Source organism: Homarus americanus, unplaced genomic scaffold, assembly GCF_018991925.1.
Source record: "Homarus americanus isolate GMGI-L3 unplaced genomic scaffold, GMGI_Hamer_2.0 scaffold60615, whole genome shotgun sequence".
Taxonomy (NCBI): domain Eukaryota; kingdom Metazoa; phylum Arthropoda; class Malacostraca; order Decapoda; family Nephropidae; genus Homarus; species Homarus americanus.
The window spans coordinates 809,143-953,321 of NW_024740045.1; the positions used below are offsets into that span (position 1 = coordinate 809,143).

Below are 144,179 nucleotides of genomic sequence, written 5' to 3' on the forward strand. Positions count from 1 at the left end.
CGGTGGTTTAAGATGTTACTTTCCTGGGTTACGTATTGTCTTTTTTGTTTTTTTAAGTATCATATAATTTCTACAACCTTTTTTTATTATGGCAATGTAACACAATCATAACACAACGCTACTCCCACATAATTTATTCCAAGTACTTTTCTGTTGCTATGGATATTTTGATTATAAATTTCCAAAGACACTTCAGTTCGTTTGATTCCTCCATTAAGCAATTGTGTAATGAGTGAATTTACATGATATCCTCACCACTGTTTTGTATTTTTCATGAATAAGTTTGGGTGAAGGAACGCAGACTGCCGTTTCTCTTGTCAGGCAGTCGGTGGTTGTCAGGTTTAATCCCATAAAATAATGATAATATTATCTAATTTTCCTCAACCTGCTGAGCCTTGTTGAGGTAATTTTCTAATTAAGTTTGGAATTATAAAAAACATAAATTTCTCGTGGTAGGATGCAGTGTTCATTAACCTATGTGCTTTCTCTACCACTTTGTTCAGCAGCCAGGTGACATATTTTCTCACTCCCAAAATCTCTTTAAGGTCACTAGGACAGCATACTGACACACTGTGTAATTAGTGTTTATATTTACTAAGAGGGAACGAGTTATCTTGCTCTTTAATCAAGGTTGTCCATTCTTTACCTCAAGTTGAATAGTTGCCATTGAATGTGAATTACTGTATAATATTTCTCAGGTATTCAGTAAACATGAGACGCGAGGAAAAATATGTTACCTCAGTTTTAATTATTATGCTTGGTAATCATACTCAGGATAACTTATTAAAATCATTGAGGAATTCATTATTTTGAATTTATTAAGACAATTTTTCCTTGTCAAAATATAAGCTACAATCACGTTATACCCTTTTTTATTTACTCCTGTACGAGGGTTTAACAGTCCTAAACTAGACACTAAAACTCTAGCTATGAATAGAAAGAAATAGTTCGTAGTTTCGTTTCAGCAAGGAGTTCGAAGCCTTAGTTGTGTAAAGAGCATTTTGTTCCTGAGTTTGTTTGATAATTATGTATAGTGTCTTGAGTAGTGTGTGTCCTTTAACTGTGAGATATTCCTGAGGTGTTGGAAATTGGTTGGTGAATTTTTTATTTATTTGCATTGACGATCATACGATATTTATGCTATTAAAATGGGGAAAATGGGGCCGAGATCTCTTAGCATACACACACATAAATACACAAACACACACATACACACACACACATACACACACATATACACATAAACACACATACACCTCCCTCCCCCCCCCACACAAATTACATTGTATCGGAAAACTGTGTCAGTAGAATGATGACGTTGTACAGGTAACACATTGCCCCTTCTCTCTTGGTTGATGACGACCATTAATCATTGTTAGTTTTTTACTCACACAAGTAACTATTTTTAACGCAGAATCTGTTTAGGTTTTTGCCTCGAGTTTAATATTGTACCTTCGTGTAAATGGGACAATATTTACAGGACAGTGTTTACGGGTTTCGATCGAGGTGTAAATGACCAACAGGTAATGTACGAGTTTCAGTGAGAATATGTTGGTAATTTCTTCTTTCCTCCCCAAGACGTTAGTAATTAGATGTGTGTGTGTGTGTGTGTGTGTGTGTGTGTGTGTGTGTCGCGCGGGAGTGTTTTGCTGTCAAGTTACAGGACGGAGGAACATTAATGACGTTCAACATTCATCATCCACATTGACTCATATTGATTAACATTTAAGCGGTGAAATTAACACATCCATCCACTTACAGCACTTGTTTATACCTCGTGAAAATATTTATAATCTATGCATTATTGGTCGTTGTTGACTTACAAATCTTTTTTATTCACATTTACATTTCCCTTATTTTACAATGATCTGACTTTATAAGGAAATGAGTAAATATTACCAGGATATATTTCTTTTCTTTTTTTATATATGTTTTCTTTCTTGGTATGTTTTTTCATGTTTTTTTTGTTACACAGCGAATATATTTCCTCTGGCCTCTTGTCTTGTGAGGTTAAATCGGACGACAAAGATTATGCTTCCAAAAAATAGCTCTTTCTCCTATTGTGTGGAAATAATGTCAATTTTTGCTCTAAGGAATCATGGCGTTTGCTGCTACAAGTCATATAAGAAAGTCTATTGAAAGTTGTTCTCTATATGCTGAAGGAGTTTAGCCACATAACTTATTCCAGAGAAAAATAATAACAACTCCTCGTGGCTGGGTGTGACATAACCCTCTGGCTCATATCCTTTAAGCTAAATGTAACTTTATACATTATTTTCACAAAACTGTATGAGGCGCCTCTTTGTTTACATGTAGGAATGGAGTAGAATAGCGAGTGTCTGGAGGCATATAATAACCTTGTCACCAGTCACCTCACTCTATTTCTTCTATCTTATCCTCAAAAACTCCTGATAGTGAATTATTAAAACCTTTCTCAGAGCATTGGATGAATAGTCACTCCAGCTTTGGTATGTTGTGCAGAGACGGATGGTTCTATCGACTGTGTATACTGTACATTAGCGGTGAAATATTCTCGAGGTATTAATCTTCATCTGTGTTTATTTATTTACAGGGTGTTCCATTTACGGTTTGTGTCGAGTAAATTTATCCTTGATCTTGTTCATAATTTACACTGACTTTGTTTTTTTGTTTGGTTTTGATTTTGTTTTTGTTATTATTGGTTGAAATTTACCTTCTGTCGGGGTATTTAAGAGGATAGTTACGTATATCAAGAGTTAATGTTGAAGCTATAATCATCTTATGAATTTATTGTACATTAAAAGCTTCTCTATGGTTACCGTCATACACACACACACACACACACACACACACACACACACACACACACACACACACACACCACACAAATATTTTATCGAAGTTTGAAATTAAACATAAAATGAAGGTAGGCTGTAAACTTTAAAACTATCTAATGCAATTTGTTTTAATATGTTTGTCTGATAGCAACTTCTCCAAACTTACTTTCTTTGATCGTTCATGTGTAAAAAAAAATGGTTAAAGGTTACACAATCATTCCTCACGCAGTATTGTACAAACACTTACACAAGAGCTATCAGACAGTAATTGCTGCATATAACATACCAACTATATGCCGAGTTATTGTTTCATTCTATCGAGACAACAAAATATTCACGACTCGGTAAGAAGCTTTATCGTGTCTGGGAAGAAAGCAGCGGCAGTCTCACGGGAAAATGACAATGTTATCAATGTGTGGTTCTTGATCAATATACCTGTGTTTGTTTATCTTCCAAGGTGTTCGCTCTCTGTTTTTTCTCACACATTCATTATACCTTTGTAAGAATTTATTTTATATTATTAACGTATGTATCTCAAACACAGCGTTGCGTCTTATACCGTTGATGTTTATGCAGTAACGCTCAAGAATGATTACTCATGGCTGCGTCTTGTGAGGGACTGTGGAATTTTTTCATGATATGTAATAGTGATTAGGATTTATGGTAAAATCTCAAAATTTGTTTCAGAATCTTATCCATCCATATGGTCTGTTTTTTTTTATATTCTTTTGATTTTAATGGACATAGATTACGTACATTTTATATATAAACTCTTGCGTGTCTGATAAATGCAGGAAAATATTCACAACCTATTCAGTACCTAAATAAAAACCCTCTAAAATATATCACATATCATTATATACATAAGTGTCGTGGCTTTTAACTCTATGACAAGCTACACGGTCGTATGGCAATTTGTCGTTGTGTTGTTTGATCATTAGTCTTTTGATTACTCAATTAAATAAAAATATAAAAATCATAGAGCCGCATTGGTGGCTTCTGATGGGATAGTCAATCAAATGAAAAAAAAATTGTGTTTGGTGGACAATAGGGAATAAACACCACTACGATGTTTTCCTGTTATATTCAGATTATCAACATTACGATACAACGTTTGGTCTTGTTAAAGGAATTGATCAACAGTGGTATGTGAAGATGGTCAACTAGATCTCATGAAAATTAAAAAGTAAATAAAAATAAATAAATACCATCTGACTTTAGAAAATAAATAAGGAATGTACAGTTCCCTTCACTAGTGCGTTTACAGGGGCTCGTCAGGTTTTGTGCAGTGTTGTAACCCTGTGTTTGTTTACATTCGACTGAAGGAAACTCGCAATAGTAAACATACTATAGAATCAAATTGAAACAATATTAAAACAAATATATCAAAGATAATGATTTGTGGAATGTATATTCGAGCGCCTGTAAACTCACAAGTGAAGGGGACTGTACATAAATGTTATATGTTCACAAATATGTTAATGTACATATACACACAAGCTCAGTCATATACTCCCTAATTAGCATCACCAAAATACCACCACACGTCGACACATATTAATAGAAATACCTTATGTCATGTGACTCAAAAGGAAAAAATCTTCAAATGAAATCCCAATAATAAATTTGCAAATTAATAAATTTTTTGAGCTTACTAAATTAACATACAAATTGATTTCAAGTTGTGGTTTTTTTTATCTGTTACTATTAATTAGGTAAATACTATTAATAATCTAAATACCATTGAGTTAAATACTAATAATGAGCAAATTATAATTGAGCTAAATATTATTAATGAGGTAATGGAGAGGAGAAAATTAAATGAAAAAGTTATATACTTATACTGTAGCTATAATGTCAGTTTCTTATGACTATACTGACTCTACTGACTCGAGGTTGTTTGTCACGAAAAGACTCTTCCTATTTCCAAGTCTTCGATCCATGTCTTTAAGAAAACATGTTGACCCGAGAGTTCGGGCGTTAATTTAGTGTGTGTGTGTGTGTGTCGAGCAATTGGCTCTCACATCATTATCCCGGGAGAGTAAAGTGTTTACCACGACCACCAAGGTTGAATAAATAGTATTTATAAACCTTTTATGAGATATTGGAAGGAGGTGGGAGCGCCACTTTTATGTGTGTTCGTTGAGCGTCACAAGAAAGTCCAATTTGACCAGATCGTTCACTCAGCCTTTTCCCTTGTGTTTTATCTTTGTTTTATGAAGTTTTGTGCTGGACAAGTGGGAGCCAGGACCCCCGGCAAGACCATAAACCCATCTTGTTTACTTAGGAGAGTCGTGTAGAACAGTGCTTGCCAGTGTGACGCCCCGCTCTACTGTTTGTCTTAGGTGTATGTGACCACTAGAGGCACCGCTGTCACTCTTCATTTGTGTTAGGTCGTTCTCCTCCAGCTAACAAACATCACATGAACTATTACTGTATATGACACATTCTCTTCTCTCCTCCATTGTCATGACGATATGGAGAAGGAACAAGTGTTCTGTTACAGAGTTATGAGGATGTTATCATGGTGGCTCATCGTGGTGGTGTTATGGTGGCTTATGGTATTGTTGTCATAAGATGGATCATGGTAGTGTTATCATAGCAAGGGTCATGGTAGTGTTATCATAGCAAGGGTCATATTGAGTATTATCATAGCAAAGAGATCGTGGTAGTGTTATCATAGCAAAAGGGGTCATGGTGGTGTTATCTGTAAAGGGTCATGAGGCCAGTGTTATCATAGCAAGGGTCATGAGCCCAGTGTTATCATAGCAAGGATCATGGTAGTGTTATCATAGCAAGGATCATGGTAGTGTTATCATAGCAAGGGTCATGGAAGTGTTATCATAGCAAGGGTCATGGTAGTGTTATCATAGCAAGGGTCATGGTAGTGTTATCATAGCAAGGATCATGGTAGTGTTATCATAGCAAGGGTCATGGTAGTGTTATCATAGCAAGGGTCATGGAAGTGTTATCATAGCAAGGATCATGGTAGTGTTATCATAGCAAGGGTCATGGTAGTGTTATCATAGCAAGGGTCATGGTAGTGTTATCATAGCAAGGGTCATGGTAGTGTTATCATAGGATTGATTATGGTAGAGAATAACGAATGAGGTAAATTAATTAACGAAGGATCACGAACGACACTGCAGACATAAATCAGAAGAATTATTAAGGATATCACAAACACAACACTACCCGCGAACCGTTAACATGGTAAGGCAAATATCGAGCTTTATGATCCTGTAAAATAATGTAGTCACCCCTGAAGACTGTCTCATATACTTGTTTTCTTTCATCCCCTATAAACTCTTTGTGTTATTATTGTACAAACCGTAACCATGACAATACTTAGTTAGACCAGACCAGACCAGACCAGACCAGACCAGACCAGACCAGAAGAAGACCAGACCAGACCAGACCAGACCAGACCAGACCAATAATAATACCTCGTTCTGCACTATCCAGGAAAGTAATATAAAGACAAACATGAATAACATCAAAGAAAACTGAGGAAGGTAATACGCTTAACATAACAAACATAAAAGAAAAAAATTGATGAATGACAGACAAACAAGAGATATATGAACCACGTTGGTATTAGACAGAATAACCAGTTGAAAAAAAAAATACGAGTAAAAATAGCGTAGGTTTGGTGTCCGTCAGTGAGTGTTGTTGGTTGATGGTGATGAAGAATGGTGGTGACGAGGGGTGAGGGAGAGGGAGGGAGAGTGTGAGAGGTGAGTTGGGTGTGACATTGGACTCGTTGGATTTCTGTATATATTCTACTCCCTCAGATGTCAGGATAGGGAGAGAATAACGGTATCCCACTCATCCAATATCACCATGATACATACACACACACACACACACACATACCTAGTTGGTAGAGGAGGAGAGGCAGATGTGTGGTGGTAGGGGAAGCCTCTCACTCTCTCTCTCTCTTACATTGATATCACAGCACACACACACACACACACACACACACACACACACACACACACACACACACACACCAGGGAGGGGAAGTGACGTGGGGGAAAGGTGCTCCTTCTCTCTCTCATCTCTGTTTCTTTCTCTCTTTCAAGCTTTCTTTCTCTCTCTTTATTTTTCTTTATTACTCTCTCTCTCTCTCTCTCTCTCTCTCTCTCTCTCTCTCTCTCTCTCTCTCTCTCTCTCTCTCTCTCTCTCTCTCTCTCTCTCTCTCTCTCTCTCTCTTCTTTTGTCTGTCAGAGGTGATAGTGGGTCAAGGAAAGGTGTCACTATGTCAGCGGCGGTGTCAGCATGGTCAAGGGAGAGACACCTCGCCCTTTACCATACATCAGTGAAGCTGGTAGTCACCCAACCAATTAACGATGACACTAACGACCCCCTCTCAACCACAATTACGATTTCGCTACAATATTTTTTTCTGGTATGGGAAAGCGACCCTTGAGGAGGAGGACAGAGAGGCGAGTATTGTAGGTGGTGGGAGTGTGGTGGAGAGTGGCGCAGGGTACGGAAGATTGAGCCTTGTGTCTTGAGGTATTATGGGAGAGTGTTGTGTGCTGTGATCTTGATACATGGGAGGCGAGTCTTATACGTCCTTGTGTGTGTGTGTGTATATGTGTGTGTGTGTGTGTGTGTGTGTTTGTGTGTGGCTTCCTGTTGCCTCTGTCTGTCTGTCCGGTCTGTCGGTCTGTCTGTCTGTCTGTCTGTCTGTCTGTCTGTCTGTCTGTCTGTCTGTCCATCCACAAAAGTAGTTGCAAATGTTTACTACATAGAATAATTTTCCTTATAAAGAAGTAGAACTATCAAGGTGTCTTATATGTCCCTTATGTTGGCTATATAATAGAATGAGTTGCTACGTATATATTAACGTCATTGGACTAAAACATTCTACTCAATATGGATTATTTCCGTATCAATTTGTTCTTCATCACCAAACTCACACAACACCAATTAATATATATAGGCGGTGTTGATCTTCGTAACATTCAATCATATCCTGTACATCAAAGCTTTACCCTTCAGAACATCACTACACAACATCTACTGTACTCCATTGGTATTGCATAGGAACAATCTTTAGCAGGTACCATTTGATGTCCTTCAACTCGAGCGCTGTATGTTGTGACGTTCCCTCATATTCAGTCGTATTATCAATCATCATCACCATCATTATCATCACTACCACCTCTACAACCACCACCATCACTAACACCACCGCCGCTAACATTACTACTACCACCATTACCACCACCACCACTATCACCACCACCACAACCACCACCACCATCACCACCACCATCACACCACTAACACCACCATCACTTAATATTTTACGACGGAAATGGATATAGTTATTTTTTTAAATCTCCTCGAATAGGCTTCTTAAAAATTGTGTTTCCTTTTCACATTCGTTTATAAAAGACGCATGTTGACCCTCGTATGGAATCCTGGTTAGGTTAGGTTAGGTTAGGTTAGGTTAGATTTACACTGAGCTTCTGTGTACAGTATCTCTCTTCAATAAATATTATTGTAAAGCCTCGTGCCCTATTAGTGGTTCAACTTTCACGTCTAGTCTTCTGTCATCCATCATCCATCATCCATCATCCATCATCCATCTGTCTCTTTATCACCATTCAGCTCTTGTTATTTTAATGGTCAAAGCTCTATTGAAATTTAAACCACCATCCTTCGTCATCACACTGTTGAATCACCTCTCGTCCAAGCCTCATTCCTCTCAGTCGGTAGTTCGTGAATTTCTTAGAGTGTGTCGTAATCATTCACACATCTTCCTCTCTATATAAAACCCACAATAATTATCTAAATGCAGGTTATATAAACACTTAATATCCTTAGATTAAAACAGAGAGAGAGAGAGAGAGAGAGAGAGAGAGAGAGTTACACCCATTACTTGCGACAGGATTTTCACTACAGTTTCTTATAATGGAGACGAGTAGCCATAGTCACATAGCTGGAGCGACAGATGGTTTTTAACACAATGACAGTGAGCGTCCATATCTCTCCAGCACCACGCTCCTCTCCAGCACCACGCTCCTCTCCAGCACCAGACTCCTCCCTAGCACCACGCTCCTCTCCAGCACCACGCTCCTCTCCAGCACCACACTCCTCCCTAGCACCACGCTCCTCTCCAGCACCACGCTCCTCTCCCAGCACCACGCTCCACACCACCACGCTCCCCACAGCACCACGCTCCTCTCCAGCACCACGCTCCTCTCCAGCACCAGACTCCTCCCTAGCACCACGCTCCTCTCCAGCACCACGCTCCTCTCCAGCACCACACTCCTCCCTAGCACCACGCTCCTCTCCAGCACCACGCGCCTCTCCAGCACCACGCTCCTCTCCAGCACCACGCTCCCCCACACCACCACGCTCCCCCACAGCAACACGCTCCTCCACAGCACCACGCTCCCCCACAGCACACACGGAGGAGTAAGAAAGACCAATCAAACAAGAATATTGTCATCACTTAACAATAGCAGACATCGGGGTAGGTGTGAGGTGACACGATAGCCAATCCCACGTTGGTGTAAACTCGACGCTACACGACACAACCAACATGAACCATTTGTGAATATTCTCATTATTACTTCACACTACCCACACAAGTGCTTCCCTCATTGATGGTCTGTCTGTCTGTCTGTCTGTCTGTCTGTCTGTCTATGGCTCAGTATCCGTGTGTGAGGAAGCTGTATCATTTCAACATATTTTTATCCACTTTTCTGTGTACAGGTGATTTATTAGTTTACCTGTCGTACATTGATAAATTAATCTATGTTTCTAGAGCTGTGTGCTAAGGGTGGAGTGGAATTTTTGTTTTATTATAGATAAATTATTACACCCAAATGTAGAAAGTGACAGGTGACAGATATTCTCTCTCTCTCTCTCTCTCTCTCTCTCTCTCTCTTAGCATATTCACTTCATCGTCTCCTCCATGTTGAAGTCATATCCTTTTCCGTGCCTGTGTTGTTACTCATCAGGAGAGAGGATTATATTTTTCAATAAATTCCATGGTGCTGATTCTACCCCCACAATGGAACGAGTCTTGTCTGTGTTGTGCCGTACTCTTGCTAGGTACGTCTGGTGTGGTGCTGTATTTTTGCTAGGTACTGCTTGTGTGGTGCCATACTTCTGCTAGGTACGTCTGGTGTGGTGTCATACTTCTGCTAGGTACGGCTTTTGTGGTGCCATATTTCTGCTAGGTACAGTTGGTGCGGTGCCAATGTGTAGCCTCATGTAGCAGTAATCCCGCAGGACATTGTCACCATTGATCGCCTAGCTCTCACCCGCTCTCCCTAGTCTTTCAGTTTTACACTCTCTCTCTCTCTCTCGCACTCTCACATTCAACATCCTGGTGCAAGAAGCTCATGCATTTTCATACGCCTCTCACCCATCATGCTATCACGTTCTCACACTCGCCCTGTATAAACTATCGCAATTTCAAACTTTCTCAATCGTAAATATTTTCTGTCTCGTTGTCTAGGTCGTTTGGGTCATATAATTCCACATACTTTCCCGGTAAAATTACCTCTTCTGAAACATTCACTCCAAAGTATTTTAATCTCTCATGAAATTTTAATACTTCCTCATACTTTCTCTACAAACTTTCATCCCCACAAACACTCGAAACTACCGCAATCTTACGCGGTCTTCCAATAGAAGCTTTCACAGTCACCCACCCACCCACACACACACACACTTACCTGGCAGGTGGTCTCCCAAATTGGCTCAATACCACACACACACACACACACACACATTCCCTCGCTCTCATTTCGCGCTCTCACAGTCTTTTAACTCTCTCTCTCTCTCTCTCTCTCAGTTTTCTTTCAATCTCTTACTTCTTCCTCCTCGCATAGTTGTATCTGGCAAGAAAATCAGTAGAATATATGGACAGAACACATTACCAAACTTACTGTACAGAGCAGAAATACAGAGCCTTACAACACTGAGAACAGCTGATCCAGCACAACCGTGAGGATTGTTGATCAGCACAGTGAAGACAACTGATCAACACAACCATTGAGGGTTGTTGATCAGCAGCCTGATGAGGACAACTGATCAATACAGCCATTGAGTTGTTGATCCCAGCACAGTGGTTTCAGCTGATCAATACAACCATTGAGGATTGTTGATCAGCACAGAGTAGGGACAATGATCAACAGCCATTGAGGGTTGTTGATCAGCACAGTGGTTTCAGCTGATCAATACAACCATTGAGGATTGTTGATCAGCACACTGAGGACAGCTGATCAACACAACCATTGAGGATTGTTGATCAGCACAGTGAGGACAGTTGATCAATACAACCATTGAGGATTGTTGATTAGCACAGTGAGGACAGCTGATCAACGCACATACCTCATGGTCAGTCAGTAGGTCAGGATTGCCACACAGTAAGGCTGAGGAAGAGGATATATTTTCAGCAGTAACTAAAACAAAACTATTTTAGAGGTTTTCTGTCTGTCCAACAATATTACATTACCTTCAACTGTTGCATGTAAAACAAACTGCTTCAACAAAATCCCATGCTTCAAGTTGATCCTTGTATGTTTTCACTAGTTTTCGAGGCGAGCATGCTGACCATTACACACACACACAAACACACACGCACGCACACGCACTCACGCACGCATGCACTCACATCAAAGACATGGCTTTCATTCCCCAGAAGGTAATTTGACCCTGGGACCGTATCACCCAACTGAACAAGAGGAGGGCGGGTACTAAAAATCTCTGGTCATTGATTACGCTGACGACGAACACCGAACCTTGGGACACACCGCGACACAATCTTCCCAAGTGAAATGGAAAAAAACCACAAAAAAATAGAGACATTATTTAGTGATATACAACAGTGTGTGTGAATAAAAAACATGATGTGTGTATTTTTCTTTCACTGACAATGAAATGAGAACGAGTACAGAGGAAAGTGTTGGGTTTCTTTGTTTACAGGACGGGATATCAACATTCCTGAAGTTTGAAGTGTCTCTCAGAGGACAGCAAGAATCGGGGTGAAAATACACAAAAGTCGAGAGGTGTTCTCTTTTCAACTCCAACTCTGAGACTTTCAAGGGAAGTTGCAACTGACATCAGCCACACACACACACATACATATACATGCACGCACACACACACACACACACACACACACACACACACACACACACACACACACACACACTCCCACACACACACACTCATAAATATGTTCGTGGGTGGCCGGCACTAGGGCCACCTAGGCGTGAATTTCTTTAAGGTGTAGAAGCTGTCGTCAACACAACAACAACCACATCCTGAGTTAGCGAGTTGTGATCCAGAATCAAGGAATAGTCCAAGACCGGACAACTCGCCAACTGCAATGGCTAACCCAATTACTGCTAGACAAAGGCATATGGCGTAAAGAAACTCGTCCATAATTTCACCTTGCCCGGGGATCGAACCCAGGTCCACTAACTTGCGAGTGAGGAAGATAAACCAGTCCAGCAGTCAGATTTACGGTTCAAATACCATATAACTTCACAATGGGAAAAAGTGCAGTATATTTCTTTGTAATGTAGAAAGCAAAGAAACTAACAAACAAAAAGACTATCTAATTGACAATAGTTGACTGTGACGATTATTAAAGTCATTGACAAACAACGACATAACACTGGGATATATAATTTATTTTAGTGTGGTACGGGACAGAGCAGATGGGGAGGTGGTGGGGTACGTTCAGTGCAAAGTTGGAGGTGTGTTTATTGAGTGCATTGGTGTGTGTGTGTGTGTGTTTATTGCGTACATTGGTGTGTGTGTGTGTGTGTGTGTGTGTGTGTGTGTGTGTGTGTGTGTGTGTGTGTGTGTGTGTGTGTGTGTGTGTGTGTGTGTGTGTGTGTGTGTGTGTGTGTGTGTGTACCCGTTTCTGTGCATAAATAGTCCCATAATAATTACAATTTAAAAAATATTTACTGGACATATTAGTATCACATCACAAGCATTTCAACAATGTACAATACAGTTAACACATAAAACAGATAATTAATTAAACAGAGTAAAGTGTGAATTAACAAAACGATTATTACGCTAAATATCTCAAAGCAATTTCGTTTTAATGTTGCAATAATTGAACGAGGAAAAATCAAGAGACATCAAGTGTATATAGATCAATAAAATTTCACGATTATCTCCCGATTATGATTATACAAGATTATACATAATTATAGGACAAGTGTATCAATTAAAATGCGTTTTAATGTAAGTTAAAAGTGAAAATATTATCCTCATAAACGACTGACTCAATATAGAGCTCAGCATTTCCTCATCTTTCCATTTAACTTCGACTATACACTTTTCTTCCTGGTCTAAATACTATTACGACATCGATAACAAAATGTGTAACAAGATGGTGTGCTAGTCTCAGTGATACCAACAGAGAATAATGGGATTGTGTGCTAGTCTCAGTGATACCAACAGAGAATAATGGGATGGTGTGCTAGTCTCAGTGATACCAACAGAGAATAATGGGATTGTGTGCTAGTCTCAGTGATACCAACAGAGAATAATGGGATGGTGTGCTAGTCTCAGTGATACCAACAGAGAATAATGGGATGGTGTGCTAGTCTCAGTGATACCAACAGAGAATAATGGGATGGTGTGCTAGTCTCAGTGATACCAACAGAGAATAATGGGATTGTGTGCTAGTCTCAGTGATACCAACAGAGAATAATGGGATGGTGTGCTAGTCTCAGTGATACCAACAGAGAATAATGGGATGGTGTGCTAGTCTCAGTGATACCAACAGAGAATAATGGGATGGTGTGCTAGTCTCAGTGATACCAACAGAGAATAATGGGATGGTTTTTACTGATATAATACTTGGAGATATATTTATTGTCTCTATAATCGACAAATTACGAATGGAAAGATAATATATAAAGTTTTCGACAATTACGTTATTGTAGTTATTTATCTTATTACTCTCTTTATCCCTCTTATCACCCCTCACTCTCTCTATCTGTCACCCCTCACTCTTTCTCCCTCACTCTTTTTCACCCCTTGCTCTTTCTCCCTCACTCTCTCACTCTCTCCTGGCTCGTCTGTCTAATGTTATGTCGTTTACAATTTGAACTTCGAGGGACTTAGAATAAACTCCCCCAGCCGCTGCCAAATGTCTCTTGAGGGTTAAACCAGACAGAGCCGTAGATAGAGAACTAGACTGTGGCGTTCGGAAGCGAGACATGGGAAACGGGGAGGCTGGTTTATCTAAGGAACTGTTCTGGCTGGCATTAGGGAAGCTATAATGTTCTTAGTATTATTTCCTGATATAATTATTGCTTATGGGCAGATGTTGTTTTCCACGTTACTTGGTCTTCATAACTTAGACTCTATTTACCGCCTTAATTGTGTTTACATTCAGTAGTTCTTTTGTTATTAAAGTCTTCATCGTAATTATTGTTGGAATCTCGTCTCTCACTTATGACAATGTGTGACAGATTTAGTGAATGGTCGTCAAGGGGTGGAACACTCACTAAGCCTGCAGGTAACTATGTGTCTTGGAAGTAGAATTGGTTGTTTGTCTGTATGTTTCTCCATCTATTCCTTTACATAGATTTACAGGTTGAAATATCTTATACTTTTTCATAATCTATTCCATTTGTATACAACTCACATCCTATATATATTGTAAAGTTTGTAAACAATCAAATATAAAATAAAAAACTTTCAAGATCATTGATTCTCTGTCTTCCTTTGGTGTATAACCTTGACACTTTATAACGTTTGACTTAAAAGCAAAATATTGACTAAAAAATAAATGTCCCCTGATGTGGCTTGGATATAAACATTTTCCTAAGGACGACGAAAAGTTTATGAAAATCCCTCCAATTAAGTCACTGACAAGCAGGTGCTATTCGGTGTCATCAAACTGGTTGGTCTTTGACATGGAAATCACGTTCCCGAAAATTCTTATTTGGTGAATAACAAGAGCATTCAAAAATTGGTTATTGGCTATTCATTAAAGCTCCAGTTGGGAGGAAGAAAAATATCCCTCGCACTTGAAAAACATTATCAATTATGTCAGAAGAGGCTGACTAAACTCCTTTGACTGAAATTTCGTCTTATATGTCTTGGTAATTCTGTTTTGAATTTAGTCCGGAAATCTGTTTTTATTCCTTGGCACTGATATAAATTGATGTTTTAAACAGTATCCACTTCTTCCTGTGTCTTCTTTTTTCTTCTTTCCTTCGTCTTCATCCCACTTCTATTTTTCTTCCTACATCTACACACTTTTTTATTTAAACAGTTGATTACATTGGGATCACTGACAAGGTTCTGGCATAATCACGTGGTAACTGGTTTAAAGGACAATTTTATTAAAAACTATCCTATCTGAAAAACTTCCCTAGGATTATTACAATAAATTATCATACAGTACAGAGTTAAGGACATTAGATATTAATTAAATCCATCAACAATATAATAATATAGAACCTATCACAGGCAAGTCTACGGACTTGGAGCACCCACATTCAACCACAACAATGTTGATAATATTAAAAAAAGAGAGAGAAAAATACACAGTAATACACCTTACTAATACCCCTCTTCTTTGCCCTCTTCTCCTCCTCTTTCTCTTCCTACTCCTCCTACTTTTCTTCCTCGTCCTCTTCTTCCTACAGCCCCCTTACTTCTCCTCCCTTCCTTTCACCCCTCCCCTCTCCTTCCTCCCTCTATCTTCTCATCCTTACCTCCCTCTCTCCCCTCTCCTCTCCTCCTCCCTCCCTCTCCCCCCTGCCCACACTTCATAACCCTCTACTATCGCCTCCTGTAACTATTGTCCTTACAAGGTGAAGATTTTTCCACCCCAAAACTTTTTCTTATAATATTTTCCACCCGAGATGACTTGTCATCTTTATACCATGTTGTTCTCCTCTCTCTCCCTCTCTCCCCTCCCACTCTCCTCCCTCCCATCTCCCCCTCCCCCTCCCACTCCCTCCTCCCTCCCCCCTCCTCCCCTCTCTCTCCCTCCTCTCCCATTTTCCTCCACCTCTTCTTGAACCCTATGAGGAGTGGGGAGGAAGGTAATGGGATATTGTCTCTAGGGGAAGGGAGAGAAGAGAAGAGGAAGGTGAGACGAGAGAGGAGTTATCTCAGGGGAGGAAGTGGATTGAAGAGGTACTCTGGGGGGCAGGATGGTAGTTCTTATGGGAGGCAGTTAGAAGTGACTGGTTTGTCTCTGGGGGTAAAGGGAGACTGAAAGGGGTTAATCTCCGGAGATATTAGGGGAGGTGAATGGGGGGAGTATTTTCTGGAGGCCGGAGAGATGAAGGGGTAAGTTCTGGGGGGACGGGGAGGTGTAAAAGGGGTAATCTCAGGGGAAAAAGCAGGGCAAGTAACAAGGGGTAGGTTCAGGGGAAGGGATATATAAAAAGGGGTAATCTCAGGGGGTAAAGCAGGGGCAGTGACAAGGGTAGGTTCAGGGCGAGTAAGGAGAGAGATAAAGGGTAATCTATGGTTGGACAGGGGGAGATGAAAGGCACAGTCTCTAGAGAACAGGGGAGGTAAAAGGGACAGAAGGGTACACTCTATGGGGTAAGGGAGGAAACGGGATATTAAAGGTATTCGGGGGGGAGGGGGAGGGCAGAAAGTGATGCACGACAGGACACGAGTGATAGCCATGAGAGGAAAATATTGAAGTGGAACCAGAAATTTATGGGATTGAGAGCAACATAAAGAACCAATGGCACTGGGTTGTTATCGAGGAGGAGGAGGAGGAGGAGGAGGAGGAGGAGAGGAGAGAGAGAGAGAGAGAGAGGAGAGAGGAGAGAGGAGAGAGGAGAGAGAGAGAGAGAGAGAGAGAGAGAGAGAGAGAGAGAGGATTAAGCTTCTAAAATGTGTGATCTTTTGATGTGATATATCGGCAGAACTCTGTACTAATATTGCTTGCGTGTGAAAACTGGATTGGATTCCGATTTGACATTGTTGCTGGTCTCAACTCATTTCGTTTGGGGTCACGTACCGTAAAAAAGAGATGGGTGGTTAATGGTTGAGTGCACATTATCGTGTTAGTGAAGTACATAAGAGTTTTAATGTACCTCTCAGTGTGGATATATATATATATAAGAGGTTATGTTTTATAGATTAATTACCAGTGTTATTTTTTTGATAAGAGGATTTAATGGGGTATAGAAATTAATCCCCTTAAATCGACGTCGAATACTACCGGAGACGAAATTGATATTGACAGTTAATGAGCCTTGTTATCTCTCTAAGTAGTTTTTGTAGATCAAAATTAAAAGATGATAGATGCAATTTTGTTTAATAATTACGCATATTTTTTCTACCTCCTCTGCGACAAATAACCATTACTTTATCTCTTTAAAGTCTTCATGATAAAAAAAAAATATCAAGACCAACTTAAGACGTTTTGAGGTTGTATCGTTCTTCCTTATGAATAACTTGGATGTCAGTTAACAGCATCAATGATTAACGTAACCATTACTAAATTCTTTATTCTGGTTACAGTCTGAAGATCGAAGCTCCAATACGAATTCTTCTCAAAGGTAGAGAACGAATTTTATTTCCTTTTTATTGTCAGATGATATGTTTAACTTTATCGTTATTTTACTCATTCATGGATTATTTTCCTTCCTTTACTCTTTATCGCTTCAGGTAATGTAAATAATAAATAGATGGCATAAATACTTATTCGGATCAATGGTACGACTCAGTGGCCAGGCCGAGAGGAGAGTAGCTCACTCGTGTAAGCAGTGGTCGTGTCTGTACTCACAAGAACGAGTTACGACTGGTGAGTGAGAGAGTTATGTCGGATAGAAATAGTTTGTATGGAAATGTTATCGTAATAGTAATGACTGGATGAAAGACTGAAACAGCACTTACTCACATGCCAGTTCATTATTATTCGGCTATTAGGAGAAATTCAGTCCTCCCAAAGACTTATTTTATTTTTAATCGGATCTAACTGCATATAATCGACGGAGATGATTTAGATTATGTTACGTCTCCTCCTTGTTCAAAGATTTATTCTAGCATAATTTAGCGATCGAGTAACACCTGAAAAGCATCCCCAGTGCACATCATCTTCCCCCACAGTGCACACTTTTTTCATCGCTCGCAGTGCACACAATTCCCCACACCTACGTCCTTCCACGCCCCGGATGTACATATAGTGTTCCTACCACCAAGTTTAAACAGAGATGAGTGTTATGGAATCATTGATTACCGTGGGCCCCGCTAACCAGGCCTCACACGGTCCCAACCTCTCCTCCGCCGTCACCTTCAACAATAGACCGTCCAAAACAAAGGCAGTCACCACCACTCTATAGCAACACCATAATGGACAAATTGGTTATAGTGAATGTGTCAGCGGCATCGACCAGTCAGACGGTATCTCTTTGTGTAAGACTATTAAAACCTAACCTCAATTAGGTCGGGTTTTGAGGGAAGGTTCAAAAGACAATCACAGTCGACTAACCTAACCTAACCTAACCTAACCTAACCTAACCTAACCAAACCATAAACAACTGAGTTAAATATACTACATAGCTTCGTCTACCTTACATTAAAAACATTATTATAGTTTTAAATACAGGTTAGGTTCAGAACACACTCTCTCATCACAAACCTTGTTACCCATCCTTTACACCTGATAATTAACCACCACATGTACAGTACGTGAACACTCCCTACACCTGTGAACACTCCCTACACCAGTGAACACTCCCTACACCTGTGAACACTCCCTACACCTGTGAACACCCCTTACACCTGTAAACACTCCCTACACCTGTGAACACTCCTTACACCTGTGAACACTCCCTACACCTGTGAACACTCCCTGCACCTGTGAACACCCCTTACACCTGTAAACACTCCCTACACCTGTGAACACTCCTTACACCTGTGAACACTCCCTACACCTGTGAACATTCCCTACACCTGTGAATACTCCCTACACCTGTGAACATTCCCTACACCTGTGAATACTCAAAATACCTACAAGTCATGTAGCTCCATTACGGGCTGGTGTATTACTCGAAGCCATTCACAAGATGATAAAGTACCACATTCATTACTCACAATGAAGGTAACGTGAAAAGGCTCTTATTTAGCTCAGTACGTTGCTTGGGCTTCCATTATGGGTCATTTCCTTTTCATTATTAGATCTATGATTAATTTTCCCGGTAAAAAGGTTGACCTGACACCAAAGTAAAGAAATGAAAAAATCGTCTTTTGTAAGTCGGCGACGTAGTTATAAATTAGTGTAAAAAAAAATCTCTTGTGTGAGGTTTTACTAGCGAGAAGATCAGATTGACAATACGTGGTTTGAGAGAGACAATCCACCTCTCTCCTTTCGTTATCGTGTAGAGTAATACAAACTATGAGCTGGAAACTAATTAAAAAACAAAACAAAAATTTTCTCTCCCTCGAAAAGTGTTGCCTTTCTCACGTCATGTCTGGAAAAAGTTGGTCTGGTAAGTCTTGCATATTTGCCTCTTCAGGAATAATATTATTGTCATGGGTATTTTGACGTTATTAATATTTTCCCCATTACATAGAGACAATAGAGCATTAATTACTGGTCTAACATATCATATGATGTTTGGTCCAGGAATCGCGTCTCTTCCATCTCTTGTTAAATATCAAAGAGAAGAATAGAAATTAAGAACACCTGGTGGGTATTGATCAGGAATCAGCAGCATTTAAGGTGAATTTAATCAGAAAGAGAAAAATGAACCAAGTCTCCTTTTGTTGGCTGGTGTTAAGCCGAGTGATTCAAGGAGGCGTTGGTATAGATGAGTGGAGTTCGAATGGTGGTGGTTTAGAGTGGTGGTTAAGTGGTGGGAGTGGTGGTGGTTGGAGGAGATGGTGGTTGGAGGAAGTGGTGTGGTAGTGGTGGTGGTTGGAAGAGTGATAGTGGTTGGAGTGTTGGGGGTGGAGTGGTGGTGGTTGGAGAAAGAGTTACTACGTCATGTATAGTTTGTATTATAGTTTATTTGATGATGGAGATAAATTGATGAAATAAATAAGACCATTTAATCACGTATTGGTTTAATCATTTATCATAAGACTCCGCGGAAGACATTGCTATTTTACTAGTAATCGATAGTTTTTTCCTATTGTATTTTATGTTTTATTATTAGACTCATTTTATAACCAAAACCAAACATAGAGAAACTTTGCGTGAGTGATCTATCGTGCCCAGGTTGTATTACAGGTGAAGTTTTTAATTGTGTTGTTATCGAATTACTTTTTGTTTGTAATTGCTGTTGACTGCAGGTGAGAATTTAATATTTTTTAAATTTTTTTTATTATGTTTTTAGCACCATTCTTTAGGATATTTTCTTCGTTGTCACTTTGTTATCGTGCCTTGTTGATGCTCTTTGGTAGTGTGTGTCCATGACTACTCCAGCAAGAAATGATGATGATGATGATGATGATGATGATGATGATGATGATGATGATGATGATGATGATGATGAGCACCCAGGGACGCCTTGGTGGAAGAACCTTGACAGATTTTTACAATACCGACCATTGAAATGTATCGTTGAACTGCATTAATTAACACCTCCACGTTACATGCTACACCTAACCTAACCTAACACAGGGTCCAGCAGTCAAGGCCAAGTGCTTGACAGACGAAAGGATCTGACGGACTACAGCCATTCAGGTTGTGGGATCCATCTCACTAAATCGTGAATCTCTTAAATTATCTCACATTCATAATCGAGTAACCTATAACTTAACCTATAGCTTAACCTATAACTTTACCTATAGCTTAACCTATGACTTAACCTATGACTCAACCTATAACTCCTGGTGGGATATACTGACATGATTTGGGACTTTGAATATATAATAGTTCTTTGATATTAACTAGAGTTTTCTTATAAATTTTATATCGAATAGTGATATATAATAGTCTACCAAGTTTAATTCCTGACATGAATATATTGTATACAAGTGCTTAATATAACCAAAAGTACCGATGATTATTTTTTTATAATAAACCGCCTTGTTAGTATGTCTGTCTGTCTGTCTGTCTGTCTGTCTGTCTTCAGTTTTCCTCGTGGTCAACCTTACCTGTCGTGTTGTCTTAGTTGACATTCTTCTTCAGGTGTTTTAAGGTGTTTCAACTAATGCTATTTTTTCCCAGGTGTCGTTCATCCAGTCTTGGTTTCTGCACTAGGTAGCAACTTTTACGAACCATGAACAATATTTTTTTTTTTCCATCTGATTTACTATTATTAGTTGTATACATTTATTACTGAAAATTTATATCGGTTTTCCAGTACTTTTTTTCCCTTTTCCCATTTGATATAATACTTTTATTGAATCTATATTATATATGGATAATATGTGTCATTAATTATAATTAGAACACAAGAATAAATAGGATAAATAAAAGATTCTCGTCTAGGTAATAATACCCTTTATTTATATCTAAAAACAACTATAACATTTGTGGTTTGTTTATCTTATTACCCCGAGGGAAAAAGGTCTCTTGATACGAGCCGTCACCCAGGGGGACACACAGAGGAAAACATGAGTGATGTACATTGAGAGGATGTGGGTCTTATAGTACAGCCCACAGCTAATATGTTGGCCAGTGTTGATATATTCTTCTGATACTATGAACACCTTTTGTGGCTCACTGTGGACATCTTCTCTAACACCATAGTGGAAAAAAAAATATGTTGACACTGTGAAAATTGTCTTTGTTGATATATTGTAAATATTTTCTCTAATGCTGTGAACACCTTTTGTGATATTTGACGTGCTGTGGATGTCTTGTTGGACACACCGTCTAAACGCATTTTTTTTTTTAGTTTTTGACACACTCCGAACACTTTCTCTGCCACTGAATACGGTTTTGACACTGTAAACGCCTTTTCCGACACTAAACACCTTCCGTAGCACAACGTAAACACCGTCTCCATATTATAATCTTACTTTCACAATTTAATATTAGTGAGAGTTCACAGATGGAATGTTAACCAATGTATTGTTAATATTTTGTATACGTGGAAACCTGAGTATTTAACACAATGGTTAATAATTTTATCTAAAGAATGTTAATATGTTCGCCAATAGTGTTAATTTTGTTCACCAACGGAAAATGAATCTGGTTACAGGTTGAATGTTATCTAGCAAACTATTGATATTTTCACTCGTAATGTTGAAGCGTTCCTTAACGTAATTTTGATAGGATCACCAACTGAACATCTATATGTTCAGTGTGCAAATGTTGTTCAGTCTATTAAAATTCAAGTGTTCGGTGTTCAAATGTGTATGATATTTTGTGTTCAATGATCAAATGTGTTTTCTTTATAAGTATTTAAGTGTTCAGTGTTCTTCAAAGTGTGTATGTTAAAGTGTCCATATGTTCTTCAGTTCACGATATGTACTGATGGAGGCATTAGTGAGCAGTCAGGTGTGTACGTATCAGGTATGACATCCCGTGGCCACTCATACATGGTTCCCATCACACATTCTTATCCTGACGGCACCACAATGATCTGGCCATACACCATATTCTGGCCATGGTGATATACCATGGCCACAGCAACATAACATGGTCATAGCAAGATACCATGGCCACGGCAATGTACCATAGCTATAGAATTGTACCGTGGCCATAACAACACACTGCACCACAGCAAGGTATCATGGCCACAGCAATACAACGACACACTGCGTGGAAATATAGTAGGGGTGACATAATACTTCATGGCCACAGGAACATATAATGTCCAATAACATGCCATGGCCACAGCAGCACATGGTATCTCAACGATATGGCCACAACAACACATGAAATCCCAGTAATATGGCCACAGGAACATATGGTGGCTCAGTAACATACCATGGCCACAACATGACACAGTATCTCAACAATATGGCCACAAAAAACATAGCGTCCCAGCAACTTGGCCACAATAACACACGGTGGCCCAGCAAAATATTAAGTGCTTTTGCATCACTTTGTCGGTTGTGTCAAAGAAGGAGGTGTTGGATAAGGCCTTGGGGCCGCGGGGAGGCAGGTGTGTGGTATACAGGTCACAAATCATGAAGGTTGACAACAGTTTGTGACGACGACACGTTGAGATATATAATGTATATATCAATGCGGAAGGAAAGACAAAGGTTTACTGCGAGACCTTCACTCACCATGTTATGTAGTGAATAAGAGATGGAGGGAGGGTGGCGCACGACCCCTCTGAGACCCCTACCAGGCGCTGCTCTACTGGTATTCAAACGGAAAAGGAAATTAAACAATTTATTTTATTAGAATAATGTAATAGTAAATCTACTTCTCTTATACCAAAGTTAAAAAGTTCAAAAGTAAACAAACACGGGCAATGATTCTTAATAAGGGAGACGACTTATGTAGTAAACACAGGTTACATCAGCGGAGTATTGTAAGACAACACCAGTAGTGACGTGCCGCCTCCCCTCTCAGTACTACACACACTCAGCAGTAACACTGTTTCTTGAAGAAGCGCAACATTGTATATACAACAGACGTTTGTCTCCACAGCTAACAATGTATTTACAAAATATTGTGGTGTCCACAGTTTCTATAAATATTTACAACGGGTTTCAATGCTCATGATTTACATATATATATATATATATATATATATATATATATATATATATATATATATATATATATATATATATATATATATATATATATATATATATATATATATAATAGGTAACAGGATCAGGGCCAGTAAGGTAGTGCAACAGGCAGCCGGATACAATGTTTACATAAATGTTTCTTGATGGTTCGTGTCTAAGAAGTTCTGAAATGTTAGGAATGTGAGGTGGTGTACATCTTCACTTCTCTACGGGGCGGTGGTGCAAAAGGTCGTTGGTCTACACGCTGGCTGGAACAAAGGCTTTTAGGTCTGCTGGTCTGTCTGGACAGTGAAGCCAGTTGGTTTGCTGGTCTGACTGGCACAGTAGGGATCGTTGGTCGGTAGCAGTTATCGTTGTGTGACTGACTCGTACGTGTTATATATCTGTTGACACTAAAGACGAATAACATTATATTATTTTTTTACAAGTTAATTACACAACAAGCTGGATACTAATTACCGGGAGCGACGTCATTAATATAGTTAGTAATAGTCAACGTGAAATAATATATTTATTTTAATCAGTATTATAGTTATGAAATATTTGTTTAAAATTAATTAAATGTCGTCGGCATTTTACGAGTTGATATTTTTTTATTTAGTCTATAAAGGTCGAGCAGTTACTGATATAAAGATAATCTCAAATGTGAAATTAATCTAATAAATAATGTATTACTGAGACGTGCCATGGCTGGGTGCCTGACACAACATACCAATACGTCAGGTTTGAGGCGTCTTGCAAGTTTTTTTTTTCTCTCTCAGCTTCGTGTACTGTTTTGAGCAACATTTATCTCTTCAATGACTGAGACAGAGAAGACGACTGCTTTGTTCCTGACAGGTGATTATCGCTAACAACCATCTCAGACAGCAGGCCATTTGTAACTCGCTGTCACCAACTAGACAGTCCAAGTGTCTTGACAACTTACTGTGCCGCTGACAGTCTAATTTCCTTGAAAGTCGTCCCAGACAGCCAGCCTTGTGGACCACACTAAACCCTCACAGCCAGATGACACTCTTCCCTAACCTCATCACCTCTCTTAGTGCTCGCTGTTGAACCATACATGATACTACAGCCTTAAGGATCATCACACTGAGGTACACATAGTTGTTATCTCAGGAAACACATCACATGGGACCCAAGTTTACGTGCTGTTCCCTTCAAGATCTTCTTATATATAAACAAGGACTGAAACTTAGAGCCAAAATTACCCAAATATGGAAAACTTGGCAATAGTTGGTGAGTGAAGCCTTAACTTAGACGATAATAGTAAAAGGAGGGAGAGGGAATGATTACCTTGATAGTAGCTGGATGCATAAGATATGATGACACAAACAAACAAACGGACAGAATAATATTCTAATATATTAAGTAGATAAATAGACAGGTGGACTAACAGACAGGTAAATGTTATATAGCGAATGAAATATTTTAGATGGACAGAAATTAACGGGTTGATAGAAAAAAATTAGGGACAGACAGGGATAAATACATCATTAAAGCAACATTGGGTGAATATAAATGGAGTAAATAAGAAATTGAGAGATAGAGAGACAGACAGAGACAGAGAGACAGAAAAAGACCTAACACAGCACAAGGTCACATTTCGTTCACCATTTTGTAATCACCATTAATTCTCAAGTCACTTCTGTATCTTCACGATCACTGAGCAGATCTGCCACTCATTTCATGGTGTGAGCTGATGGAACTACATACTTTAATATACCTCGATAACTAGAACAAACAGACTATCTCCAACTTCCCCTTGACCATATACAGTGAATTATGTTTCCACTGTAGCATTATTAGTACAGATTAAGTGTTCAAAGAAAAACAAAAATTAGTACCCATGACATATATAAGTGTAATGAGACTCCGAGTGAATGAGAGAAGTTATACACCATTATACTCGTAGGGTCATTAAGGGTGGTGGTGGTGAGTGAAGCTTTAAACCCAAGGCATCATTAGTTCCCTCACCTCACCTCCCCATTACGTGGCATCAACACTCGCCAATGATTTTTATTTTTATTTTTTTTTAGTTATCTTTCAAAATATAATAAAGATAAAGAACATAGGCATCATAAGCTTAGCAAATTGTTTAGATGCGAGTTTATTTGCATTGGATATCACACACCGACACTCACCACCAAAGTCCCCCTTATATATTTACCTTTTAAATATGATAGAAATTATTAAGCATGAGGCATAATAAATTTGGTCATTTTCCGGGAGTTTTTTTGCTGGCAATTCGTATCACTAAGAAACACTGGCCAACTTGTCCCTTGTCAACCAGCTGTGACACAATAACAAACATGACAGGGTTAATTTTGGTCATTGTCTTACGTGGTTATGCTGACAACATGTACAGGTTATCACATAGAACGAGAGGTGGCAGCTGCTGATCCTTCTAGTCACTTAATACCAGCAGACTTCTAGTGGTAGGGCGAAGAGAACTGTGCAGTATGGTGTTGTAGCGTCGTCAGGATATTGCTGTTCGCTACGGCAGGAAGAGAGGTACTCCAACAGTCAACACATTAATGGATAAGTTAACACAGTGGTCGAATAAAACAAGTATCTGATGCAGTAGTTGGCAAGGATGTATTCGACTCGGTAGCTATCGGTAATAGTGGTCGACGCACGGGTAAGAACAGGTCAAAGCTGAGGAGTAAATCAGGCGTTTCATTATTGACCTTCTGTAACCTGTAACACAAGTAGTAATATTTTTGTCTTGTTTCCTCCCTGTTACTGTAGTGGGTGTTGTCATGTAAGCTACTGATGTTATTTGATCGCTTTGTTATGCACGGCCAGTCATGTTTGGCGAGTCACTACTATTGCTTTCGACACACACACACACACACACACACACTCTAATCCACACACACTTTGGCCTCTATAAACCACTATTGTCTTTAACACTCCCACCATTGTCTGCTGCCGATTCTTCTCATACGTGGTTTATTTTCATCTTTTAAAACTCTTGGTTTGTTTAAGTAACAACCTTCACCACTGATGTAGGTACTAAATTCTTACCTTTTCTTTTGCTCTTACTGTTTGTTTTTCACTTGACTCACTCGTCGCCACAGTCGTCGTTCTTGTCACCATCACTGTCGCTGTAACTCTTCCTGTCGGTAAAGTGTTAACTGTATTGACTGTCGCTATTAACCTTGTCCACGCAGTAACTGACTCCCTCACGCCATCTACACCAGCCGAGTTCTGCCGACCACACTAGTTGACTGCCAATCAATGGACACTGAAAAACTGTTATTACGAATTCGTTTCCCAAATATTTGGTTTCCATATTTACAGTCACTAGAGTTTTCAGCTCCGTATATGTCTATATATATCTATATATATAGTAGTATTTGTACATGCAGCGAGTTTCCCGTTCTAAATATGCAGCTGTATTTACATTTAGTTTTCCGTTACGTACACATAATAATATTGACTATTTACACTGAATAATCCGTTCTGCTTCCGTGATAATTTATTTACACACGTATTATTTTTGTTTTCGTTCGGTATATGTGAAAATGTCTTAAACACTACTGTACAAACACACAGCTGCAGGTAAGAGAGATGATGTCCTCTTGGTTGCTACCAGTCCCATGTGTCTATCACGATGACGTTGGTGGGCAGGAAGTTGGAGTAACAGTTCCCACCAGCAGGAGCAGAAGCAGTAGCGGCAGCAGGTCTGGTCGCCTCCCACTCGTTCCTGACACCTGCATGGCTGCCGGAGCGTCACCTGGACATCAAATACAATTAACAATTATTTGATTGAAAGACAATTCCTGTTTTGATATTAACTACTTAGTCATAAGCTCTCTCTCTCTCTCATTTATTCAGTTATTATCTATAGGAGTCCTGTGTTACTGGTGTATTATAAGCAATAGAAACCAGTTAGTAATAAATCGAGAGAGAGAGAGAGAGAGAGAGAGAGAGAGAGAGGTGTTTGGGTCATGCAGGGGGGTGAAATCCATTACTTGGTTAAGAAACTCCGAGAGAGAGAGAGAATGAGCTTGGTGAGGTTGGTAGAGCCGTAACTCTCTAATGAATGCTTCCTGAGTGTGGAACTTGGATAATGGCTGGATTATGGAGTCATATATCTGGCTCTACTGCTCTAACTCTGCCATTATGACGCCTCTCCCACTAGTAATTGTGGCCGTAACGCCGCTAACATCACCCTAACTCACGCATAACTACCGCCAAATGGAGGAAATCTTGCTGAATGACCAACACTGATGAAACCGGAAGTAAATATCCGGTTTAAGTTCCGTCTCGGTTATGTGGTTCGGATAGAAGTGTTGTGTTGTGATATTTGATTTGTGTTCCGTAATTTTTGTTTTGTTGGGAAAAGTTGTAGATGACACATTGATGAAGGCCTTTGATACCAGGCAGTCGTAAAGATGTGCTTTTACCCTTGGGACAAAACTAATACTTTCTAAACTTTGAACAGATTACTAATAAAGTACAAAGTTTCATTAAGTTAGGTCGTGTTAGATGTATACCCTAAGTTAGGTTAGGTTAAGTAAGGTTAGGTTAGATTAAGTAAGGTTAGGGTGTTGTGGTCAGGTGAGGTTAGGTTAAGTTAGGAAGACAGCTCAGCATAGCCTCAGTCCCACGCCAAGTTTGAGGGTGCGCGCCCCCTCCTCCCCCCGTCCATCAATTACTCAGGTAGGTAGCGTGTCTCCCTGGTCACATGGTCAATATGTATATTATTAAAACATACAGTACACCACTATCACAATATACACCACTACCGCATACACTACTACCACATACGACCACATACACCACTCCCTCATACACCACTCCCACATACACCACTCCCTCATACACCACTCCCTCATACACCACTCCCTCATACACCACTCCCTCATACACCACTCCCACATACACCACCCTCATACACCACTCCCTCATACACCACTCCCTCATACACCACTTCCACACCACCCCTCATACACCACTCCCCACATACACCACTCCCCATACACCACTCCCTCATACACCACTCCCCATACACCACATACACCCTCATACACCACCCCACATACACCACCCCACACACACCACCTCATACACCACCCTCATACACCACCCTCATACACCACTCCCTCATACACCACTCCCTCATACACCACTCCCTCATACACCACTCCCTCATACACCACTACCTCATACACCACTCCCTCATATACCACTCCCTCATACACCACCACAACATACACCCTTACCACATACATCATCACAACATTCACTACCATAACATACACTACCACATACACAAATACGAAATACCATAATACTAAACTACACTAACTATACACACGATTAAAACACGTACATAACCATAACACACATGACCCAAAACACGTAAACAACACTAACATCTACCTGTACATAACACCTGTACATGATAACTCACTTTAGATGGGATGACGACAAACATCACTCACACTTGTACCATCACAGTGTGCCAACAGACAATGTGTGTCACCTGGTGTATACATGACAACACGCACATGTATCATTCAAACAGCCACAGCCAGAATAGGATTACCAGTGTGCACATGAGACCTAAACTAACCTCACCTAACCTAACCTAACCTAACCTAACCTAACCTAACCTAACCTAACCTATCATGTTTGCCACTGTCCCTCACACTATAACATATAAGCTTGTTGAATATTACACCATATTGTTCACTGTACCTCACAATACACACTACATCCTGCACTGTACACCACGTAACACTCGTCCTGCACTACAACACCTTCAAGAGACGGAGAAGCAAAGGTCAATACAGTAAACAAGACTTTGTTACGTGAATTAATATTGTAAATGCTTTCACCTCCTGGCGGTATCTTGTACGTGAAGCTCAACTAAGGTCTCAAGATTATGTATTTATCCTTTTGACTTTAGTACACACACACACACACACACATACACACACACACACACACACACATTTTGTATGATTAAATACTGGTATATAACGAAGAGTCCTGACGCGAAAATACATTGGGTTAGTGTAATGGTGACGAGAAGTGATGGTGAGGTGAAGTGATGGTGACGTGGATTAATGGTGATGTACTATGGTAATGGTGATGATGGCGTTATGTAATCCTTAATATGGTGATGGGGAATGGTGCTGGTGACATTATTGGGTGTTGGTGATAAGTGGTGTTGGCTATAGTAACGATGTGTGGTGTAAGTAATGGTGACGTGGTGTGGTACTGGTGATGACGACACGGGGTGGAGCTGGTGATAGGGACTCGGTGTGGGGAGGGTAATAGGGACACGTGGTAGGGGCTGATGGTAATAGGGACACAGGTTGGGGGCGTCAGATATTGTATGTCAGGGCTGAAAGGAGCATCACAGAAGCCAATATACTGTTATTAGTTTGAGAGACAATGGTGGTGATCGAAGATAAGGGGACACGCTGCCTTGTATGTCTCGGGATAAGGAGGGAGGGAGGGCTGTGTTCCAGGTATTGCTTCAAGCTGAGAGTGTGTTTCCCCCTGTGTGTCCAAGAGAAGAGGAATCCACAGTCTTCTTGTAACATGAGTTTATATGGTGTACTAGGCATGATATGGAGCGTGATGGAAACTAAGTAAGACATACGTAATGGAGGCTTAGACATACGTACCAGTTGAGTGACGTGATGGAAGCTAACTAAGACAGACGTACCAGTTAAGATGTAAAGCGTGGTGGAAGCTAACTAAGACAGACGTACCAGTTAAGATGTGTAGCGTGATGGAAGCTAACTAAGACATACGTACCAGTTAAGATGTGTAGCGTGATGGAAGCTAACTAAGACAGACGTACCAGTTAAGATGTAAAGCGTGGTGGAAGCTAACTAAGACAGACGTACCAGTTAAGATGTGTAGCGTGATGGAAGCTAACTAAGACATACGTACCAGTTAAGATGTGTAGCGTGATGGAAGCTAACTAAGACAGACGTACCAGTTAAGATGTAAAGCGTGGTGGAAGCTAACTAAGATATACGTACCAGTTAAGATGTAAAGCGTGGTGGAAGCTAACTAAGACATACGTACCAGCTATGATATGTAGCGTGATGGAGGCGGGCCGGGCGTTGGCAGGAAGGCAAGTGTAGTTCCCAGAGTCAGTGCGGCCCACAGCTGTCAGGGTCAAGATGCTGCCATCCCCTGTCTTTTTTACCGACACCTGTAAGACACACACACAGTCAGGTGAGAGCCTCTGATGCTGGTCTGAGGTAGCTGCTGTAGATGTGTTGCAGGTGTGAGAGTCTGTTGCAGGTGTGAGAGTCTGTTGCTGGTGTGAGTCTGTTGCTGGTGTGAGAGTCTGTTGCAGGTGTGAGAGTCTGTTGCAGGTGTGAGAGTCTGTTGCAGGTGTGAGATTCTGTTGCAGGTTTAAGGGAGTGTTGCATATCAAGACGTCTACAGGTGAGAAATTCCTGCCTTTTGTAGATGTAATCCTGTAGCTGATATAAAAAACTGTCACCCACCTATACTGGTTAGAGGATGTCCCTACCCGTCTCTCAGTCAAAGACCTTATCAGTCACCTGTAACTCAGTCAAAGACCTTATCACCTTATCAGTCATCTGTCTCTCAGTCAAAGACCTTATGAATCACCTGTCTCTCAGTCAAAGACCTTATCAGTCACCTGTATCTCAGTCAAAAACCTTATCACCTTATCAGTCACCTGTCTCTCAGTCAAAGACCTTATCAGTCACCTGTGTCTCAGTCAAAGACCTTATCAGTCACCTGTCTCTCAGTCAAAGACCTTATCAGTCACCTGTCTCTCAGTCAAAGACCTTATCAGTCACCTGTCTCTCAGTCAAAGACCTTATCAGTCACCTGTCTCTCAGTCAAAGACCTCATCAGTCATCGGTTAAAGAGTGTCACTTGCCTGTCTATTGATGTCGAAGTTGATCATGGTGCGGTTGTGGTACCAGAAGACGTAGTCAGGTGTCTGGGTGTGTTGACGGAGGCTACAGTTGAGCACCACGGCGCTTCCTTCCTGTACATGCATCTCCGGACCTCCAGCTATCTCCGCCGACGCTTCTGTGGGAGGCCAGGTGACACACACCTTATCAGAGCGTTCCTCTCTTCTCAATCCATTTTCTCATTTCTAAGACTTTACTGTTATTTCCTCCTCCTCCTCCTCCTCCTCCTCCTCCTCCTCCTCCTTCCTTCCTTCCTTCCTTCCTCTTTCTTTCTCTTTTCCTGGCGTCCCAATTAGATACTCACGTGTGATGGTCAGTGTCGAGATGAAGACCATGGGTGGATGTGTTGACAGCTGGCATACGTACTCGCCCGCGTCCCTCGCCTGGGCGTACCGCAGGTGTAGCGTCCACTCCTGTTCGGAAAAACATCATTACTCAACTGACGAGGACATTTTCCGTACGGGGAGGGATGGCGATGTAGGGGCAGGGTATCTTTGAGGTTTATTTCTTGTATAGGCAGGGATGTAGATTCAGTGGTCTACCCAAAAGTGCTAATTAAAACGCTGGGGTTCCTTGAATGACAATCGTGAGAGATCTTTATCACGTTAAGACATAAAGAGTCGCTCCCCTTGCATCTGTCATAGGCCATTATACCTCATTAGAGGAGAGGGCCACACAAAACAAGAGCCATACAAAACAGGGGCCACACATTACACTCTTAACAACAAAAAAGATTAGTCGAGGTTTCTTGCGGTCACTCCAAAGACTTCAAGACTTATGTAAGACTTAATGAGGTGGAGGAAAGAGGATAAAAGCATTAAAAAAATGAAAAAGGGAAGACCAATTTAAGATGAAAGGAAAGAGAAAGGAGCCCCAGGGTGTGTGAGAGGGATATGAGGGAGAAATAACGGTGATAAGGGCGTCGTCAGGAACCACACACACACTCCTCCTTCCCTTAGTAGGTTGATATATGAGGTATTAGCCACAATGGAATGAGAAGCAATATTCATATATACAATAGATAGTAGCCATAATATATAATAGGAAGTTATAGTTGTGATATAATAGCAACCATAATGTATATATAATAGGAGATAGAAGCCATATTATAGGAAGTAGTAGCCATATCATAAGTGGTAGTAGCCATAGTTTATAATAGGATGTAGTGTAGTAATCACAAGTACCAATCAGACATGTGGAAGGAAAACAGCATTAGAGTGAGGGTCGTGAAGGGCAGAGCGAGGGAACAGCGACCCCAGAATCTACCATGATACAAAGGAGGGGAAATGGAGCCTTGGGGACCATTTCGGGACTTTAGAGGGGAGTTGGCGGCCCCTGAGAGTGATACAGAGTAAGAGAGGGGATGGGAGAGGGGATGGGGATAAGGGAGCCGCAGGCCATCTTCGTCATACTAAAAGGGGGAAGTGAGATGCCTGAAATCACTCCAAAATACGAGGTGGTGGTGAGAGCCCCTCCAAAATATGAGAGAGGAGTTGGTAGGCCGGTGAACACTCCAAAATATGAGAGGGGAGATGATCACCTTGGGGACTAGTCAAACATAGGAGAAGATTGAAGGGGTGAGGGTGAGTGAGAGATTCACACAGGGACCACTCCAGCATGTGGGAGGTCAACTGGGGGTCAACACAGTGCTTTGAATATTTTAAAGGGAAGGTTGGGGGTTGTAAGTCAATCTCAGTATGTGAAACAGGGAGGGGGAAGCTCTAGGCAACACTACAATGTATGAGGGAGGATTAGTGGCCCTAGTGATCAATAGTTAAACAAAGGAGATGGTCCCCGATGACCACAAGCATATAACAGAGAGTTGGGGCCCTGGCGACGACTAATACAAAGGTAGAGGCCCCAAAGACCTCTAACACAGGTAAGGGATATGGTTGGGACCCTGAAGAACACTCCTACAGGTAGTAAGTGAATAGTGTATGATGTAGGGGAGGGGCGGGGGGGTGTTTCTCCGACACACCACTCCAACATATGGGACCCTGAGATTCACTGTACAATATATAAAACAGAGGGGTGGCGCTGCTGCTGGTGGTATACTGGCTATCCAATTTCCATGCGAGTGTGGGAGCGGAGCAGCGGGCGAGCTTCCCCACGGGCTGCCTAACTTATTACCTCTGGCCCTGACAAGAATCTTCCGCCAGAGGCAAGGATTTTTACCCTCCCTGCTGCTATCTCTCGATCCTAACAAGGGGCACAGGTGTTCTCCTACCTGGCAATGCACACTTATAAGCAAACTTAAAAACAGACGAGATGACAGGAATGTGTGTTGACGTTTCACACACATACACTTACGAAGGTAACTTGGAGACACAGAGGCGGGAATATCACTTTGGCACACGTCAAACTCACTCATCAACAAGTCATATGAGGCGTGAGGGTAAAAACTGTGCTGGTGACGTTTCGTGTTCACAAATTAGACCCGGCAGTTACGTAGGCCGGGATATTCCCCCCACACTCGTTTCACACACACACACTTATTAACAAGATTTACAAAGCGTGAATGCAATGTTCAGCTGGTTCTCACTTCAAGAGCTTATAAACGAGAATTAAATGGTGTGCTGGCAGTGATGTTACGTTGACGCCAGCGAGACTCACGTATGAGCAAGATTTAAAAGTCATGATGGCTGGATACATGTGATAATCGCTGCGCACACACACACACACACACACACACACACACACACACACACACACACACACACACACACACACACCCACACACACTCACCACACACACACACACACACACACACACACACACACACTCAGAACTATGACTTTATTCAGCCGTGTGATGGAGAACAGTCAAATTGATCACACTTTTATTTTTCACCAGTTTTTTTTACCGCTCGTAGATATCACTTTTTTGTGTGTTAATTTTCAGGATCCGTTTATTTGCGCTGACAAATTTTATTAGCAATAAATTCGTGTGTTAATTAGTGGTACCAGTAGCCCGGAAAAGCGGCTGGTGGTGGTGGTGGTGGTGATAATGGTGGTGGTGGTGATAATGGTAGTGGTGGTGGTGGGGGTGGTGGTGGGGATAGTAGTGGTTGTAATGGTGGTGGTGAAGATTGTAACAGTGGTGGTGGTGGTGATGATGGTAGTGGTGGTGGAGGCTGTGGTAGTGATGGAGGTTATGGTGATGGTGGTGGCAGTGGTGGTGGTAGTGATAGTGCTGGTGGTGATAGCAGTGGTGGTAGATAATTACTAGTCTAAACACAATGCATATTCAACAATACACCCCAAAAAACTTTCCTTCGTATTATAAGTCTCTGTAAATGACAAGATAATTTTCGTTCTGGAACACTGGGATGAGAATTATATCAAGCGGTTTGTTGTGTGTAAACATCAAGCTTCACTTTACATAGCTATTCGTTGTTAAGCTAAGGTCAACATTTAGTGTACCGGGTGTAAACAGTGGTGAATGACGTGTAGTATATTATACAACCTGAATAATAGTGTTAATTAATTTATACACAGGTATGTTTTCCTTCATTAGTAAATCATTAACTAATTTAATATCCACCTGAGTTAGTGATTTGATGATATACTCACCTGTTAATAAAGAGTGTTGATTAGTTCCCGCGGGCAGGTATAAGATTGAGGTATGTCTTTTACCGATAAACAGAAAAGAGAAAAAAAATGTGAGGAAGGCAGTCAGAAACACCCGGGATATCCTCCATCACCGCCTCTGTTAATTAGCCAAGTTGTGGGAGACCGAACCTCTTGTGATTGGTTTACGCTCCACGTTATGTATATGTGAACACTTGTATGTATACTGACTGCATACTGACTGTATTTATGTACGTACCTCAGAGCTGGAACCTACAGTAATATATCTAGAGTGCGTGTGGTGGGGGGGGGGGGACATATTCGACGAATTGTTTTGTCATCATGAGAGTCGACGTGTAAATAAGTGAGATATTTACGTTTATGTTGAGTGTATTGAACGTAAAAAATATATATATTTCTATTCGCTGTGTAAATAGAAAATACCCAAATATAGAGAAATATTCTAAAAATCCTGTTAGTCGACGGAGAGTTTTCATAAAGTAACAAAAACCTAACCTAACCTAACCTAACCTAACCTAACCTAACCTAACCTAACCTAGCCTAACCTAACCTAACCTAACCTAACCTAACCTAACCTAACCTAACTTAACCTAACCTAACTTAACCTAATATAAAAATTCGATGGTTTATTTCTCTCAAGAACACCTGAAGAATGGGGATGGGGTGGGGTGGGGTGGAGTGGGGTGGGGTGGGGGTTGACTGATGTGGAGTGGGGAGCAGTTCTGCGACTCGGCATTCTCCCACAAAATGTTGATTACCATCCACTCCCTCCTGGCTCAGTTTAATCCAACCTCCCCTTATATAAAATGTCCTCCCTCCATCTTGTAGGTAATTCTTAATCATTAGCCGTAGAAAAAAATGGTTAATGTTCTCGCTGTGTTTGTCTGGATAGGGTCGTAGGGGAAGGTCGTATGTTACGGTCGTTGGTCAAGGTCGTTTGGTCACGGTTATTGGTATAAGTTCATTGATCGAGGTCGTAGTTCAAAGAAATTAGTGTAGTCGTATTTAAGGTACAATGAAATCTCTATTTAACGGTGTGTATGGAAAAGAAAGTCCGTTATAACGAGGACATGTCATATATGAAACTCCATCTAACGAACTTTATAGAGATCAAAGTCCCTTATATCGAGGGTCCATTGGATATGTAACCCCCCATCTAACGGATAATATATAGATTAAAGTTCGTTATATGGAGGTTTCACTCGTAATAAAAGTCCATTTTCACTGGTGTTCATTTTTGACAGATATTTGACCTATATTTCTAGAAAAGTGGATTGATTCTCAGCTCAGAGATAATCCACCAATTATTTTTCTTTTCACGCTAACCTTTCCAGTTCGAATACATGTTTTATTCTCGTGATAAACTGACCTTTAGAGTTTCATTTTCATTTTAATCATATCATTTTTATCCTCATTGTTTTACGTTCATCATTATACATCCATCATCCACTATCCATTATCCTACATCCAATATCCATTATTCGTCACCCTCCATCCACTAGACTTCACCTAACATCCATCATACGACATCCAACATCCATATCTTCTGTCCAATATCTTCCATCCTACACCCAACATCCACCATCCTACACCAACATCCACCACCCAACATCCACCACCCAACATCCATCATCCTACACCAACATCCACCACCCAACATCCATCATCCTACACCCAACATCCACCACCCAACATCCACCACCCAACATCCATCATCTTACACCAACATCCACCACCCAACATCCACCACCCAACATCCATCATCCTACGCCCAACTAGACGTCAAATTCTTATATGAAGAGATTAAACACAGCTTATGGGAGATTCCTTGTGCTTTCTTTCTTTCTTTCTTTCTTTCTTTCTTTCTTTTCTTTCTTTTCTTTCTTTTCTTTCTTTCTTTCTTTCTTTTTTCTTTCTTTTTCTTTCTTGTCTTTCTTTCTTTCTTTCTTTCTTTCTTTCTTCTTTCTTTCTTTCTTTCTTTCTTTCTTTCTTTCTTTCTTTCTTTCTTTCTTTCTGTCTTTCTTTCTTTCTTTCTTTCTTTCTTTCTTTCTTTCTTTCTTTCTTTCTTTCTTTCTTTCTTTCTTCTTCTATTTAGTACATCAACACACTTTCCGTAGTCAAAACATCTCAGGTCGTCGTAACTAAGCTATGGAAACTGAATAGGGAATTAAATCTAATGAATTAAGTCATTTTAACGGGTAAAGTCTTAACACCACGAAAGTCTTAAGTCTTAGTCTTTATACTTGAAAAAAATATTGATTAAGGTATATTTTTATTGTTTAAAGTCTAATTTTCGTTAAAGTCTCAGTAATTAAAGTATATATTTCCCATAATCACATACTCGTATTTCCCTGGTTGAATATTCGTAAACTTTGTATCGTAACTTGAGTATAATTTTCCACACAATGAAACCCTTTGTGGATAATATAACTTTATATAAAATTTGATATTGTCCTATCCATAACACCCTTGTCTCATACATGTATCAAAAAGACAGACATACAGACGGACATACAGTACACACACACACACACACACACACACACACACACTAGAAACCTTTACAAAACAGTGAATTGAAACCACTGACCTTCAACCAAATCTCGTGGTGGTTTCAGCTTATAATCTAAATTACCAACTGTCTTGCTTGCGTTTTTTTATTAATGCTAAGTCATAATTAATGCTGGGACAAAGATGGTAAAATTAGCCTTGTTATATGTAATGACCTGGGGGAGGGGTGGGGTGGGGGTGGTGGGAGGGTGGGGTGGGGTGTGGGTGGGAGGTGGGGGTGGGGTGGGGAGGGGGGAGGAAGGAGGCATTGTAAGGCACTTATGCACTAAAGTTTATAATAAATTATTTTGTCTCATAAATCCACAGCTTACGGATAGGAGGAGAGAGAGAGAGAGAGAGAGAGAGAGAGAGAGAGAGAGAGAGAGAGAGAGAGAGAGAGAGAGAGAGAGAGAGAGAGAGAGAGAGAGAGAGAGAGAGAGGATTAGGGGTGGGGTTAGGGGAGAATGGAGGAGAAAAAGTGAGAGAGAGAAAATGAAAGCGGAAGAGTGAAGTAGGGAGGAGTGGAGAAGGAAGGATGAAGAGGAAGGGAAGGAGGAAGAGAGAGAAGAGTAAGAAAGGAAGAGTGAAAGAGGAAAAGTAAGAGAGAAAGGGAGAGTAAATGAGGGAGAAAGAGCGAGTGAGGGAATGACAGACGGAGGGAGGTAGAAGAGTGAGTGAATGAGGGAGGAAGGGACAATGAATGAGGAAAGGAGGAAAATTTAATGAGGAAGGGAGAGTGAATGAAGGAGGAGGAAAGGAGAATGAGTGAGGGAGGGAGAGAAATGTATAGTGTAACGACTAATGTTTTGAGGAGGGAAAATAAAAACCTCTGTTGACGAGTTAGCGAGTTGTGTTGTGGTACTGTTGGTAATAATTAGAGAGAGAGAGAGAGAGAGAGAGAGAGAGAGAGAGAGAGAGAGAGAAATAAACGCATTCATCAGGTATTGCTATAGAAAAATTTTTAACAACGATAATTAATTAGGAGACTAATTTAGTGTAGGTATAATATCGTCAATAATAATTAAAAAAAAACTGAAACTGAATTGCCTTAGTTACGTCAACAGACAATGAATAAATATTTTTTCCACTGGTGTATTTTCATTTTTTTTCCGTCAAACAATCGATTAGATAAGGAAGGGGTTACCTCTTACAGATACACGATAACAGTTTTTTTTCTTCTGTTTGGTGCGTCCATCTTGTGCGGTTGCTATCTACAGAGGCTGTCTTGCTGCGTCCTGGAGAGTAAGGGGGATGGGGGTAGAGGTGGATGGTGGAGGGGGAGGGTGGGTGAGTGGGTTTGGGTGAATAGGAGGATAGGTGTGGCAGATCATGAGGGATAGGTGGGGTGAGAGAGGCGGAGGAGGGACGAGAGATGGATTGTTGTGTTGTGACAGGGTGAAGGATGAGTGAATCTGTACATGGATAAAGATGGATAATATCAGGGTGAAGGATTGAGAGGAACCAGGAAGAGTTAAGACAGGGAGAATGATGGATAAACCGAAGTATAAGAAACACTGATTAAATGAACACCCAAGTAAACATAGGTAAAGAAACTCCGACTGTGGCCTTCTGGTGTCTGATCACACCTTACCACTCACCGATCCAACCCAAGGAGGCGAGTATCAAGAGCCAGGACAGCTAAGGAGAGGATAACACCGAATTTAGTTAGCCACCAGGTGTAGGAAAACCCGACATACGGACCCGCTTCAGGAGTCAGCAGAGGCAGGGTACCAGGGGACGATTAAGTGGACCCGATACTGTAATACGTTCAGGAAGAGGGGAGAGAGAAGTCTGTGATGTTGATGTCATTACGAATAGGAAGAAGAAGAAGGAAGAAGGAGGAAAAGAAGGACAAGGAAGAGGAAGAAAGATTAGAAGAAAGAAGAAGAAAGAAGGAGAAGAAGAATGCGGAAGCAGAAGAAGAGGAAGAAGAAAGGGTAAGAATGAGAAGAAGGAGGCGGAAAGAGAAGAAGAAGGAGAAGAAAGGAGAAGTAGAAGGAAGAAGAAGAAGGAGAAGAAGAGGGAGACGAAGACGAAGAAGACTGTGGCTGGAGGTAATGAATGGAGGACGGGTGGGTGTAGAGGTGTAGGGTGAAGGGTGAGGGGTGCTAGGGAGGTCTCGTAGGGTGGGGAGGTGTCAAGGAGGTCTCGTAGGGTGGGGAGGTGTCAGGGAAGAGGTAGAAGAATAGAGAGAAGGGGTAACAGGGACGGGACTTGAAGATATAACTGAAGCAGAGGCGTGTGTATGGGGGGAGGGGGGGGAGAGGTGAAGGAGTAAGAGTGGGGATAGACTATTAACATGGACGAAGCGCCTCTAACGACATAATGGCCTCGTTCACTGGGGCTCTACCAAGATTTAATTAGTCCTGATTTTTCCCGTGTAATGTGTTATGGTGTCGTTACTTCACGCGGTCGAGATTAAATGCCTACCACAACTACTTTTATGTTGGTCTTCCTCTGCACCATCCAACTATCCACCCACCCATCCAACCATCCACCCACCCAACCATCCACCTACAACATCCATTCACCCATACTCTCACCAACCATCCACACTCAACATCCATTCACCTATACTCAACCACCCACCACATACACTCGCCCACATGCTACTAACCACGACACCCACTCGTCCACTCACTCACCCATTAATTCACCCACCCATATTCACTCACTCACCCATATTCACTCACTCTGTCTATATTAACACGAAAACATAAAAGCCATCTGTCTGTCTGTCCGTCCGTCTGTCCGTCTTATGCCAGCCACAACTATTCCCAGGAAAAATTTTGGTAGCTCGTGTTAGTTCCTCCATTGTTATGAATATATATGCCTGTGTAGCAACTGTGGTAGGCTAGGTTAGGTTAGGTTTATATCAAAGGACGATAGTGAAAGATTTTTACGATCTCTATGGAAGGTGAACAATTAGCAATTACAAGTTAGTTGTATCAAAGGGTTTGGAGAGGGGGGGGGTGAAGGCTGTCTATGTTCATTTACACTAAGTTTATACATACATACAAACATACATACAGTACATACATACATACATACATACATACATACATACATACACACACACACACACACACACACACACACACACACACACGATTCCTATATAACTCTTATAATTGGATACGTGCCCAGGAGCAATAGTTGTAAGTTATTGTGAAAGTGTAAAGTGTTTATCATGAAATGGTGTGTGGCAGTGACCTCCATGTAGTGAAGATTGTAGGAGCTAATTAATTAAGTGATGGTGTTTATTTCATTATGTTTTTCTCTCTCTCTCTCTCTCTCTCTCTCTCTCTCTCTCTCTCATACACACAGGAAAACAGTTCATCAATGACAAGCAGTTCATCTTTTCACATAATCCATCGTCCATCGGGGTAGATCACCTCAATGTGGTTCATCTTGACAAATTCGTCCTGAGACTTGGCCAAAATCCTGTCGTCTCAGAGTGTGTTTTCTGTCGTCATGAAAGCCATAAGTTCCTTCACTCTCCCATTCCCTGGTTTGATTAGATTAAAGTTGAGCCTAAGTTCGGACTTTTCCTGATAGCTTTCATTACTAAATTCCTGTCCAAAGTTTGAAAGTGCCTCGCGAAATGGTGCAATGAAACTTTTGGGGAGAGTGTGTTGGTGATATGTTACTTCCTTGGCCTCGGGGTTATTATTATTTTTTTTTTCAATAGTAAATCCTTAAGTAATGTAAGGAAGGATTAAGGTCATAGGTGTTTCTTGTTTAATAACCAGGTAGCTCACAGTTAACACCAAGCAGTTCAAAGTTAACACCAGGAAGCTCACAATTAACACCAGGTAGCTCACAGTTAACTCAAGGTAGATCACAGTTAACACCAGGTAGCTCACAGTTAACTCAAGGTAGATCACAGTTAACACCAGGTAGGTCATAGGTAAGACCAGGTAGCTCACAATTAACACCAGGTAGGTCACAGGTAAGACCATGTAGCTTTCCCCCAATTGTGAATGTACTTGACTTTAGAGAAGTAATGGCTTACCTCTGCAACACTGACACCCACCTAAAACAGAGTCTATATCCCCAACTTGAGCATCGTTAAGACCCTCTAGACTTGAGTTTCGATAACGATCTAAGTTGTAATATAATCTGGCAATAATATCGACAATAAAACATTAAAAAAAATAAAATACTGCGGAGGAAATTTAATCTAATGGTATAACTTTTATGATTTCCGATTTCCAGCCGTAGAAAATTCTTTTAAGAAATATGTGAGGAGGAAGGGGAAGAAGGGAAGAGACCCCTCCCTTCCTTATACACCAGTAATGGGAAACTGACCTAAAACTAAAGCGATTTGTTGTCTGATGTCGTCCACACCAGAACTTGTAACACACCTGGGTAGGGTTCAGTCTCATTAAGGGGCCACCTGTGTCATCTTCAGCATTATAGGAACAAAGGGTAAAAAGTAAATCGTTCTCCAATCATCGTATCACTGTAAAAAATATTGTACTCCAGTCAACAATCTTAGCACTGTAAACAAAATTGTACTCCAAAAAGTATCGTACCACTGTAAAAATATCGTACTCCAAGCAGTCAACTATCGTATAACTGAGAAAGTATACATGTATTTATTCAGCTTTCCTTCTTCGTGTGAGCATCACTTGATGGCTCTCAGCGAAGTCTGCAAATCCCCATTGAGGAGTTATAACGGCGCTCGAGGCTGTGTTGGAGGAGCACCTGTGTTGAAGGAGCACCTCACGTGTGTTTGACCATTTATCTCACGGTGACACTAAACAAACAGTGTCTTGAGTTCTTTATCTTTGAAGGACATATTAAAAGGTACCGGAGTCTTGGATGGATAATAATTAGATTTATTTTATCTCCCTAAGCAAACTTTAACCATTAGAGATACAAAACTATATATGATTTTAATTTTGATGAGGTATTTACCCATAGGTTTATATATTACGTTGTGGAGATTTAGTTACCGTATTGCCGTAAAGAAATATAGTGAGATGATATGTATATAGACATAAGGGAAAGTTATCATAGATGTAAAGTAAGTCTGGTATTTAATTCTCAACTGTGGCGACCAAATTTTGGGATTTTTTTCTTTGTACCATTTTACATTTCAAGCTACTTATTTTATCAGAGAATTTCCCGCTCGTGTATCTTTTTTTTTTTTTTTTAATCTTTCGACTTTTCATCTGCGTTTGTTGAAATTTACCCTTTTTTTTTTTGCTGAAACATCGCTTGGAAAATGAATTAAACATTGAAAAAAATAAAGGCAAAAGTTAAAAGATGTGGAAATATTTGCAGCAGATGTAAGAGACACGAGGAAATGAACCTAAAGTATTAGACACGACTTAAATCACCAGAGAAAGATCGTTCTGTCTATCTCTTGTAGATTCATTGATTTCCGAGTCCGAATTTCTCAACAGTTAGATAAGATTATTTAAGAAGTTAATCAATGTGAACCAATGCTTTCCAATCAGCTGGTGTTTGTATGACTCATGTGTCGGTGTTTGGAGAGCAGCGGAGAGTGGGAGAGGGAGGTAGAGGGGATGGAGGGGGAGTGGGAGAGGGAGGTAGAGGGGATGGAAGGGGAGTGGGAGAGGGAGGTAGAGGGGATGGAGGGGGGAGTGGGAGAGGGAGGTAGAGGGGATGGAGGGGGAGTGGGAGAGGGATTGAGAGTGGAACGGTGGGCAACCCAGAGCCGGAAGACTATAGTTGACATTCATTAGTCTGATCCGCTTGAGCATCTTGACGACTTCCGCAGCTCCTGAACTCTTGTACCCGTGTTGGATCAGGGCTGAGCTCTCACCTTCCGCCTAAGGAGTCTGTTTTCGGTAGCATCCGGCTCAGAGTTCCATCGCCTCCTGACCCCCTTAATCCCCCCTTTTTACCCCCTTCCCCCTTCCCTTACTACCTCCCTCCCCCTCTCCTTCCCCCTTTCCCCTCCCCTTTTACCTCCCCTTCCCCCTTACTATCGGCTGATGTCTGAAAGTGAACGGAATGTATTGTAGCTTGTCTCAGCTTGGTATCAGTCCATTGTGCTACAGTGTTTGCGTCTTGCTGTTGCATAGTTGTTAACCTCTGTTGTTGTCATGTTGTTGATCCACCTTGTATGAGTTGTCGCTGTGTTATCAGAAGATGGATGGCCTGACTAAGCTGTTGTCACCATCACCGTCAACAAGCTTCACCATCAACACCATTACAACTCACCACCATCACACCTCACCATCAACACCATCATAACTCACCATCAACATCAACCATACAGCGTCAGGTCACGACCATCAGGAACCAGTTGACCTTAACACCACCACCATCTGGCCTCATCATCAACACCAGCTGGCCACACAAAGCCAAGGGTGACAGCCGGGCCACATTCCACCACCAAAATGCCAATAATTAGGAAGAGTTACGCTGCCACAACTCGTCACGGCCGACAGCGGTGTTCACGCGCCAAATTACCAACAGATTATGTGGGGGTTATAAGGTAGCTCCCGTGTCTATAACAGAGGCCAGTGGGTTAAACTCTTCCTTAGTATAGACGGTACTACGCCTCCTTTACTGTTGTTGATACCACGCCCCTACAGCACCACGCCTACTTTACTGTTGTTGATACCACGCCCCTACAGCACCACGCCTCCTTTACTGTTGTTGATAACAGCCCCTACAGCACCACGCCCCTACAGCACCACGCCCCTACAGCACCACGCCTCCTTACTGTTGTTGATACCACGCCCCTACAGCACCACGCCCTACAGTACCACGCCTCCTTTACTGTTGTTGATACCACGCCCTACAGCACCACGCCCTACAGTACCACGCCCTTTACTGTTGTTGATACCACGCCCCACAGCACCACGCCCCCACAGCACCACGCCTCCTTTACTGTTGTTGATACCACGCCCCTACCACGCCCCTACAGCACCACGCCCCTACAGCACCACGCCCTACAGCACCACGCCTCCTTTACTGTTGTTGATACCACGCCCCTGGCACCACGCCCCTACAGCACCACGCCCCGCACCACGCCCCCACAGTACTACGCCTCCTTTACTGTTGTTGATACCACGCCCCAGCACCACGCCCCTACAGTACCACGCCTCCTTTACTGTTGTTGATACCACGCCCCTACAGCACCACGCCCCTACAGTACCACGCCCCTCCTTTACTGTTGTTGATACCACGCCCCTACAGCACCACGCCCCTACAGTACCACGCCTCCTTTACTGTTGTAGATACCACGCCCTACAGCACCACGCCCCTACAGTACCACGCCTCCTTTACTGTTGTTGATACCACGCCCCTACAGCACCACGCCCTACAGTACCACGCCTCCTTTACTGTTGTTGATACCACGCCCTACAGCACCACGACCCTTACAGTACCACGCCTCCTTTACTGTTGTTGATACCACGCCCCACAGCACCACGCCCCTACAGTACCACGCCTCCTTTACTGTTGTAGATACCACGCCCTACAGCACCACGCCCCTACAGCACCACGCCCCTACAGTACTACGCCTCCTTTACTGTTGTTGATACCACACCCTACAGCACCACGCCCCTACAGCACCACGCCCCTACACGCCCCCTTACTGTTGTTGATACCCCCCTACAGCACCACGCCCCACGACCCACGACCCTACAGTACTACGCCTCCTTTACTGTTGTTGATACCACGCCCCTACAGCACCACGCCCCTACAGTACCACGCCTCCTTTACTGTTGTTGATACCACGCCCCTACAGCACCACGCCCCTACAGTACCACGCCTCCTTTACTGTTGTTGATACCACGCCCTACAGCACCACGCCCTACAGTACCACGCCTCCTTTACTGTTGTTGATACCCGCCCCTACAGCACCACCCTACAGCACCACGCCTCCTTTACTGTTGTTGATACCACGCCCTACAGCACCACGCCCCTACAGTACCACGCCTCCTTTACTGTTGTTGATACCACGCCCTACAGCACCACGACCCTACAGTACCACGCCTCCTTTACTGTTGTTGATACCACGCCCTACAGCACCACGCCCCTACAGCACCACGCCTCCTTTACTGTTGTTGATACCACGCCCCTACAGCACCACGCCCCTACAGTACCACGCCTCCTTTACTGTTGTTGATACCACGCCCCTACAGCACCACGCACGTACCACGCCTCCTTTACTGTTGTTGATACCACGCCCCCACAGCACCACGCCCTACAGTACCACGCCTCCTTTACTGTTGTAGATACCACGCCCCCACCACGCCCCTACAGCACCACGCCCCTACAGTACTACGCCTCCTTTACTGTTGTTGATACCACGCCCCTACAGCACCACCTACAGCACCACGCCTACAGTACCACGCCTCCTTTACTGTTGTTGATACCACGCCCCACAGCACCACAGCACCACGACCCACAGTACTACCACGCCTCCTTTACTGTTGTTGATACCACGCCCCTACAGCACCACGCCCTACAGTACCACGCCTCCTTTACTGTTGTTGATACCACGCCCCCTACAGCACCGCCCCTACAGTACCACGCCTCCTTTACTGTTGTTGATACCACGCCCCACAGCACCACGCCCTACAGTACCACGCCTCCTTTACTGTTGTTGATACCACGCCCCTACAGCACCACGACCCTACAGTACCACGCCTCCTTTACTGTTACAGCACCACGACCCTACAGTACCACGCCCTACTGTTGTTGATACCACGCCCCTACAGCACTACGCCCCTACAGCACCACGCCCCTACAGCACCACGCCTCCTTACTGTTGTTGATACCACACCTGTTGATACCACGCCTACCTCACTGTTGTTGTTACCACGCCCCTACAACACCACGCTCCCTACAGCACCACGCCTGTTGATACCACGCCTACCTCACTGTTGTTGTTACCACGCCTCTTCAATGACTTAATATACCCTATTTACTAGACCGATTAAATGTATTCAAGAGGTTACCATCACAGTCAAGGGGTTAAGAGCTCTGGTTGGGAGGCTGTCAATACTCCACAGATCAACATTTACACAGATGTTTATAATTTTTGAGGTGAGCGTTGGAACACACCACGATTTAATGAGCCACTTTTTTGCACATTGTATTTCGTGTTAGCTCACATCAGAGGTCGTTAAATATGTGCCACAACCCATTAAAAATAATGAACAGGAAACAATGTTCCTGTGTGTGTGTGTGTGTGTGTGTGTGTGTGTGTGTGTGTGTGTGTGTGTGTGTGTGTGTGTGCGTGTGCGCGTGTGTGAACCTAACCTAACCTAACCAAACCAAGCATCGTGGATGACGTTTGGTGTAATGTAAACTCTGAACTTTTTATTTTTATCACAGGTCAAAGGTCATGGTCATTGAAACTTTAGAAATCACATTTTTCAAGATAACTGTTTGTGGAACTCGTTGCATCAATCACCGTGAAGAAGAGCACATTAAAACTGTCCTTTCCATTTAGAGACACCTTGGGGCGCCACTTGAAGAAAATAGGTCAAAGGTCAAGCTCACAGTGACCCCCAAAATATACAAATAACTATTCTAGAATATGTTGTGGAGGCTCTTTGTATGACCTAACATAGTGTACTTTCACAAAAAGGTGTGCCACAAGCCCACTGGTGGTTTCCCATTACCGAGGCAATAGAGTGGCTGGGGCGAGGTGCCTTCGTGTGTGATTGCCTTGTTTGCTATGTATTGATGTGTGTCAATATTTTACTGTGAGGTAAAATATGAAAATATTTTTGTCATGCAGAAAACCTTGTCAGTATTTCACTCTGTATTGAATAGGTCAATATTTAACCATTCGGAAAGGATGGCGTTATTTAAGTATGTAGAAAAATATGATATTATTCTATTATACAATGACTTATGGCCAAATATTGTTTTGAAAGGATCGTGAATTTATTTGTCACGCGGAGAAGTATGGTAATAGTGTGGTCTATGCGTAGGAATATTGTTCAACGAGCAAGAGAGTGATAAGTAGTTGTTGACGAAGAGGTGGAGGTATTTCTTTCACTAGAGAGTAAGATGTATTGATGTGTGTGGTGTTATTAACGTAGAGTAATATGCTCTGTGGGATAAATTACAAGAACATGATCTTTACCTGACAAACAAACGCGCTTTGCCATCCTGTTGTGTGTACTATGACAGGGCAATACGTCACCAGGTGGAAGAGTAAAGCATAACGTACCGTGTTTGTTTACTACGGACAATACACTACATCACGGAGCGAAAGAGAAAGCTATCTTACCTTGTTTGTGGGGACTTCGACAACACACTACATCACTAGACAGGTCACCTCACCTCGTGTCGTGTGTAGTAAGACGAGAAAATTGTCTTTACTTTTGAGAGAACATGATTGAGGAACATATTAGAAGTGTCAAGATGTCACCGGGTGCCCCATATAGTGTGTCGACAAGAGCGTCTTACTTGATAGAAATGTTACCAGAGACACGAGCTTCCCAGCACGTCCTAGCAACCCAATGTGGACTTTAGCACGCCTCAGCACACTCCAGCACGCCTCAGCACACTCCATCACACTCCCATCACATCCCCATCACAGCCCCATCACAGCCCAGCTCCCCCAAAACGCTCCAGTACCAGCCTTCCCCATACACAAGCGCTCCAGCATGGCTACCAAGTGGCAGATGAACGTATGAAACACTTTCCATTGCTGACCAGCTCGTAATGACAACAGTGATAGCTATGAATGACGGGCAGTTGTGTGGAGCAAAATTCTGACTCTAACAGGTGGAATCAGAGTATCAGTCACACTTCAAATGCATTAAAACACATCACAAATTTCAATCGGAAACTCAAATGTGATTTAACCAGTTCCAGTGTCATCCCAGCAAAAGCTAAAACCTTCCCAACGTACCCTCGCACACCTAATACACCCTAACACACCACAACACATCCAAACACACCATAACGCACCCTAACACACCTCCAACACACCCCAACACTTCCTAACACATCCTAACACACCCCAATACACCCAAAACACTCCAACACCATCACACCACCAACACGCCAGTATAAGTTGAAATATTGCAGCCCGTATCACTAACAAGAGTACCACGCTTTATCTGTATCACCTTGTTTATTGTCATAGAGCCATACCACACCGTGCATGTATCGTCAGGGAGTATGTTGTGACAGATATGTAGACTCACGTGATTATACTATGACTGAAGACTAATATGATAATAACCACGCAACGAAGAATTCAGAATAATTAATGAAAACTGATTGATTATTTAACGAGAACTGCTATGACAGTATTTTAACAACATGAGACCAATAGCTATAATTATATTTACTCCAAGAACACAACCTAATAACAACATACCAACAACACGTCACATCATAAGAGATATATAGTCATGTTTACCCAAGAGGGATTTAATGATATAACTCACACAAACATAGATTACATAACTTATACTAACAGTGTATCAACAATAGGTCAGATTAGAGCCAGCAAACACAACAACAACAACAACAAGCATAAAGGTACACACGCTAGCTCGCCTTATTGTGTTCGTGTAATAAGCTTCGCTCCTTCAAGAAAGCTTGGCAATAAATGTGTTTTCAATCAACAATATTGCAGGTTGCTGGGGCCGGGAGTGTGGCGAGAGCAGGTTGCATTAATCTGCTTTGTTCATATTGAAGTTTCATAAGGCAGGGGTCTCCAGTGTTTGTTATAGAGCCCGGCTGTACCCAGGTAAAAAAGAAATGTTTGTTATGCATATAGTTATATACAGAGAGCAACGAACTCCGTGGATACAGGGCTCGCTTCCTGTCTTTGAGGTTAGTTAAGTAGCGCCTTGGGATTTCAGCAGCTACATTTAATTACATTTGAGGAAGAGAAGGCGTCTAGGTTCAGGACACATTGCCTTCTTGTTTACCGAAGAGATTAATCTACCTTGTGTTGTATCGGTACCGCTCCTAATATCGCCCTACACCTATTGGTACACATTGTCACATATTTCAGAGTATATAAGAGATGAGCTGAAGAACATGGCAGGAAGATAGGAAGAGGAGGGATAGAGGAAGTGGTGAAGGAAGGGGTGATGGTAAGGGGTACGAAGGAAGGGATAGTGATAGTGAATGAAGGGATTGGATGAAGGGAAGGGTAGTGGTTGATTGGAAATGATGATGGTACTGGGTGAAGGGAGAGAGTGAAGGGAGGAGTTGAAGGAAGGACTGATGATAATATTACGGGAGAGGGAGGGAGAGTGGTGAGAGAGGGAGGGAGAGTAAAGGTGATGAAGCATGAGGGTGGAGGTAGGATAAGTGGAGAGAGAGAGAGACCATTGATTATAACTGCTGGCCCGGCAAGTTATTTTCAGAATCTGAGAATTTTTAGTCTTAAATGTGGAAGTAAATGAGGTGGTGAGAATTATTACCCGGGTGGTGAGCGGTGTTTGCGTGTGTGTGTGTGTGTGTGTGTGCGTGTGTGCGTGCGTGCGTGTGCGTGCGTGTGCGTGTTCGAGATTATTGTCCCTTAGAACACCATCCCTTAACGCCATACTGCTTAATCATTAATTCCTCCTCACTATCCAACCCTCAACTCCTCACTATCCAACCCTCAACTCCTCACTATCCAACCCTCAACTCCTCACTATCCAACCCTCAACTCATCACTAGCCACTCCTCAACTCCTCACTATCAACCCTCAACTCCTCACTATAACCCTCAACTCATCACTATCCAACCCTCAACTCATCACTATCAGCCACACCTCAACTCCTCCTGTAACCCTCAACTCTACTATCAACCCTCAACATCTAGCCACTCCTCAACTCCTCACTATCCAACCCTCAACTCCTCACTATCCAACCCTCAACTCCTCACTAGCCACTCCTCAACTTCTCACTAGCCACTCCTCAACTCCTCACTATCCAACCCTCAACTCCTCACTATCCAACCCTCAACTCCTCACTAGCCACTCCTCAACTCCTCACTATCCAGCCCTCAACTCCTCACTAGCCACTCCTCAACTCCTCACTATCCAGCCTTCAACATATCCTCACGTCCCTAATACCTCACTGGCATCTCTTTAACGCCTCATTACCATCTCCCTATTACGAAGCCTTAATCCTCAAGTAGGACAAATCGCATCCTGAAAATCGATAATTGAGATCCTGAGAGGGATGCTAATTGTAACTTCCCTTGAGCATAATGAGTTAGATGGAAGACCTCGGTTTGGTTGCTGGAGATCTGATGGAAACTCAGTGAGATTCCTTAGATGAACTGAAATAAACTAAACTGAACTGAACTGAAGTGAACTGAACTCTCTTTGCAACCAAGTCTGAACCTGAACTGAACTGAACTGAACTGAACTGAACTGAACTGAACTGAACTGAACTGAACTGAACTGAACTGAACTTAACTTAACTTAACTTAACTTAACTCCCTTTATCACCAAGTCTAAACTGAACGACATTTGAGAAGTGTGATGAGACCTAAGCTAACCTAAGCTAACCCAACTTAAAACACAATTTCTTTAGCTCCTTTGTGGGCGATAACTTTTGTATTTTACTCAAACGATTTGATCCTTCCCAGGTGACTCTGATACCTGGTACCTTGTGACTACCTGGATTCATCCCCTTGAGCTAAGACTGATGTCCTCAAGTGTGCCGAGTCAATCTGTTGAGTGCGATCGCTATAAGATAATTGTGTGTGTGTGTGTGTGTGTGTGTGTGTGTGTGTGTGTGTGTGTGTGTGTGTGTGTGTGTGTTGCAAGAGGATGATAACTTATACTCAATACGGTTTATGTATGTATGTATGTATGTATGTATGTATGTATGTCTGTCTGTCTGTCTGTCTGTCTGTCTGTGATGATAAATATACGTAAATTAAAAAAAACCCACAAATGATGAGTAAAAGCCCCACCTAAAGTAGTATTATGTAACACATGAAAAACTCATTTATATAAGTCTTTAAGCTGCCATGATATAAGTCTTCAAGCTGCCCATGTCATAAGACTCTTCAGAAGTATGATAAATATACACCTTGAGTCTGACTTCTAACACCTCCATATCGTAAATCACCATAAATCACCATAAATCACCATAAATCACCACCTTAATTATGCTAGGTTCTCTCCCTTAGCCCCCTTGAGTCTTATAAATCATCAACTAGTGGGAAACAGTTAATCCCAGGAGTATGATAGCATTTTGAGGAGCATAGGAGTTTCTTAATTTAACCTAACCTAACCTGACGCGAATGAGGACAACTGTTTCTCAACCTCGATATAATACGTTTCACGTTATTTAGCCTATAGTCCGTTAGATGGAGAGGAGATTTCATATATAAAGGACTCTTGATATAACGGGACTTTTATTACAATATAGTTCGTAAGATGGAGGTTGTATATATAACGGACTCTCGATAATAACGGACTTTCATCACTATATAGTTCGTTAGATTGAGGTTTTATATCTAACAGACCTCTGATATAACGGACTTTCTTCCTCATATAGTCCCTTAAATAGAGGTTTAACTACACTGTAATTTCCTCCCTTGTAACTGGTGATCAGAGGGAGTGTAAAGAGATAGAGTCGAGTCTCGCTAGAATTTCACTGTCATTTTGGTTGTTGTCTTGGCCGTCACTGTTTAAAGAAGACAGTTAACAACCATTACTTCATAGTTTAATGGTAAGTGATTATTTTAGATGCTTACTCACAACAGCATTTAACTGGGAGAATATTCATCACACAAACCTTAGAAGACTCGTATCCCAGTACCGTGAGTAGAGCTTCCTGAGGTGATGTGGCACTTCCTCTAGTGTATACCAGCCAAGGGAGGGTCGGGGACGGATAATATTCCCACGAGTGAACGTCCGGTGTTACAGGAAGACTGGTGGCTGGGTGTACGTGTTACAGGAAGACCGGTGGCTGGGTGTACGTGTTACAGGAAGACCGGTGGCTGGGTGTACGTGTTACAGGAAGACCGGTGGCTGGGTGTACGTGTTACAGGAAGGCTGGGAGCTGGGTGTACGTGTTACAGGAAGACCGGTGGCTGGGTGTACGTGTTACAGGAAGACCGGTGGCTGGGTGTACGTGTTACAGGAAGACCGGGGGCTGGAGTGTGTGCAGTGTTACAGGAAGACCGGTGGCTGGGTGTGTACGTGTTACAGGAAGACCGGTACAGGTGTACGTGTTACCTTGGAAGACCGAGGCTGGGTGTACGTGTTACAGAGGACTGGTGGCTGGGTGTGCACGTGTTACACAGGAAGACCGGGGGCTGGGTGGCACGTGTTACAGGAAGACCGGTGGCTGGGTGTACGTGTTACAGGAAGACTGGTGGCTGGGTGTACATTACAGGAAGACCAGGGGCTGGGTGTACGTGTTACCTGCCAGGAAGACCGGGGGGCTGGGTGTACGTGTTATAGGAAGAAGACCGGTGGCTGGGTGTACGTGTTACAGGAAGACCGGTGGCTGGGTGTACGTGTTACAGAGACCGGTGGCTGGGTATACATTTTGCGTGTTACAGGAAGACCGGTGGCTGGGTGTACGTGTTACAGGAAGACCGGTGGCTGGGTGTACGTGTTACAGGAAGACCGGTGGCTGGAGTGTACACGTCTGGGGAAGACCGGGGGCTGGAGTGTACGTGTTACAGGAAGACAGGTGGCTGGGTGTACGTGTTACAGGAAGACCGGTGGCTGGGTGTACGTCTTACAGGAAGACCGGTGGCTGGGTGTACGTGTTACAGGAAGACCGGGGAGCTGGGTGTACGTGTTACAGGAAGACTGGTGGCTGGGTGTGCGTGTTACAGGAGAGACCGGGGGCTGGGTGTGCGATGTTACAGGAAGACCGGTGGCTGGGTGTACGTGTTACAGGAAGACTGGTGGCTGGGTGTACGTGTTACAGGAAGACCGGGGGCTGGGTGTACGTGTTACAGGAAGACCGGGGGCTGGGTGTGCGTGTTATAGGAAGACCGGTGGCTGGGTGTACGTGTTACAGGAAGACCGGTGGCTGGGTGTACGTGTTACAGGAAGACCGGTGGCTGGGTATACGTGTTACAGGAAGACCGGTGGCTGGAATTGTACGTGTTACAGGAAGACCGGTGGCACAGATTGTACGTGTTACAGGAAGACCGGTGGCTGGAGCTATACGTGTTACGAAGACCGGTGGCTGGGTATACGTGTTACAGGAAGACCGGTGGCTGGGTGTACGTGTTACAGAAGACCGGTGGCTGGGTGTACGTGTTACAGGAAGAAGACCGGTGGCTGGAGTATACGTGTTACAGGAAGACCGGTGGCTGGGTGGCTACGTGTTACAGGAAGACCGGTGGCTGGGTGTACGTGTTACAGGAAGACCGGTGGCTGGGTGTACGCGTTACAGGAAGACCGGTGGCTGGGTGTACGTGTTACAGGAAGACCGGTGGCTGGGTGTACGTGTTACAGGAAGACCGGTGGCTGGGTATACACGTGTTACGGAAGACCGGTGGCTGGGTGTACGTACAGGAAGACCGGTGGCTGGGTGTACGTGTTTTAGGAGAAGGGCCGGTGGCTGGGTGTACGTGTTACAGGAAGACCGGTGGCTGGGTATACGTGTTACAGGAAGACCGGGGGCTGGGTGTACGTGTTACAGGAAGGCTGGGAGCTGGGTGTGTACGTGTTGCCAGGAGAAGACTGGGGGTTGGGTGTACGTGTTACAGGAGACTGGTGGCTGGGTGTACGTGTTATAGGAAGACTGGGGGTTGGGTGTACGTGTTGGAAGACTGGTGCTGGGTATACGTGTTACAGGAAGACTGGTGGCTGGGTGTGCGTGTTACAGGAAGGCTGGGAGCTGGGTGTACGTGTTACAGGAAGACGGTGGCTGGGTATACGTGTTACAGGAAGACTGGTGGCTGGGTGTACATGTTACAGGAAGGCTGGGAGCTGGGTGTACGTGTTACAGGAAGGCTGGGAGCTGGGTGTACGTGTTACAGGAAGACTGGTGGCTGGGTGTACGTGTTACAGGAAGACAGGCTGGGTGTACGTGTTACAAGAAGAACCGGTGGCTGGGTGTACGTGTTACAGGAAGGCTGGGAGCTGGGTGTACGTGTTATAGGAAGACCGGGTGCTGGGTGTACGTGTTACAGGAAGACCGGGGCTGGGGTGTACGTGTTACAGGAAGACCGGGGGCTGGGTGTACGTGTTACAGGAAGACTGGGGGCTGGGTGTACGTGTTATAGGAAGACTGGGGGCTGGGTGTACACTGACAAGGATTGAGTAGCAGAGGCCATTATAACCAGGAGAGTACAGTGCGGAACTACAGGAAGACGGGAGCTGGGAGTAGAAGGTGTGGGAGGCGGGAGGAATATTACCATAAGATAGAGTGTGGTGTTAACGGGAGGAGGGAGCTAGGAGTATAACAACAGTGTCAGGGGGAGTAGTGCCAGAACAAGGAGTAGGAGTGGAAGGTATAGTGAAATGGCTTATACGTTTATACAAAAGGGAAAGTAGAAAGGGAGGGAAAGTAGAAAGGGAGACAAAACAGAGTGAGGGGAGCAGAAAGGGAATGAAAGCAGAAAGCGGGGGAGATATTTGGCACGTAGTTGGCGCGACTGCAGTCCAAATTCCTCGTGATTTTTATCGCTAATTGCAAACCCAAGAGTTGGAAAACGGAACCAGATTCTGAATTGGATTATTTGTGAACAGTGTATCAAGTGCGCGCGCGCGCGTGTGTGCGCGCGTGTGTGTGTGTGTGTGTGTGTGTGTGTGTGTGTGTGTGTGTGTGTGTGTGTGTGTGTGTGTGTGCGTGTGCGAGTGCGAGTGCGTCACATATAGACACACACACACACTCACTCTCGCATTATTACTATATTTTTTAACTTACGTAAAATATGCCAACCAAAACAAGTGATCGAAGTACAAGGGCTCCAGAATACTCTAATTATCTACCACTGTTGTATTATGCTCCTGACAAAGCTCTGAACCACAGAAAAATACATACGAGCTGCAACAATACAACCATTGACAATTTAATTCCCTGCTGGCAACATACAGGATTAGTCTTGTTCCTCGCAGACACCTGATCTAGCGGAGAGAACTGTATCACCGAGGATAACACATCACTTAGTAGATTTAGGAACACAAACACCGACATTTATCCACGCCACAAGCTACAGTTCTAGAGCAGCAGCCCTAGACAGCACCTGGTAGACTCAGGGCACCTGCTGGTAACAGGCATGACCCTCAGCCTAGTATAGTAATAATGGATGACAGTAATCTAGTGCTGGTTCTGAAGGTGTCGGGTCGGGCTGTGTCACACCGATGGATGACCTACTTTATCAGGACGTCGCTTAAGCGTTAATCCAAGTTGTGCTGACTCGCTGGATGGCTCCCTATTTATTGCCAAATATGTTTACAGCCTTTCTTGAGAATGTTTTCTATTTATAAGAAGAAAGTATTAGGTTTCTCTGTTCACTGCCAGAAACTTGAGCGTTTTCTATCTCCAGCAGCTAAAGCATAAACATATCTCTATTGTAAACAGTAGTTTAGCTTACTCATATCTCTACTGCTGAAAACTAAACAGTATCTTCGTTCATCTGGAAACTTTTAGTGAATATGTATGCATAATATATATATATATATATATATATATATATATATATATATATATATATATATATATATATATATATATATATATATATATATATATATATTTCATGTAAATCACAATGAAAACGTGCCTCTGAAGATGTCTTGAATAAAGACGAAAGCTAAGGTACTCCGTTGTTTCCATTTTCCCGTGTGATTTTATCAAGATATATATATATATATATATATATATATATATATATATATATATATATATATATATATATATATATATATATATATATATATAATAAATAAATAAATATTAAAGTGATAACCGTGGTAACAGTATGAGATGTTCTTATTACCACCATACTAAATGTTACATAATACTTCCTTGAGATAAATGTATCGTATATATCAGGTGCCTCAAAGAGAGCTCAGGTTCTCAACTGGCTCAGCCATGTTAATATTGTTATTATAATCCACTCTGTATCTGTATTTTTCTGGCTAAATAAACTGTTTCAATTCAATTCAATTCAATCCAGTAATGGCGGGGCACGTAGTAAAACCTATCTGTTTTACACTACGATGGAGGTCAGGTGAGGTTCGTGAGCCACCGGAGGCAGGCCAAGTCCAACTGACTTTAAACTTTGTGTGGGATAACTGATAGTGCCCTCGCTTGCCATCTGAGAGGTGTGGGTTCGAATCCTAAAGATGCAATATTGTTTGTGAAGTTTTACTCTCGTTATGGTTGGTTTCTGTGTTGTGTTATTTTATTGTATTCAAGTTATGTTGTTGCCTTTATTGAACACTGGATTGTTTTGTAGTGTATTCAATATAAGCGGTATCATTTTGTCGGATTTTTATATACAATTTTGTCTTCTTTAACACCAAGAGGTCTTATTTTTGTTGTGTCTTTTTGTCTTATGATTTTTTGTAATGATCAATGTTTCTTGTGAAGGTGCATCGAAGTCGTATCATTTGGTTTTGTTGTGTTTTGCGTTGCTTTACATTACTGTTAAGTTTGAATCTATATTATTACAAGTATTTAAGTTAAGTTGTCCAAGTTCCAGTATATTATTTAGACGTAAAGGCAAAACTATAGAGTATATGCAGGAAACACCAAGCGAGTATTTTGAAGGCTACATCATATTCCTCATGGCAACACCGAATCAATGAAATTTAGTTGCTGTAATGTATCTCTGTATCTAATTGTTGACGACTATTGTATTTTACTAACCTAGAATACATGGTTAAAGGGTGTAGTTGTTGAAGCGCTGTAATACATTAGAACACGAGAATCCGGTAACCCCATTAGCATTCGGAATCTTTTACCTAAACACATTAGTTTTCTTGAAGCGATCAGCTTAGGCTCTCCCTTTACCGCACAGGCAGAGGTTTTCTCGCAGTCTTGGAGGGAAGTTGCGGTAAGCTGACACTCGGCTCCTCCAAGACGGGTGCCAACAAAATTTTGGTACCGTTATATTTTATTTTTTTTTGTCCTCTCGCTTCTTCTCGTGTCATTGTCATCAAGTGACCAACATATAAGTTAGAATCGTTATTTTGTTGTTATTTTATGCTTCCTCACCCTTGAGATAATTCTGCTTCTTTGTGAACTTATAGAAATCACTGTGCTCTACTGAAGGCTGATAAAACCACTGTAGTGTTGCCCCTGCCAGCGTCACTACTGCCTCGGGAATAAGAGCTCGTCTGTTTACAGTGATAGCAAACAATACTCTGATCCAACTGCCTATTGGTTAATATATATAACAGTGGGATGATTTAGGAGTATGGGTTCTTTTAAGTATGGACTATTTTTATTATGGGCTGCTTTTAGTATGAGCTTACTTTACGTGCAGTCATTCCCCTGGAAAGTTTCCTGAACATTCGGTTATGCAGATTAGCGAGTACAACACAGAAGTTACTCGGAATTGTATGTGCAGAAGACAGTTGTTAGTAAAAATAAGGAAAATAGACACAGTACAGTATATAATATCTTTAGCCATCTAACACGCCAGCACATACCCTTTGTTTATAAACTGAGTAATCAGTGATCAAGTTAGACTGGTTGCCACTTCCAACTGGAGCATGTAGGGTGGCGCTAACTGGTGATGCTACTCGCTTGTAAATGGGACACGGCAACCGAATTACATTAATTTGTCCTCCTAACTAAGATAGTTCGTGGACGTATATATACACACACCCCAGCACGCTATAGAACGAGGGGGGGGGGGGGCTGCGATACAGTACACAGTCTCATAGTTGTGTTGCATCTCTCGAAGGATATATCATATATATTGAGATTCATTATAAATCAATAGCATACAGTACAGCCTGTTGATCTTTGAAACCATCTGATGACACTGTGTCGTCATTTAAATGGTGTCTGGTTCATTATTTTTTGTTCTAATTGTCCTCGTAGTTGCATCTCTTGTTAGTATGGACCTTTGTTTGTTAGTATCGGCTCTTGTTAGCATGTTCTGAGGCTGTAGCTGCTGTGAAGAACAATACTCATGGACAGACAGACACACAGACAGACAGACTTATCAAACACACTCACAAACAGACAGACTTAGCAGACACCGACAGACATACTTAGTAGGTAGAGACAAAAAAATAGACAGACAGACAGACTTAACAGATAGACAGACAGACAGACAGACTTGACAGACAGACAGACAGACAGACAGACAGACTTATCAAACACACTCACAAACAGACAGACTTAGCAGACACCGACAGACATACTTAGTAGGTAGAGACAAAAAAATAGACAGACAGACAGACTTAACAGATAGACAGACAGACAGACAGACTTGACAGACAGACAGACAGACAGACAGACAGACTTGACAGACAGACAGACAGACAGACAGACAGACTACTCGTTGTGATTCTTTCCCGGAGACGCAAATTAAAAACTTGTGTATTGATCAGGGGCGGTGGCTGGGGAAGCCTTATTAGTATCTGGATGTTGTGTTCCCTTCAAGGATTCAACCCAAATGATGTGTTAGTGAGATGCTTTCTTTATTTTGTGTTGCGTTTGTGCTGTGGTTGTGTTGTGTTTGTTTTATTTTTCCTATGTTGTTTTTTGTGTTGTGTTGTGGTTGTGTTTGTGTTATGTTTTTGTGTTGTGTTTGTTTTGAGTTTGTGTTGTGTTGTACTGTGGTGTATTGTGTTATATTGTGTTGTGGTGTTAGTGTCATGCTCAGGTGTCATGTGTCATGTGTCATATTCTTCTGCGGTGGTATGTATTGTGTCATAACATACAGCTTTGGTCGTGGGCAATATTGACCTATTTTATGTTAGACCTCTGCGGTGTTTGATTTGATGGTGTTATGGTGTGGTGTATTGTTATGGTGTGGTGTATTGTTATGGTGTGGTGTACTGTTATGGTGTGGGTATTATGGTGTGGTGTATTGTTATGGTGGTGTACTGCTATGGTGTGGGGTATTGTTTATGGTGTGGTGTATTGTTATGGTGTGGTGTACTGTTATGTGTGTGGGGTATTGTTATGGTGTGGTGTACTGTTATGGTGTGGTGTGTTGTTATGGTGTGGTGTACTGCTATGTGTGGGGGTATTGTTATGGTGTGGTGTGTTGTTATGGTGTGGTGTATTGTTATGGTGTGGTGTATTATTATGGTGTGGTGTACTGCTATGGTGTGGGTATTGTTATGGTGTGGTGAAAGTGTTATGGTGTGTGTATTGCTATGGTGTGGTGTACTGTTATGGTGTGGTGTATTGTTATGGTGTGGTGTATTGTTATGGTGTGGTGTATTGTTATGGTGTGGTGTATTGTTATGGTGTGGTGTATTGTTATGGTGTGGTGTATTGTTATGGTGTGGGGTATTGTTATGTCGTCAGACGTGTAGAGGAGCCGACAACCGCTTCAATACAGAAATAGATAAATAAAAAAAAATCCTTTGAAAAAAATAAGGTTTGTTTTGTTCTATAATATTTGATGTTATATGAATCATTGTTGTGATTAGCTGTACCCTTCTGGCGCTTAAAGACACAACCTTGAATTACAACTTATATCGAGATTTTATGAAAACTCTCAAATTAAAAATAAAAAAATCGGAAAAAATCATACGTTTCATTATGATTTTTGTCAAGGATTGATTGGAAAATTTTTGAACCGAGTGAACAAAGGTGAATACATAGTTGACCTTGAGTGTTAATGGGATACAGGATGTAATTAGCGTAATATGTATCTGGATATGTAAGGTAAAGGGAAGCAAAACTTCAGAGAGAGTTTGTATCTCACCTTATCACAAAAGACACACACACACACACACACCCACACACACACACACTGCAGAGGATGTATGTCCATTGAGTGAAAGACACGTTCCCAACCAAAGCTTTTCAAAGTTGTTTACATTAAGGGAAAGGACTCTGCACAATACTAACACGATGTCTGAAAATACATATACATAAATTTTGACTCCACTGTAGTTAGTTATTTTAGTACGAATATAAATATTAGGTGATGAACTTTACCAATATCCTACTTCGTTGAATCATGAGAGCAAAATTTGAGTAATATCCAAGTGCAAATTATTCTTTTATAGCTTAGTGTTCGCCCCTCCACGGACCAAGTTTATCATCGTTTATAAAAAGTTATATTCTACACCTGTGATACTTATATGGACCTTGTTAAAAAAAAAGTATTAAACAGTAATGCACAAGAACAAGAGGATAAATTACCACATTACCACAGCATTCAAGTTATGTATACATTTTCATTGCTTGTACTGTCGTGTTTCACTCACAATAAGATTTTGTTTTTCACACGTGTCGACAAACACTTTTATCTCCAACACACGCTATATATAAGTGTGGTGTATCATATGCTGCGTGTTCACTGTAAACCTTTGAGGACAATGGCTTAAGCTGGGATGTTAAGAGAAGTATTTATATACAGTACATACAGGATTATTGTGGTAGAGTGTGTTAGAGGGGGATTTATTTACGTTACCTATACCATCATCAAAATGAATTAATATTATGTTATATTTTTTTCTATATTTCTACCGCCATATATTTGTCTTATGATTTAGTTACATTTACTGTATATGTAATCTTTGCTTAGTGTCAGTGTGTTGCTTCGATTCTCCTGTACGTATTTCCCATAACCTTCCGATGCGTCATTCAAAGGTTGAGACCCCAAGTCGTTCCTTCTATGTACAGTCTGTATAATCTGTTACCCAAAGAGGCCAAGAGGTAACCTGTAGATTACCTGGATGTATTTCTATTGTGTTACCTGGTGTTTCATTGGTGTTAGCTATACCGTATACTATGTCAGGTAGATACAATGATAGCGGCCTTTGTAGTCTTGTATGTCATATCTGTTTATTAGAGTTTATTTTCATTCTCTACTTTGTTTTTATTATCAATTAAAATAACTTTACTATTCTATTTTATTTTGTCTTTAATACATACCAATAAATTGTAGAGTATTGTACGAATACGTGTTTCTTTGTAGTTAAATTGTTCATTTTACTATTTGGTCATCCAGAATGTGTTAGCATTGCTTTTGCCTGTTCTTATTTATATCTCTCTTCAGACGGTTACCTTGCCTCGCTTGTCAGTGTTATAATGTCTAAATTAAGCCACAGGTCATCATCATCAGTGTAGTTAGATGTATATTTAAGAACATAAACTCAGAAAATTTGTGTAATATCACGAAGTATGTTTTCAAAAGTCACCTCCTCTCTAATTTTCTGTCATCATCGCGGTGTTATTAATGGCGATGAAATCCCTATCCACGTTTTGTCAGCTAATGTTATGGTTAATGGCATTTCCAGCTAACCTAACCTAACCTAAACCTAACCTCCTAACTATATCAGGGTCTTGTCTTTTGTCATGGTGTAAATCTCAAATATTCTCACCTCTTTTGTGTTACCTCCTCCATAACTCGTCCCCTGTGTTACCTCCTCCATAACTCGTCCCCTGTGTTACCTCCTCCGTAACTCGTCCCCTGTGTTACCTCCTCCGTAACCGTCCCCTGTGTAACTCTCCCCTGTCGTCCCTGTGTTACCTCCTCCGTAATGTTACCTCCATAACTCGTCCCTGTGTTACCTCCCCATAACTCTCCCCTGTGTTACCTCCTCCTAATGTGTTACCTCCTCCATAACTCGTCCCCTGTGTTACCTCCCCCATAACTCGTCCCCTGTGTTACCTCCTCCATAACTCGTCCCCTGTGTTACCTCCTCCGTAACTTGTCCCCTGTGTTACCTCCCCCATAAATCGACTTAAAAATGTTATCTTTTAATACGTCAATTAAATCTACTTCGTTCTTGATTACCAGATAAGTTGACTCAGTTTATTATCATGATGACTTAATTCTCTCGTGATTACGGTGTTGTCAGGGTGGATAATAATACCTGTTGTTATTTCTTCATACAAAATAATGTCTCTTTTTGACTTCGTGTTGGGAAGGTTGTTTGTACACGATATAAAATGGTATATTTTTATTTTAGTTACAGACTCAACAAGCCAATTTTGTAGGTCTGGGTCATGTTTATCTAGCCTAACCTAACCTAACCATCACTACCCTACCCTACCCTACCCTACCCTACCTTACCCTACCGTAATCTAATCTAGCCTAACCTAAACTAACCTAACCTTATTGGTCACGTCAGTCATAGCTACAGTGTCAAGAGTCTCAGGGCATACACAACACTGTAAGCTCGCCATACTTCAAAACAATATCTCAGGCGTTAGTATGAAATATGTTAATTTTTTTTTAGCATAAAGTATGAGAGAGAGAGAGAGACCTATTTTATGTAGGTGTTGTCTATTTACTTTTAATTTTCGTTAGTGTTCAACTGTAGGGAGATAATCCGATCCTGCAGTAATATAGCTTAACTTGGCTCGTACAGTTGTTGTTGTTGTTGTATATGTTGTGGTTGTTGTTGTAGTGGTGGTAGTAGTTGTTGTGATTGTTGTTGTTGTTGTATATGTTGTGGTTGTTGTTGTAGTGGTGGTAGTAGTTGTTGTGATTGTTGTTGTTGTTGTGTCTCCACCATAATATCTCAGCTCAGTTACCTCCGTCAAGCTGGGAGTAAGCTGATGAAGGCTTTATTTACAGTCAGAGAAGCTAGTCATAAAGCTGTCCACTGTGTAATAATAGACATAAATAAGTGATGTTATTTAACACTGACTTGTGCAACTAGTAGAGGAGGAGGAGGAGGAGGAGGAGGAGGAGGGGGAAGGAAGGAGGAAGAAAGAAGGAGGAGGAGGAGGAAGGAGAGGGAGGAAGGAGGAGGCGGAGGAAGAGGAGGGAGGAGGAGGACGAGGAAGAGGAAAGGAGGAGGGAGGAGGAGGGAGGAGAAGGAGGAGAGGGAGAAGCGTTTCAAGGAAGGACGGAGAGGAGGAGGAGGAAGGAGGAGGAGGGAGAGGGAAGAAGGAGGAGGAGGAGGCGGAGGAGGAGGGAGGAGGAGGACGAGGAGGAAGAGGAGAGGAGGGAGGAGGAGGAGGAGGAGGGAGGAGGAGGAGGAAGAGGAGGAGGGAAGGCGGAGGGAGGAGGGAGGAAGGAGGACGAGGAAAGAGGAAAGAGGAGGAGGAGGAGGAGAGGAGGAGGAGAAGGACGAGGGAAGGACGAGGAGGAGGGAGGAGGAGGAGGAGGAGGAGGGAGGGAGGGAGGAAGGAGGAGGAAGAGGAGGAGGGAAGAGGGGAGGGAGGGAAGAAGAGGAGGAGGAGGAGGAGGAGGAGGAGGAGGACGAGGAGGCGGAGGACGAGGAGGAGGAGAGGAGGAGGAGGAGGAGGACGAGGAGGAGGAGGAGGAGGAGGAGGAGGGACGAGGAGGACGACGAGGGAGGAAAAGGAGGAGGAGGACGAGGAGGAGGAGGACGAGGAGGGAGAGGAGGAGGAGGAGCTAAAGGGTCGTGAAGCTGAATGAAGGGGAAGAGACGGCATGAAGTTAGGGAAGATTCTCGTGAAGGAACTGAAGACATGCGGGAAGATGACGTGAAGACAATATAAGGTCAAAAATATTGCTTTCTGCAGTTTCAAACACCTGAGGAAAACAACAACAAAACAACAACAAAACAACAACAACAAAATACAACAACAAAACAACAACAACAAAACAACAACAACAACAACAAAGTAGCAACAACAAAACAACAACAACAAAAAACAACAACAACAATAAAACAACAACAAAACAACAACAACAACAACAAGGACACAATTGGACGAGGGTTTTCTAAATGTTGTTTACTGTACAAACTTTAGACATAGTGAACGGTGGCAATAACCCTGCCAGCTGAAACACCCAAATTAAAACAACAACAACAACAACAACAACAACAACAACAACAACAACAATAACAAACGAGAAGTTGTTAATGTGTGTTAGTGTGGTGGAACAAATAATAAGAGTGTTATGGAGTTTAACCACTACAAGTTAGCCACACCGACTACGTATAATGTTAGTCACTGTAATTTATAACGTTAGTCACTGTAATTTATAACGTTATTCACTGTAATTTATAATGTTATTCACTGTAATTTATAATGTTAGTCACTGTAATTTATAATGTTAGTCACTGTAATTTATAATGTTAGTCACTGTAATTTATAATGTGTCACTGTAATTTATAATGTTAGTCACTGTAATTTATAGCGTTAGTCATTGTAATTTATAATGTTAGTCACTGTAAGACACTAAATCTTCTATAACATAAGTTGCTGTAAGCAGTGACAGACAGTTAATGCCAGTCAGCCGTTCAGTAGAGGCAGACAGCCACTTTATGTCAACCACATCAGTACTGACAGTCTATGTAAATCAACCACGTCAACATTAACTCCTATAGTCACTGAGTCAACCACGTCAACATTAACTCCTAAAGTCACTGAGTCAACCACGTCAACATTAACTCCTAAAATCACTGAGTCAACCACGTCAACATTAACTCCTAAAGTCACTGAGTCAACCACGTCAACATTAACTCCTAAAGTCACTGAGTCAACCACGTCAACATTAACTCCTAAAGTCACTGAGTCAACCACGTCAACATTAACTCCTATAGTCACTGAGTCAACCACGTCAACATTAACTCCTAAAGTCACTGAGTCAACCACGTCAACATTAACTCCTAAAGTCACTGAGTCAACCACGTCAACATTAACTCCTAAAGTCACTGAGTCAACCACGTCAACATTAACTCCTAAAGTCACTGAGTCAACCACGTCAACATTAACTCCTAAAGTCACTGAATCAACCACGTCAAGTCACCATAAGTAGGTAAACATAAATTAACAAAAACAGTTCACGTTGTTAATTTAATATCTAAGCACTGGAGGTGAAGCTTAATGATGTATAATATTTACACGCTGGCAAGGTCAACACTTACTCCTTGCTGTTATATAAATATTAATCGCTCTTACCTAATATCATTCACTGTGAACTTGAATCGTGGTTGTATACATATACCTTGGTGAGTTCATCTAATCTAACCTAACCTAACCTTACCTAACCTAATCTAACCTAACCTAACCTTACCTAACCTAATCTAACCTAACCTAACCTAACCTAACCTAACCTAACCTAATCTAACCTAACCTAACCTAACCTAACCTTGGCAAGTTCATATCCCATAAAAAAAAATTCATCTGATGTCACGTTAGATTTTCTTTAATTTTTTTGGTAAGTCAGATCATCACATTTACACTGTACTTGTCAGACCATCACATTTACACTGTACTTGTCAGACCATCACATTTACACTGTACTTGTCAGATCATCACATTTACACTGTACTTGTCAGATCATCACATTTACATTGTACTTGTCAGACCATCACATTTACACTGTACTTGTCAGATCATCACATTTACACTGTACTTGTCAGACCATCACATTTACACTGTACTTGTCAGATCATCACATTTACACTGTACTTGTCAGATCATCACATTTACACACAAGTAGTCAGTTCCCATCCTGTTATTGAGTCACGCTATCATTTACAACCTGTTGTTGAGTGGGGCCAATATTTACACCGTGTCATATCCTCGTTTACATATTGATGTTGAGTTGTATAGTCAGTTGATGAGTCAGGAAGTCACTTACATCTGGGTGGTTGAGTCACTTCACTTAAGACATTGTTGAGGGGAGAAGTCAGTCACTATCCCATAATGAAGTGTTAGGAAGACATCTGTTTCCTCTTAAAGTGACAGTAAAGTATTTAATCCCTTTTAATGTGTTAAGGGAACCTGTAATCTCTCTAGGACTCAGACATACTGATAAATATTTTTGTTAAGTAAGAAAGATTAAAGATTCATTGGCTCTAAGATAGATATGGTGGTAGTTAAGATACTGTATGTAGGGGTTTGGTTAGGTTAGGTTAGGTGAGGCTCACGACTTAAGTTCCTCTGATGATAGTAAACGTTGCCAGGAGCCGACTTGGCAACCATGACTTTTAATCATTGCCTGAGAGCAAGATCAGCAATAACCCGACATAGGACCACGGTATAAGTTGGTCGGTTAATATTTAGTCACTGTAAGCGGCCAGGTCAACATTTAATCACTGACGGTGAGTCGTGTCAACAGTGAGTGGGCCTGGCTGTTGACACATACAACACGGGTGAGGAGAGACAAGGAAGGATGGAGGCACGGTTGGGTGTGCGTGCCGCCAAGCACTCTGTCCGTGACACCCGACTGCCACATTTGGGGATAAAGAACAGTTATTGATCACTGGATTATAATATACACAGGGCCATAACCACACGCCATCACGGAGCCCACACCAAGGAGGGACTGTCACAGGGAGGGACTGTCACAGGGAGGGACTGTCACAGGGAGGGACTGTCACAGGGAAGGACTGTCACAGGGAGGGATTGCCACAGGGAGGGACTGTCACAGGGACAGGGAGGGACTGTCACAGGGAGGGACTGTCACAGGGAGGGACTGTCACAGGGAGGGACTGTCACAGGGAGGGACTGTCACAGGGAGGGACTGTCACAGAGAGGGACTGTCATAGGGAGGGACTGTCACAGGGAGGGACTGTCACAGGAAGGAACTGTCACAGGAAGGAACTGTCACAGAGGAGAGAAAGAAGCAATAATGTACCATGAAAGAGAAATGTGAAGGAGTAAACAGGAAGACAGGAGGAAAATAGAGAGAGAGAGAGATAGCGAGATATTACAAGAGATAGAAAGAGTGAGAGAAGAGACCGTGTTGAGAAAGTTAGATAGCAGGAGACATTGCCTTGGAGAGATAGAGCTCCCTTCTTGAGATAGTGTCACTGAGAAGGACAGATAAAAGAGCAATGAAAAACAGTGTAGGAAAGGAGGAAGTGAGGCAGGGAGAGAAAAGAGCGTGGAGGGAAAGTCTTGTGAGATGAAATAAAGAGAATGAAAGAGACAGATGCAAGAGGGAGAACAATGAGGTGAGGCGAGAAAAATAATAGATAAATAAGACAAGGAAGGAAGAGAGAGACAAGGAGACACAGAGGGAGAAATAGGCTTAGAATGAGGGAAAGAGAGAGAGAATGAAAAATAAGAGAGATAAACAGCGAGATAATGTAAGAAAACGTAAGAGATAGATGACATAAATTTAGTAAAACAATGAAGAGGTACAAACGAAGAGAGATGAAAGGAAAGAGTGAGAATAATGTGGAGACAAAGACTAAATTATGTACACCGTTAATTAGAAACATCTCAGGAGCAACAGACAATGCCACACCTGACCTGATACGCTCCACCTGTCCTGATGAGGTACTGACCACTTTACATTAAGCCACTAGATATGAACGTGACTCTCAGACGAATGCAAAATGAAGATGTAGTCTAAAAGCGATAACGTTAAGATAGAAACATAGAAATTATTAGACAAAACACCAGAGGAGGGAACACCATATGGAAAAAATAATCAATGGATAACAGAAATTCAAATTTAAATAAAATACCAGAAGAAGAATCGAGTGGTATGGAAGGTCTCCCCTAACTCACTCGATCGTGGAGTGCTTGCGGAAATAACAGGTTTGGGGGGAGGGAGAAATACGCGTAGAAATACATAATAGTAGAGGGAATAGGTGTAAAATGACATAGACAACAACGGGAAAGTAATAGAACACAAAAGGAAAACAGTGGGAGAGACTGGGAAATACAAAGCATCCCAGGAAACGCCAAGACAACAGCGACCCAGGACAAAAAAACAGATGCGTGTTAGGAATGGTTTCGGTGAGCTGGATTCGAGTGAAGACAAGAGACAGAATTTAGAGAAGGGCGAACCGAAATATAAAACAAAATAAGATACGATAAGACGAGACAAGGGAGAGTAATATTATTGAAAGAAAACATAATAAAGGATTGATAGGAACAATAAATGAACGCGATGACAGATACATAGTAGAATCAGACACATTGAGAACTGTATAACCCCACAAAATAACAAGAGGACTCCAGAGTTCTCAAGAGAAGGTAGAGTAAACTAGAGGCTTAGCGGTACACGAATTTATATAAAAAAAAAAAATGTCCGGAAGAAAAACAGAGTGACGTAATTTTTTTCCTGTCGCTAAACAAATTCTAGAACGAAAAATGTGAGTCTAGTGATTGAATGACAAAGGCTTGAACTGTATACGATTGAGAAATCATGGTTTCCTCTTATCCTGCTAATTACTCCGATAACACGAAGGTTTAATGTATGGATATAAAAATTAAGATAAGAGCTAGAGATGATTTTCATGATAAGGTCAGGGTGAAAAATATGGTGAAGGAAACTTGAGACGGAGGAAACAGAGGCCGCTGGACCCATCTTGGCCACCCTCATTTACATTGCTTAAGTTTTGGTCTATAAATCTTCAGAGAGTTTCCGTGTTTCCCCCTCGTCATGATGTTTTTACACTAGCTACTTATGTGTGCATGTATGTATGAGCGCGTAAACATACACACACACACACACACACACACAGGGAAAAACAATGTACAGCTCTCACAAACAGTTGAAAATAGTATAATTCTGAATCTTATCTCATTAGTCAAGTTATTATCAGATCCCCTAAATAGCCACCACCAAGCCCCGCCACACATCAAGAGTAACCCAGTACTGTACAGCCGCCACAGACCTCATCAGTAATGCAGTCGACGGAGCCGCCACAAAAGCTACAGAAGCATCATAATCTCTTTTTTTTTTATTCGTTAATGTCTGTCTCTTTGCCCCGCCATTATGAGAGGGGAGGGAGGGAGTGGGGAAGGGGGGGTAGTGAGGGAGGTGAGGGAAGGAAAGGGGAGGGAAGAGGGAGGAGGAAACCCTAACATCATCAGTCATCAAAATCTTCCTCCAGTTTAACCACCGGAGAACAGCCTCGAGAGAAGGTTTAACCAACGCTTACTCATACCCGTAGGATTATAACACGTCTTTAAGTTGGGGAAAATAAGTAAAAAGTCAACACCGACGCAGCGGGAAGATTAATAACCAGCAGGAGATAAGCTTACTACCCGCAACACAAGTCCTTACCCGGAGTTACAGGCAACAACATTGGTCTTTTTGTCAACACCACACACACAAGGAACCATTAAGGCAGCTCTTAAGTCTTCTCGTCAGATTCTGTTAGTGGATTCACGTGGATGAGACATATCTGTGTTGAGGTAATTGTTAGACCAGATTTTTTAACCCTGTTACTAAATATTTCCCGACTGAGACTATCTCTTCGATAATTATTTAGTCTGCAATAGGATCCTCTAACCTGCGCGTTCCTCTGTGGCGCTAGAAAACAGATAGTGAAATCAGACTCATCATGGGGAAATTAAGGATGGAATCGACTGAATTTCATCTTAGACAAATCAAAATATTCCACTTGAACTAAGGAAACCAGCTTTAATATTACTTAATTCCTTCTAATTAGCACAAGTTCTGTCCGGGTACATTCGTAAGTATTTCGGCATTATATTTCCTGGTTTTATATTAAATGATAGTTGACATAATATGAAGAATTTCGGATATATTCACAATTCTCGAAATTTTTAAAAGCGAATTTAGGCTTCTGGAGAATCTGATTTGATTATTGCGACCTTTGTATTGATGCATAAATTATAGTAATAATACCCAAGGTGGGCCAGGCACGGTCCGTGGCTACCCAAGGACAGGTCATGGCCATTATTGGTTTTTCATGGTTAGTTATTATTGCTCAAAGATGCTCATTGTCTGCTCGTAGTAATCCAAACCTAATCACAGTTACCCATGAGCTATCCCTATCGACACAATAGCTTTCATGATCCATCGCATGGTAGGGACATGACTCCTTCATTACTGGTGGCATCATCAATATTAGTCATCTTGTTCCCGTGGCTAAAAATACACAGAGACATGCAAGGACCTGATGAAACCCGGCGGGAGCTCTGTGGGCGAGGACATCTGCTCCCCGGGGCGCCCCTTCCTTCTGGCCTTTATGGGAGTAGTGCATTTACTGTGTGTGTGTGTATGTGTGTGTGTGTGTGTGTGTGTGTGGTTCTCAGAATAAGAGAAAAACACCGAGAAAAATATTAATAACTAGAATGATAAATACAATAAAGAATCACTTGGTGGTACAATAGACCAGAGAGACTTAGAACAGAAGGATGGGGGGCTGGGGGAGGAGGTTAGGTTAAGTTCTTTATACAGCAGCGATGTTAAGTGTGACGTGAGGGCCTCAACAGTGAGTAGTGGTTCAGTAAGACACGTACCCACCGGACTTCTGTAGGTCGTCAGTCTTGGCAAGGTGACAACACTACTACCACCAGAGTCGCCTCCTTGTACCTCATGCACCCAGAACCTCCTCTCCTCCACCTCCCACACACACACTCACCCACACACACACCCACACACACACCCACACACACACACACACACCCACACACACACACCCACACACACACACACCCCACACACACACACACCACTGCTGAGGACCGCTTAACCTTAACATTATTATACTGTAATAACTACCACAGTGTGAAGCTTTTTTTGCCGAGCTTAAAAAACTCTGAAACTTCTCCCTACCAACAATCTTCACCCACTGCCTCCTTCACCACCAGAGAGAGAGAGAGAGAAATGGTGATAATTCTCTCCTTTTTACGTTTGTCTAATTATCTCATCTTCGAACACAGAGTTGAATGAGATGAGCCAATGAACTTTTATTTTTTACTCTGGTATAGAATTGCTGTTTATATTGAACTTCCTCTCGCATCTCAAGAGACAGGATGCTAGACTTTGAATATCTTCTGTATCCTGAGGGTGTAAGCGAGCTGTAACACTTAGGAGATATTCTTATGCATTGTAAAAATATCTTCAATGGTTTTTATAATGTATTGTACCTTAAGAGTAGAGGAACTTACATCACGATATCGGAACATGAACTACTGAGACAAAAAATTCTAGGTTGCTCAATACTTGGTTGATCAACTTTACCGATGATAATGTTCCGGTATTGTATGGCAGTGGATAACGTTACTATATCGGTGCATTAACCATTTTGAAGTATATTTAACTAAACGTATCGTAGATCTTGTTCAGTTCTAGGGTGATAGCGTTCCCATGGGGTAAGTCTAATCACGTGATAGTTTCTAAGATTGTAAAACCAAGTGTCAAGGTTACATAGAAGGTGGACAATATATGACCTTTCCTTCTTTCTCTCTTTTTCTGCTCAACTTTTGTCCCTTTCCGCCTTCTTCACTCTCCTTTCCGCCTTCTTCACGCTCCTTTCCGCCTTCTTTTCATGTGTTTTCGCGCTTCTTCCTCAATGACAAACATCCCTCTTTGCCTCCGTCTTAAACTCCTTTCCCATTTCCTCGTCCTTCTTTCCCTTTCCGGCCCCCTTCCACCTCCTTTCCACCTCCTTTCCGCGCCTAACCCCTCATCCACTCTCCACCCCTTCCTTTCCGTTCTAATTCTCCACCTCTCTGCTTCCATTCCTGTCCTTTCCGCCCCCAAGTTTCAGGTCGATTGACACCATCGATAATCCAAAAATATAATTTAAATATAATTAAGAGGGTCATGTCAAAGGTTAAAAGTTGAAACGATGCTGTTTTAGGAACGTGTGTGTGTGTGTGTGTGTGTGTGTGTGTGTGTGTGTGTGTGTGTGGGTGGGTGTGTGCGTGCGTGTGCGTCGTGTGCGTCGTGTGCGTATACGTAGTGAGAGGAATGTAGACAATTAAAACACATTCAAGTCCTGTAAAATATTCCCCCATAGTAAATAAAACCAAACTTGAATTCTATAAACCCAGTGTTACATTACAGCTCTCGGTATCAACACACAAACTCAAATGAAATATAACTCAGTGTTGAAAAAAATAAAAGACAAAGTTTCAGTGAAGTTCAGATGTGTCCTTTTGAACTGATTATGATTTAATTATTATTTTTTTTTTATTTGGATTAATACATCATCGATTACAGGGCGGTACAGTAGTTATGCTTCCGGTTTCTCTGTATCTGTTTTGTACCATGGTAGTCGAGGCCTCTGTAATATTGTGTAGGAGTTTCAGTAAGAATATAATAATTTTTGTAAGTGAGGATTATGTCAAAAGAAATGTTAAGGTACTGACAGGGACTAAACACTGGTGATGTTTATGGTCATGTATAATGATGTGGCTTAAACATAGTGGCGTTTCTTGAAGACATAGAGAATGATTTGTATTTAACTTCCTATTATATCAGTTCATTAATGTTTACAGAGACATGGAATAATTATGAGTGTTCTGATCTCACTGATAATGTTTAACGCAGAAGATCGATGTTTGTACACATATAAAATCGATATTTAGGTTTTATTTATATTTGGAGTTTGGCATGTAACCTTGAAGGATCCCCATTATAATCAAGGTCAACAAAAACCCATTATACTTAAGGTCAACTAAACCCCATTAAAAACCTCCGTAGGGATGGTCACTGTTCAGCCATGCCAACTAACTTCCTTCTTTCTCCCTGGATAAAACTCACCATCGTAAAAATCAAATTCATTCCCTTCGTTGAATATTCGTTTTGGCGTATTTTGTCACTCGTCTCGCGTGAAAGAAAAAAGTTAACTCTGAATTTTTTTTTCACTTTTCTCACATACTAGAAATGATTCTTGATATTCTTTTATTTTATTTTTTCCTCTTCGATATTTTTCTTAACTTTTTTCCTCTTTGATATTTTTCTTAACTTTATTTGTTATCTTTTTCGAAATCAATTAAGACTAAAGAGATTCTCCTACACTGTTTCTCACACATCAGAAACAGTTATATATTTTACCTCTTGGTTTTCGTTCCACCTTACATCATGACCTGAACAATTTCCCCCAAACAAAGACATGTTCGTCTCAACCACTCACCCTCTCTCAAAACAAACCAATTCAAAGTTTTTTTTTTCACCTCTCTCGTCACACACAACAAAAAAAAAAGAAGAAAAAAATGTTCCGAGTCTTTTTCCTCCTCCTCTTCCGTCTCCACTTTTTCTCTTCTCAATAAACAAAGCCACTCTGTGTATCTTCCCTACCACCGCACCCAACAAAAACATCCATCATCTTTTTCTTGGTGTTGATTCAGCGACGAACCCCAGCAGGCTCAGTCTAGCGTGAACCACTTTCCGAGGCTTCAACAGTGGAGACCAGTCAATTCAGTTCAGAGTCAACCACCAGCTAGCCATCGTCAGTAACGCCCCCACTCACCGTCAGTAGGGAAGGGGTGTGGTGAGTGGCTGTCTGGGTGGGTAAAATTCTGTGGGGTTAACTTTTGTGGGATTCGACTTCCACACACGACGACTCGCGGAGTATCTTACCCTCAGCCAGCCCCAGGCGCACCCCAGCATGCCCCGGGGTCACACCAACTCGCTCCAGGGGCACCCCAGCTAGCCCAGAGCGCACCCAGTCAACCCCAGGCGCACCCAGTCAACCCCAGGCGTACCCCAGCCAGCCCGTTCTGTTGTGTCGTGATGATAAGTGGTTAAAATTGTGGCCCTTGGTAATTCAGTAATTAAAAAAAAACTGATTTTAAATAATAGAATGATAAAAATGTGGCAGTATGGAAATTCGGTAATTAAAACACCTGAATATGAGTGGTAACATGTGAAATATGCGGCCGTATGGTAATTCAGTCAGTGAAAACATTTGTATCAGAATGACAAAATTAACAAACAAAAAATCTGGCAATATGGTAATGAAGTAATTGAATACCTCATTATACGGTAATATAATAGAGTTTTACTCTAATACAGACTATTACATTATGATGATTAAGTAAAAGAGTGATACACCTTTATTACATTATGATGGAACAGAATTTTGTTGTAAATCATTTCATTAATGTATTTTTACGGTGACATATTATTGTGGATATTATATATAGCAATTAAGTAACATAATTACATGGTAATATAGTAATGTAGCTGTTTAACAATGTAGTGTAGCAAAATGGTCGTGCATTAAGCTAACGCTGCTCTTATGAAACACTCGGATGGTGCACGGAGGTATGCGGCCGTCGAGTAGATACAGAGCTCACTCCCCGTCCTAAAGGTTGCCGTTTGATGCCCAGCAGTCTACCCAGTCCACCCAGCTGTGAATAGGTACCACCCTTTATAGTTTAGGAGGTGGAGGCGAGTGAGTACAGTGGCAACCAGACTGAAGAATCACCACTGTTGACCGGGTCTTCGTGTTGACAGTCAAAGTTTAAAACAAAGTCTGTTGTTTCCACACTTGTTTTAACTGGCCGGCGGGTGAAAAGAGACATACTAACACACTAGTTTATAAAAACGTGGTGAACTGAAGCCATTTACTTGCATTAAATAATTAAGGCATTATATTTTTTCTCGATGCAGAACGGTGTTTATATAATGAGATAAATAATAATAATAATAATAATAATAATAATAATAATAATAATAATAATAATAATAATAATAATAATAATAACATAGTCTAGCGGTATGGTAATGCATTGATGTAAACGCATAATTTACACACTATGAGAAAAGTCCCTAAATGACCAAGATAGAATTATATTAAAGGTAAAATATAGTTGACGCCTTGTGACCTGCTAGTAGTAGTGAAATAACTCTAACCCCTTTTGTTGTTGTCAGTTGTTATTCTTGCTGTGTATATAAGTGTTTTATTGGCCAGAGTCTTACAACAATATTTACTTAGTCTTAAATTTTACTTCAGAAAACAGTAAAAAAAATAAGAGAATAAGAAAGTTATCCCGTCTGGTTCGTGTGTGGGAGTGAGAGAGAGAGCTGGGTAAATTATCTCATGGCTGCAGACCAATATTGACAAGTTGCTACACGGAAAAACACCTAATTCAATCTACTGACCTTTGAGAATTTTCCCACCCTCAAGAAACTGTAAAATATTGATATAATTCTTTAAGATATATAGCGACTTTAGGACGTAGAATTTTATACGTCCGAGATGATTTGTTCTTGAAATATTTATTCAGGGAAATAATAATACGTGAAAGAGATTTATAATGTTCACGATTTACGTTTGATAGCTGGAGTGTGGGTGTGTGTGTGTGTGTGTGTGTGTGTGTGTGTGTGTGTGTGTGTGTGTGTGGTCATGTTAAATGTATTCTGTGATATGCCAGAGAACCAGATCTTTATAACAGGGTATGAGGAAACATATCATAGTGAGTTACAGTCACTAAAAAAAAAAAACTATCTGTACTTGGGGTGATCGATGAATTTCAGAATGAACACTGTGACTCCTGTTGTCTCGGTAGGGTTGTCAAAATTCTTCGTCCGTTGTGTCATATTTTTTCAACACAATTTTGTATAGATAGTGTTTTTTGAGTGATTGTACTAATTCAGTGTAGTTGTGACGTTATTGCAGGGGGAAGTTATATGAATCAATATATCTAATTAAGTTAAGGGAGAATTTTACCATCATTTAAATATCATACACGAATATTCTTACTGTTTCCCCCATCCACCTTCATTATTCTCCTGTATCTCTTACTATTATCTACGATGGCAACTCTTTACACCTAACTCACTGACGAGTTAATATTTCATTGTAGTTTTATGTTGTGTTGTATTGTTAACTCGTCTACTTACATTAGCTTCTTCTTCTTCTTCTCCTTCTTCTTCTTCTTCATCAAAAGTTCCTATATATTTTCTCCCCACATTTTCCCATTGACTCGTATTTTTATCTCATTAGTTCTTCACCATACCGCATCCTCCTCCGATTACTCTTCCAACAGTTCATTAATTCTGGTGTTTTAATATTCGCTCTTATAAAGGTCACCACAGCTGTGCACACATACGCCCCATCAGAGAAGTGCTACACGCCCGCCCGCCTCACTACCTGATAACAACAAAGGCTCCAGAAGTTTCTCAACAAACTTCATCCCATCAGACGGCTTTTATTCTGTTCCTGTACTGTTATTTTTTTTCTTTAAACAACGACAGCTTTCCCACATTTAACTTTTTTTGTGTAGCCCAACTTCCACTCCACCACACCCACGGGATGTGATAGTCTAATATTTAAGCTGTGGTGGTCGCCCTCTCAACCTTGCAGAATCAACCTCCCCGGGTGTGTGTGTACATGACTGGGATGCCTGATGTACTTCCATTGTTAGATCGTAAAACCTGTAGTAAGAAGATATAAAAAAAACTCCCCGAAAATAAAGCACAACACATACATAACAACACACTTTACTTGCCTTGATATGATCTTTTATAACTTTTGCTCAATTTCTGTGTTGTTAAACTCTCCTTACATGAACACATTTGAGAAGCAAATCTTGTAAACATTGTAGTAAAAATATTCAATACGTTTTGTGGCCTCATTCACAAATGGACAAAAATACCTTCCACAGTTGAGTTATAAAGAAAAACAGATAAAGAATAATATTACCTTCATATTTAACCTGTTGTTGTATATTTACTTATAATTAAAAACCAGCGTGTTACCCCAGACGCCAAGGGTCAGAAGTAGGACAAGACGCATACGTTGTGAGTGCATGTGCATATTCGTGCGTGCGCGTGCGTGTATATGTGCGTGTGTATGTATGCGCCTACACATTGCTCTTGACTAGAACAACCTTCTATTACAGAGGAAAAGAATTGAAAGAATGAAAGAGAAACTTTAAAAAAAAAATCTATCGCAGAAGTGAAGCCAAGTGTTTGGAAAAGGTCAAGAGCTAAATCTGAAAAGTTGGGAGATCGATGCGAGTTGTTTGTTCCCTGGTAAGTATCACACCCGGGTTAGAGAAGGGAAGTGCTGGATATTGTCTCAGGAACAGAGGAGATGGGGCTGTTACTTGGAGCTGTAGTGGGGCCTCTCGTCGCCTGTGTTGACAACCTCACTTTCCACTTATCTGTCCAACTTAAGTGTTTGTATATATTTGTGGATGTGATTATTTTATTTAATATTAATGTAAAGTCTTATATAGAACTTGGTGAGAGACACTAGTAACGCTTCAGCTTCCTACAGCAACATTCGGTACCAGGCCCACCAGTGTGTACTTTAAACGAACGTAATGATAACAAGGTATTCCAATTGTGTTTCAACTTACAACCCTAATCATTCAGTCTAGTGCTATGTTTAGTAGAGACGCTTCAGTATTTATGAAATATATTAGAATAAATAAATACTTCACTATCTGTTGCTCACATTGCAAAATATTCACTTGAAATTTCGGAGTGAGTATTTTTTGTTCTTATAAATTACCAAATGAAAATTCCCCCTTCCAACTTTTCCAACAATTTCTCAACTAGGATGCTCAAGATGATGATGACTTACTTTACACACACACACACACACACACACACACACACACACACACACACGTTCTGGCGTAACTCATTCTTCTTCATCGTTCATTGCGCCACTTAAAAGTTTTCCTTAACCTTTGCCTTCCTCAACCCCGACCGGCCGTGTTCCTGATCGTTGTAAGAAAGTAAATTAGTTTGGCAGTTGATGTGTATATTTACCAAGTCTCATCAATTATACACTTGTTTTGCTCTCTCACTTCTTTACCTCTTCGCTGGACTGTTCTTTATTGCTTCGCTTTAAAACCTATTTATTTAAGGGAAATTAATCAATGTGTCATTTCCATTCTTTCTGGTTTTCCTTTTTTCTTTTATTTCCCTCCTCATCTTCCCTCTGGTCCTCTACAACTCATTAAAATCCTTAAAATATTTCACTTGTCTCAGTCATCTCTCCAGCCTTTATTGATGCTGTAACTGAGATATGTTTTTGCTTTTCATCATCTTATATTCCCATTATAACTTTTTAATACTTATCTAAGGTTTCCTATTATTGTTTGGGATCTGAGTTTTATCTTCCTCCTCCTTTTATTTTTCTCTTTAAGTTTCCCTTCTTCTTTAATTTTATATATTTATTCTTGCATTAGTTCTTCATTTTCTTTTTAACTCTTCCTTACTCACCTAATTATATTCTATTTACGTCATCTGAAACTTCACTTACCGTACAAACAACAGAATCTCCAATATTCTCTCGTAACTAATTTATAAAACATTAATTCCTCTATTTATCGAACTTTTCCCCCTGCTTTAATTAATATTTTTTTTTCTAGTTATTCTTGTTTTTGTTGACACGTGATGTTATAGTACAGTCACTCACGAAAATCCTATCGCCTCTCCTCCTGAACCACGAACCCCCAAGAGATTCAAACTCGTGAACCCGAAGCAATAGACACATGCATTATTCTGTCCATAAATGCTTCGGATTCATCAAATGCCACAATTATTTCGATATTTCTGGTTTCTTGTTTTCATAAACTGACCAGTGGCTATTCACAAGTCCAGAATATATTGACGTTATAAAAACAAATTTCAACGTATATGGTGGACTCTACAACATGTTTTTATGACCCAGTTTACGCTCGAAAAAACATACAAAGCACAACTCTTTTGAAGGCGTCCTCAACTTTAACCAGCTCCTTCGACCACAACACTCCATCTTCCCACAATTATACAGCCTTCACTACCCACTGAACCATTACAGGAAGACATCGTTGAGTGGAAGTTTAATCGTAATTTGTTCTCTAGGAAAGACATGATAAATACAGTGTCTAGGATTATCACCAGGTAATGAGATAGGCCTTCGTTCACATAGACTTTACATTATCTTCGAGTCCTACTTGAAGGAAATGTCATTCATGCTTCACTAATCTATGTCAGCCCTTAAACCATCGTTCTCAAAGGGTTATAACATTATTCTCAGAAGTTTAAAGCATTGTTCTCAAAGCGTTAAGTCGTCATTCTGAAAGGGTTAAGCCGTCGTTCTGAAAGGGTTAAATCTTCGTCCTAACAGGATTAAGCCGTCGTTATAAAAGGGTTAAAACGTAATCCGAAAGGGTTAAAAATCGTCCCCAAAGGGTTGAAATGAACTGGGGACTAAAGTACTTTTGTTCTTTACAGAATAACAAAACTATAATACTATTTTCTTTAAGATTTCCTCTTTTCTCTCCTATACTCTAATATTTCTCCCTTATATCTCATTTCCTGTTATTTTCTTAGTTATCTTTATAGTTTTCTTGGCAACAACGATAACGAGTGAATAAAACCGTATGTTATCACTCACCTTGACCACTCTCAACCCTCATTCCTGCCACATCAGTTCTTCACCACCCTTCTCATAATTTTTCGTTCAAGTGCCTATTCTTGACCAGATTATCCCATTACCGTTCCTTTCAATTTCTCTCTCTTTAATGGCATACACTCCAATCACATGCATACAGGTACAAGGAGGAAAACAAAAATCTTCTCTTTTTATAAACCTCTGAATTTTATATTATTATTATTATTATTATTATTATTATTATTATTATTATTATTATTATTATTATTATTATTATTATTATTATTATTATTATTATTATTATTATTATTATTATTATTGTTTTTATTGTTATTGTTTGTTTTTATTATTTTTGTAAATTAGTGTTGTAACTAAATTAATAACACCGACCTTGTTGACGCATACAGATCAGATTGTTATTATCATCTTCTTGTTAAAACGATCTTATGGAGTCCGTAAACTACTCTAAACTATTCATGAGATCTTGTGATTTAATTAAGAAGTAGTACATGTTGTTGTTGTTGTTGGTGCTTGACTGTTAAAGTATACTCCTTGAGGATTAGCCGAGTTAGTGAATTATGGATTAAAGCAGTATGTGTGTAATCCTATGTTAAAATCCTAAGTTTAGATCCAGAGGTATGTTAGAGATTATTAATGTTTGAGATATATAGAATTTCAATTATTCTGTTTGCATGGGTTAGGTTTGGTTAGGTTAGGTTAGGTTTGGTTAGGTTAGGTTAGGTTAGGTTAGGTTAGGTTAGGTTAGGTTAGGTTAGGTTAGGTTTGGTTAGGTTAGGTTAGGTTAGGTTAGGTTTTTTTTTTAGATATATAGAATTTTAATTACTATCTTTGTGTGGGTCACTTTTGATGCCAAGGAAGATTATTGTACTGGAAGTTAACCCTTTGAGTACGAAGACCTTATAAGTATTGTACTCATAGGGGTTAGAAATAGTGTCATTGTACTCAAAGGTTAAGGTCTTTGCACTCAGGGGTTAAGTCTATTGTATTCAGGGGTTAAGGTTTTCGTACTCAAGGGGCTAAAATTATCGTACTCAAGGGGTTAAGATTATCATACTCAAGGGGTTAAGATTATTGTACTCAAGAGGCAAACACACCTAAGACATAGAAACAAATACATTATATACATGTCTGTGTGGTTCAAGACATATCCTACTGCTTACACATATTACTTACTCCATGTGTGAATAATACGCCTCGACGTTGAAATATATTAGTGCGTGAGATTAATATAATTATCACCTTCAATTGCAATAATCTACTTCAGCCAGATTGTTGTGTTTCATGTTCATTCCACATATATCATTGTAAATTGCTCAATAATGCTTGTGATCAACGCTGCAGGGTAAAATGTAGTGATTGAGTGTAGTGGGGTGGCGACGTAGCAAGATTTGAACGTTGACTTAAGTACAAATTTATATTTATATTTACGGTAGAGTTGTTGAGGTGTTTTTTTTTCTTTTAGTATTTTGTGAGTCAAGGGGTTTGTTTGGTGTGTGTGTGTGTGTGTGTGTGTTTGTTTGGTGTGTGTGTGTGTGTGTCTGTCAATCTTTTTTTTTTCCAGATGTTGCTTCGTTTTCTCCCTTTCACTGACTCACTGACTCACTCACTGACTCATTCACTCAGTCACTCACTAACACCTAACAATATAGTACTTTAAGCTTGCTCTCTACTCTAACATTAACTAAAAACCCAAGACAGAATAATTTTTTTTTTGATAACCCAGTCAAGGAACGAAGGTAAATTTCCCCTTGATGTTTTTCCCCGAGAACTTTACACGGTAGCTAAACTTCCTCTAGTGTCAAGGGGATTATAACAGCGTCTATATTCCTTCCCTTAAACGCGTGTCTTGGTAGGATAATCTTGGGTAATTTTTTTTTCCATTCCCTCTGAGACGGGAAGTCCTTAAACCCCCCTCTCCAAGGACTCCTCTGTGTCGGGTCTTTTTTTCGTTTAACTGAGATAATCATGGGGTCTTTTTTTTCTGTTCCGGGTGTGTTAGTGAAGAGGGTTGATGGAGAAATTAATGAGGATTTTAACACGGTAGATAAGAGGGTCAGGTAGATAAGAGGGTCAGGTAGATAAGAGGGTCAGGTAGATTAGAGGGCCAGGTAGATTAGAGGGCCAGGTAGATAAGAGGGTCAGAGGGTCAAGTAGATAAGAGTGCCAGGTAGAGAAGAGTGTAGAGTAGAGAAGAGTGCCATATAGATAAGAGTGCCAAGTAAAGTGCCAAGTAGCTAAGATTGCCAGGTAGATAAGAGTGACAGGTGTGTAGATTTTATACTTTCATGTTATTGATAATTTATGTTCTCAATCCGACTGATGTTGAAGGAAATTTCATAGTCAGTCAAACAGACACATCATTCAATTTACTAATATAACATTAACGTAACTCGGGACACAGGTTATAGCATTTAATAGATTTGTTATTCTGTTAAGAGAAATATATATTCTTTAGACTTAAAATGTGTTTTTATATTTAAAAAATAAATGAAAGTGTATAAAATATATATAATAAATAATATATACAAAGTAAAGAAAGTCAACCCAAAGAAAAAAAATTATAAAGATTTATTTGTAGCTTAATACTGTAGTCGTTAGTATGAGGTAACGAAGAACTTAAAAAAGATGATATACTTATGAACACTTAAAATGCTAATGAAAAGACGCCTTAGTGAAAAGTATATTTTTTGCTCATTAAATTACACTGTGTCATTATCATAGTGTTTATTAGTTTAACTTTACTTCTAAGTCTTATGCACAATGTTGTATTTGTATTCAGTATTAGTGATATTGTTTACGTCAGTCTTATCTTTATTATCAGTGTTACTTTATTTGTCTGTTTGTGTTTGTTGTGTTTTGCTGTACGGCCTTGAGTGTGAAGCTGTTGGTGCGGCGGGTGACTGAGTGGACGCTAAGTTACCAACCCTAACTTGAACCTGGTTTGGGTTACAGCAAAGGCAAGGAACTACAGTATATATATTAACCTAATCTAATCTAATACCTAAACCCACCCTACTAAACCTAATCTAACCTAACCTAACCCAACCAACTCAACCTAACTAAACCTAACTTAACCTAACCATAACCAATGTAGCTCACCCTAATCTAACCTCACCCAGCTAAACCTAGCTAACTTACCTAACCCAACTTACCTAAGCTAACCTATCCCAACCTAACCCAATCTAACTTAACACAACCTATATTTAACCTAAGTCTTCCTGGCGAAATTCCCAAGGTGACCTAAGCTTAATGTGAGGTCATCAAATCAAACTGGGCTGTAAATCTTAACGTGGATGTGTGACCTTTCAGTCCGCCGGTGCTCCAAAGCTTACCTACCTTACACTGACCTTTGCAGTTGCAGCTGGCAGAGATAATGTTTATTCATCACCGAAAATTCAATAAAGTTTATAAATACAGCGATGGGAAGATCCGATATTGCATGTATAGTTGTGATCAAAATTCCCTCGACACTTGGCAATATTTGGTGGGTGTGCGTGGGTGGGTAGGTGGGTGGTTGGGGGGGGTGTTATATATGATTGGTTTAAATAGCTGGTTTGTTGTTATTGTTAATTGTCAGAATAACATGGAACCAAAAACCATATAATATAAAGTAAAAATACCAGAATAATACTAGATTGCAAGACGTTAAAACCTCGTTCCTCCATACCAACACGACCCGGGGAAATTTGGCTCTAACTATGTATTTAAAAGCTTCTATAAAACTGATGGAATGAAAAAAAATAAATATGAAAAAAAAATGGATAGTGAAAAATAATAATACGTTATACATAGCGGAATATTATTTACGTTTTAAAGAATAATTGTGAAGTTGGGACGGTTACTGAAGATACAATATGTGTCTGTGATACATATGAATAACACATCTGGTTACTTTTTTCAGAGATAAGTGTACTTTTATCACTACTACCACTTTTAACACTTACAGTCCTGACATTTCCAAAGCGTTGAACAGAAGTGTGATAAACAGCTGTGTTCTTTACATTAACTTAATGTCCTCATTCATCTCTGTTCACTCTAATAGTTATATCTTTACTTCCTTAATCAAAACCTGGCAGCTCCATTGTTTATTACCATTGTCTTCATCAATTACAATCCCGTTCCTTCCTACATTATCGATATCTTCTACTCACGCGCTGGTAAATCAAGCCGTCATTGCATAAGTAATTTCCAAACTCTAAATTCATCTCCAAATATTCTTTCTAAACTGACAGGCAATTGTAATAAGACTCCGAGAATACGACATTGGACACAATACTTCATGTAAATGTTTAAAAGAAACATTGCAGACAGACGTGAATACGATTTTCTCTTTCACTTGAATCTAATCACAGCTCTTCGAAGAACATAAGAAAGATAAATATTTGACGAAGTATTCTCAACCAGAGGATCTTAAAGAAACAGAAACGAAAGAAGAAACAAAAAACTCCCCAAGAGATTTCGTAAAATATGAAGTGGAGTAAATTTAGAATATATTTATTATGTGAAGCGAGTAGTGGAGAGCCATTAAGGACGAGAGGAAGGAATGATAGCGGTGGAAAAAAATATTGTAGTTGGCATTAAGAATGTAGGAGGCATAAGACGTAACAAAAATTCATGGGGAATAGAGAAAGAAATGCAGATTAAAAGACTGTGGAAGAAGGAGAGGAGGTAGGAAACTGCCATTAAAGATAATGATATATAAGAGATCAGAGAGTAAAGAAAGAAAATGAAAGAAACAGAAGATAATAAAAATGACTCAAAGAAAACCAAGGATCACATTTCCATAGACCTTAGAGCCCTATAGAGCCCTAGAGCCCTATAAACACTTTGGTAATATGAGACACACGAGCTAGTATTGTTATTCACAAAATTATATTCGAAGGTGTTGGGGGATCCTCCATGTAATTTATGACCGTGAGGAGAGTTTCATATTTCTGTTAAATATTGTTGAGTAGGATTAACGTAAGGAGGAATGTGAGAAGATTAGATGAAGAGAAACATGGAAAAACAGATAATAACTTAATGTAAGAAACAGTCGCCGGAATCAAGAGGAAATACTTTCTCTCTTCCTTTGTTCGGTTTCATTTATTATCTCTCTCTCTCTCTCTCTCTCTCTCTCTCTCTCTCTCTCTCTCTCTCTCTCTCTCTCTCTCTCTCTCTCATAACTAACTTTACTATGAACCAAAATAATATAGGACTGAACCCTTTTCTACATGTCATCCTTACATTTCATTAATCAACAACACGACTACTACACCACCTCTGACATTCATGACTTTACTCCCTTCACTTGTCCCGAACACTTCTCTCCTTTCCTTCCATAATTACGTCTCACAAAACTAGGGAATCTAAATCCATTTCAGAGAACATTTTTGATTCCCTTTATTTATCATCCCGGTAACATTCATACACGTTTCAATACCCTTTGTTGTCTGTCTATTTTTGTTTTTCTTATTAGATACTAAATGAAAGACAAGATTATCATAATTACACTTCCAGGCTGTATTAGGGAGACATTACACTGTGGTCATGTAAGCTATCATACTTCATAGCATACACTTGCAATCCCCATTCTCACAGTCTCAAACGTTGCTTTCTCTACACAACCACCTCGTGTAATTATTTATACATTCTGTTTCAAAATTTCCATTTCCCACACACATGACCTGCATACAGAACTTGCCATGTAATCTTGCTCACTGAAATTCCCCCAGAAAAGAAAAAAATCTATCAATTTCCCTCCGCCATCTAAATTAATATTTGCGATCAGTAATGTAATTTCGCTTACCTGCCCTCACTTTATTCTCGGCAGGTTGAATTTGGCCATGTAGAGCCTCTTTTATTTCTGAATAACTTGTCTAACGTTTCTATACTCGGAGCACAGATGCCACAGGGTTAGTGTCTAGTATTAAAATATCATCTCCAATTATAGGCTAATTTCATACAGATTACTTAGTTCATGAATTAGGTATTTTAGACACAACATTTAAGTGGTAATTTATTTTGTGATTTAAGCTCCAACATATAAACTAATTATCTCGATTTAAAGAATATTTCATTAGTATTCAATTAATTATTTTCCTGTTATTCTTAAAGTTTAATTAGTTATCTCTTTATCCTCCTCTCCCTTCGTTCCTCTACGTCTCTGTTAATCTATTATCACCATCATCCTCCTCATTATCATCACCATCATCCTCCTCACCATCATCCTCCTCACCATCATCACCATCAGAGTTTAACAGCTATTTTCCCAGCTTGTGTGCGACATATTAAAACGAATACACAAATACCTACAGACATCATCATCAGCTGTGAGTACCAAACAAATAAGATAGATTGTCAGTGGGAATTAAAAACTATATAATTATCTCATTTGACTCAGTTCTATTTAATTTCTAAAGCTGAAAAACGTATTATTAATATTTCCAAGATTTTTTCTATGTTCTATTTCACTGCCATAAATGTCTAGTTGAACCCAATTATTGAAACCCATTTATGATATGTGTGGATGTATGTATCTTATGCCGGTACATATAAAAGTAACACATATGATACAATGGTTGTGTTTATAAGTTGTGTGGTCTCCTCTTGTTACGTTTGACCAATCACTTTCCTCCATCAAATGATTGAAGGGGTGTTGCTCCTTTCCTTTGTTGGTGTTGGTGGGTGTTGGTGTAGGTTGGTGGGTGTTGACGGTGTTAGTGGGTAAAGAAAAGCGTTGCTGGTGTTGGCGGGTGTAGCCGGTATTGAAACTGGTGAGTGTAGCTCTCGATATATCAATTAAAATATACACACACACACACACAAAAAAAGCCTTCAACAATTCATTATTTAGAGTAATGAAATTTTGTCGTGAAATTCTGTCCCTGGAAACACATAACATTAATAGTTCCTCATTTACATATCTTTACGTAGTCCCTCATTCCAAAGTCATTAATTTTTAACTCAGGTAATGTTAGGTGTTAATGAGGCTTGTCCAAATGGTCTCGTTTTCCTATTTTTATTTTTTTTAGATGTTTACAAATTATAATAGGTATTTATTTATGAATTTTTTCGTAGGGGAATTATTGAATTTTCTGAGCCTTAGTTGATAATGATAACCAAAATAGTAGTGATATTTGGATTCAATTGATGTCTGTATTTTTGTACCATTTTATAAGTTGATGTTATTATGAGAGCAATTTTAACATCAATTTATATATTCCGTATTTTAATGTGTTAATACTAATAATTTATTAGAGCGATTAAATGGGAATATTATTTTAAGTAATTGAATACGTATGTTACCATGGTACACTAGACGATTATGGTACAGTACACGATTATGGTACACTACACGATTATGGTACAGTACACGATTATGGTACACTACACGATTATGGTACACTACACGACTATGGTACACTGCACGACAATGGTACAGTACACGATTATGGTACACTACACGATTATGGTACACTACACGACTATGGTACACTAGACGATCATGGTACACTACACGATTATGGTACACTACACGATTATGGTACACTAGACGATTATGGTACACTACACGACTATGGTACACTACACGATTATGGTACACTACACGACTATGGTACACTAGACGATTGCTAATTTGCTACACTGCCATAATTTACTACACGAGGAAATAAAATAAATAAATAAATAAAATGTGTCAAATAAATATTTAATAGTATATAAACACAATAAAGATAATTGAATGATCAAGTAATAAAAAAATGTACTGAATGAATAATAGTACTTTCAATGTACAGTACATTGTCCCCATGTCATGAATAATGTACACCGCGCCCATACCCTGAACAATGCTTACAGTACACCGCCCATACCACCAGACAATGTACAGTACACCACGCCCGCCACCGCGGTAATGTATAGTACACCACGCATACCATGAACAATGTATAGTACACCACGCCCGCCCTACCGCGAACATCGCGTAGTACACCACGCCCGCCACCGCGAACAATGTATAATTGCCACCACGCCCATACCATGAACAATATTACAGTACTACGCCCATACCATGAACAATGTACGGTACACCACGCCCATACCGCCAGACAATGTACAGTACACCGCCCATACCATGAACAATGCTTACGGTACACCACGCCCATACCATGAACAATGGCGCGGTACGCCACGCTGCATACCGCCGAACAGTATGCAATTTGCCGCGCCGCCTGCCGCTGAACAATGTACGATACACCACGCCCCGCCGCCATGAACAATGTGCAGTACACCACGCATACGCGAACGTGCTGCAGTACACCACGCCCATACCATGAACAATGTACAGTACACCACGCCCATACCATGAACAATGTACAGTACACCACGCCCATACCATGAACAATGTATAGTACACCACGCCCATACCATGAACAATGTATAGTACACCACGCCCATACCATGAACAATGTATAGTACACCACGCCCATACCATGAACAATGTACAGTACACCACGCCCATACCATGAACAATGTACAGTACACCACGCCCATACCATGAACAATGTACAGTACACCACGCCCATACCATGAACAATGTATAGTACACCACGCCCATACCATGAACAATGTATAGTACACCACGCCCATACCATGAACAATGTATAGTACACCACGCCCATACCATGAACAATGTATAGTACACCACGCCCATACCGCCAGACAATACTTATGGTACACCACGCCCATACCGCCAGACAATGTACGGTACACCACGCCCATACCATGAACAATATACAGTACACCACGCCCATACTGAACAATGTACAGTACACACCACGCCATACCGCCGAACAATGTATAGTACCACCACGCCCGCCACCGCCAGACAATGTACAATGCACCACGCCCATACCGCAAGACAATGTGTATAGTACACCACGCCCATACCATGAACAGTATGTACAGTACACCACGCCCATACCATGAACAACCACACTCACGCCTTGTTTTGTATTGAGTCAAAAGTCCTTCCTACACCAAGATTTCTTGAGATATATTTCAGACAACCGACCGACCGACCAACCGACCGACCGACCGACCAACCGACCACTGACCCTTTTGTAGTTCCTATCACCTGAGGCAAGTGTTTCTTTCCGGCGCATGAGACAAAAAGGAGGGAGACGAATAATGAATTAAATAAAGTAAATCAATAAATTTTATCAAGACGTATTAAGTACACCAGCAGCTGATCTTCCCCTCCTCAGAGTCAACTAGGGGGTGAAACATAAGCTCCCGGGAGAGTGGGGGTGTGGCCTACTGACCCTACCACAGTTGACGGCGGCCAGCAGTCACGTCCAGGCGTCAATAAAGAGACACTGGCACGTTTAAACTCCGGCTTCGACATTTACTCTGGTGTTTGAACTCCTGAACCACGGATACCTTACCGTTTAATTCCCAGCTCAAGCTTCCCACGTTTGAACACCCCACCTTTAAAAAAAAATCCGTCGTTTTAAGCTTAAGTATTAAACCCACATTGTTTAAATCCCTGCCATTAATACCTCGTGATTAAAACAACGTTACTTGAACTGCGCCATTAGAGCATACTATTAAATTTCGTCCCTTGAAACTACGGCAATAAATGTCTCTATTAAATTGTGTCGGTAAACCTACACTACTCAAAGACCATTATACAAAAGATATTAAGTAGAATCTTTGAGAATACATTTACTTAAACTTGGTACCTGAAGTTGATTATTTACATCCAGTGGTTGGTATCGCAGCATAAAAGACTCAGAGGGTATCCTGTACCATAGAGGGTCAGTGTGAAGCTGTTGATACACCTCAGCTTTAATACCCGGGTGTACGGCAGACCGTCCACTACATTTGGGTGTTGCGTGGCTCTCCTATAATGAGTGTAAACACCAAGCAGACTTAGTAATGATTCTCCGATGGGAAAAAAAAAATTCAAAACGATATTTATTGTCATAGAGTTTGTGAGGTAGGAGGAGGAGTGACCAGGTGGGCGTCAGGTGTGAGTTGTTGATTACAGGTGAGAAAAACAATAACCTCCCATACTCATGAACACCTTCACTGACTCACTTACAAACCTTCTAATATACATTGCATCAACTACATCGTCACAGGTTTAGTGATTTGTATGAATGAGTTTAATACACATTATATCACCCTTACATTATGACTTACACCACACATCACATCGACCCAGCCTTATTATCCATCTACATTGCATCACATGAGTCTTATGAATCTATATGAATGTGATTACACCGCACGTATTATTACTCGTCCTTTGGAAAATGAGTCTAATTATTCTGAGAGGCTTATAATGCCTCCTCGTTAGGGATAGATTGGACAGTTCTTTTTTTTATGTTTCCTTAATAGCGCCTCAAGCTGCCATCTGGTAACCTGTTTGTTATCCAGGTGACGATGTTTCCAGCCGTCCACTACCACACTTGTACCTCACACTACCACACTTGTACCACCACACTACCACACTTGTACCTCACACTACCACACTTGTACCTCACACTACCACACTTGTACCTCACACTACCACACTTGTGTCAGGTAATCACATAAACAAACCGTTCAGCAACATAATTGACACTATATTATATTATTTGTTCACCTGCGTTTACCTGTGTTCACCTGTGCTCATTACTATCATGTATCTCCGCATTATTCTCTGTTCATGTGGTTGTTCAATCATGTATTAATGAACTATGACGCGTTTCTGGTTGTTCACTGCTTAGGTTACTCACCAAGGAATGTTCACAGCTAAGTGTCACTCAACAAGGAACAGACCCAGCTAAATGTCACTCACCAAGGAACAGACCCAGCTAAATGTCACTCACCAAAGAATATTCACTATTGTTTGCTGTTATGATGATAAGTGTTGGCGTGTTTAATTAGGTTACTCTCTCCGGTGGTCCAGAAATAACATGTAATTAATAGGAGTCATATGAGAGGTTTCAAGGAGTCACGATAGTGTGTGTACAGGCGGTGTTACTAATGTGTCTCTGGGAGCCAAAAGTCACTTGTGGTTAATAATGTGTATAGACATTGTATTAAGCGTTTTTTTAGGTACGAAAAATTAATTGGGTCGGGGATATGTATTGTATGTATATATACTGGTTCTGTACCCGTAAAATGACCTCTTTAATACAGTGAAACCTCTATTTTACGGACTAATGTAGATATGAAAGTCCGTTATATCGAGGGATCTTGGTCATATACTCAGATCTCTTTCATAATGCTGATTTTTTATTGATAACTAACACTCCTGCTTTCATCTCCTGGTTCAAATGTATATCAGTCTGTCTGTCTGTCTGTCTGTCTGTCTGTCTGTGCAGTGTTTGATCTCCACTTTAATCTATATATCTATTTTGTTGTTTTTTAATCTTCGCCTCTAGATTAGTCAGCACCTCATATCTGAAACCATTTGACTACCATTACGAAATTTTGTGTTTGTACAGTTTGTTGAGACAATGGGTAGAGCATAAGATTCTTCCTCTTTATTAGTGATTTTCCTTTAGAATATAAGTTTTTGCTACAGCACGTTATAACCGAGGCTTTTGTACATCAGATAAAACAACTTTGTCTTTTTTATTGTCAAAACTGGACGACACATGTATCTGAAATATAACATTACCTTTGGAAAACAAATTTGAATTGTATTTTACGGCTGCACAATATCTATCTCCGACACTCGTGCTGTGTAATATTTTTGTCATATTAATTTCAACAAAGATTTAGGTCATGCGTATTACTTGTGTGTGTATATATGAATTTTTAAATGAACACTGCGACTATTGTTTCGTTATAGTTGTCAAAATCCTTCGTCCGTTATGTCATTTTATCTAACACAAAATCGTAAAGACTTTATGTGGAACAAATGTCTGTTCGGTACTTATCATACTCGTTCGTTCACCCGGCGCTGGAGCTCTGCCCTGCACCAACTCCTCGCCAAACACCCGCATGTTTCTTATATCTGACGGAACATGACCGTCAAGGTTTTATCACCACAACTAGTTCTCGGGCGTCTCCTGGGTCGAGAATTCTGGAGGTTTTATTTTCATGTATAATTTATGGACTTTTTTCTGGTGTTTTTACTACCTAACTTGACCATCTTAGACGTGAGGCTCTCTAACTTCTTACACCAGGTTGGGCTCTTGATCGTGTACCTCTTGTCTCCTATGTTTCTATAGTGATGTTGTTCTTACTCATGATGGTATTTGATTTTATTAGTGATTTGAGCACTAGCATTGTTGCACTACCAGGTATTGGGTCTGCCTTTGTGTCACGTTCTATTTTTGATATCCAACTGTAAATGGTACAAATGTGGTTCACCGGTGACACAGATGTTTGTCCAGGTTCTGTGATACATAAAACATATAACTGAATTGGATTTTTGTTTTTTAAATGTCTTACAAATTGCACATGTCAATTCAACTGTGACATATAATAAAAAACCACAGGTAGAAGATGAATTGTATTACACTATTCTAAAGAACACATATTGGATACATTGTACAGTGTTGATCATTCATCATTCAAGGTCCCTATCAAACTGAAGGTCTTCGCCTCAGTCACCTTTATAGATGAATTCCACTTCTAAATTTTTCACATCATTCTCTTGGTATGTCAAAACACGCGATGGTCCTGAGTAGATTTCTTGTTTTGTATTGCCATCGATCAATCAGTTGAATGATGCGAATCCTAGAAGTTAACCTGGAGCAGATATTTTCCTCATGAGGACAGAGCTAAAGAGACCAGCCACATGGGTCCAGGATTCTCCGTGTGAAGGTGGAAAACCCTGAACTTGTTTCGATATTATTCCCCAAAACACTAAATCCTCGATCTATTGTGTTCAAAGTTGTTGGATGTTGGTAGCATATTTCCATTTTTTTTATATCACTGGGTCACAGCACAATCAGGCACGGAACATATTTTGTTTTATATCTGAAATAATGTTCTCTGTTTACCTCGGTGTGAAGCTGGACCAGAAAACAAAAATAAGTTACGGCAATGTGATGAAACAAAGGCTGGAAGTCCGTTCGATTGTATGTGATTGTGACTAGACAAGGTTGGTGGGTATGGTGGCTGTGGTGTCGTTTATGGTGTTTGTGTCTTGCCTTTGTTCTGTGGCCTTGGGGATGGTTGGCTGAACATGATGGATAGAAATATCTTCGGTGAGGAGTGAGTGAAAAATGAACAATGATTATCATGACAGCAGACTCAAGAGCTTTGATCAGTAGAATCTAAGGAATCCATTTCAGTTGGTTTAGCTGAATTGTCAAATCTCTGCCTGGAACTCTTGAGAAACACAGATTAGAAAAAGCAGAAGAGGTTATGTTTATTGTTATAGATAGTGAATTGGGTAGATATTTGTGTTTATGTTGATTTTACTTACAAAACTGAAGAAACTTAATATAAGATTTGAACTATTTTCTCTTGGTATTTCTTGTCGACAATTGCTTGTCTGACTATGTTGTATATTGAGCCGTTGTGAACTTGTATGACGATTTTATTGAATTTATATCTATAATTCTATTTATCTATAACAGTATAATGAGGGATTATAGGAATGAACATTGATGTGGCTGCTGAGGCCATCAATTAGCTGGAGTTGTTTGTACCTACTCGTCCTTACTCTCTGGTCTGCCTCCCCTGCTGCCGCTGCCTCACACTGCCTGAACCTGACAGCCGACTCTTCTCCTCACCTCACACAATTCCCCAACAAATGCCACAATATTTGTTTCCTGCTAAATTACATTTTCTCGACCGATATTCTCTGTAAACTATCATGCTGATGGGATCTGGAATTTTGTAATTAAACAGACAGAGACAAAACACACACACACACACACACACACACACACACACACACACACACATACGCACACACACACACACATACGCACACACACACACACACACAGTATATAAAGATCTATTATATTATGGGAACCGTAAGATAAACTTATGCTCACTAACAGGCGTGACTGGTACCAACACCTGAACTGATAGTTGATGCTGCGATAACACTCACTAAAACCTTCCTCATCTGGGTAAAAACTTCGTCAGGAGTGGATTTCTATACCGAACTTCACTCTGACTTTATTTATACGAAATCAAATTTTAGTTTCCTCAACCAATAGTCAATAGTCTTGAGAATATGACCTCCTCTTCGGGGGGAAATTTTATCAGAGGTTAGGTTAGGCTAGGTTAGTTTTATCTTGAGTCCTTACCTTGACTTTGGATAGTTTTTAGCATCATTAACTTCTGTAGTGCCCAACAACCTAAATCACTACAGTAGGTCACGAAATCCTGCACAAACAAATTTTTCTTAATGTTACACTCACAACACAACACTTACAGCTGAGCTTGACCTTTGACATATTTGTAAATGCAAAAAAATGATTATCTTCATCCTATATGGTAATGGGACCTTGACCTGGTGACCTGTGAGCATGACCTGTAAGCATGACCTGCAAGCATGACCTGTGAGCATGACCTGTGAGCATGACCTGTGAGCATGACCTGTGAGCATGACCTGTGAAGCATGACCTGTGAGCATGACCTGTGAGCATGACCTGTGAGCATGACCTGTGAGCATGACCTGTGAGCATGACCTGTGAGCATGACCTGTGAGCATGACCTGTGAGCATGACCTGTGAGCATGACCTGTGAGCATGACCTGTAAGCATGACCTGCAAAGCCGCTGAGCCTCTCAAAGCCGCAGGCCTACCCAGAGCGCAGCCTGGGCATGACCTGTGAGCATGACCTGTGAGCGCCGGCCTGTGAGCATGACCTGCGCGAGCATGACCTTGCCCCGGCGCGGCACCGCAAGCACTGACCTGTGAGCATGACCTGCAGGCGCGCGGCCTTATGAGCATGACCTGCGAGCATGACCTGTGAACACTTGACCTGTGAGCATGACCTGCGAGCGCAGCCTGTGAGCATGACCTGTGAGCACTGACCTGTAGAGCATGACCTGTGAGCATGACCTGTGAGCATGACCTGTGAGCATGACCTGTGAGCATGACCTGTGAGCATGACCTGTAAGCATGACCTGTGAGCATGACCTGTGAGCATGACCTGTGAGCATGACCTGTGAGCATGACCTGTGAGCATGACCTGTGATATATTGTTTGCAAAAATGAAATAATTCTCTGTCCACCCTCATATATTACTCCACTAACTTTGATCAGAATCGCCAAACATATTCTTTTCAATCTTTCATTTGCATACACAGATACATGCCGACATATGTACACACATACATACATACATACATACATAAATATAGTGTACAGTAGATACTCGGACATATATAGGCAAAGATTTAACGAGCTGATGAATGTATTATAGGGCTGGTGAATGTATCATAAGTCGGGCTGTTGAATGTATCATAAGTCGAGCTGGTGAATGTATCATAAATCGGGCTGTTGAATGTATCATAAGTCGAGCTGTTGAATGTATCATAAGTCGGGCTGTTGAATGTATCATAAGTCGGGCTGTTGAATGTATCATAAGTCGAGCTGGTGAATGTATCGTAAATCGAGCTGGTGAATGTATCATAAGTCGGGCTGTTGAATGTATCATAAGTCGGGCTGGTGAATGTATCGTAAATCGAGCTGGTGAATGTATCATAAGTCGGGCTGTTGAATGTATCATAAGTTGAGCTGTTGAACGTGTCGTGTCGAGTTGGTGAATATAATTTCCCTAAGTTTCTCATTCCAGGACCCAACTTGATGAAATATTCTAACCATGCATAGTCAATGGCATCGGTGTTGTGCCTCATACGCCTCTGTGTCTCCCTCTGCTTGGTGGGGAATTTATACAAATGTTTTGTTTTTTTGGTTCTTTTATCACTGATGTTGGAAATGTATGATGATCGTTGCCTCATCATGAACCTACACATTTGCTAACATTTTACTCACTCACTCACTCACTGTCAGTCATATACCCCGTCACTCACTCGCTTACTATCAGTCACTTTTTAACTCACTAACTCACTCACTCACTCACTCACTCACTCACTCTTCTATCGCTTCATTACCTCCTGTTATTATCTGTAGCAAAAATAGTTCTTTATAATAATGTTGTTCTTATTTATTTATATCCTCATTGGATTTATTTATCAAATTTGTAACCTCATTTGCATCGAGGCGCAATGACAAACTAAGCTTTTAATACTTCTAATAAATACATTAGTTTTATCTGGGAAACGTAATACAAGAATCGCTGTTAATACGTAAGAATCTCCATATACGTTGATATTGTCTAAATGTACGTGTTAAGGTTTTCGCTGGCTATTTCTGGTGTATTCGATGTAGTTTCCAATCAAAATTCTTCTCTCAATTAGTGGTAATACAAAAATGTTCACCCAGAAGCCTCACGCCAAGTGGAAAAAAGGCGACGATGTTAATAGGAGATACAATTTTCGTTCTCCATTCAATACCGGTTAAGTGAGAGAGAGAGAGAGAAAGAGAGAGAGAGAGACCGCCTACCAAGAACTAACACTATCATCTATAGATTTTTAGGTATATTTCGAACTCTAAGTCATTCTAGGGTGCAAAATTACTCTCTAAACACCTATTATACTGAATCTCAAGTTATAACACCTTGATACCCAGATTATAACTCTACTTGGGATATTGGAGAGTGATTTTGTGATTCCTGGGTCAATCTTAAGGCACAGTTCGTTTGGTTTGATCACACACTCGTAAAGCCACCAGGAAAAATTAGTGTTATTATCAGACTGGGATTGATACTGTTATTAGGTCACGCAGGTGTTGTGAGCTTAACCCGGATTAGTTTTATTGTAGATTAATTATGACAACTAGTTCGATAACCTACGAGTATTTTTTTAACAAATTTATGACTCGTTATTTGCCACATAGAGCATTAGTCTTTTGCGACACATACTAGTTTTATGACACTAGATTTATGACACACTAGTCATGACACACTGGTTTTATGACACTAGATTTATGACACCCATTAGTTTATACTACACTAGCTATGACACTTGTTTCATGGCACATTTTATGCGACACATACTAGTTTCATGACACTAAATTTATGACAATCACTAACTTTATACCACACTAGCTATGATACACCGATATCACGACACACACACTATTTTTAACACACAATATGACATTATGCAGTAGTCTTGCAACACACCACTTATTTTATGACATACTCACAAGTTTATAACACAGTGCCAACTTCTTTCATGACCTCAGAGATATGGTATTGCTGTGACCCAGTTATAAGCAGGAGTGTTATGAGCCGTGGTGATGTTATGAGGGAAGATCATTTTAGTGTTATGATTATGGCCACGTCTTATGCCAGCTGCTCAGGTGTGAATTAAAAGTACCTGTTTGATGCTGTGAGACTACTTTAATGCCCTGTGTGGTGGTGGGGGAGGGGGGGGCTATGTGTGTGTGTAGGTGGTGAGTGTGTGTGTGGATATATGTATGTGTGAGAGGTGGTGAGTGTGTGGGGGACGAGTGTGTGTGTGTGGGGTATGTGTGTATGGGGGGGGGGAGTGTGTGTGTGTGTGTGGGTATATATGTGTGTGTGAGGAGTGTGTGGAGGTATGTGTGTGTGTGTATCTTAAGTCTGTGTATCTCTGTGTCTGTGTTGTTCCTAACTATAATCAACCACTTTACTACGATAACTCATGTAGAGATCAGTATACAAGAGACGGACACATATCGTTAAAATTATCGATGTTCCTAAGATAAATTATGAACGCTCGGTGTTGATTATTATATAACAATCTATTATTGTCGCCTGCTGGATACTTCTACTGGGGAGGGGGGTAATAAATATACTTTGCTTTTTGTTATAAATTGATCATATATTACTTCTATTATCCTAAAGTATTCTATGTAATCTTCATCAATAACTATTTCTTTATTTATTTTCTTATTTATCTATTTCATACTCACTCACTCACTCACTCACTCACTCATGCCATTACCATCTTCCTACTCTCTCTCACCTGATCAAACACTAGTCTTTCTTTTTTATATTATTTCAGTCATATATTTCTCTAACATTACTTCAATAACATTTCTTTCATTTTCTTGTTTAAATCTGTTTTATTTTCTTCAAAATTCTTCTTCTTCTATTCTTTAATTTTTATCATCGCAAGAGGAGAGGAAAGTTGAATAGCTTATCAGAAGCTTTCGTAATGTCATCTAGCTATACTGTGTACGGTAAACAGAAGAGATTGGCTCAGTACAATACCAAGGATGAACTCGAGTGAAGTGTTTGTGACAGATAGAAACACAATTTGTTTCCTTGGCGTCTCAAGTATTACCCGTGAAAGTATATTTTTCAATGTGTGTGTGTGTGTGTGTGTGTGTGTGTGTGTGTGTGTGTGTGTGTGTGTGTGTAGCTTTCCTGTTACCTTTGTTTGTTTACGTGGAACTGACACAGAAATGATGCTATTGTTGTTATTGTTATTATTATTATTATTATTTTTGTTGGTATTGTTTATTATCATCACTCATACCTCAATAAACTCTACTGTGTTAATCTTACCCCAAATGGAACCAACCTATACACCTATCCAGTCTGCTCGACGACGCAATAAACACTCGCCAACGACCCTGCTCCTCCAACTGCTCTTCCTCCCACACACAAACCTCTCATTCATTCAGATCTCACATCCACCATCTTGTTCTTTGCCTTTACTTACATCTCTTCCCCTTTTATCAATCGTATCTCTTGTCTTTTCACTTTTACTGTAACTGGATCGTGAAGTGAATGGTGTTAGTCATCACTTTCTCCCTTTATAAAAGAAAAAAAACACTTGGAGAGGTAGAGAGAGAGGGAGAGAGAGGGAGAGAGGGATGCAGATTACGAGGATTAGGTGAGGACAAGAGGGGGAGGAGAGGGAGGAGAGGGACCTGACAAGTGGTTCTGTGGCAGACAATGGGACAGTTGGCAGTATGAGGTGTGGTGCTGAGGTAAATGTGAGGAGAAAGAAATTTAAAAGAAACGTCGTAATGGAGGTAGTATAAAGAAGATGGGATGAGAGAGAGACAGACAGAAACAGACAGAGACAGACAGAGACGGAGAGACAGACACAAACACACAGACAGAGAGGATCATAAACATTCAAGAAATATGACAGACTGAAAATAAGGAGTTAATAAGACGGAGAACCTTTGATGGCATTTGGTAAAGTAGGAACGAGGAGGGACTTAAGCCGCAGTTTTGTCCTAATAAGTTTTATACTGGGAGACAACGGCAAGTGACTCATGCTGGGGTAGGTGTAGGAGGGTATGACGGGCAGGTGTAGGTGGGCTGACGAACAGGTGTAAGAGGTCTGTCATACCTTCACAACACCTGTCTTACCTCTCTGTCGGTTTGTCTGTCTCTCTCTCTCTCTCTCTCTCTCTTGCACACACACACACACACACACACACACACACACATACACACACACACACACATACACACTGGGCTGCAGGACGATAAATCCATTACCCACTAACCCATCCAACCCACCCATACCCACCCACCCACCCACCCACCCACCCACCCTACCTCCCAACCCACCAACCCACCCACCCACCCACCCACCCACCCACCACCCACCCACCCACCCACCCACCAACACCCCAACCAACCCCCACCCAACCAACCCACCCACCCACCCCCACCATCCACCCACCAACCCAACCCACCCACCCACCCAACCCAAACCCACCCACCCACCCACCCACCCAACCACCCACCCACCCCCACCCACCCACCACCCACCCACCCACCCACCCACCCACCCACCCACCCACCCACCACCCACCCACCCACCCACCCACCCACCCACCCACCCACCCACCTACCTACCTACCTACCTACCAACCTACCTACCTACCTTCCTACCTACCTACCTACCTACCTACCTACCTACCTACCTACCTACCCACCTGACAAATCCTCCCTACGGCATCACACACTTCACTGTCCCGACAGAAAGCCACAGAATGAGGAAACAGACACAAACTACTTAATTATTTGCAACATCTGGGACACATACAAATCAGTTTGACGTCCCGAAAGAAAATTACCTGCCCTCTACCATTCTATTATTGACCTATGACCTTTGACCTTTGACTTTTGGCCATTGCTCTTTGACTTTTGACCTTTGACCTTTGACCTTAGACCTTTGATTCATACATATAACACAGGTAACGTATGTTAAGTCTGGCGTCTGAATCGTTTTGTTTTTCCTCGATTTATTCTCACTAATTAAGGAAGCAGAGGAGAAGACACAACGTAATGCTCTACTCTGGATGTGGTGAGAGTAAATCGTATTAGAGTTTTGTTTAGAGTTGTAACTGATGTAAAGAGTAAAATTAATTAGAATATTTTGTAAGATGAGGAAATGTTGGAAAAGGAGGAATAAATCTCAGCTGTTTAGGTGTAGATAAAGACTCAGATATTTTACTCTCTTCAAGGATAAAAAAAATCTTACCTAACCTAACCTAACCTAACTTGGCTCTCAAAACTATGTGAAAAATCTAAGCTTATAACACTATTTTTATCATAAGCTTTTAATACAACTCTGAGAGAACAATAGTTGGCTGATAACTGCATAAGGCCTCATAATTTACCGTCTGGTTATTGTACTGTGAGTTTATTGGGGTGGAAAATACGACTGAATATCGAAGGAAAATACACAATCTATGTTTACTGTATCATAAACTTATAAAGCACGAAAACCTCATAATATATCATAATTTAATAGGTGAAAACAGACCTAGAAGCATTATAACCTAAACTAATAACACACTTACTTTACCTGTCAACACATTATGCTCCCTGAATAACATTTAGCATATGATACATTATTATTTCCGCTTCATAAAAATTCCAGAGGTTTAATTGTAATTCTGAATTCTTGAAGTATGATATTTTACTGAGGCAACACATCACTTCACTCGAGGAATTTTAAGCTGGATGATAATATACGATTCAGGTAGTCAACAGGCAAGAGCTGTGTGTAATGTTAACATGCTGGAAACGTGAAATTATTATGAAGGTACAAAGAGATTCGATGTCAACTTGTATGTTAATGGTATTTCCTGGATTCAAGACTCAGATATATATACTACAGGTAGAATGTAAAATGTTGATGGTAGTGGTGGTGATGGTGGTGGTAGTGGTAGTGATGGTGGTAGTGGTAGTGATGGTGGTAGTGGTAGTGATGGTGGTACTTACGTTGAGGTGTCGGTTGTAGGTGACTGAGAAGCGATCGTCATTGCTGTACGTCTGGCGGCCGACAGTAATGATGTGATGATCACGAAGTCTGATCCACGACACCTGTAGGGGATATACATGAGTACACCGCCACTGAGTACAGGTGATAAGACTCTACTAACACCTGTATAAATGAGAAATAAATGTAAGTTTTATATGAATAATTTGTATCTCGTAGTTAGACCATATAAATACGAAAGCAATTCAGCCAGAGATATATTTGAGGATATTTTAAGAGGAGAAAATATATTCATGACCCAAAACGCCATTTAAACTTTAAGAATTGTGAACCATGAAATTATTACGCCCTCATAAATTGAAATTATTTACAAAGATATAAGTTACTCTGAAATGTGAAATTATGTTTACTGGAGGTACATAAGATTCACAGCATTCAGAGGTATAATAAGACTCTGTTAGTATAATAGTCTTCTCTGATCAATGAATACACAAGAATTGCAAGTGTATATTAGTTATAGAGAAACATGGTATATGGTAAAGTCATGGAAAAAAAAATACTGTCAGTCTTTCATCTCGTCTATGAACCCCCTGAGATTTATGAACCTATGAATCCGAGATATGATACAGTACACCATCTATGAACCCAACAATGTGTGATGTCTCGGATTCACTGGTTCATGAGACTTAGGGTTCATGAATGGGATGAAAGACTGACAGAGCTTTTTACCATGATACCATGATAGGAAAATTAAAGGAAAAATAGGAATCTCGGGTTCGCAAAAGGTGTCGGAATTGACCTCTGTTTTCATTGATGCTAATATGAATCCACTGATATCAACGACATAATCTGTAGGTAATATAATAAATTATGTCTGTCGTCGCTGTTACCTCGCCTGGGCACCACTCAGAGGTCAAACTCAACAACCAACTACATATTCTCCGCGTCTGGTGTCTTGCGCTGTGCATAATCAAAGTGGCTGGTCCATGACAGCATCTGGTTGCTGTCAGGGCAGGCAAAGTTGGTTGTGATGTTGTCTAGTTGATGAACTCTCTCTCTCTCTCTCTCTCTCTCTCTCTCTCTCTCTCTCTCTCTCTCTCTGGTATCTAAAATTCTCTTTATCTCTCGTGTGTGTGTGTGTGTGTGTGTGTGTGTGTGTGTGTGTGTGTGTGTGTGTGTGTGTGTGTGTGTGTGTGTGTGTGTGTGTGTGTGTGTGTGTGTGTGTAATATACTCACAGTCTCGTGGTCCGCTCTGTTGTAGATAACGCAGGGGAGGTTGGCTGTTGTACCAGCCTGTGCGCCCACCACGCTACCGTTCACACCTCTGTGGATAAACACAAAATATCATGTTAGTTAGTTTACAGAAGACAACGTGTTTTTATCTTTTTCTTACATACCATTTTTATCCCTGGAGATGGCAGTACTGTTGTGAGATACTGAAGGAGAAACTGGTAATTTTTACACGTATGTACCTGAAGTTCTCTCTCATCAAGCGTATACATGCAAGCGTTTGATCAGATGTTTTATATTTCAACATAGCATTCACCTGCACTGATCCATTCATAAGAGAGGTACTTGTGGCCATTTTATAAAGCCTCACGAAGCAAATCAGCAACGGGAGTTAGCAGACGAAAATCTTAAGTTTCCGTTTAATATTTTTCTTCTTAAGAGTTGGGTCAATATTGGACCAGGGATAGAATCAATCACAGATAGGAGGTAACAAATACAAAGTTTTTCTCAAAGTTATAAACTCTGAACCAACCCAATTACCAAGTTCCTAAAAGTGTGCATTGAGCGATGATTGAAAGACAAAACTCTGAAAGAAAGAATTGAAGAAATTTTTGCCTCTTTTATGCAATCTTTTGAAAGCAACACCCGCGTCTTTATGAGATTTTCTTCACCTGCCATCATTTGCGTTGTGTACCTGTCGAGCTGTAGGCTGAGGCTGTATAAGAGAGTAGTGTTTTAGGAATATTTCTTATTAATATTTTCTATAACATAATAGCAAGTTCCCACGTTCGATTTTTAGGATGAGAGGCTTAAGGGAGCAATATGTCAGCCTTGGCCAGTAAATAATAATGTATTGTATTAAGGAACCAGACGGTAAATTAATAACACAAAAAATGGCAAATGATCAGAGGAATCCAATGTCTGCTGGGTACAGGGTGTGGAGTTAAAAATGTATGTTTCCCATTTGTGTTAATCACCTCTCAATTTTTCACATTACTTCCACATCATTATATTATTAATAACATACACTATGAGTACAATACCTTTCTTGAAGCGTCTGTTGGAGTATAAAGTACAAATCAAATTCATCATTTTTATCCGTTTGAGCTAACTTTGGCCCGAGCTAAAGAAGGCGATCGAAATCCGTGACTCTTATTTAGCATATCTGAACTGAGACACTTTCGACCGTACTTAAATATAAACGTAGAAAAAAGTATATTATACAGATTACATATACTACAGTACACTCTACATCATAAGTGACAACATGTTGATGAAAATGACGGAATATAGAACGAACAGAAGTGAAGTATAGCGAGGCAAAAGAACCGAGTATAATCTATACAAATATTAATGTTGGTATTTTTTACGGGGAAGCTCTGAGGCGCCCTGAGTGGAGGACTATTCATCCCAACCATCCTGACTGATGACGCTTGTTTAATGTTTCCATACACCAACAGCCACATCCCTGTGTCAGAAGGAAAGCTCATTCAATTTACTGTACGAGTATATATCTGGCAGCAACAATCAGTCACCCATTAAAGAACTCACAAACCAAAAGACTCTCATTGTGGGTTTTAGTTCAGAAAACTCCAGTAATTTCTAACACTGGTGAATTAAATCTCCCAAATGATACCATCGGTGAAGCTATTACCAGAATCTCTTGCGTTAACGAGGCGGCCATTGGAGAGAAAACACCTTCGAAGCTGCATTACCTCACCGCATCGATAGAAGTGCGAGTAATATTTTCGCATCGTATTAAATTGGTTGACAAGGCTCTAGACATGAAAGGGAACTCTTGGCTTTTGTCAGACATCTCGAGAATACATTTCCCAAATTCTAAAGTAATGTGGAGATTCACAGTGTGTTGTTCTAAGCTACTGTGATCATGTGTAAAGACGCCCATTATGCTCTGTTCTACAGTGTCTTGAATGATACTCGAAAAATACTCGTATGGTTTATATTCATCAGGAAATTTAATGAAAGCTTTAAGCAAATAACATATAACGATTATTGCATGAAGAAAATATCGCAAAAAAAAGAAGGAAATACGAATAAAATAAAAATGTGTTAGTAAGGATGATAGTGGAAGCAGCAACGGGAAAGCAACTAAAAAGATGAAATGTGAAAGTGGTGGCGCCCATCAGACGTACTCACCATCGACGAGGAAGAAATCTGGGGTTAGGATGGAAATGTGGTGGGACACAACACCACGAAGAGTCACCGTAAAATTCGCGACCGGGTACGAGGTAGGATTTGTGGAGCATCTGCACTTTGGTAAGTTCGAGGTTGTGGTGGGCGTTTATTGGTGGAGAAGGAGGTTGTGGTGGGTGTTTATTGGTGGAGAAGGAGGTTGTAGTGGGTGTTTATTGGTGGAGAAGGAGGTTGTAGTGGGTGTTTATTGGTGGAGAAGGAGGTTGTGGTGGGTGTTTATTGGTGGAGAAGGCGGTTGTGGTGGGTGCTTATTGGTGGAGGACGAAGTTGTGTTGGTGATGGAGGAGAAGAAGGAGGAGGAAGACAAGAGAGGGAGGGAGCTAAAGGGCATTAAATAACATCCTTTAAAACCTGAGAATTTTTTTATTTTTTTAACTTTAACTCATAATATATTTTTATTCCCCTGTGATCGATGCGCCTCCCCTGCAGCTATTGACAAGAACACCTTCCAACAACACATAACCACACACCGTTTAGCTTTTCCTACGATCATTAGACGTAGTTTAGCTCTGACGAATCTCAACCATTGTGAAACATTCTATGACCTTCGTTACATTCGTCCTATAATTTGTCCTGGGCGAATAGAAAGTCCGCACAAGGTAACAATTTGCTGCAGTTTTGTTTCGGGGGCAAATGATCACACGAGTAATGTACAGAACCCCCAACTCTACATTGATCCAGGTTAGGTCAGGTTAGGTCAGGTTAGGTTAGGTTAGGGGAGACTATATTAGAGACTGTAGACGATAATGATGCATTTTCTTATGGATATCTTATCAAGGTCATGATAGTTAAGACAGAGAAGGACGCGTTGTGATCATGTTGCTATCGAGAAGGAATCAACAGTTGTAGTTTATAGAGATGAAAGTCTGTTGTTGTGGTGTGAAGTTGACAGATAAGAGAAGGGAGGAAGGATTACCCTCATTAGTACAGGTAAGCCAGGTAGACGCTCGTTATAGGAGGAATTATCAAAGGTGACAAAAAATGGGAAAAAAATACAGGTGATGACAGAATTATAAAGGTGAGCGGAAAGACAGATAAGACAGATGACAGAAATAATTGGCTGCTAAGAACGGATTATGTGGTCTCTGTCTGTCTGTCTGTCTTTCTGTCTGTTCATTAACTTGACACTTTCTCTTTTTTATGGCTTACCTGCGACTTCTTGTACCTGTATAATATATATGAATGAATTTGTGAGCCTAGAGAACATATGTAAAGTGCGTGTGTGTTTGTGCGTGTGTGTGCGTGTGCGTGTGTGTGTGCAAGTGTGTGTGTGTGTGTGTGTGTGTGTGTGTGTGTGTGTGTGTACGTGTGTATGTGTTGTGTAGCGAGTTTTGTCAAAATTTATAACGTGTTTGTGCATTCTTAGTAAAGGTAGCTAGCTGTATGGAGACTGACATTTGTATACATGGTGTTGGAGTGTAAGCGACCCTCCCACCCATGAGGACTCGACGCAATATAATAGCCAATGTTTTTATTCCGAGAATGTGGGTCCCTTTCCCTGCACTAGTGTTGGATATTTTTAGCTGCGTGATCGATTATAACTGTTGTATAGTGCCCATGTATAATTGATAATGTACTGGAATAGGTGAACAGATGATATAGGTGCCATTGGACTTAGTTGCCTGTAGGTTAGTGGATGTAAATACTAAAATGATGTGTTAGGGTGTAAGGTTGTTCGGGTCAGAGGATGGGCTACATAACGATACTAAATTAGTCACTTTGTTATTAACTATGCCATTTGACAGCTATTGAATTTCGTGAAAATAAGCTTAGTCAATTTCTGTTGTCAGGTATGTATAATTTCCTGTATTAAGTGTTAAAATATATTCATTACATATGGCTGTAGGGTTTATCACTGCATAACATATCAGATAACATATATTAATTTCTTCCTCAATAAGTTTTGCCCTAATAGCTAGTCTCCCGATAAACATCAAGTTCTCTCATCTCTCAATATTTACTTGGTCTCAATCTTGACTGACCTTCTCAAGACCACATATCTACCTCCATTGATTATATGAGAGTTGCTGAACTTGAACAATTTACTATGTGAGCTTTGAGAACTTTTATATGTCAAAAGAATTGCTGTCAGGCTACAATCTTAAATTTACTGTCTTTCATAATAATTATTTAATCAATATATTTAATGTTATCTATTGATCATCACAAAAATATATTTCAGTGTCCCTTTACCTGTACAGATCCAATTTTACAGGTATTCCCTTAACAATATTGATAAACTGCTACTCTGTATTTGCAGACAAACTTAATTTTCACGAACACTCAATATTTTAGATAAAGTTTACAGACTCATATAGTGTTGCAGTGTCACAGTCAGCCATAGTCTAGCCTCACCGTCATTGTGGATGAGACATATTTGGGACACTTTTCACTGCTAACCTATTGATGTTATCTCTTATTATCACTGTATATCATTTAGAGAGGATTTCTTTCTTTCTTTCTTTCTTTCTTTCTTTCTTTCTTTCTTTCTTTCTTTCTTTCTTTCTTGTTAGTTTGTTTTTGGAAATAGGAAAAACAGCATATGGACAGGAAAAAAAACTTACTGGCATTTCAACTTTGGACTAGTACTCTAACCTAACCTAACCTAACCTAACCTAACCTAACCTAACCTAACCTACCCTAACCTACCATAATCTAACCTAACCTAACCTAACCTAACCTAACCAGGAACATTTGTACAGTCACCATCCATCATCACTGTACCGTCACCATCCAACACAACTCTACAATCATCCATCACCACTATACCACAACCCATCACCACTATAACATCACCATTCACCATCATTTCGCCTCACACATACATATATCACCATCAGACCCTCACCATCCATCAAGGCCGGACATAATACGATGGTGAACGTACCTATAATGGGGAAGTCTTCTGGGAACTCTACATAATTCATTTAGCGCGTGGATGCCCCGACCTTAGCCGCCTCCAGCAGCTTTACAAATTAAAGGCTCTACATTTTTTATATATTATATTTTTTTGCCCCTCGTCGTCATATAATTATAATATTGTAAATGATTTGGTCACCCGGGATTAATGTCAAGTTGAAATTGTGTGACTTTTTTTATATGTTTTGTGGCCCATAAACTGACGACTATCATAAGGGCTAAAATGTTTCATAGTGGAGGTAATTTTTGTTTTTCTTTCTTTCTGTCTCTATCTTTCTCTCTGTCTTTCTGTCTCTCTCTATCTCTCTGTCTCTCTCTTTCTCCCTCTCTCTCTCTAAATATAATATATTTCCTTACACAACACTTCCAAATTAAATACCTAAAATAACTATAAAATAAAATAAAAATAATATAAAAACACGAAAATTAAAAAAAAAAATATATATATATATTTACTTGGCATAAATATAACTTCCTAATTAAAATTTACAAGAACACCACCAAATTACCGTAACATCTTGCTGTTCATAATAAAAAAAAAATTAAGTACTTTTTTTTTACAAACTGCTAAACGGTTGAAAATTAATTAAAGTTTCCTCCGCGGGAAGTTAATTAATGGTTATTATGAGTGGAGGCAGCACATTACGCTATCATGAGATATAATTATTATCATTATGGTTTCGTGTTACCTCTGATGAGTATATGTACGTATGTTTATGTGTGTTTGTGTGTAATGTAATGTAATGTAATGTATACTATCCTTCTGCCTTGTGACTCATCGCATTCACCGTACTACCGCCATCTCTCTACAACCTGATCTGAGTCACGGCTCGAGCGTCCTAAGCCCCGACTGCCTACGACCCAGAAAATCGCATCTCGGCCTTGTGTCTGCAGCCAGGGTCTTGAACAACACCTCTTCCCATGCCTCACCGCCTTCCACATTCAAGCGTCGATTTAATGCCTGATCCATTTATAAAATTTCGTATATAGAGCGTAAATTAAATGAAAAATATAGGAGGTAATTTAATTTTGATAACAAGAGTTTCAAAGGTATGTGAATTACTGTAAAACCTCCATATAACGGATTTGTCTCTTTATATAATCCGTTAGATGGAGGGTTTCACTTATAATAAGTCCTCGATATAAAGGACTTCTATCTCTATATAGTTTGTAAGGTGGAAGTTTTTCACCAAATGGACCCTCGATATAGCGGATTATACTCTTCATATAGTCCGTTAAATAGAGTCTTCACTGTGATTTTCTTGCCTAAGTATTTCATCAGTCAATAAACAGCTAAGTATCTCTTCCAGGTTAACTAAATAAGTCAAATATCTAGCAGGTGAGGTAGATGATGTTAGGGGACATTCAGGGACACTTTACGTCTTGAGTGCACTAAACTTGTGTGATGTTCTACCCACAGATCGCACTAAAGCTAATCCCTTAACCGCTAAATCCACTATTCAGGGTAACAAAGCAGAAACTCTCTGTTATTGTAGACTATCGCCACTATACCCCTTCACTACTGGGACGTTATTTTGTGTATTTTATTTCGCTAACTCTCAGTCGATTTAATTCAGCTCAGAGGGGACGCCGTGCCACGAGGGGTTAACCATTGTAAACAGTCGAGGTAAATCTCTCATCCCTTGAATTGGTTATTGGATATAACTCTAAGCTCTTCTTTTGCTTCTTTAATCTCTGTCAATACCCAGTGCCTGACTTCTAACTGCTCCAGGCGATATTGTCATTAATGAAAAGATGATTTATATTACATTAACTAAGGACTAAGTACGGAAGGTCCCTCAGATCTAGATGACTGCATATATTATAAGTTCCGCTTTTCTTTTCTGGTTTAGAGCTAATCAGAGTTAACCCTCGGTATATTAATCACTTTAGAGTCTCTTACTGTGGCAATATTCCAGGATGTCTCAAAATTAACATAACTAAATAAAATTATACATCATTTTCACTAATTTTTTCCTAATATAATTCTTGAAAACATTAAGGTTAAGTTAGATATTCTTTTGGAAGTACAATATAGATATTATTTTTAGAGTTATTCTTAGACTGACTTTTTCTTCCAGGCTATTCAGTGTCTTGTTCGTACATATACACTGATGATATTAATTTAACCTGGCTTGTTTTCTGGTCGTCTTTGTACTCAAGAATCGTCGAAATTATACTGACAACAAAACTTCTCTAAAAATCTAAAAATACAAAAAAATTCTCTTTTACATAAACACTGAAATGCAAACAAAAAGCCAACAACAAAGACAACAACAAAGCCAACAACAAAGACATTAATAAACCTGGCAGTAGAACCAACACTACATACTGAACTGAACACAAAGTAACAAGAGACTCGAGGGGTAGGACTCTCAAGTGTGTAGTTGGACTCGCACTCAATTTGGTTACACTTGAGTGGTTTAATGACTCGTCAGAACAACAACAACAACCTCGTTATCAGATTCTAAGTAAATTAATAAGTAGGTGAGAGAGAGGGAGGGTGAGAGGGAGAGAGAGGGAGGGTGAGAGGGAGCGTGAGGGAGGGTGAGAGGGAGAGAGAGGTGTGGAAAGGGGAAGTACAAAGTGTGTACGTTAGAGTTAATCCTTCAGTGGCAGGATTATAATATTAGTACTTTAATCTAGGTTTTAGGCCTGTATTAATTATGTATTCAGGTTATTTACATGTATTACTAATATGGTTATCTTTATACAGGATATTATGTGTCGAATAAATATCTAAAAAAAATTGGGGCATGATTTTTTACTAATTAATATCTATAAAAACTATGGGAAGGTTTTTTTTGTTTTCATTAATTTTAGTCTTAAGAGCTAAAGTCATTATTTACAGCCGCCATCTACAATTACTTTAAAAAAAATACTTCCTCCGGTTAATACCAAAAGTTTGTGTCCACAGTCAGTTGTCCACAGTCCGTACACACACACACACACAGTCAGTTGCCCACAATCAGTGTTCACAATGTCAACAGTCGGTGTCAACGGGTCAGTGTAATGGTGTGGAGTACCAGAGGGATGAGGGGGGAGGGGGAGGGGCTTTGAGTTCCTGGAGACTACCATTGTTAAGATCACAAACGGTGTGGGAGCTGGGTAGACAGGGAGAGAAGATAGGGGACAGGGAGAGAAGAGGGAGAGAAGAGAGAAATAAGAGGGAGAAAGGGAGAAGGAGGAAGAAGGCAAGGAGAGAAGAGATAGACAGCGAGTAGGGAGAAATAGAGAGCTAGAGAGGGAGAGACAGGGAAGGAAGATAAAGACGGAGAGAAAGGAGAGAGAGACAGTGAGAGAAAAATGAGACAGGGAGAGAAGAGAGAGACAGGGAGAGAGAGATACATTATTATACTTCAAAACAATTGCCAATTCAGGTATCATAAATTAACCAAATGTCTCCCAGATAAAACGAGAAACACACAGACAATAATGAAGAGTAAGTGAAAGAATAGAAGAAGATACGGACAAGAGAGAAAGACAAGGAACAAGACGATAAAGAGGGAAGAGGATACGAACAAAGGAGGTAGAAATAAGTATTAGTGTTGTTGGTGTTGATGTGGTGTTGGTGTTGATGGTGGTGTTGATGGTGGTGTTCGTGGTGGTGTTGATGGTGGTGTTGATGGTGGTGTTAGTGGTAGTGGTGTTAGTGGTGGTGTTAGTGGTGGTGGTGGTGTTGATGGTGGTGTTGATGGTGGTGTTAGTGGTAGTGGTGTTAGTGGTGGTGTTAGTGGTGGTGTTGATGGTGGGTGTTCGTGGTGGTGTTAGTGGTGGTGTTGATGGTGGTGTTGATGGTGGTGTTAGTGGTGGTGTTAGTGGTGGTGTTGATGGTGGTGATGGTGTTGGTGTTAGTGGTGGTGTTGGTGGTGGTGGTGTTGGTGGTGGTGGTGTGTTGAGGTGGTGGTGGTTGTTAGTGGTGGTGTTGATGGTGGTGATGGTGTTGGTGTTGATGGTGGTGTTAGTGGTGGTGTTAGTGGTGGTGTTGATGGTGATGGTGTTGGTGTTGATAGTGGTGTTAGTGGTGGTGTTAGTGTGGTGTTACTGGTGGTGTTAGTGGTGGTGTTGATGGTGGTGTTCAGTGGTTGTGTTAGTGGTGGTGTTGATGGTGGTGATGGTGTTGGTGTTGATGGTGGTGTTAGTGGTGGGTGTTGGTGGTGGTGTTACTGGTGGTGTTGATGGTGGTGTTAATGGTGGTGTTAGTGGTGGTGTTAATGGTGGTGTTAGTGGTGGTGTTGGTGGTGGTGTTGCTGGTGGTGTTAGTGGTGGTGTTGCTGATGGTGTTAGTGGTGGTGTTGATGGTGGTGTTAGTGGTGGTGTTGGTGGTGGTGTTGGTGGTGGTGTTACTGGTGATGTTAGTGTGGTTGCTGTTGATGGTGGTGTTATGGTGTTAGTGGTGGTGTTAATGGTGGTGTTGATGGTGGTGTTGGTGGTGGTGTTGGTGGTTGAGTTGTTACTGGTGGTGGTGAGTGGTGGTGTTAGTGGTGGTGTTGGTGGTGTGGTGTTGCTGGTGGTGTTGGTGGTGGTGTTGATGGTGTTAGTGGTGGTGTTGGTGGTGGTGTTAATGGTGGTGTTAGTGGTGGTGTTAGTGGTGGTGTTGCTGGTGGTGTTACTGGTGGGTGTTACTGGTGGTGTTACTGGTGGTGTTAGTGGTGGCGGTGTTAGTGGTGGTGTTAGTGGTGGTGTTAATGGTGGTGTTAGTGGTGGTGTTAGTGGTGGTGTTAGTGGTGGTGTTAGTGGTGGTGTTGATGGTGGTGTTACTGGTGGTGTTAGTGGTGTGGTGTTAGTGGTGTGGTGTTAATTGGTGGTGTTAATGGTGGTGTTGGTGGTGGTGTTAGTGGTGGTGTTAATTGGTGGTGTTGATGGTGGTGTTGATGGTGGTGTTAGTGGTGGTGTTAATGTGGTGTTAGTGGTGGTGTTAATTGGTGGTGTTACTGGTGGTGGTACTGGTGGTGTTAGTGGTGGTGTTAGTGGTGGTGTTAGTGGTGGTGTTATGGTGGTGTTAGTGGTGGTGTTATGGTGTTAGTGTGGTTGGTGTGGTGTTAGTGGTGGTGTTGATGGGTGGTGTTGGTGGTGGTGTTAGTGGTGATGTTACTGGTGGTGTTGGTGGTGGTGTTGATGGTGGTTGTTGGTGGTGGTGTTGGTGGTGGTGTTACTGGTGATGTTAGTGGTGGTGTTGATGGTGGTGTTGGTGGTGGTGTTAGTGGTGGCGTTGGTGGTGGTGTTAGTGGTGGTGTTAGTGGTGGTGTTGATGGTGGTGTTAGTGGTGGTGTTACTGGTGGTGTTAGGTGGTTTTGGTGGTGTTAGTGGTGGTGTTAGTGGTGGTGTTACTGGTGGTGGTGGTTCAAGGTCCATGAAATTTTCACAGTGAAAGAAACACGAGAGGTTTTTATTATTACTAGAGAAGGAAAATAACTAAGTTGTTCTGTCCTTTCAGACAAAGGCTCAGCGGTCATGTGTGGGGGTAGGGAAGGTGTGGTGACGTGAGGAGAGGAGGAGGAGGATCAGAGGGTGGTGGTGGTGAGGAGGAGGAGGAGGAAGGGAGGAAGGAGGGAGGTAGGAGATGTGGGATGGGGAGGAGAAAATGTTTGATGTGGAAGAGAAAGACGTAGGGTAGGAGGTGAAGGTACAAAGGTCACAAGGTTAAGGTGGAATGGGAAGGGTAAGGAGGAGGGAAGGAGACATTGTGGTGGATATCGCAGGTGAAAAATATTATGGGAGGGTGTGGCTAAGTGGAAAGGTAGTAGAGCTTCTTTAATGGAACAGGGGGGGGGTAAGATAATGTGGGAAGGAAGAGATTATATTGAAGAAGGAGGTGTGATGTGGGAGGGGAGGTTATGTGGGAGGGCGTGAATAATGAGGAGTAACGTGACAGAATAGGGTATAAAATGGGAGAGGTGTGAATAACGAGGGGAGGGACAGGATTATGTGGGAGAGATAATGTGGGAGGGGGAGGAGATAATGTGGAGGGTTAAGAACACTATGTAAAATATATCAGAGTGGAGAAGAGGTGATGGAAAAGCAGGTGTCATATATGGGAAGGAAGGTGGGAGGGAAGTAAGGTGGAATTTGGGAGGTAAGGTGATGATTGGAGGAAAGACTAGTGTGGGGATAACCTGTTGGAGGAGGTGAGAGAGGTGGGGATGGTGAGAGGGAGGGTGAGAGAGGGAGGGGGTGAGAGAGAGGAGGAGAGGGAGGGTGAGAGGAGAGGGTGAGAGGGAGAGGAGGCGTGCAGTGGAAGATGAGAAGGAGGAAACGGAGGACGTGATTAGGCGCAAGCTTCATTAGAGAGTAGAAGCGGTGAAGAGTTATCCTCAAGTGGAAGGAAGGAGAAGTAGAGGTGGTGGTGGTGTGGTGGTCTAGTGGTGGTAGTGGTGGTGAGGGGAGGGAGTAGGTCGTTAGGTGCGAGGAAGCCAAGGAGAGAGAGGGCGCGGTTGCAAGGCACTCGGCTCGGTGAGTTGGAGTAGGGAGGGAGGCAGGAAGGGAGAGAAGATCAGGGACGGGGTGGGGGGTGGGGGTGGAAACTGAGGGCATGGTGGAGGCTTTGGGACGTGGTGGAGGCGGAGGAACATGGGAGGAAGGAGGGAGGAAAGGGTAGGAGAAGGGAAAGGGCGTGCAGGACGTGGGGAGAGGTAAAGAGGGCAAGAGGTCATGAATAGAGGTTATTCAAGCGGGGGGGGTCATAATACGTGAGATCTTTGAGCAAGTATTGTGTGCCGCGGCTCACCCCTGTGACGCCATTCTGCCGCAGCGTTGACTGTTGCTCTTGTTAGTGTGTTTTGGTTTTTGTTAATGTGTTTTGGCTCTTGTTAATGTGTTTTGGCTCTTGTTTGTGAGTTTTGGCTCTTGTTAATGTGTTTTGGCTCTTGTTAGTGAGTTTTGGCTCTTGTTAATGTGTTTTGGCTCTTTTAGAGTTTTGCCTTGTAATGTGTTTTGGCTCTTGTTAGTGAGTTTTGGCTCTTGTTAATGTGTTGTTGTTTTGGCTCTTGTTAGTGAGTTTTGGCTCTTGTTAATGTGTTTTGGCTCTTGTTAATGTGTTTTGCCTTGTTAGTGAGTTTGCTTGTTAATGTGTTTTGGTATTTGTGTGTACGGGTTTTTGTTGGCGTGATTCGTCTCTTATTATTGTATAATGGCTTTTTTGTGCTGTGTGTCAAATACATAGTGGACAATAACAATAATAACATGATGGAGTTTGAGTATTATTTGTATTATTTTGCTCCTCTTAGCGTGTGATCAGGCTCTTTTTAGTGTGAACTGACTCTTGCTACAGTGACCTGACTCTTGCTACAGTGAACTGACTCTTATTAGTGTGGTTAGATTCATTAGTGTCCATTATATATTAAGTAATTTAACTCTTGTGTGTGTGTTGGTTCTTTAGCGAGTGATGAGTTATTCCTTTACCAGAGTGAGTTAGGAGTGACCTCTACCTTCCATAGCTCAGTTTTAACTTTTCTATCTTCCCTATGAGATTAGATCAGGGCAGTACTTCTCATGTAATTTAATCTCTTACCTTTAAATAAAATCACCAAACCCAATAAACGTTGTGTTCCCTTGTTATCATAGTGTCATTAAGAACTAGTAAGTAATATCTGGTAAAAAATTATACTTAGATACCATATAATAGATAAAAAAAAGTATTGACACTAAATACTGAAAAAAAAAATTGAGGAATGAGAAATAAAACCCAGAATAGGAACTTAGAATGTGTGAGGTATGCAAATGTTTGGAGGAGAATAAAGGGTGGTACTGTAGTGGGACTTTCTGGAAATTATTAAATGTAAGATAGATCGGTTTAAATAGCATTAGTGGAGTAGAGTTTTACTTCAGATATTCAGATGGTGAACAGTATGAAAGAGGTGTTAGTATTCTTGTAAACCAGAAGTTAGTTAATTGTATAAAAGGGATATTGAATAGTGTGCGATAGACTTGGTAATAGTTCAAGTTTATGTAGGTTTAAGAAAAATTATACCAAGATTTCAAGACAAAAGTTTAATAATTGTTTGATTGTAATTTGGTGATATTAATATGAAAGTTAGAAAGGAACAAGAACCACCATAATTAAGACCACATATATTGGATAATGCAAATGAACGAAAAGAAAGACTAATTGAGTTTTATATGGCATACAAGATGATAAAGGCAAACTCAGCAACTTCCAGCAAGACCTACACAGGGGAAGACTCAAGGGAAGACCTTGTCCCAGTAATGAGTTTAGTGAAGTTAAGACTTTAGAAACGAAGACGAAGGATCTAGGATAAAATCGAATGGGTTTTTAAAGAAGTTAGAACACAGATGGAATAAGAAACTGAAGCAGATTTTTAATATCGTTGAAGGAAAGACTTGAAGAGTATTATAATTATATCAATGAGTTAAAAACGGGAAAAAGTTATAGAACAAAGGAAGAACCAGACTAAGAATGGTGTATATGAAGGAAAGTTGATAAAGAGGAAGTGAATGTTACAAAGGAACTTCACAAATAAATGATAAAAAAAAAATATTGACACATGTTTAAGATGATTTTCTCAATATGAAGGAAAAGATGAGAGGCAAAAACAACGTCAAGGAAACGTTAACGAAAGAATAAATAAATAACTAGAACATATGATAAAGATGAGGTAGGAAGAAGAAATAAAGAGAGAGGAATAAATTGAAGAAAAATCGTAAATAGATAAGGATCAAGTGCAGGTATATATTGGTTTGTTAGTGTGTATTGGCTTCTCTTATTGAACATCGGCTCTTCTTAGTACATTTTGACTCTTGTTATTGTGCATTAGCTCTTGATTACGTTGTTGTTTGTTGTTAGTATGTGTGTTAGCTCTTGTTTTTCCATTGGCTCTTGTTAGCGTTGTATCGATCCGATTAATGTGTCGCCTTGGTTACTATACATTGGCTCTTATTAGTTTGTAATGGTTCCCTATTGTGGCTCTTATTAGTATGGCTCATTTTCTAGTGTGATAACTCTTACTAATCCCATGACTCTTTTGTATATTTGCTCTTATTAAAGTTTATTTGCTCTTTTCAACGTGTACAGGCTCTTTTATAAAATAGCTCTTAAATTATCATCTGAGTTTTGTGATTTGCTTTCATCAGTTATTACAATGACTGTGTTTAATGTATTTGTTCATTGTATTATAGTCTCTCTATACAAGAAGTTTTAAAAAAGCAACAAAGTTATTTTCTGTATACAACGTCTTTAGCCTTTGTTGTCATTGTTATTATTTTTATTTCATCTCGGCAGTGGTTAGGTTAGGTTATGTTAGTGGTATATATTCCTGCCACCTAATTGTGTATTCTCGTTGTTGTTGGTCGAGGCTAAAGTGTTTTTGGGGGTCTTTTAAGTTTGTTGGTTCTTGCAGTGAATTCATTATCAGGCAAAATGTTATATATGATAGTATTGTGGCCTTGGTTCTCTAGGGAAATTTTACTCGTTTAGGGTTTATTTTTTACTCTTTAGGATTTATTTTTATTCGTTTAGGGATTTTTTTTACTCATTAGGTTTTTTTACTCATTTAGATTTTTTACTCGTTTACGGATTTTGTTACTTGTTTAGGATTTTTACTAGTTTAGGGATTTTTTATTTGTTTGGGATTTTTTTTACTCGTTTAGGGATTTTTTTACTCGTTTAGAGATTGTTTAACTTATTTAGGGATATTTTAGTGGTTCTGATATATGCTAGGTTCGCTTAATAGCTCTGGGACTAACTAGTAACTGCGTTAAATTGGTGACTCGGGGACTAACTGATGACTCTGGGACTGACTTGTGACTCTGGGACTGACTTGTGACTCTGGACTGACTTGTGACTCTGGGACTAACTGGTGATTCTGGTTTAAACTGGTGATTCTGAGACTAACTGGTGACTGTGAAAAAAATGGCTCTTCTGAATCTCTACCAGCGGCTAGACATATTAACCTTTGGGCTCAGGAACTTCTACGTCAAGACGGTACCCTTGTGGTTTACGGATCCTGTCACTGAAAGAACAAAAATTATAGAAGTAAGTTTCTGTTCTGTCACTCAAGACTCACCTGAAGACGGCGTCGCTGATCCTGACGGTGGGCTCCTCCTCCCAGAGACCAACTAGGAGGTGAGGATTGTTTAGTCCCTCAGGGTTTTCAGGAATGGCAGGATCCCTTGTGGTGATGTCATCGTCATAATCCAGCCTGGGGCCAGCTGTCCACGTCCTCTGTGGTTGTATTTGGTGATACTGATGATTCTCGTCCAGGTAACCACGAGACTTGGGTGTCATGTATGAGCCTCTCGATCTGAACTGCTCGTAAGCTGATAAGGAGGACGAGTTTATGTTGTGGTCTTGGTTGGAATGAGCCGCCACGAATTTACGGAGCGTGGAAGGTGTTGGAGGGAGGGATGGGTGCAGGTCTGTGGAACACGTCGTCTTGGTGACGTACCCTCGCCGCCCAGCCTGAGATAAACATGTGATTAATGGACGTAGCCCTTATGCATACATGGCTGACGCTGACGTAGGAGCGTTCAGCATATTGTATGTTATGACGTATTCCGTGACACAACGTCGCTCTATGACACAAACATTATCTTATTAACTTACTCATACATATTTGTTTACTGTTCGTCAAAGAATCGAAAATTTATACAACGAGAAAAGCATTCATCACAGGAGTAACTATATTAATTAGCACCTTCATATTGTTCATACTGCGGTAACAAAACACCATTCAGAAAAAAATATCATAAATTGTGGACTACGACCAGTCATTAAAGCGAGAAAAATAAGACAGGGAAAAAAAGTAGGTGGTATTATTCACAGATTTAAAGATAAGAGAGCGTGTGGGTGGAGGACCTTAGGTGAAAAAATACAGCGGGGTCCCTGATGACACTAGGTGGGTGTTTTTTAATGACTGATACAGTGCGGGGACCTTGATAAAGTGAACTGTGTGGGTCTTGAGTCTCTCAGTGTTAATATAAGAGCCACAGTATAAGTTATCCCTGTCAGAGTAAGTGGTATGGAAGCCAGTCAGTTCTGCCACAGTTACTTGTTATTGTTGTTGTACGAGAACTATATATACCCTCGACCATAGCCACTCAACCATGATAGAATAACACGATCATAATAACCAAAGGGCGAGAGGTGAAGGTTATGGAGGAGGTAGTAAGGCGTGTGGGTGTATTCTCCTGAAGGTGATTATCCCGACCTTCCTGGTGTGTTAAGGCGACTCCATACTGTGTCTCGCCCAGTGACTCCCAACCATAACTCCATTACTGCCTCCATACTGCCTCCATTACTGCCTCCAAACTGCCTCCATTACTGCCTCCATACTGCCTCCATACTGCCTCCAGCTATTAAATAAGTGAAAATATACCTTCTATTATTCCCATGCTATAGACCGCTGGGGGGCATTCTATGGGCCTGACTTGAATACATAAGTGTTGGTTTACTCCAAATCAAGGAAATGTTTCTCTCTCCCCCAGAAAAAGCTTATTCCAGGTGTTAGTTTCGTTACAACTCTACTCTGTATTAAATCTTTTATTTGTGTAGGTGACTTTACAATGTTTATGATGACGTGTGTCGATATTTTCCTATTTTATTGTTTATTGTAATAGTTTTTCATTGTTGTTGTTATTCTTGGTGAAATGTTTGGTGACAAATTAACACTAGATAAAAGTGTGGGTGACACTGGTCCTGTTACGGTGGAGCGGCGAGCGTGGTGAGAGTGGCGACTCCTGTAGCAATATAGTGTACACCGTGCCTATGAACTATACACACAATTATGGGGCGGGAGGGAGCAAGCCTGACTGAGTGGGGATGAATGGTGCTGGAGGAGGATGACGACTGGATGAGCGATGGTCGTACAGATGAAAAATGCAATTACGTAATACTGAAAATCCTCTCATATCTAAATAACGAAAAAAATAATAATCAAAAAAAATACACAAAAAACTTAAATCAATACATAAACCACCTTGTTAATGGACAATCGCCTCCCCACAAAAAAAATGGCAGAATAAATCCTCAAAATATATATTCATTAAGAAACATGTACACAACTCTGAAAAGGTCGTCACATTTTTTTTATCTTTAAAGGGACACATTGATTGAGATGAATTCTTAGGGACGAGAGACAAACGGAGAAGTTAATAACGTCATTGTGTCCTTAATGACGAGATGGTGATGAAGAAGAGGAGGAGGAGGAGGAAGAGGAGGTAACAGAAGTGATAAAAGAAAAGGGAAGAGAAAGAGGAAAAGAAGCGGAAACGAAAGAGGATAATGATGATGAGGATTAGGAAGAGGAGGAGAAGGAGGAGAGGGGAACATAAGGAGGAGGAGGAGGAGGAGAAGAGAGAAAGCAGAAGAAGAATAGGCGAAAGAGGAAAAGGAGGAGAAGAGAAGAAGAGAAGAAAAAGAAGAAAAAAAGAGAAGTAGGAAGAAAACGTAAGGTCAATGACACTCGTAAGGTGACTCAGCGTGCCAGAGAAAGTAAGACGTCTTGCAGGCAGATGACACACACCACGTCTCCGGCAATGTTTACATCACGGCCCAGGTAAAAATATCCAACACGACTCAGAGAAGCAGTTGGTTACATTTGCATAATCTCAGATGAGGTCTATTCACCAAATAAATATCACGAAGAAAAGAACGGGGATCCTTATTATCATTTAAATGCAGCATCTAGAGCGTTCCTGGCCAGGCTTGTTGTGCGAATTATGGATTTGGGGTCGAAGGAGGTAAGAGATGGTGAGATTGCTGCTGAGAGAGAGAGAGAGAGAGAGAGAGACAGAGAGACAGACAGAGAGACAGACAGATAGAGAAAGAGAGACAGAGAGAAACCCATGCAGTGAGAGAGAGACAGAGAAGAGCGAGAGAGCGAGGGAGACAGCTAACAGCCAGAGAGAAAGAGATAAACAACCAGAAAAGAGAGAGACAGAGACAAAAATTCACATACACTAGATAGAGACTAAACTCAGGCGATGTTTGTTTGTGTGTTGATGAACCTGGACGCTCGCTGTGAAAATATGGCAGAGGATAAAAAATACGTTAAGCACTCTGAAGCGGTCGGTAATGATGCTATAAAAAGCTTGTAATGTTGTCCTCGCTTAACCTAACCTAACCTAACCTATAAAAAGCTTGTAATATTAGGTTCTTCCTCCTTACGGACGCTTGTTTGGCTAAGCTGACGTTAATTACTAGAGTCGACAGGATGGCGTGAGCAGGTGGGTCCAGTGTATGTATGTATGTATGTATGTATGTATGTATGAGACTGTAGGTATGTATGTATGTAGGTATGTATGTATGTAATACGAAAAATGTTAATTTAACACCCATTTAAGAAACAAATGAGCCATATAATCATTTAAAATTAACAAAATATCTAAGAAAATTACCAGAAGCAAAACTCGATCATATTATTCAACTATACAAAATTCTTTAAAAAGTTGTAGTCATGAGAGGAAAATACCCGTCGTAAAAATGTTTCCCCCATAAGAAAATATCTATATTATTTCCCCTTCCCTGAACTTTACCAAATAATAAAAATCAACATCAACAAAAAAGTAAAAAAAAAAAGTTTATAATTACATGAATCATTGAGTTAGGTGTTAATAGTATTTGTAATATTAACTGTATTAATATTTTAGTGAGTTATGACAGACAAAAATGAGGGAAGGTTTCTGTGGAAAATATAACACTCACGAGATATATGGTGTTAGGTCATCACTTTAACTAATGGTTGAAAAATTCCTTCGTGACATCGTTGTTCATGAGATAACTTAAAAAAATAACACCAAAAAATAACACCACATAATAACACAAGAATAATACCAGATAAATAACACGAAATTAATACCAGATAAATAACACAAAATTAATACCACATCAATAAAAAAAGAAAATGGAGAAAAAAATGAAAATTAAAAGCGCAAGTGTTATGTATTGGGAGGAAAGAGAGTCCAGATTCAGACCTTCATCCATAGATAACTTGTAATCTCTATAGACCAGCAACTCGGGGTTCAGTCCATGTTCGGTTCTTTTCTCTTGTCCCAGGGGTCCGACTGGGTATAACTTGGATAAAATGAGAACTCCAAATATACTGTCTCATAGTCCAACGCCTCACACTGTTTTATTTAGGTATGGGAATTAATATATCTTATAGAATGTTATTGAAAAGAGAAGTATTTTAAGAGAACTGCCTCACGTTGATATATTCAGTCGTATGAGTCTTTATCGGAATTCAAATTATTCCTCTCATATAAATCAATAAACACAATGTACTTTGGGGAAAAAAAAATCCTCTGCATAAATCGACTAATATAGATAACATTTATAATTAATCACGTGTCAGCACTTCAACAATAACGCCAACTTGTATAATACCTGAATCTAAATTAATTTTACGTTTGGTTTACGAGTTTGACACAGGAAGAATTAGACCAGAATCATTACATTTTCTGTACTCTAATTTTAATAAGTTTTGTTGTTTTGTAAAAGAAATTGTAATAAATCGATAAATCCCGGAGTCTGTGGTAATTGTCCTACGATTTTATTTAACGATTGACCATTCGGGATCGTGGATGAGAAACTTTACCTGCGAACCTGAGCAGCTGTAGCCCCTGTAGCCCCTGTAGCTCTGTATCCCCTGTAGCCCTGTATCCCCACCCTGTAGCCCTGTAGCCCTGTATCCCTGTAGCCCTGTATCCCTGCAGCCCTGTATCCCCAGCCTTGTATCCTGTATCCTTAGCCCTGTGCCCTGTATCCTGTAGCCTGATCCCGAAGAGCGACATCAGCTGCACATATCACATTTACATTCTGTTTGAAAGTGATTAAAAGGCTTTAGTCCGCTTTGGGGAGTAATATTTACAAACGGCTTCGAGTGTTACCTCATAGAGTCCTTGACACTGGTGGCTTTATTGCAGCCCTGTGAGGGATATTCACCCTTCCTTCCCAGCTCCCCCCCCACTCCTCAGCCTCCCCCAACCAGCCCTGAAAAAGATATCATTGAGTGTTTACACGTTGGGATCTAGGGACTATTCGACCCCCTCCTCTCTGGTCCTGACCTGTTGCTGTCAGGAATGTGGCATCAATCAACGAGGCACCTGAGGCAGTGTAGAGGCGCGCCAACTCTCGATAGTTTAGGGAATACTAGTGTCGAGCTTGGGTATTGACACAGCTGTGGTAATAGTCTGTTTGTTCTGTTAGAGAGAGAGAGAGAGAGAGAGAGAGAGAGAAATGTTGTTACCGATAAGTTGCGGTGCAGACAGATGAACTCGTCGTGTTTATGTTAGAAGCTAACGTTGCCTTCAACACCCTCCCTCTTGTCGTGAGAGTCACAAATACAAACCTATAAACTTGTGTTAGTAAAGCGGGCGTTAATCTTCACCACCTCTCTAATGAACGATCGGCCAAATCTATAATGGAAGTTCATTTGGTTCCTTGTTGATCATGAGTTATAGATTTGTACAGTATAAACAAAATATAAATTGAGGTTATTGAAGTTGTGTTTATTTTAGTGTCAGACTCACCATAACGTCATCTACCTAACTAACCTAATTCAACCAGACTTAACTTGGGTTTATTTGTTTATTAAAATTATATATTAATGTTTAAAACCCAACTATAAACTTTCCGCTTCAGCAAAACAATCATCTCCAACTGAGCTTCTTTCCACTGCATAATACTGTCACACACTCCCGGTTCTGTAGTCAACTCATCAAAATGATGCCGCAAACTTCTATGCAGCATCGGGGTCTACTGATAGCGCTCATCTATAATAGATAATAGTAAGAATGATATCCTTCCTCAAAGTTCCCCGGACGATTTTAATCTAAGATGTGTTTCTTGCTTGGCCATCGACAGTTTAATAATAAAGAGAGAAAAAATGCGTGATAATGTTGTGTGTGTGTGTGTGTGTGTGTGTGTGTGTGTGTGTGTGTGTGTGTGTGTGTGTGTGTGTGTGTGTGTGTGTGTGTGTGTGTGTGTGTGTGTGTGTGTGTGTGTGTGTGTGTGTGTGTGTGTGTGTGTGTGTGTGTGTGTGTGTGTGTGTGTGTGTGTGTGTGTGTGTGTGTGTGTGTGTGTGTGTGTGTGGTGACGCATGGTGTTGATGAAGGTTTGTGGTGGTGATGTGTGATGTTGTTGACGGTGGTGGTGGTGACGTTTAATGTTTTTGACGGTGGTGTGTGGTGACGTGTGAGTGTTTTGGTTGGTTGTTGGGACGATGTAGTGTTGGTGACGGTTGAGGTGGTGGTGACGTGTAGTGTTGCTGACGTGGTGGTGGTGACGTGTAGTCTTGTGGTCAGTGGTGGTAGTGACCTGTAGTGTTGTTGACAGGTAATGGTGGTGACGTGTGGATTATTGTTTAGGTGGTGGTGGTGGGGACGTGTGAGTGTTGTTGACTGTTGGTGCTGGGCACGTGTAGTGTTGCTGACGGTGGTGAGGTGGTGGGGCGTAGTGTTGTTGGAAGGTGGTGGTGGTGACGTGTAGTGCTGTTGACGTTGGTGCTGGGGACGTGTAGTGTGGTTGACTGTGGTGCTGGGACGTGTAGTGTTGTTGACGGTGGTGTGTGGGTAGGGGCTGTGTAGTGTTGTTGAAGGTGGTGGTGGTGACGTGTAGTGCTGTTGACGTTGGTGCTGGGGACGTGTGGTGTGGTTGAAGGTGGTGGTGATGTGTAGTGTTGATGACAGTGGTAGGTGGTGATATGTAGGGTTGCTGACGTTGGTGCTGGGGACGGATAGTGTTGTTGAAGGTGGTGGTGGTGGTGATGTGTGAGTGTTGCTGACAGTGGTGGTGGTGGTGATGTGTGGTGTTGTTGACGGTGGTGGTGGTGGTAACGTGTAGTGTTGTAGACGCTGGTGGTGGTGGTGACGTGTAGTGTTGTTGACGGGTGTGGGTGGGGACGTGTGAGTGTTGTTGACGGTGGTGGTGGTGGTGACGTGTGGTGTTGTTGACGGTGGTGGTGGGTACGTGAAGCGTTGTTGACGGGTGGTGGTGGTGACGTGGTGTTGTGGACGGTGGTGGTGGTGACGTGAGTATTGGTGACGATGGTGGTGGTGACGCATAGTGTTGATGACGGTTGTGGTGGTGATGTGTAGTGTTGTTGACGGTGGTAGGTGAGACGTGTAGTGTTGGTGACGGTGGTGGTGGTGACGTGTAGTGTTGTTGACGGTGGTGGTGGTGACGTGTAATGTTGTTGACGGTGGTGGTGGTGACGTGTAGTGTTGTCGACAGTGGTGGTGGTGACGTGTAGTGTTGTTGACGGTGGTGGTGGTGACGTGTAGTGTTGTTGACTGTGGTGCTGGGGACGTGTAGTGTGGTTGAAGGTGGTGAAGGTGGTGATGCGTAGTGTTGTTGACGGTGGTGGTGGTGACGTGAAGTGATGTTGACGGTGGTGGGTGGTGACGTGTAGTGTTGTTGACGGTGTGGTGGTGGTGGTGGTGACGTGTAGTGTTGTGGAGCTGGTGTTGGTGATGACGTGTAGTGTTGTTGACGGTGGTGGTGGTGGGGACGTGTAATGTTGTTGACGGTGGTGGTGGTGGTGAGTGTAGTGTTGTTGACGGTGGTGGTGGGGACGTGTAGTGTTGTTGACGGTGGTGTAGTGACGTGTGGCATTGTGTTGACGGTGGTGGTGGGGACGTGTGGTGTTGTTGACGGTGATGGTGGTGACGTGTAGTGTTGTTGACGGTGGTGGTGGTGACGTGTGGTTTTGTTGACGGGGTCGTGGTGGTGGTGACGTGTACTGTTGGTGAGACGATGGTGGTGGTGACGCATAGTGTTGATGACGTTTGTGGTGGTGATGGTAGTTGTTGTTGACGGTGGTGGTGGTGACGTGTAATGTTGTTGACGGTGGTGGTGGTGACGTGTAGTGTTGTTGACGGTGGTTGTGGGGACGTGTAGTGTTGGTGACGGTGGTGGTGGTGACGTGTGAGTGTTGTTGACGGTGGTGGTGGTGACGTGTAGTCTTGTGGTCAGTGGTGGTAGTGACTTGTAATGTTGTTGACGGAGTGGTGGTGGTGACGTGTAATGTTGTTGACGGTGGTGGTGGTGGTGACGTGTACTGTTGGTGACGATGGTGGTGGTGACGCATAGTGTTGATGACGGTTGTGGTGGTGATGTGGTGTTGTTGACGGTGGTGGTGGTGATGTAATGTTTTGACGGTGGTGGTGGTGACGTGGTGTGTTGTTGACGGTGGTTGTGGGGACGTGTAGTGTTGGTGACGGTGGTGGTGGTGGCAGTGTTGTTGACGGTGGTGGTGGTGACGTGTAGTCTTGTGGTCGGTGGTGGTGTTGACGGAAGTGGTGGTGGTGACGTGTGGTGTTGTGTGGTGGTGGTGGGGACGTGTAGTGTTGTTGACTGTGGTGCTGGGCACGTGTGAGTGTTGTTGACGGTGGTGGTGGTGGGGGCGTGTAGTGTTGTTGAAGGTGGTGGTGGTGACGTGTAGTGCTGTTGACGTTGGTGCTGGGGACGTGTAGTGTGGTTGACTGTGGTGCTGGGGACGTGTAGTGTTGTTGACGGTGGTGGTGGTGGGGGCGTGTGGTGTTGTTGAGGTGGTGGTGGTGACGTGTAGTGCTGTTGACGTTGGTGCTGGGGACGTGTGGTGTGGTTGAAGGTGGTGGTGATGTGGAGTGTTGTTGACAGTGGTGGTGGTGGTGATATGTGGGGTTGTTGACGTTGGTGCTGGGGACGTGTGGTGTTGTTGGAAGGTGGTGGTGGTGGTGATGTGTGGTGTTGTTGACAGTGGTGGTGGTGGTGATGTGTAGTGTTGTTGACGGTGGTGGTGGTGGTAACGTGTGAGTGTTGTAGACGCTGGTGGTGGTGGTGACGTGTGGTGTGTGACGGTCAGAATTGGGTGGGGACGTGTAGTGTTGTTGTTGACGGTGGTGGTGGTGGTGACGTGTAGTGTTGTTGACGGGTGTGGTGGGGACGTGTGAGTGTTGTTGACGGTGGTGGTGGTGGTGACGTGTGGTAGTGTTGTTGACGGTGGTGGTGGTGGTGGGGACGTGCAGTGTTGTTGACCTTGCGGTGGTGGTGGTGGTGACTATTGTTGACGGTTGTGGTGGTGAGCGTGTAGTGTTGTTGGCCAGTTGTGGTGGGGACTTGTTGACGGTGGTGTTGTTGACGTGTAGTATTGGGTTGGTGACGGGTGTTGTTGACGGGTGTGTTGGGGACGTGTAAGTGTTGTTGACGGTGGTGTTGGTGATGGGTAGTGTTGTTGACGGTGGTGGTGGTGGTGACGTGTAGTGTTGTTGACCGTGGTGGTGGTTGTGACGGGTAATGTTGTTGACGGTGGTGGTGGTGACGTGTAGTGTTTTGACAGTGGTGGTGGTGGTGACGTGTGTTGTTGTTGACTGTGGTGGTGGTGGTGATGGTCGTGGTGGAAACGTGTAGTGTTGACGGTGGTAGTGGTGGTGACGTGTGGTGTTGTTGTGTCGGTGGTGGTGGCGGTGACGTGTAGTGTTGTTGACGGTGGTGGTGGTGGTTTGGACGTGTAGTGGTGTTGACGGTGGTGGTGACGTGTAGTGTTGTAGACGCTGGTGGTGGTGGTGACGTGTAGTGGTGTGGACGCTGGTTGTGGTGACGTTGGTGTTGTTGACGATCAGGTTGGTGGGACGGTAGTGTTGTTGACGGTGGTGGTGGTGGTGACTTGATGTTGTTGACAGGGTGTGGGTGGGACGTGTAGGTGTTGTTGACGGTGGTGGTGGTGGTGACGTGTAGTGTTGTTGACGGTGGTGGTGGTGGTGGGGACGTGTAGTGTTGTTGACCCTTGCGGTCGTGGTGGTGGACGTGTAGTGTGTTGACTGGTGGTGACGTGTAGTTGCTGTTGACGGGTGTGGTGGGGACGTGTGGTGTTGTTGACGGTGGTGTTGGTGACGTGTAGGTAGTGTGTTGACGGGTGGTGTGGTGACGTGTAGTGTTGTTGACGGGTGTGGTGGAGACGTGTGAGTGTTGTTGACGGTGGTGTTGGTGACGGGTAGTGTTGTTGGTGGTGGTGGTGGTGACGTGTAGTGTTGTTGACGGTGGTGGTGGTTGTGACGGGTGGTGTTGTTGAGGTGGTGGTGGTGACGTGTAGTGTTGTTGACGGTGGTGGTGGTGGTGACGGTGGTGTTGTTGACGGTGGTGGTGGTGGTGTGGGTGGTGGTTGTGGTGACGGGTGGTGTTGTTGGTGATGGTGGTGGTGGTGAGGCAGGGTGTTGTTGGGGGTGGTGGTGGTGGTGGGCAGTGTGGTTTGACGTTGATGGTGGTTTGTGACGGGTGAGTGTTGTTGACGGTGGTGGTGGGGACGTGTAGTGTTGTTGAGGTGGTGGTGGTGGTGACGTGTAGTGTTGTTGTGGTGTTGGTGGTGACGGGTAGTGTTGTTGACGGTGGTGGTGGTGGTGACGGCAGTGTTGTTGACGTGGGTGGTGGTGACGTGTAGTGTTGTTGACGGTGGTGGTGGTGGTGGTGACGTGTGGTGTTGTTGACGGTGGTGGTGGTGGTGGTGACATGTAGTGTTGTTGAAGTTGTGGTGGTGGTGACATGTGTGTTGTTGAGAGTTGTGGTGGTGGTGACGGGTTGTTGTTGACTGTGGTGGTGGTGGTGACGATGAGTGTTGTTGACGGTGGTGGTGGGAACGTGTAGTGTTGTTGACGGTGGTGGTGGTGGTGGTGACAGTGTTGTGGTTGACGGTGGTGGTGGTGGTGACGTGTGGTTTTGTGAGCTGTGGTGGTGGTGACGTGTAGTGTTGTTGACGGTGGTGGTGGTGGGACGGTGTGGTGTTGGTGACGGTGGTGGTGGTGGTGGTGACATGTGGTGTTGTTGAAAGTTGTGGTGGTGGTGACATGTAGTGTTGTTGAAAAGTTGTTGGTGGTGACGGGTGGTGTTGTTGACTGTGGTGGTGGTGGTGACGGGTAGTGTTGTTGGCGGTGGTGGGACGTGTAGTGTTGTTGACGGTGGTGGTGGTGGTGACGTGTAGTGTTGTTGACGGTGGTGGTGGTGGTGACGTGTGGTTTTGTTGACTGTGGTGGTGGTGACGTGTATATTTGTGTCATTGGTGACATTTATAAGCGAATAGGTGCCCTAGAATGCATGTTTAAATGTTTAGATGCGTTAGATTACATGTTTGTGTGCATAGGGGCGTTAAGATGAACAAAGTTGCATTTTATTTTATCTCAGTATTAACAACAAGTTACATATACCATAGTGCAGGAACAAGATCGTTGGCAACTGGGGAGGAATACTGGCTGGGGCAGCTGGGAGAGGAGGTCAGAGGAGGAGGAGATTGGGAGAAGAGGGAAGGGTGGGGAGAGAATTAGATGGGCAGAAGAGGTTAGGGAGGGAGAACAGGGAATAAGAGTTAAGGAAGGGAGGGATGGGGAAGGGCGAGGATGAAGAAAGAGGTAAGAGGTAGATAAACGGAGAAAAGACATTAAGGAGAGGGAAGGAGATGGGACGAAGAGGAGGAGATCTATAGGGAGAAGGTTAGAGAAGGGAGGGCGGGAGTTGGGACAAAGATTAGGGAAGGCAGAGTTGAGGGTAGGTCCGGTGGAGTAGAGGGTGGTAGGGGATGGTTGGGCGTGTTGGGGAGAGTATAGAAGGGAGGGGTTATTACATGCAACCTTTAATCAATTATAGTTTATGACAGGAATCAATATAAATTTTCGTCTTTATCAACACAGATAAGACAGTTTGCTGAGCGATTAATTTATTGACGTTCTTTCTCCTGATTGGTTAATTAATTTACAGACAGAACTAAATTCAGTAATTGGTTGAAATCGTTTGATTGGATCATACGTGCAAGAACTTCTCAATCAGATAATAGCATATGCGATGAGTGACAGACATTCACTCACTGTTTAGTCATCTTAGAAGATATGCAAGATACTAATTGGATGGATTCATGAAGAAACTTTCCTACCATGGATGCTCCCACTCCTCTACGATGTTTGACCAATCGATTAATCCATAGATGGATTGTGTCCTTGTGATTGGCTGGCTCGTATAACCACGGCCAATAGCGTGCCCTATTGACATACTGATATAAATAAATGTGGCAATGACGTCATCCTATGTTTGCTTTCTATGGTTAGTTTACCTATAAACAGTAGAGTCCATATGACTATGTTTTATTTATAATTATATATATAGTATACATATATATATATATGCATAGTTATGAGTATCGTTTCTGGGCCTAATTAAGTAGGTCCATTCCTTGTCCATCCTCTGTGATAGGCCCCAGTGTAATACGCCCCAGTGTAATAGGCCCAGTGTGTGATGAGAGCAGTGTGTGGGGCCCAGTGTGATAAAACCAGTGTAATACGCCCCAGTGTGAAGCCCCAGTGTGATAGAACCCAGGTGTAGTTTGGTGTGTGACAAAACCCAGTGTAATACGCCCCAGTGTAATAGGCCCCAGTGTGATATAGAACCCAGTGTGTTAGGTTCTGCGTGTGATAAAACCCAGGAGACATCTTTGATAGGCTCGGTGTGACAGGGCCCAAGTGTGATAAGCCCCAGTGTGATGGGCCCCAGTTGTGAGAGGCCCCATTGTGACAAGCCTCAGGTGACAGGCCCCAGTGTGATAGGGCCCAGTGATAGGGCCCAGTGTGAAGGCCCCAGTGTGATGAGGCCCCAGTGATAGGCCCAGTGTGATAGGCTCCCAGATAAGCCCAGTGTGACAGGGGTGTGACAGGCTGTGTGATAGGCCCAGTGTGATAGGCCCAGTGTGTGGATAGGCCAGGAGGTGTGATAGGGGTGTGATAGGCCCTGTGATAGGCCCGGTGTGATAGGTCCAGTGTGATAGGGCCTCAGTGTGAGGGTTAGTGATAGGCTCTCAGTGTGATAGGCCCTGAGATGAGCCCGGTGAGATACACCCCAGTGTGATAAGCCTCGTGTGTGATGCAGCCCCAGTGTGATATGTCAGTGTGATAGGGCCCCAGTGTGAGAGGTCTGCAGTGTGATAGGCCCCAGTGTGATAGGCCCCAGTGTGAATAGGCCCCAGTGTGATAGGGCCTGGTGTGATAGGGGCCTGGTGTGATCAGGGCTTTGTGTGATAGGCCTGTGTGAGGAGGCCCTGTGACAGGGTCGGTGTGACAGGGTTTCAAGTGTGAGGAATGTTGTGATAGGCTTGTGTGATACACCCAGGAAAGCTTCTCAGTTTGATAGGCCCCATTGTGATAAGCCCGTGTGATAGGCCTGTGTGATAGGCCCCAGTGTGATATGCCCCAGTGTGATAGGCCCAGTGTGATAGGCCCCAGTGTGATAGGCCCCAGTGTGATAGGCCTGGTGTGATAGGGCCCCAGTGTGATAGGGCCCCAGTGTGATAGGCCCCAGTGTGATAGGCCCCAGTGTGAAGAGGCACTGGTGAGGTCCCAGTGTGATAGGCCCAGGGATGGGCCCAGTGATAGGGCCCCAGTGTGATAGGGCCTCAGTGTATGGGTCTGTGTGAGAGGGCCTGTGTGATAGGCCCCAGTGTGATAAGCCCCAGTGTGATAGGGGCCCGGTGTGATAGGGCCCCAGGTGTGATAGGCCTGTGTGATAAGCCCCAGTGTGATAGGCCCCCAGTGTGATAGGCACCAGTGATAGGCCCCAGTGTGATAAGCCCTGGTGTGATAGGCACCAGTGTAAAGACTATATGAGGGAAGAAATCATGTATGATATATAAACACATGAGTGAAGTATAAACACATGAGTGAAGTATAAACACATGAGTGAAGTATAAACACATAGTGAAGTACATAAACACATGAGTGAGGTATAAACACATAGTGAAGTATAAACACATGGGCAGTATAAACACTGAGTGAGACATAAACACATAGTGAAGTATAAACACATGAGTGAGGTATAAACACATAGGTAAGAGACATAAACACATGAGTGAAGTATAAACACATGAGTGAAGTATAAACACATAGTGAAGTATAAACACATGGTGAAATATAAACACATGAGTGAGGTATAAACACATGGGTGAGACATAAACACATGAGTGAGGTATAAACACATAGTGTGAGTATAAACACATGAGTGAGTATAAACACATGGGTGAAGTATAAACACATAATTGAGTAAACACATGAGTGAGGTATAAACTTACATGGTGAAGTATAAACACATGGTGGAGAGTATAAACACATGAGTGAAATCTATAAACACATGAGTGATATAAACACATGAGTGAAGTATAAACACATGAGTGAGAGTATAAACACATGAGTGAGAAATTATAAACACATAAGGTGAGACATAAACACATAATTGAGGTATAAACACATGGTGGAGAGTATAAACACATGAGTGAGGTATTATAAACACATAGGTGAGTATAAACACATGGTGAAATTATAAACACATGGAGTGGAGAGTATAAACACATGAGTGAAGTGTACAAACACATGGTGGAGAATATAAAACACATGGTGTGAAGTATGACTTACATGGTGAAGTGCAAACACATGGTGAGGTATAAACACATGAGTGAGAGTGTAAACACATGGTGAGGTATAAACACATGAGTGGAAGTATAAACACATGAGGTGAGGTATATGGCGCTAGTGAAGTATAAACATAGTGAGGTATAAACACATGAGTGAGAGAGTATAAACTTACATAGAGTGAGGTATAAACACATAGTGATATAAACACAGTGAGGTATAAACACATAGGTGAGAGAGTATAAACACATGAGTGAAATTATAAACACATAGTGGAAGTATAAACACATGAGTGAAGTACAAACACATGAGTGAAGTAAACACATGAGTGAAATATAAACACATGAGTGAAGTATAAACACATGAGTGAGGTATAAACACATAGGTGAGACATAAACACATAGTGGAAGTATAAACACACAGTGAAGTATAAACACATGAGTGAGAATTATAAACACATAGTGAAGTACAAACACATGAGTGAAGTATAAACACATGGTGAAAGTATAAACACATAGTGAAGTACAAACTACGCCAAGGTGGAAGTACAAACACATAGTGAAGTACAAACACATGAATGAAGTATAAACACATGAGTAAGAGAGTATAAACACATAGTGAAGTAAACACATGAGTGAAGTATAAACACACATAGTGAAGTATAAACACATAATTAGTATAAACACATAGGTAAGAAGTATAAACACATGAGTGAGAATATAAACACATAGGTAAAGTATAAACACATGGAAGTGCAAACACATAGTGATATAAACACGATGATATAAACACATAGTGAAGTACAAACTACATAGTGAGAAATATAAACACATGAGTGAAATTATAAACACATGAGTGAAGTATAAACACATGAGTGAAGTATAAACACATAGTGAAGTATAAACACATGGTGAAGTATAAACACATGAGTGAGTATAAACACATGGTGGAAGCATAAACACATGGTGAAGTATAAACAAATGAGTGAAGTACAAACACATAGTGGAAGTACAAACACATGGTGATATAAACACATAGTGAAGTATAAACACATGGTGAAATATAAACACATAGTGATATAAACACATAGTGAAGTATAAACATAGTGAGGTATAAACTTACATAGTGAAGTATAAAACTACATGGTGAAGTATAAACACATAATTGAAATATAAACACTTACATGAGTGAGGTATATAAACACATGAGTTGGAAGTATAAACACATGAGTGAAGTATAAACACATGGTGAAATACAAACACATGAGTGATACAAACACATGAGTGAGATATATAGAAAAACACATAGTGAAGTATAAACACATGGTGGAAGTATAAACACATAGTGAAGTATAAACACATGAGTGAAGTATAAACACATGGTGAAGTATAAACACATGGTGAGAGTATAAACACATGGTGAGTATAAACACATAGTGAAGTATAAACACATGGTGAAGTATAAACACATGGTGAAGTATATAAACACATGGAGTGAGGTATAAACACATGGTGAAGTATAAACACATAATTGAAGTATAAACACATGAGTGGAAGTACAAACACATAGTGAAGTACAACATAGGTAGTATAAACACACATAATTGAAGTATAAACACATGAGTGGAGAGTATAAACACATAATTGAAGTATAAACACATGGTGATATAAACACATGGTGATATAAACACATGGGTGAGTATAAACATGGTGGAGTACAAACCTTGAGTGAGAGAATGCAAACTGCAGGTGGAAGTATAAACACATGGTGAAGTATAAACTACATGAGTGGAAGTATAAACACATGGTGAGTATAAACACATGAGGTGGAGGTATAAACACATGGTGAGGTGCTCAAACACATGGTGAAGTACAAACACATGGTGAAGTATAAACACATGAGTGAGGTATAAACACATAGGTGAAGTATAAACACATGGTGAAGTACAAACACATGAGGTGAGAGTATAAACCTTACATGAGGTAGTATAACACATAGGTGAGGTATAAACACATGGTGAAGTATATAAACACATGAGTGGAAGTGCACAAACACATGAGTGAAATGTAAACACATGGTGAAATGCAAACACATGGTGATAAACACATGGTGATATAAACACATAGTGAGAGAGTACTCATGCATGGTGAGTATAAACACATGAGTGAGAAATTATAAACACATGAGTGAAATACAAACACCATAATTGAAATATAAACACATGAGTGAGAAATTATAAACACATGGTGAGGTATAAACACATGGTGAAATGTAAACACATGGTGAAGTGCAAACACATGAGTGAGTATAAACACATGGTTGAAGTATAAGCACATGAGTGAGTATAAACACATAATTGAAGTATAAACACATGGTGAAGTATAAACACACATGGTGAAGTATAAACACATGAGTGAGGTATAAACACATAATTGAAGTATAAACACATGAGTGATATAAACACATGAGTGAAGTATAAACACATGAGTGAGGTATAAACACATGAGGTGAGTATAAACACATGGTGGAAATTATAAACTACATGGTGGAAGTATAAAGCTGTAATTGATATAAACACATGGTGCAGAGTATAAGCACATAGTGAAGTATAAACACATGAGTGAAGTATAAACATGAGTGAGGTATAAACACATGGTGAGTACCACACATGGTGAAGTGTGAACACATGGTGAGTAAACACATGGTGAGTATAAACACATGAGTGAGGTATAAACACATGGTGAAGTATAAACACATGAGTGAGTATAAACACATGGGTGGAAATGCATAAACACATGAAGTATAAACACATGGGCAATTATAAACACATGAGTGAAGTATAAACACATAGTGATATAAACTACATAATTGAAATTATAAACACATAGTGAAATATAAACACATGAGTGAAGTATAAACACATAGTGAGGTATAAACACATGAGTGAAGTATAAACACATGAGTGAAGTATAAACACATAGTGAAGTACAAACACATGAGTGAAATTATAAACACATAGTGGAAGTACAAACACATAGTGAAGTATAAACACATGAGTGAAGTATAAACACATGAGTGAAGTATAAACACATGGTGAAATATAAACACATAGTGAGAAGTACAAACACATAGTGAAATACTCACAACCTGTGGGTGAGACTTAAACACATGAGTGAAGTATAAACACATTAGTGAAGTATAAACACATGGTGGGAGTACAAACACATGGTGAAGTACCAAACTTACATAATTGATATAAACACATGAGTGAAGTATAAACACATGAGTGAGGTATAAACACATAGGTGAAGTATAAACACATGAGTGAAATACAAACACAGTGAGGTATAACACATGAGTGAAGTACAAACACATGAGTGAAGGTATAAACACATAGGTGAGTATAAACACATAGATGAGAAGTATAAACACATAATTAGTATAAACACATGAATTGAAGTACAAACACATGAGTGAAGTACAAACACATGGTGAAGTATAAACACATAAGGTGAAGTATAAACACATGAGTGAAGTATAAACACATGGTGAAGTATAAACACATAATTGAGTATAAACACATGAGTGAAATATAAACACATGAGTGAAGTGCAAACACATGGTGAAGTATGAACATGGTGAGTATAAACATGAGTGAGGTATAAACACATGGTGAAGTATAAACACATGTGAAGTGCAAACACGTGTGAAATCCTAAACACATAGTGAAGTATAAGCATGGTGAGGTATAAACACATGAGTGAAGTATAAACACATGGTGAGGTATAAACACATGAGTATAAACACATAGTGAAGTATAAAACACATGAGTGAAGTATAAACACATAATTGAAATGCAAACACATAGTGAAGTACACAAACACATAGTGAAATATAAACACATAGTGAAGTATAAACACATGGTGAAGTATAAACACATGAGTGAAATATAAACACATGGTGAGGTATAAACACATAGTGAAGTAAACACATGGTGAAGTACAAGCACATGAGTGAAGTATAAACACATGAGTGAAGTATAAACACATGAGTGAGGTATAAACACATGAGGTGAGTATAAGCACATGAGGTGAAGTACAAACACACGTGTGAGTATAAACACATGAGTGAAGTATAAACACATAGTGAGTATAAACACATGGTGAAGTATAAACACATAATTGATATAAACACATAGGTGATATAAACACATAATTAAATATAAACTTACATGAGTGAGGTATAAACTTACATAGTGAAGTATAAACACACATAATTGAAGTACAAACACACGTGTGAAAATATAAACACATGAGTGAAGTATAAACACATGAGTGAAGTATAAACACATGGTGAGGTATAAACACATAGTGAGGTATAAACACATAATTGAAGTATAAACACATGAGTGAGGTATAAACACATAGTGGTATAAACACATGGTGAAGTATAAACACATGGTGAAATTACAAACACATGAGGTGAAGTACAAACACACGTGTGAGAAGTAAACACAGGTGGAAGTATAAACACATAATTTAGTATAAACACATAGTATAAACACATAGAGTGTTGAGGTATAAACACATGGTGAGAGTATAAACACATGAGTGAGACATAAACACATGGTGATATAAACACATAGGTGAAGTATAAACACATAGTGAGAATTATAAACACATGAGTGAGGTATAAACACATAGTGAGACATAAACACATGGGTGAGTATAAGCATGGTGGTAAACACATGAGTGAAGTATAAACACATGAGTGAAGTATAAACACATGGTGAAGTATAAACACATGGAGTGAGGTATAAACACATGGTGAGTATAAACACATGGTGAGGTATAAACACATGGTGAGGTATAAACACATAGTGAGGTATAAACACATGGTGAGACATAAACACATGAGGTGAGGTACTCTAAACACATGAGTGGAAATGTAAACACATGAGGTGAGTTATAAACACATAGGTGGTATAACACATGGTGAAGTATAAACACAGTGAAGTATAAACACATGGTGGTGTAAAACACATGAAAGGTGAGTATAAACACATGAGTGAAGTATAAACACATGGTGAAGTATAAACACATGTGTGAAATATAAACACATGAGTGAAGTATAAACACATAGTGAAGTATAAACACATGGTGAGGTATAAACTTACATGAGTGAAGTATAAACACATGAGGTGAGGTATAAACACATGAGTGAGGTATAAACACATGAGTGAGGTATAAACACATGGTGAAGTATAAACACATGAGTGAGAAATTACAAACACATGAGTGGAAATATATAAACACATATGAGTGAGACATAAACACATAGGTGAGTATAAACACATGAGTGAGAGTATAAACACATGGTGAGTATAAACACATGAGTGAAGTATAAACTTGCACATGGGTGAGTATAAACACATGGTGAGGTATAAACACATGAGTGAGGGTATAAACACATAATTGAAGTATAAACACATAGGTGAAGTATAAACACATAATTGAAGTATAACACATGAGTGAGACATAAACACATAGTGAGTGTAAAACACATAGTGAAGTATAAACACATAGTGAAGTATAAACACATGAGTGGGAACGCATAAACACATAAGGTGAGTATAAACACATGAGTGAGGTATAAACACATGAGTAAAGTATATAAACACATGAGTGGAGAGTATAAACACATAGTGAGACATAAACACATGAGTGAGGTATAAACACATGGTGATATAAACACATAGTGAAGTATAAACACATAGTGAGGTATAAACACATGAGTGAGGTAGAAACACATGAGGTGAGTATATACACATGAGTGGTATAAACACATGAATTGAGACATAAACACATGGTGAGGTATAAACACATGGTGATGTAAACACATGGGTGAAATTACAAACACATGGTGAAATGCAAACACGTGTGAAGTATAAACACATGAGTAGTATAAACACATGAGTGAAGTATAAACACATAGTGAAATATAAACACATAGTGAAGTATAACTTACATAGTGAAGTATAAACACATAGTGAAGTATATAAACACATAGTGAAGTACAAACCTTATGAGTGAAGTACAAACCTTACACGTGTGAAGTATAAACACATAGTGAAGTATAAACACATGAGTGAAGTATAAACACATAATTGAGGTATAAACACATAGTGAAGTATAAACACATAGTGAGGTATAAACACATAGTGAGGTATAAACATAGTGAAGTACAAACACATGGTGAAGTACCATACACGTGTGAGAGAAATATAAACTTACATGAGAATTGAAGTATAAACCATGGTAGGTATAAACACATAGGTGAGTATAAACACATGAGTGAAGTATAAACACATAGTGAAGTACAAACACATGAGTGAGGTATAAACACATGAGTGAAGTATAAACACATAGTGCAGAGTATAAACACATGAGTGAAATTACAAACACCAGTGAAATACTCATACATAGTGAAATATAAACACATGGTGAAGTATAAACACATAGTGAAGTATAAACACATAGTGAAGTATAAACACATAGTGAAGTATAAACACATAGAGTGGAGACATAAACACATGGTGAGGTATAAAACACACATGAGTGAGAGGTATAAACACATAGTGAAGTATAAACACATGGAGTGAAGTATAAACACATAGTGAAGTACAAACACATGAGTGAAGTATAAACACATAAGGTGGAAATGCAAACACACATGGTGATATAAACACATAGTGAAATTATAAACACATGGTGAAATATAAACACATAGTGGAAGTATAAACACATGGTGAAATATAAACACATGAGAGTGAAATGTAACGCATGAGTGAGGTATAAACACGCTGAGTGAGTATAAACACATGAATGGAAGTATAAACACATGAGTGAAGTATAAACACATGAGTGAAGTACAAACACATGAGTGAAGTATAAACACATAGTGGAAATGCCAGCTTACATGAGTGGTGCACACACATGAGTGAAGTATAAACACATGAGTGAAGTACAAACACATAGTGAGAGAATATAAACACACATGAGTGATATAAACACATGAGTGAAGTATAAACACATGAGTGAAGTATAAACACATAGTGAGGTATAAACACATGGTGAAGTATAAACTTACATGAGTGAAGTATAAACACATGAGTGAAGTATAAACACATGGTGATATAAACACACATAGTGGAAATATAAACACATGGTGAGGTATAAACACATGGTGAAGTATAAACACATGAGTGAGAGTATAAGCACATGGTGAAGTATAAACACATGGTGAGAGTATAAACACATGAGTTGGGTATAAACACATGAGTGAAGTATAAACACATGGTGAAGTATAAACACATGAGTGAGGTATAAACACATGAGTGAGAGAATATAAACACATAGTGAAGTATGAACACATAGTCGTATAAACACATGGAGTGAGTATAAACACATAGTGAGGAAGTATAAACACATGAGTGAAGTATAAACACATAGGTGAAGTATAAACACATAGAGTGAAGTATAAACACATGGTGAAATATAAACACATGGTGAGAATTATAAACACATGAGTGAAGTATAAACACATGAGTGAAGTATAAACACATGAGTGAGGTATAAACACATGGTGAAGTATAAACACATGGTGAGTATAAACACATGAGTGAGGTATAAACACATGGTGAAGTATAAACACATGAGTGAGTGTAAACACATGGTGAAGTGCAAACACATGGGTGAGGTGCTCAAACACATGAGGTGAGTGCAAACACATGGTGGGGGTATAAACACATGGTGAGTATAAACACATGAGTGAAGTATAAACACATGAGTGAAGTATAAACACATGAGTGAAATTACAAACACATGAGTAGATATAAACACATGAGTGAGACATAAACACATGAGTGAAGTATAAACACATTAGTGAAGTATAAACACATGGTGAAGTACAAACACATGAGTGAAGTACAAACACATAGTGAAGTATAAACACATGAGTGAGTATAAACACATGGTGAGGTATAAACACATGAGTGAAGTATAAACACATGGTGAAGTACCGACACATGAGGTGAGTATAAACACATGTTGAAGTACAAACACATGGTGAGGTATAAACACATAGTGAAGTATAAACACATGGTGAAGTATAAACACACATGGTGAGTTATAAACACATGAGTGATACAAACACATAGTGGAGAATACAAACACATGAGTGAGAGAAATATAAACACATAATTGAAGTATAAACACATGAGTGAAGTATAAACACATAGTGGAAGTATAAACACATGGTGAGGTATAAACATGAGTGAAATGTAACCCACATGAGTGAAGTACAAACACATAGTGGAAGTATAAACACATGAGTGAAGTATAAATACATAGTGAGGTATAAACACATGGTGGAAGTATAAACACATGAGTGAAGTACAAACACACGTGTGATATAAACACATGAGTGAGAGTATAAACTACATGGTGAGGTATAAACACATGGTGAAGTATAAACACATGGTGAATTATAAACACATGAGTGAAGTATAAACACATGAGGTGAAGTATAAACACATGAGTGAAGTATAAACTTGCATGGTGGAGGTGCAAACACATGGTGAGGTACAAACACGCCAGGTGAAGTATAAACACACATGGTGAAGTATAAACATGAGTGAAGTATAAAGCACATAGTGGAAGTATAAACACATAGGTGAGATATAAACACATAGTGAAGTACGGCTTACATAGTGGAAGTACAAACACATGATTGAAATATAAACATAGAGTGATATAAACACATGAGAGTGAGGTATAAACACATGAGTGAAGTATAAACTACATAGTGAATACAAACACACGTGTAGTATAAACTTTATGGTGAAATGTAAACACATGAGTGAAGTATAAACACATGAGTGAAATATGTACATGAGTGGAAATATAAACACGAGTGAAATATAACATGAGTGAAGTATAAACACACATAAGTGAGTATAAACACATAATTGAGTATAAACACATAGTGGTACATTACGTGTGGTATAAACACATAGTGAAGTATAAACACATGAGTGAAGTATAAACACATAGTGATGTGTGTAACACATGGTGAGGTATAAACACATGGTGAAGTATAAACATAGTGAGGTATAAACATAGTGGTATAAACACACATGGTGAAGTATAAACACATGAGGTGAAATACAAACACATGAGTGAAGTACAAACACACGTGTGAAGTATAAACACCTTAATTGAAGTATAAAAAAAAAAGCCACATGGTGAAATATAAACACATAATTGAAGTATAAACACATGAGTGAAGTATAAACACATGAGTGAGTATAAACACATAGTGAGGTATAAACACATGGTGAGATGTAAACACATGAGTGAAGTATAAACACATGAGTGAAGTATAAACACATAGTGGGAGGTATAAACACATGAGTGAGAATGTAACACATAATTGAGACATAAACACATGGTGAGGTATAAACACATGGAGTAAAGTATAAACACATGGGTGAAATGCAGAAAGCACATAGTGTGAAGTATAAACACATGGTGAAGTATAAACACATAGTGAAATTATAAACACATAGTGAAGTATAACACATAGTGAGTATAAACTTATAGTGAGGTATAAACACATGAGTGAGGTATAAACACATAGAGTGAGACATAAACACATAATTGAAATTATAAACACATGAGTGAAGTATAAACACATAGTGAAGTATAAACACATGAGTGAGGTATAAAACACATGAGTGAAGTATAAACTACATGGTGAAGTATAAACACATGGTGAGGTATAAACACATGAGTGAAATATAAACACATGGTGAAATGTAAACACATGAGTGAAATATAAACACAGGAGTGATATAAACACATGGTGAAGTATAAACACATGAGTGAAGTATAAACACATGAGTGAGGTATAAACACATAGGTGAAGTATATAAACACATGAGTGAGGTATAAACACAGGTGAGTGCATAGCACATGAGTGAGGTATAAACACATGGTGGAAGGGTATAAACACATAGTGTGAAGTACAAACACATGGCGGTAAAGTATAAACACATGAGTGAGACATAAACACAGTGAGGTACCAACACATGGGTGAAGTATAAACACATGAGTGAAATATAAACACATAGGTGAAGTATAAACACATGAGTGAAGTATAAACACATGAGTGAGGTATAAACACATGAGTGAGGTATAAACACATGAGTGAGTATATAAATACACATGATTTCAGTATAAACACATGAGTGAAATATAAACACATAGGTGAGACATAAACACATGAGTGAGGTATAAACACATGAGTGAAGTATAAACACATAGTGAAGTATAAACACATGGTGAGACATAAACACATAATTGAAGTATAAACACATGAGTGAGGTATAAACACATGAGTAAAGTATAAACACATGGTGAAGTAATAAACACATGAGTGAGACATAAACACATAGTGAGGTATAAACACATGAGTGAAGTATAAACACATGAGTGAAATATATAAACACATGAGTGAGGTATAAACACATAAGGTGAGGTAGAAAACACATGAGTGAAGTATATACACATAGGTGAAGTATAAACACATAGTGAGACATAAACACATGAGTGAGGTATAAACACATGGTGAGAGAGTATAAACACATGATGAAGTACAACACATGGTGAAATACAAACACACGTGTGATATAAACACATAGTGAAATATAAACACATAGTGAAGTATAAACACATGAGTGAAGTATAAACACATGGTGAAGTATAAACACATGAGTGAAGTATAAACACATGAGTGAAGTATAAACACATGGTCAAGTACAAACACATGAGTGAGAAATGCAAACACACGTGTGGAGAAATAAACACATGGTGAAATGTAAACCCATGAGTGAAATGTAAACACATGAGTGAGAGTATAAACTTACATAGTGAACTATAAACACATGAGTGAGAGTATAAACACATAGTGAGTATAAACACATAGTGAAGTACAAACACATGAGTGAAATGCAAACACACGTGTGAAATATAAACACATAATTGAAGTATAAACACATGAGTGAAGTATAAACACATAGTGAGTATAAACACGCTGAGTGAAATGTATAAACACATGAGTGAGGTATAAACACATGAGTGAGAGTATAAACACATGAGTGGAAGTATAAACACATAGTGAAGTACAAACACATGAGTGAAATGTAAACACATGGTGAAGTATATAAACATGAGTGAGGTATAAACACATAGTGAAGTATAAACACATGAGTGAGGTATAAACACATGAGTGAGTATAAACACATGGTGAGTACAAACACATGGTGGAAGTATAAACACATGGTGGATATAAACACATAGTGAGGTATAAACACATAGTGGAAGTATAAACACATAGTGAAGTACAAACACATAGTGAAATATAAACACATAGTGAAGTACAAACACATAGTGGAAATATAAACACATAGTGAAGTATAAACACATAGTGAAATATAAACACATAGTGAAGTATAAACACATAGGTAAGTATAAACACATAGGTAAGTATAAACACATGTGTTTATGCTTCACTGTGTTCATGTTTACTGTGTTTATGTGTTTATGTGTTTATGTTTGTGTTTTTGTGTTTTGTTTATTTCACTCATGTTTATTTATCTCACTTTCATGGTTGCTTCACTCATGTTTATGTGTTTATGTGTTTATTTGTTGTTTGTGTTTATTTATACTTCGCATGGTTTATCTCATGTGTTTGTGTTTATGTGTTTCTCTCATGTGTTTTCACTCGTAATTTTATGATTTGCTCACTCTCATTCATGTTTATTTATGTGTTTGTGTTGCTTCATGTTGTTCCTCACTTTCATGTGTTTACCTCACTCATGTGTTGCATGTGTTTATGTGTTTTTATTTATGTGTTTCTTCCTTTCCATGTGTTTATACTTCACTCATGTGTTTATACCTCACTCATGTGTTTATGTCTCACTCATGTGTTTATACCTCACTCATGTGTTTATACCTCACTCATGTGTTTATACTTCACTCATGTGTTTATACTTCACTCATGTGTTTATGTCTCACTCATGTGTTTATACCTCACTCATGTGTTTGCCTCACTCATGTGTTTATACTTCACTCATGTGTTTATACTTCACTCATGTGTTTATACTTCACTCATGTGTTTATACTTCACACGTGTGTTTGTACTTCACTCATGTGTTGTACTTCCCACTCATGTGTTATACTTCACTCATGTGTTATACCTCACTCATGTGTTTATACACTCACTCATGTGTTTTATACTTCACTCATGTGTTTATACCTCACTCATGTGTTTATACCTCACTCATGTGTCTATACTTCACTCATGTGTTTTATACTTCACTCATGTGTTTATAACTACACGTGTGTTTGTACTTCACTGTGTGTTTATACTTCACTCATGTGTTTCCTCACTCATGTGTTTTATACTTCCACTCATGTGTTTATACTTCACTCATGTGTTTATACTTCACTCATGTGTTTATACTTCAC

The 144,179-nt window shown here is 40.7% G+C and overlaps 1 protein-coding gene across 1 annotated transcript; it reads right to left on the reverse strand.

Moving 5' to 3' along the window:
- Positions 1–21,238: 21,238 nt before the first annotated feature.
- On the reverse strand, positions 21,239–117,632 carry LOC121875058 (zwei Ig domain protein zig-8-like). The gene is made up of 7 exons (XM_042379406.1): positions 117,243–117,632; positions 102,094–102,181; positions 100,860–100,961; positions 31,707–31,815; positions 31,366–31,520; positions 30,531–30,660; positions 21,239–27,213 (listed from the first exon to the last, which is right to left on the reverse strand). Exons 1-7 carry the CDS (start codon positions 117,461–117,463, stop codon positions 27,086–27,088), a joined length of 933 nt encoding a protein of 310 aa, XP_042235340.1. The 5' UTR covers positions 117,464–117,632; the 3' UTR covers positions 21,239–27,085.
- Positions 117,633–144,179: the final 26,547 nt, after the last annotated feature.

Bases quoted from the DNA above. Each gene is read 5' to 3' on its own strand.
- LOC121875058 (XM_042379406.1), bottom strand. From the start codon at position 117,463: ATGACACCCAAGTCTCGTGGTTACCTGGACGAGAATCATCAGTATCAC. The intron at 31,521-31,706 runs GTGAGTATCTAA...GGCCTCCCACAG, and splicing joins CTCGACACTGACCATCACAC to AAGCGTCGGCGGAGATAGCT. The intron at 27,214-30,530 runs GTACGTATGTCT...TTTGATGTCCAG, and splicing joins CACGCTACATATCATAGCTG to GTGACGCTCCGGCAGCCATG.